This window comes from Erpetoichthys calabaricus, chromosome 2 (assembly GCF_900747795.2).
Source record: "Erpetoichthys calabaricus chromosome 2, fErpCal1.3, whole genome shotgun sequence".
Taxonomy (NCBI): domain Eukaryota; kingdom Metazoa; phylum Chordata; class Cladistia; order Polypteriformes; family Polypteridae; genus Erpetoichthys; species Erpetoichthys calabaricus.
Window position 1 is genome coordinate 116,297,874 of NC_041395.2, and position 144,179 is coordinate 116,442,052.

The following is a 144,179-nucleotide window of genomic DNA, read 5'->3' on the forward strand; positions in this document are numbered from 1 at the left end:
ATACAGTAAGTATGTTATTTACAAAAACTTTCAAATTAAGAAAAATCTAAAAAAAGTCTACCACTTCTTTATATTAAATTCTGGGGCAACACAAGACTGTTGAAATGGCAACTTGCAACATCTACAAATATGTGTAGACAGGCAGTTTAATAATTAAATATAGCAGATGGCACAGTGAGGTAAACATGACACAGTTAATGCAAAACTGTGATTATTATCATTATTACTATTAAAACTGACATTACATTCAATGCTGGTCTTTAAACTACACACAGGGTAACATAAATCACATGGGCAAGATGAGGATCATCATCGAATTATTCTTTTTATTGAAATATAATGAGAAATTACAGAAATATGCATCCCATACCTAAAACATTAGAAACTTTGGCTATGTTTCTTTACTGTTTACTGCAGAACTATTTACTCTTTGACCTGCATCAGCCTCTCATCAGTTGTTTCCTCCATTACTCTCTACTGTACATGACCTGCCTCTCCTCAGCATCTTCAGAGTGCAGTATAATGACATACTGGTTAGCACTGCTTCCTCTCAGCTCCATGGCATTCAGATTAAAACGGGGACTTGCTTCTGTTCCTTGAAGTTTGTAGAGTCGCTACATGTTGGTATTGGGTTTTTTCTTCAAGCGTGGGCAGCTGTTCTTATGTTCTTATGTATTGTATGGTTGCTTCTGTTCATATTCAGTACTGTCAATTTGTCTTTTCTATATATATATATAAAATCCAACGTCTGTCTGTCTGTCCGCTTTCACGAGAGAACTACTTAACGGATTTAGATCGTTTTTTTTCTATAATTTTCTTGAACATTCCGGTTGATTTTACAACATCGCGCTAAGAATGACAGTCCGCTTGCAGGAGCGATATATTTGCACTAATCCGAGACAGAGGCTGTGGGTCGAGGGGAGGGGGAAGCATGACATCAGGAATGGGGAGCCAGGTGGGACCCTCCTCACTGTCCTGTTTCACTACTACGTAGGGGACGGCTAGTTATTTAATAAAAAGTTAATGACAAAAAAAGAATTCTGGTTTTATGTTCGTATACAAAGATTTGAAAATTTGAAAGAAGAATGAAAGCGGGTGTTGCTGTGATGGCCTCCAGTCCCCAAAAACTTGATTGATAAGGTTCAGTAAATGAAAGGATGAATGTGCTAATTACACTTAGTTCTGCATGAAAGTTAGTTGACTCTGTTTTCTTCAAAAATGAAAAAGCATCTTTTCAAACTCAGTGAATGTCAGGGACGTTAGTCCAAAATCAATGCCAGTAGCACAGAATAACATCAAGGACCCGTGCAGAACCCTTGGAAAAAACAGAAATCTCGACTCTTGATTTTTGGTCTTAGATTCTTACAAATACAGCATGGCTATCAAATTCGATGGTCAGCCTTGAAGTCACTAAATAGAATGAAGGGGTGTTCTGGTACCAGCATCCAATCTCAAAAATACTATACACTCAAGCAATGGAAGAAATAAGATCTATAAGCAAAAATTATTAAAGCATTCCAGGAGGGTAAGACACAAGGAACACACTCAAAAAGGTTTAACAAAGCAAAAAAAAAAAATACACACAATGTCCTCTTTGTATAAATATTTATAGTCCACCAAACTAGCTTCAGAACCTTTCTTCAGCACACTAACTGACCTCCTATTACTAGATATTATCACCACTTTTCTAATAACTCCAGGCTCAGTCCTGTTTAAGACATGGCATAGTGCCACTCTAGCCTACCAGGACATCTTTGCAGGTTCTCCTGGCTCCAACAGAAACTCCTGTGGAAACTACAACTCCCAGAGCCTCTGCTGTTATTTCATTTAATGGTGTTTGTCAGTGTTGCTGCCTACTGGCAGCCTGGGTTTTACTACTTCCTCAAGGCACTTCCCCAGCTTTGAATATCTTGGCATCCTGCCCAGGTAATGGCATCCCTTTGCTGAACGTGTATGGTCTTGTCACATCTTTCATCCATGTGCTTCTGCTCACAGTATGTATTCACTGTTATGCTGTAGGCTTTCTCTGTTTAAAGGTTCATTTTGTCAAGAAAGCCTTAGTCTATTGTGACTTCTCTGACAGGCAGAATTGTTCAAAAGGAAAGAAGAAAGATTTTTTTTAATAACTGGTACCTGAGGAGTCTTTCAGAATGAGAAACTAGGAGAATAGTCATTAGACAGGCAGGAGCCTCAAGAATGCTGATTCTGAAAACCAAAAGTCAGACATTAAACAAACATATTAATCCAAAAGCTATCCTGTAGGAGATCTTCCAAACTACAGGTCAGATCAGGTTGGGGAGCATGCATTGGTGCAGTGCGTTGCTGCATCCAGCACATAACATAACAGGTTCTGTCCTACCCTCCAGAAATGACCATCTATCTGCTGCAGCCAGGTGTTACAAGGGCATCCCCTTGGCCTGGTCCAGCCATTTGAGGACCCTGCGACCCGGATTAATATGCCACCATTGTTTGTAATGGTGACTCACATAGCTGGACATGGATGTTATTGCTAACAAAAACAACAAAGGGAAAAACATGGAACCAGCAATTAAAAAAACAGTGCTCTAAATGGCAATACATTGATGTTCCAAGCATAGTAATAAAAGTAAATAACAATAAAAATACCAAGAATAACACATCCAAAAGCAAAAATTGATTCAGGATGGAATTGCATGAGTTCTTGACACATTTTTTAAAGACAATGAATATTTGTGGAATTAAAGGAAATTCAGTATACCGCAATGAGCTATTATTTCTAAGGCAAAATATCTGCATAGTAGTAAATTTAACAATATTATAATTTTCTGATGCTGCAGCCCATTAAACACCATTTTGTTACGCATATAATAGAGCTTTTTGATCTAATGCCCCACTTTATCAGACTTAAAACAAAACAAAATTGCTAAAAAAAGGACTAATTGTAATAACTAGTTGGATAAGTGAAGGTAAAGCAGGCTCTGCATTCTTAAAGTGTGCATGTCAATTCTGTTTATATAGCTGTGCAGAGCCATAAACATTTCATTTACATCAACTTAAAAAATGTGGAAAACGAATACAGATTCATTTCACTTGCTGTCGCTGGTCTATAAATGCAGTCTGTGTGAAACAGATATCAAGTTTTGTATTGCAGAAACATGAACCACAGCATGGTCTGTTCACTTCAATTGAAGCGAGAAATGCAGCAGCCAAACCAGCAACTGCATTTGATTTAAATACTTTGCAAGCTCAAACGTTTAATAAACACATCTTGATTACCATGCATGATTCTGCTGCCAAACTGTTACAGTATATGCTATGTAATCAACCCAACAGAAGGAAAGACACAAGTTTGTCATGGTTTGCCATTTAAGCAGTTCTAACTAATGCAAACATGTTAGCATGTAGTATTCTGTGCGCGTTTCCAAAATAACAACAATATTATACAGTGGACAAAACACAGAGTTTCTTATTACAGATTGAAACAATACAACAAGTTTGGAAAGTACTTACACATATACAAACTTCTAGGAAATGGAATCAATAATATAAAGTGAAAGTAACTTTTTTGCCATATAAACTGATGCAGCAATATCCACTCTGTTATTTTTAAAGTCAATCAATGCACAATGTATATCAAGCTTTTTAACAACGTGTTTTTGAGTCTGTAATGTCTGTAAGTGCTTACCGTAAGAGAGGCCCATGAAGGCGTACAGTATGATGCAAGTCCATGCATAGCATAGTCGCAAGATGCAAGATGGCAGGTGTGAGAACTGAGGCAGGACAACACTCTAACCTTGCTATTTCTTTTGAAATGAACCTTGTGGCACAGCTTGCTTTGAAACTCACAGCATTAAAAGAAGACTGATTGATTAATTAATTGATTAACTTTTCATGTAGGACAAATCAGCTTACTACAGCATTATATACTAAAACAGCTCCATTCCCCCGGTTCCAATGCTTATCAATTTCAAGGTTGCACAGCTTAATAAGAATCATCCATCTATCCATTGTTAGGTTCAGTTTGGGGTCAAGAAGAAATGGAATCTACCACAGCAGCATCAGGCACAAGGCAAGACAAGAACCAGTCCATCACAGGGCAAAGTCAGCCCTGCACTCACTGTTACTCTCTAAAGGTTCTCAGAGAAAAACTCACACAAACAAAAGGAAAATATGCAGACTGTACACAGAGACTGACTTGGCCGAGATTCAATCCAGACAACAGAAAAATAAATTTGATCATGCAAAAAATAAATACCTTTTCAATGTTCAACATTACATTATATCTGAACTTGGCAAAATGGAAACATTTAATGAGCATTTTTGATATACTCAACAAACCATACTGGCATTCATCCAGTTAATCAGAGCTCAGGAAAGGCCAGATCAGTGCTTTCAAACCTGTGTGGGCAATGATCCAGCCAGTATTAGAAGTATGAAGCCGCAGGTGCCTGCAGCCATTGGCGTTGTCCATCTCCTGGTACACTGATAGTCATGACTGAGGATGGGCTAGGGTGGATGAGGACAACAGATATCAGTGCAAATGTGCATTGTGCAAGTTTATTTAAGTAAACAGTGCTCAAAAAGTACAGAACTTTAAAGATTTTAAAAATAATCCAAAAAATAGTGCATTGTGGAAGATGAAAAAACAATGAATAGATACAATTAAGTGGTTAAGAACAAAAATAAAATCAGTGTGAGAATCAGGTTTTCTTATTAAGTCCCAGTGTATCTTTCTGCTCACCCTCTGGGTCTTGCATCAGGGCTGAGGTGCCACCGAATGTGGTCCCAAAGTGTAAATGAGCAATTAGCCAGTTCCCCCATTAAGCCTTCTGTGGCTGCTCATCTCTCCCATGCACACCTACACCCATGAAATCTGAGCTGCACTAATCTGAAGAAGAAAGCACTCAGCACCTGCACTGGTCCTGTGGTCATACTAATCTTGCCACAGACCCTGGACACACATCGCTAAAAGTAGATAAACTAAAATATTCCAATTGGTTTTAGTTATTTGAATGTGCAGAACACTGTGAACATAAAACCTCTGATAAGAAACACCTAAGCTTCATGTAGCCACATGGAATAGTTAATATAAAGTAACAGCAAGTGAAGAAAGAGATTTCAAAGTTGTTTATCAGAGTTACATATTTAACATAGTTATAGATAGATAGATAGATAGATAGATAGATAGATAGATAGATAGATAGATAGATAGATAGATAGATAGATAGATAGATAGATAGATAGATAGATAGATAGATAGATAGATAGATAGATAGATAGACAGCAAAATGCTTTATAATAAAGTGATGACAGCTAATCCAGAACAACACATTAAGAATAGAATCAACAGTATTAATCATAATGCCTGTGATCTTTCCACTTTTCTCTTTGTAGCCAATCTCTTATTAGCTATGGGTCAGTCCTGCAATGCAGATGGCTCTCTTTGATCAGTTTATTCTGATGTTTGGCATCCAGTGAGTTGGTGTTGCACCTCCAGCAGACCACAGCACATAATAGTACAATAGCCACAATGGTCTGAGGAAAGATCCTCAGCAGTCTGTAGCACACATTAAAGGACCTGAGCCTCCTTAGAAAGCCTCCATTTTGACACAATACATCTGTGTTATCCATCTAATTCATTCTACTGAACTGACGGATCCCCAAGTATTTACAAGTCCACCTCCACATTATGGAGACTGATTTTAGATTTTCCTTGACATGCAGAATGTCCACAAACATCTCCTTTTTTATTTATACATAAAGTTCAGCTTGTACCACTTGACAAAGTCCTCATTGACCTCCTTCCTATTCTCATCCTGACCCCCGTTGTCAATACACCTAAAAATTCAATGTTAAGAATAAAATAACTACTCTGTTTGCAAGATGGGGGCAAATGATAAACTTGTTAGAAATGATAACTCACAAGTCCAGGAATCAGGTTTTGACCTTTGACCTGATTATTTTCTTGTGTCCTCATTCATCTCACTGTCCAAAAACAGCACCTTTGGATAGCTAGTAATTATAAGTTTTCCATCCATCCATCCATCCATCCATCCATCCGTTATCCAACCCGCTATATCCTAACTACAGGGTCACGGGGGTCTGCTGGAGCCAATCCCAGCCAACACAGGGCACAAGGCAGGAAACAAACTCCAGGCAGGGCGCCAGCTCACCGCAGATAAGTTTTCCGTGTAGGTGTTTATTTGTGAATGTACCCTACAATGCACCAGCAGTACTTGGTATCTACCTTGATCCTGATAGTACTGTCACAGGCTCCAGCAAACTGCAATCTAATATAGGGGAAAAGAAAATTTAAAAATGGAGGGTATACAATGTTACTAACACAAACAAAAACAAAATAACAAACTTCCCAAAGGAATTCCAGCTGTAGGATCAACATAATAAACCAAACTACTAAAAAATACATGGAAATAAATAAAAATACAAGGAAATTAAAACAGAAAGTTCTATTTTGTTTTATTTTAATAACGACAAAGTCAAGTTTACATTTCATTCTTAAGGACAAAAGACACAAAACTAGAACAAAAGATAAAAAGGGAAAAGAAGGTATTGTACATCCTAATGGCAGCAGAACAGATTGGCCAGAAAGGGTCTGAATAACATCAGAAATCACATTTCAGCCCTTTTCACTGGTACACTCTTGATAAAGATTACAGTGCAGCATCTATCTGCTCAGAGCTACAATTTTTTTCAATCTGTTCCAAACGTATAAAGAAAGAGATGAACCAAAACATTAAACCAAAACTGTAGATTCTTTATAAAACAGGCATAGAAAGTTCACAGGACAGACTGATTCATATTTAACCTTTTTAGCTTATGGAAAAACATTAAGCTTTGTCTGACGTTTTAAAACAAAAGCTTCACATGGTGCCTGAATGCTTATATCTCTCCATTCATTGTCTTACTTGATTATCAATAGTTATTAGTTTAACTTTAAAAATGTTCTTCCACTGCTGATAATGAGTTATTCTATCTTACTGACATTCAAGACCAGAAAATGATTTTTACACTACAGTGCAAAATTAACCACTGCAGCCTGAAGTCATGTCAAGGTCAGTTGTATCATCAGAGTACTTTAATAAATAAAGTGACATCTATCTATCTATCTATCTATCTATCTATCTATCTATCTATCTATCTATCTATCTATCTATCTATCTATCTATCTATCTATCTATCTATCTATCTATCTATCTATCTATCTATCTATCTATCTATCTATCTATCTATCTATCTATCTATCTAAACAGGAAAATCTATAATTATCTGTGTGTAAGATAAAGGGACCAGGGAATTAGCAGAAGACTAAGCCTTTTTACCTTTGAAGTAATTTAAGTCTTATACCACTTGATTATATTAAGTCAGAATATTAAACAAGGGAGATGTGTAATAATTTGCTTAATAGTATGTATTAAGTACAAGTAGATCGGTCAGGGTGAGATGTGAAGAACAAATGTGTACATCCATTGCACAGTATAATGCCATGATGTTAAGGAAAGGCACCATATAAAACAAAGAGTAAGTGATCTGTATCAAAATGTCAGTTATACTGTAATTTAATATTGCATAAAATTAAAATATGTGAACTTTCAGAATACTTTTCATATATATATATATATATATATATATATATATATATATATATATATATATATATATATATATATATATATACTGTATATATATATATAAAAATACATAATTCCAAACAGTGGTGTGAGGTGGGGGCCATCAAGCAAATGTCTGTAAGCAACCCTGACGTGGCAGAAGTTAAATTGTGCTTGCACTGTTGCTTTAGAGGCCACATTAACTCATGGTGGAAAATGTCAAGGGAGACATGTGTTTTCCTTTAGAATTTTGCTAATGATTTGTAAAAGGTGGTCATTACTGACCCTAAAAATTTATTAGAAAAAGTAAAATTTTAAGATGCTTAAGATTTAATGTTTACCTTGTACTTGTAACTAAACAAATATACTGTGGTTTCAGCCAAAATCGCAAGATAGGCAAAAGGGCGTAATATGAATTGTAGCTTTTCAGTACTATTACTGTACATACTGGACACGTAGAGATTATAATCACCCTTTTCTGTTATTTTTGCATTGCTTTGAATGATATTTTTCTTTGTTTTCTAAAGTGTCCTGTAATTGCCCTCCCTTAGAAAGCTACCATGTACAATGAAGCCTTACTGAATGATTGATGCCAATGGTTATGCTGTTGCCTCACAGCTCCAGAATTCTGGGCTCACCTTTTTCCAGCTCATTATTAGTGTGAAGTCCATATCTTTTCCTCATTTTGCACCTTCATCCCAAAGACCTATAGCCTTTGAGGTAGTCTGACATGAGTAAGTGTTCCTTGCAATGGAGTTGCTTGTGCCGGGCTCCTACCTGTTACATAATAGTGGCACTTCTTGAGACCCTTGTATTAGAGAAATGTGTTATAAGGTTGTGCCCCCCATGAATGTCTGTTTGTTCATCCCGCTTCTTTTCACCTTGCTAAATCATTACTGTACTGTGATGTACAGCTCTACCAGCATTATTAAGCTTGCTGATGGAACAATAGTAGTGGGTCTCATCAACAATGATAATGAGACAACGTGCAGAATGGAAGTGGAGCAGCTGGTGCAAGTGCAACAACCTATCAATGTTGATGATCGTGGAGGAAGGCCCACCTTGCTAACACTCCATTTCAGATCAAGAGTTCTGTGACAATCATTAAATTCCTTGGTGTACATCTAGCAGCAGACCTGACGTGGTCTATTAATACCTCCTCCTTGATAAGGAAATCGCTTTTGTGCTGGCTGAAGATTGCAAGCCTTCCATGCCATGTGCTCTCCATATTCTATACTGCTGAAGGCATCCTGAGGAGTTGCATTACTGTCTGCTATCCAATCACAAGTCCATTTAACAGATAGTGTGCACTGCAGAGACTATCATCAGGACTTCTCTTCCTTTCATCATGGACGTGTTCACAAGTCACTCTATCCGTAAGGCCTCCAGCATTGTGGGGGATGCCTCCCACCCCTCCCACAAATAAGATATCAGAATCTGCAGACCAGCACTACAGGACTGAACAACAGCTTCTTCCCACAGGCAGTCAGGCTTCTGAAGACAATGTTACACCCTGTCCCTGCATGTGCCCCCTCATTATAGGCTCTTATCTAATTACTGTTCTGTTCTGCTTTCCTTTACATCCCTTGTCCACTGTACATCTCTTGTCATCATTGATTGCTGTTTGTCATGATGTCGATTTGTACAGATGCTGTTCCTTGTTCCATATTCTCTTATGTAAAATTGCCCACCCTCTGTATTGTTATATTGCCATATTTCATTACTTTGGTAATTTCATACTACTCTATAATATATCATGGTGTGTGTGTAGAAGGTTCGACAATAAAGCCCACTTGACTTGACTTGAATTATTGCAATAAATCACCACACACAATTTTACACAACAACTACTTTATTAGGAATGTAGTTATCCACAATCTTTATTTTAACTATTATTTAACAATTTGTAAACTAGGTATAAAAGACCATAAATAAATTACATAAGTTATATGTACCTACAATTAAAAAATAAAATAAAAAATTAAGGTATGTCTAGCTTCTATGTAGCACAACAAAAAAAACCAAAACAAAACAAAACATTTTGTTAGGAACCAGTGTTAACCCGAAATTAAAAGGAGTCATACAGTACATTCTATTTTTTATTTCATAGTCTTTGCATATTACAATCACATTGGTAAAGAAGTGTTGGGAGTAAAAAAACAGCTGTGACTTGGGTTTTAGGACAGCCAACGTTTGAAAATGTGAAAATGAACAATAAACGCATCAATATGACGAACGGTCAGGTTGGAAGGTGTCTTTGAAGACATTTGGTTTAAACACAAGCAACACCCGAGGTTTCTCCCTGATCCCCCCCAGTCCACTTGAAGTGGCTTACTTGAGCACCCTGTCCTCCCAGCCTCCCTGTTCCCCAGCCATTTTGCTACTCCTGGCGCTTCGTCTGCCTACCAGCGCTATAAAACAAGCAGGCACTGTAGGTGCTTCCATGAAGAGTTGGCACACAAAGAGAAGGAGGCAGGGAAGCTTTAGATCCATTCCAATTGAATCAGTCTGAAGGCAGATGAAGCACTAATAATGTCATATTGATCCACACACACACATCAAGGCTTCGTTTTTATTTAATAATGGCACAAATTGACTTGATAATTCCAAGGAAGGTTTTATCAATGCAGCATAAATGACTGTTTTTTTTCTTTTTTTCTTTTTCCTTGAAACTAACAGTCATGACACATCTTCAAAAAAAAAAAGGCGCATTGACATGCAAAGAAACTGACACAAGAGAAAAACCAGTGAAGTTTGCAATGTTTTCTTTCTTTTGTGTTACATTCCTCTGGTGCAATTTCTAAAATAGACACTGAACTTTAGATACAATTTCTTTCTTTTTTTTTTTTTTTTTTTTTTAGTTTCTTTGCTGAACTTTGGCTCTTTGGGGATTCTTGCTGTTAGCTTGCTAGTGCCGCCCCAGGATCCAAAAGTCAAGCTGGCTCCTTTGGGGTAAGACATATTTTGCTTTTATCATTTTGCTCTTGATTTATATATTCCCTTTAAGAAAAAGAAAAAGAAAAAAAAAAAGAAAATTGCATCAAATGTGGGGCTCTGGAGTCGATAGGCCCAGGCAGTTGGATTAGTGTTCCTGCAAGAAAAGAAGCAGAAGACAAAAGAATCCATTAGGCCTTACTGTACAGCAAGTCATCAAGCGTTGGAATGATTTCTACAACAGCAGGGCGAAGAAGAAACCGGACACTGGAAAGCAATAAGCGCTTTGAACGAGGGGCATAATTCAGGTCAGAACCTCGGTGCTAGAGGGCTGTGCGGCTTTTCGAGGCTATCAAACTCTTAATCATGTCTCTGTATGAGCTGCTTTTGCTTTTTTGTTGCTTCAAGATCACCAGACAGTGTGGGTTTTCTTTTTAAGGCATTGTAGCACCTCTTAAGAAATACATGGCAGAATTTAGTGGTTCTATGCTAAAAGGAGCAGTTAAGATGGTGAAAACACACCAGTAAGAACAGCAGTGGATTCATTTATGTGCCTGGGGTTTCAAATTATGTGAGGGCACGTTATCACTTGTATGTGCCATTTTTATTGTGGATTCATGCGACTCACCACAGGTTAGGTGTCCTTTCTGTCCTGGAGATAAAGCGGGATGGCTTTATATTTGTACAGTAAATGGACATGGGACAAAGCTTCCTGTCTTGTAAATGTGCAGCATTTGCCAATATCAGAGGCTGATACTGTAAAAGGACCACCAGTTTTAGCAGAAAACAATTCCTTATTAATAGCAGCAGACTTCAACTTTTCTAATTTCATTATCCATCTGTAGCCCTCTTTCACTCGTTTCCTAACCTGCTTATCCAGTTCAGGTCTCCAGGGAGCTGGTGCCTACTCTGCCAGCGCTGAGTGCCAAGCTGGGCACAAACTGTGGACTGGGTGCAAATCTCTCATAATTACACACACACACTCAGATCATAAGTAATGATAGTAGCACTTTCAATTACAATATTAAAAAAGAGTTTAACATCCTTGTGTGATGCTCATTGCACCCTTCGCTGCTACTCCCCTGTCAAGAAGTGGGAATCTTTTTTTGCCAGCAACTGCCAGTGGTTTTTATGGTAAACCAAATGAACATTTAAAGATATCTCATAATGTATTTTAAGAAATGCATTAAATTAATTTTAAGATGTCTTTAAATTAATTATAGATATGAGATAATACATCTTAAATGTTTTTTTAGAGATATATTTCTAGAGATCTTAAAATGATACCCTGCTCATTTTGAGGCGTTGTGAAATGCATTTTAAGATATCTCAAAAAATATCCTGAAAAAAAAAACAAGTCTCAGTCAGATTGGAAGACATCTTAAAATAAGTACAAGTCAAGAGAACTCCTCTAAATGAGGAGAGCATGGTGGTATTGGCATGTTCTCCCCATGTCTGTGTGTGTCCCCTCTGGATGCTCTGATTTCCTCCCACAGTCTAAAGACATGCAGGTTAGGTGGATTGCTGATACTAAATTGCCCCTAGTGTGTGGTTGGGATGTGTGTATTTGTGTGTGTGTGTGAGTGTGTTCACCCTGTGATGGACTGGCGTCCTGTCCTGGGTTTGTTCCTGCCTTGCACCCTATGATGGCTGGGATAGGCTCCAACACCCTCTGTGACCTTGTTCTGGACTAAGCAGGTTAGGAAATGACTGACTGACTGGCATCTTGTAAATGTCCTGTGTTTTGAAATAGGATTTCCTGTAATTTAAAGTTATTGTGAACTACATTTGTGATAACTTGAATTACACAGAATGTTATTCAAGATATATCAAAACGAAATTTCTAGATATCTAGAAATGTAATCAAGATATCTTAACATACATTTGCGATATTGTCAAATCGACTCATGTTTGATCTAAAGGGTACATTTCCTAGACACCTCAAAAACACCTTCTGCTATCTTAAAATAAACTTCTCCTCTACTGAACATACTTTAAAAATGTATTTCATGATATCTCAAATTTGATTTCAAGATATCTGAACTGCATTTTGAGACATCTTTAAAAAGACAGGAAGTTATTTCAAGGTGTCTGAATTTCATTTTAACAAAGGGTTTCAGATCCCTCACAAACAGCTTCATGTCTGTTCAAGAGATCTTAAAACCAATTCCAGGTGTCAAAAGCCATTAAGAAGGCTAACAGAATGTTAGGTTATATAGTATGACGTGTAGAGTACAAGTCCAAGGAGGTTATGCTCAGGCTTTATAATGCACTGGTGAGGCCTCATCTGGAATACTGTGTACAGTTTTGGTCTCCAGGCTACAAAAAGGACATAGCAGCGCTAGAAAAGGTCCTGAGAAGAGCAACTAGGCTGATTTCAGGGCTACAGAGTTTGAATTATGAGGAAAGATTAAAGAGCTGAGCCTGTACAGTTTAAGCAAAAAAAGATTAAGAAGAGACATGACTGAAGTGTTTAAAATTATGAAGGGAATTAGTACAGTGGATAAAGACTGTTATTTTAAAATGAGTTCAACAACAGCATGGGGACACAGATGGAAATTTGTTAATGGTAAACTTCGCAAAAATATTAGGAATTTTTTCCTTACAGAAAGAGCCATAGATACATGGAATAAGCTACCAAGTAGTGTTGAAGACTTTTAAAACTGGACTTGATGTTTTTTTAGACAAATTAACTGGATAGGACTAGTGAGCTTTGTTGGGCTGAATGGCCTGTTCTCGTGGAGTATAAACAAATGTTCTATATTGGCACTTTACTTACACAAAACCACTGCTTGGCCAGAGACCATTTCATTTAGGGAAGGGGTCTTTGCGTATGAAATTGGTTCTTTCCCTAATATTTTGAAAAGTAAGGAAATATATAATGTATTGTGGGTTGCCCAGCAGGATACTGACAGATCAAGAAGACCTGAACTTAACCTGTGTTATTGTATGCAGGACGAGTCCTTTTAAAATCAGGAACCCGTTGGTATTTCACAAATATTTTATAATCCATTCATTGTTAAATACTGAACCTGTTACAGATCTAAATAAATAAAGGTTCTTTCTGGAACTTTCATGTGGTTCCTGTACGGCATCACTCTGAAGAATCACTTTGACATCTTTATTTTTTAGAGAGTAGAGCCATTGTTCCAAAGTATAGTCCCGGGGGACCACTTTGCCTGCAAGTTATTTATTTCACCAATTTCACAAACAACACATCATTCTTTGTTTTTATTGATCTCATTGTTCAGTCAACTGTCTATTTGTATTCCCTTATTGTACAAAAATAAGAAATATTTTTTATTGTTGTCAAAACTTGAAATAATAAGAGTCCATTGCCATTTTGTGTGCAATTTGCCCTTTCTGCAAAATTTTCTCCCTAAACTGGGTTCAAATGCTGATAATCCTGAATGCTGAAGAGGAGCGACTACTTCAGTGCCACATTCACTTGTCTGCTCATTTGGAAGTAATTGCTGACCTATCGCATTTAATGTTATCATTACCTGTGTCTGCTGTGCTTATTGCTAATTGCTAATCAGCACTTGAGCACAATTAAAGGAACAAACTGCAGAAAAAGATAATTAAAAAGATAAAAGCAGAAGAAACTTAAGCACTTAAAGCTATGACAAACGAATATTTATGAGATTTGTAGAAATAATTCAGGCTAGATAACAATGAAATCAATAGAAAGAAAAAATGATTGACTAATTGTGAAATTTGTTTTTAGTGGAAACCTGCAGCCATAGGGGACCCCAGAGACTGAGTTTGAAAACCACTGCATTACAAATATCTCAACAAGTTTGCAGATATATGACTGGCATATTTAGAGCTAACATGAAAGCTGAACGGCATTTTAAGTTGTCTGAAAATATTAATCCAGCTTGACATATTATCCACCTAAGTTTATTTATTTATTGCACTCTCACGCTCTATGGTTCTTAAATGGCACTTTCCTGGGTTGTGTGGTTCCTCAAATACCCACTTCATTCTGTGAAGGGTTCATTGCACCCTGAAATTGGGGCTTTTTGCTCTCAAATAGTTTTTAATGGGACGGCGCAGTGGGTAGCGCTGCTGCCTCGCAGTTGGGAGACCTGGGGACCTGGGTTCGCTTCCCAGGTCCTCCCTGCGTGGAGTTTGCATGTTGTCTGCGTGGGTTTCCTCCGGGCGCTCTGGTTTCCTCCCACAGTCCAAAGACATGCAGGTTAGGTGGATTGGTGATTCTAAATTGGCCCTAGTGCGTGCTTGGTGTGTGGGTGTGTTTGTGTGTGTCCTGCGGTGGGTTGGCACCCTGCCCAGGATTGGTTCCTGCCTTGTGCCCTGTGTTGCCTGGGATTGGCTCCAGCAGACCCCCGTGACCCTGTGTTCGGATTCAGCGGGTTGGAAAATGGATGGATGGATAGTTCTTAATGTTTGGAGAAAACAGAAACTTTTAACATATAGTAGGGAATGTAGAAGGGTATGACAGATCAAAAAATCCTGAACTTAGCCTCTGTTACCGTATGCAGCAAGAGTCCTTTTAAAATCAGGAACATATGAGTATTTCACAAATCTGTTGTTTTCAATCCATGATTATTTATTGAACCTGTTACAATTCTAAGTAAACAAAGGTTCTTTCTAGAACCTTCAAGTGGATGACTCGCATTGAAGAACCACTCTGGTACCTTTATTTTTAGAAGTGTAGAAGGCACTTAAATGTGAACAGCAGCTCCTGATGCTGCCTGCTTCACGCAGTATTATATTGCTAGTCATTCATTAGTTTACTAAACAAGCAAATCTATAGTTTAGAACAGGGGTAGGCAACGTCGGTCCTGGAGTGCCACAGTATGTGCAGGTTTTTGTTCCAACCCAGTTCCTTAACGAGAACTCAATTATTGCTGAAGAAGCACATATTGCTTAAGTGACATTTTAATGCTTCATTTTAGTGGTCTCGCTTGTTAAGGTTCTCCAACCTTAATTGCTTATTTCAATCTTAAACTGCTGCATTCAGTGTTTTAATTGCTCCTTATTAGCAATAAGATGTAAAAGACAAAGCAGCCAGCAGTTCTCCAGCTAGCTTTTTTCCAATTACATCTGTGTGTGTTCATCATGCACGGTTTGATTTAATAACACTTAATAGAAAAATGTGACAGACTGAAACTGATCTGTTTTAGGCTTCATATCATTTGGATGATATCTTTGGAAAGGAAAAAAATCTACGATATAAGAACCTTACATTGCACAGACTAACAAGCCATAAAATTAAATAAGGTCTGAGATTGGCAATGATTGGTTTCTAATTAAGCAATTGGGTTGGAATGAAAACCTGTAGCCACTGCGGCTCACCAGGACCGACATTGCCTACCCCTGTTTTACATCTTATTGCTAAAAAGGAGCAATTAAAACACTGAATGCAGCAGTTTAAGATTGAAATAAGCAATTAAGGTTGGAGAACCTTAACAAGCGAGACCACTAAAATGAAGCATTAAAATGTCACTTAAGCAATATGTGCTTCATCAGCAATAATTGAGTTCTCGTTAAGGAACTGGGTTGGAACAAAAACCTGCACATACTGTGGCACTCCAGGACCGACGTTGCCTACCCCTGGTTTAGAATATCAAGAAGCCATACCATTATTTGAGTACAGCATCAGGAACAAAGTGTCTCAGTATTGTTTACATATTTCTATTCACATTAAAAAAACATACAGTCACTGCACCCCTAAAATGGACAAAGTGGGCATATACTACAAGCAGAGCTAAACTGAAAGTGATAGAAAGTGTAAAATCCTCTGTGGGCTCGGTTTCCCACAACACATTCAGTGAAAATCTGCCTTGATGACAGTGATTCGATGCATTTCATGTATTTTTATGTATCTAATTTTCTTTGAAATCTGTGGATGACAAAATACACAGTTTCAAAAGTCCACGTCCGTCAATGGATCTCATCATAAAACGATTTGTAAAAAATACACATGAAGAGGCGATTATTCAGTCTCAAAATTATGAAAGGCAGTACAACCTAGGGAGAAGAAAATCTCGAGACAACACAGTGTCCTTTTTAGGATATTGTTTTATTTTTTATTCCAATTCCCCAGTTGTCGAATATCTGTATTGATTCATATAACCCATCATTTCCACATCTTATTCATCTCCTAAAAGTACTGAATCCACTGAGCTACTGACCAGTAGATGAAATCTTGCTGCCACAGTGGTCCACACAATTATATACCATTTTAGTGGTATATTTAGTGGGTAAATTTTAATCTCGATAGAACTGCCTGATGTGAAATTTAACGCCAGTTGTGAACATTAAAAAAATGTAAACAGGTGACATATAACAAAGCAACACCCTAGTTAACAGAGTATGCATTTAAACGATTAAACCTAACTGACCACTGGGATTCTGAAGGTGCCTCGTTCGGTACTGTAAGGAGTGGTCTAGCTTGGAATTCATTTAAGACAATGGCAATAAAACTAAATAAACTTAGCTCTGGATCAGAAGATATTTAACTGAGAATTCTAGCCATTAAGAGCTTCTTGGTTGATCTTCCCTCTCAAGTTACTAAACCAACTTTAAACACCACTCCCTACGCCCAGTCTTAATGGATCTCTCAGCTGTAATCCATTCAAGTAGCCTGCGCTGGTTCACCACAGTCAGTATATTTATATTTACTTATTTGGCTGATAATTTTATCCAAGGTCACTTACAACATTTGAAATACAACTGGTTACATTTGCTTTGTTTTCCAATTATAACACAAGTGGGTGAAGTGAATTGCTAATGACCACACAGTGTCAGTAGTGGGATTTGAGCCCACAAATTCAACCTTATTTATTATGTCACATTGTCATTGAAATACAGAAAATGAAGACTCATGGAAAAAAAATCACATCTGTCAAGGAAAAGTTTGTCTTCTACAATTTGTAAAGTGCCTTTTGTATGAATATGTATAGCACTATTTAAATAGATAAATTAGCTCTTGGTAGTTTTGTAGGTTGCCTGCTGTAATGAGTGGTAAACAGAATTAAAAATGGTTAAAAGTTTGTCTAATTTGTTTCTAGATATTCTCTCATGAGATTATGTAATAGATCTTCTATTAAAGGCACTATAATAATAATACATTTTATTTATATAGCACCCCTTCTCATGGTCAAAGTACTTACTATATAAAAAAAAAATTGAATGTAAGTATATTATTCAATGTACTTGTTCATTTCTGTTAACTGGTTGTGTAGAAACACTCTGTTAGCAGCCAAGTCACCAAATCAAAGCTAGGGTCACTGCTGGAAGAGGTGTTAGTGATGCCGCTAGGGCAGTGGTTCTCAATCTGTGGGGCGGGCCCCCCTAGGGGGGCGCGAAGTAACAAAAAGGGGGGCGCGAAGATATGAAAAAACAGAAAACAAGAATCAAAAATATGAAAAATACATCTATTGAAACCAAAACAAATTAACTTAAACTGCATTCTGATACTAGAAAAATAAATACATGTATAGAGTTAGATAAATGTCGATAAAAGTTAAGTAGGTATAATAAAATATGCATCTATGATATATCATTAATTAAAAAAGAACAAATTGGTATTAGTGGGCTCCTTTCAAAAAAATGTTGGGGGGGGGGCACGATTAAAACTGTTATGAAAACTCTGGTCGCAAATACTTAAAGGTTGAGAAACGCTGAGCTAGGGGATGCTTACCCTGTGATCTGTGTGTGGAGTCCAATGCCCCAGTGCAGTAACAGAGACACTGTGCTTTATATTTGACACAGTCCTTTGGATGAGATCCATAATTGATAAAAGATACCTGGTCATCATTCAAAAAGAATAGGGTTTACGACGATGTCCTGGCTACACTGACCATTGTCTATTCTGGCCCCCTAATCATCCCTTGTCTCTACTTTGCTCTCTCTCATCCCTTCATCATCCAATAGCCAATGTGTGGTGAGTGTATTGGTGGATTAATGGTACCCGTCGCATCATCCAAGTGGTCGCTGCACACTTGTGGTAGTTGAAATAATTACTCTGTCTACGTAAAACGCTTTGAGAAGCAAGGAAAGTGCCATATAAATGTAATTAATAATAATTACTATTATTAATAAATAAAGCAAAAGAGTGCTCTTTTGGTTGACATTCAGTATTCACCATAATAATGCACCAAAATAATGATATTGCATGGACTGTGAAAGCTGCTATAAAAAATAAAGGCCTTTTAAAATAATTTGATTGAATTTCATTTTTCTTTTTGGAAAAACATGATGTTGCTTACTTTGAAAAGCATTATATAAAACAGAGTTTGATTAATTTGGTTTCTAGTGCATTTGCTACCATCTGTCTTTTCCTCTTAAAATTATCATTTATGCAGTGTGTTTATTACTCTCTACTTTTAATAAACAAAATGCATATAAAAAAATCAAAAACATCTAAATAAAGGACTCCAACTCTTTATTCATCTGTTTTTAAAAAATAACAGACTCAATGGCTGTCGTACATTTTTTTTACACTTCATGAACGAGAGCCTTGGTGTAAATGAAATTATGGACCTGTACAAAAAATAATAAAATAATAAAATACATGTATCGCTTTCTGTAAAAAGAACCAAACATTTTTTCTTCATTCTGTACCATTACTCAAATGCAAAGACAAGTGTTGTCAAAGAATAAATAAACTTTTTGCTTTTGAATTCCACAAAACAATATAACAAAAGAATGTACATTACATGATATCAAATATTATTCATTATTGGCTTCTCTGGAGATTGTGTATTAAACACTGCATAAATATTAATGGTTCCAGTAAAAATAATCAGTAATTCAAAAATCTATTCTGTACACACTACTTTACAAACGTATTTCTCATGGAAACTGCTCTAACGCACCCTCATCACTTGTAGCCTTTTCCCAACATCCCTCGGGATGTGAAGTAGGGGGTACTCCATCCAATGAGGAATCCTGACAAGTCCCAGTTTTAGTAGACAATGTGCTGAAGACCTTTGAGTTTCAGTGGCCTTCAGTGTGTGTACTGCAAAAACAAAGTGGGAAGCCCATCGAAATAGAATCAGTATAAAGATGCACTCTTTGAGTGCAAACTGTTCTGAGGTTAAAGGGACAGTCAAAGAAGAGTTACTGACTGGATAGCAGATCAGAGAAGTGACCAACCCACTAAATGCAGTCTGTTAGAGCAGGCGTTCATTCCTGTACCTATTAGTTACCTGACACAAACTCACCATTCACATATTTTAGAGACTCTTGAAGAAAATCAAATTGAGAAAGACAATTTTAAGTTAACATTTCATCTGACCTCCGAGGTCAAGTTGCTGGGTGTGGCTAACACCACCAATTTCCTAGGGAGTTTTTTTTTTTTTCAAAATAGGTATACTTCACCTAAATGTTGTATGTACCATCTCGTATGCCTATGGTCTGTGTGAAAAGTGTACAGGATGCCCTAGAGCTCACCTTCTCATCTTATAATAAGGACGGTACTTTGCGATTTCAGTGCCAAGCTATCCAGTCAGCAGGGGTTTGAACGTGCAGGCCACAAGCAGATGGATGGCTTTGACCCTTGTGATGTCCAACAAATGTTCTTTCACAAAGGGTACCTGGCTGCTTCCCACATGTTTCAAGCTTCTCTTTCTGTCTATAAAGAGTTTTTTTTTTTTTTTATTACATTCCATGAGCCAAGTTAATCCAACTCCACCACAGGAAAAACGGCAAAGGACTTGAAGCCAGGCGGTAAGACTTTTCTGAATGTCCTGAGGAAATGCTTTTCATTCTAGAAACGTGCTGGAGCTTCCGTTCCAAAAAAGAAAAATAAAAAAAAGCAATCGTGTTTTAAAGTTCTGTGAAACACAACGTATGGCAGCAAAGCAGAAATAAACATTTACAAATAATGTTCATGGTTGGTTCACCAAAACACAACGACAAGCTGACGAGAATGCTGTCCCTGCTTCCACCATTTAGCTGTAGGTTCACCCAACGCTGTGGCCCTTGAAGGAGAAACCTCCATTTGCTTGCCCATCAGACAGAGAGATTAAAAAAAATCCTCGTAATTCAAAGGGCCAAGGTGAAGAGTTAAAAGTGCCATATCCTTTCTTTTGATATTCAATTTAAAGTGCATGGATGAGGTAAACTAATTTTTTTTCTTTTTAATATTATTATTTTCTTGAGAGAGTTTTGAGTTTTTTCAGCAGCAGTTCAAACAGGAACCATCCGGCCTTGCATCTGTTGCATTTGGCTCCTCATTCCTTGAACGCTATTCAGAATCATGCTCTGTTGTGTTGCCGCCGTGATTCCAATTCTGGCCAGGTCACTAAAGAGTAAAAGAAAAAAAAAATAGTCAAAAACTCTGTGAAGGATTCCACCTCACTCCATCCACTGCTTTCAAGTACAACTTTTAAAACTGAATGCTTCATACTGACTGAAATAATAAACAGGTCTAAGCGGGGCCGACACCAGACTAAACAGGGACTGCAATACTTACTCTTGGTTCATTAGCACCACAGCCTCTAGACTAGTGTACCCGGCTGCCGTGAAGTTGTCTTGATACCTTTCCATGCTGATAGCCTGCAGCCATTCCGCCACAGTGCCTACTGAGGAAAATTCAGGACTGCTGGGATCGAGGAGAGTTGTGTTCGGCCTGCAAACAGAATAATAACAATACAATAAAACGCCAAATTCCACTACATCAGCATTAGCCCAATAATCAACTTCATGGGCTCACTATTATAGCCACCTTTCAAATTTGCTTATTCCAGGATAGAGTCATGCATCTGTTCAGGCATCACCAGGCTCAAGGCAGAGATACATTTACGCAACCTTGCACTTCACACAGCAATAACATAGAGTCACCAGTCAATCTGGCCTTCTTGCCTTTAGAATGTGGAGAAAATTGGAGCTCCTGGTGGAATCCTGCACATGCAAACTTTAAAGAGATGGTAACCAGACTGGAATCTGAATCCATATCTGTAGTGTTGTGAAGCTGTTGCACTAGCCATATTGCAAGAATGCCAACCCATTTTACTACAGTATTAGTAATATTTGTTCCCTGCTGTAAACAGCTGATCTTTAAATGCTTTCCAAAATAGTTGGGCTTCCCCTTTATGTTCCCCTCTATTCCATTATAACAAATAATTATGATATAGACCTGGTATTTACATAAAGATTGGTGTTTATGAGGGGAAATTAGTCACCTGGTGTTTTCCATCAGCGACTTCTGTCTAAAGGCGTCTAGCTTGTATCTAATCCCCCGAAACAACGGAAAGCAACTGCTCCAATGTTTTGGCTTCAGTGCTGGCTTGATAGCTTCTGTTTATTGTCAGGAGTCTTTTTATTTACATTTAAGATCAAGTCTCAGAGGCTGGCTTGGAACCAGACCTTCCTTGGATCCAGTTTCTATTTCTGAACACAAGCTGGTCTTTTTTCAAGTTACATCAATCTGTATGCTTTTTATTTTACTCAAACATTGAAACAAGAATGACTTGTCTTACATGTAATTGCAGTAGCTAGCTACTGACTGAATAACAAAACAACGGGCAATTGTTACCTGGGACATACAGTAGTTATGTTAACACAGATCAGATAGATAGATAGATAGATAGATAGATAGATAGATAGATAGATAGATAGATAGATAGATAGATAGATAGATAGATAGATAGATAGATAGATAGATAGATAGATAGATAGATAGATAAAACTTCTTTTGTCCCCAGGTGAAAACTTGGCCTTTTACAGAAGCTTAGTAGATAAACAAATATACACACACAATATGGTATAAATACACATGAGTGACAAAATGGAAGAAAATTAAAAAAGAAAGAAAAATGTCTGACTTGACAGTCACAGTGAGGCATTACACAGGTATATTGCTGTTCATATAAAGGAGTCCAGTAGTGTTTCCTGACACACCTATGCTGAATAATTCATTGGCTGAAAGTACTTGGTATTAGTATATCAGAAAGAGGATGTGCAGCTTGTTCATAGTTACACTCAGTTTTTTTTTTTTTTTTTTCACACCTTCGCTACTACCTCTAGGGAGTCCAGAGTATGTCCCACAGCTGAGCCTGCCCTTTTAAATAGCTTTTTGATTCAGTAGACCTCTTTTGAGGCGATGCTATCAGCCTAGTTATGAACTAGTGAATTATTTCTGCAATTATATAAAATGTCAAAGGGCAGGCAAAGATTCCAAATAGTTACCCATCCTTCCAATTTTTCAATTTGTTATCTCCACTCCAGGGTCATGAGCAGGATGTGCCTATCCCAGAAGAAATGGGGGGCAAAGCAGTAACTAGGTTAAAATGTTCCAAGTGAACTTAATATGCACATGCTTGCGATGTGACTGGAAAGCAGTCTCATGTACAGAATATTCTCACCGCACACACTAGGAACCTACAGCTGTGAGGCAATGGTACTAAATACTCGGCCACTGTGCTCTCTGCTAAACATCCAAGTTGGTACTAAATGCAAACTGCCAAAATATTTTCAATAGCAACTCCAAGTTAAATTGCATTGTAAGCACTAATTTATTAAAAAAAGTAATATATACTGTAACTAGATAAAAATATAGCAGTACATAAAAAAATACTTCTTTGATCTATAATGAGGGTAGGGCAATGTCATGACTAAGACATTTCAATTTGAACTCTAAAGGTTTAAGGTGCTACATTTGAGTGACCTGCTTGTCCTTCAAGTTAAAAAAGGAATTTAAACAATTGTAACACCTCCTGATCTTGTAAGTTGCCTTCAATAAAGCTAACTGCTAAATACACAAGAGTAAAAGGATATGAAAAGATAAACATCTTTAGAAAATCTTTAGAGAAGAAAAACCTACTCTATAGATCCTTTTTGGGAATTACAGAGACAGAGAGAAGCAGCCTACCTAATCAAGACGTACAGTTAACAACATTGTCCTCAAGTGAAAGAAAACCCACTGCAGTGTGGAACTCCAAAAATAGCATTGCCTACACTGATTCACTTATTAAAGTGCTTAAGATATGGTTTTGTATTTTCGCCTTCATGTTCATGTTGTTACTGTGGCAGGTAGGCCCTTGCCTTGTACCAGAATACTATAAGGATAGCATTCAGTCCCTCAACCATAAATTTGGATTAAATAAATTCAGTAATTTGTTGGATTGATGAAATTTATTTTAAAAAATATTAAGTAGATACTATGGCAACATATCAGACAGCCCAGCACAGACTTTACTGTAGAATGCCCAAGAAGGTTGGAGAGCCAGTTGGCTGAGGCTTCCAGGATTATAACTTTGTCTGACTTTGTCTTTTGCATAGGATGGAGAAAGCATGTTCAAATAATGGATAAATGATTGATTAGCAGTACCCACTAAAAGGCTGGGCAAATACTGGATAAATAAATCAGCTTTAAAAAGTGCAAACTATTTTTATTTTTAATGGTTTTGAGATTATACACTGCTGACTTGCCTTAAGCCCATCATTGCTTTGTCTCCATTACCTCAGCCCTCATTGGTTTGGACCAGGAGACAGCATGTTCTCAATCTGGATTGATAAATTACTGTTTTTATTATTGTGACTGTATCTAAGAGAGATAGTCTGGCAGCTATTGCACTTTTTATGGTCTAACTCCTGTTGACACTATTGGCTAAAGAGTTATGAAAAAGGGTTGATATCTTATATTCTCATTATTAGGAGTGGTTATTATATTAATTAATTAACTAATTAACTTTATTAGAAAATTGTTTGAAAACAGATATATTCTAGCTGAGTATCTAAGAATTAAAATGTGTGCCATATTTAAAAATAATTACAATGGAAATTGAGGCGAACAGGCTGATTTATGGAGCCTTAAAGCATCTTATGTTTTTTCTTTTTATTTTTTTTTATTCTCACTAAATGTCCCAATTACTTTTATTGATCAGATTTTTTCCCCAGCCTTTTTTTTCTGGAAGGCTTACAAAAGTAAACCATTCCTCAAACTGATCAAGTATTCTTTGATCTGATATGAATTTATTTTTTTTAATGTCAGGCATTCTGCCACAAGGGCATGTTTTTTTATGTATGTTTACAATGATTATTTCTCATACAACGAGTAATTTATTTTTCCAACATAACAAACATAAATCCAGTATCTGACTAGAGTGGTCTTTACATTTACATCAATAAAATGCAATTTATTTAATTAACTGAATAGAAAAGTCCAAGAGCAGACAGCCTCAGCAAAACCTGTGTGCTGCCTGGGCATTGGTAAGGAATCAATGCAATGTTTTCTCTGGTCAAATTAACTGCGGCTTTCAGACACTATAACTTACTTAATCTCACAAATAATGTCTCAGCTACAGATCTGTTGATGCCTGTTTTATTGATGGGGTCTGATCTGGCTCAACATTTCTCAGTTACAATGTAAAAGTCCTTTACAACACATAATGTATCACTCCATTAAATATTTAGAATAAGTACAGTTCACAGGGTAGTGGGAGCATCTGACAGGGTCAAGCTATGTGACTTTCTCTTTAACAATTTAACAAACTCAATGCATATTTAGTAATCTAAAATTCCTGTTCTGTTATAAAGACACTAAAAAAAAAATTGGTATCTTCCAGGATCCATTTGTGCTGCAAACAGTCAAAACAAAGTTGTATAGAAGTACAACTGACATCAGCGTCTGGTTATTGCAATAAAAATTAAACCTACAGTGTAAAACACTAGGCCTCAAACCTTACAATTACCAGATCAGACTGGATTACATTGCAGATATAAAAAATATACTTACAATTTGTATTATAGTTCAGCAAATTTTTAATGTGTCTTGAATTTGCATTTTCTACTATATGTACTACATTGTTTCTTTACGTTTCAAAGTATAAGAAAAAAGCCTTTAAATACTTTTTTTAAAATAAAATATAGCCATATATTTTAGTTTACGTAAAAAAATTTTATATAAAAAACTATGTTTTCACAGTATTTATTTAATTTCTTTCAAACTTGCAGGGAAGACTTGGGGGTTGGGTTGGCACTCCGTAAAGAAAAAACCTCAGTGTTCCAGTGTGGTGATGAGATGTCACCTGATGCACTCAGGTCCCAATCTAGGTTATTCGTTGTGTGGTGTGTGTGGCTCAAATAGAAACTGAGCAACATAGTGATACAGTAGTTATTGCTGCTTCAGGGATCAACATTCAGTTCTCTTTGGAGTCTGCATATTCTTCCCATGGGTCTCGTCTGGGTAATTCTGTTTCCTTCCACATTTCAAAGATATTTCTCCTGGCTTAAATGGTCTCTCTAAATTGTAATCATATGAGTGAGAGTATGTGTATGCTTGTCTGCATGTGTGGATGCTTGACTATACCTTGTGGTGAAATCCATGTGGGCTCCCAGTTTTGTTCTAATGCCCTTAAACCCTATACAAGGAATAGATTGTTTCAGAAAATAGAAAGGTGATACAAAAAAAAAACTATAACGAAGTTCTTGGAGGGTTTTCAAAAAGCATTCTTGAACTAGTAGATTCCCCTTTTAGGAATCATATCTGAAACTGGGTGCAACTTTGCAATCTGGTAAGTAATGCAGCAGATTTTATAAACAGAGCAATTTAGAAACATTGTCACATCTCATCCACACTCTAATACATCACAGTTAGCACACTGTCCTGATAGTGACCTTGTGTTCTCGGCACCCGTCCTCTTCAGGCTGTTAGGGTTGCGGATCAGTTTGTCCAGCATGTTGACAATTTGCCCAAACTTAGGTCTATCACTTCGCTCTTTCTGCCAGCAATCCAACATCAGTTGATGTAAAGCCACGGGGCAGTCCATGGGGGGAGGGAGACGGTAGCCTTCCTCTATTGCTTTAATTACCTGTGGACAAAATAAATAAACAGCCTGAGACACACATTCTCAGTACAGCAGTGAGCAATGTACACTGCATTAAAAATTAGACATTGAAAGCGACTCTCATAACAAGTGGTATTATTAACAGAACATCTGATGTATGATTCCTTCTTGGCAGCACAAAAACAAAACTCTTGATAAACCCTGTAGTGCTTTAATTTCCTAATTTGTGAAGAGGTAAGAAAAAAGGCTAAAACAACAAACATTTTACTTAACAACCAATAATCAAGTACGCACGTCTCTTTTTCTTTTACATTCAAATATACTGCGCAAGTGTTAATAAACAGTCACAGGCTTTAAACTTAAAAACATTATTCTGGCTTTCTGTTCATGTTTCCTCATTATTACCTGTGCCTTTATGCATATGCTTTAAGTTTTCTTTAATTGTCACTTCTACAGTATGTAGTACTAAGCCTCTCATTCATTTTCTTATTAGCTTTACCCTAAAATTTCCTTTCACCCTCAAAATCTTTCCTAATTATTATCTTTCCAAAAATATAGTCACCAGTATCATACTAGCCTGTTCTGGTTATATAACCTGTTTAAAAATGCATCCATTTAAAGATATCAAATGCTAGAATTAATAAAGAATAATTAATTGAATGAACCATTATTATCTATATTGGCTTACACAATGAACATCACAAAGCAAATACAAGCACAACATAATGAGGTATATTATACAATCATTCAAACACTTTCCACATAACCATTCCTTGGCTAGCTGTAAATTTCATATTCCTTTAATAATTCTTCTGTTTTTGTACTTCTTCCCTCATGACTGGTCCTTTTCACTGTCAGCTGCAAGACTAAGGCTCCATAGTATTAAATTTGTGCTTAGTGTATGCTGGGACTAGCAAACTATATTAAACAAGGATCATTCATAACCTCGAGCAAACCAGTAGCGTCCAGGCAAGTCAAATGGCAATATTTTTTAAAGAAAGTAGGCACAACAAAGAACACAAAGGGGCTACCAAAAAGCTGTATTGCTACTATATACATTTATGTAAATGTATATTCTGAGGTAAGTATTTCAATATAAACAAAATTCAACTGCAAGCTAGAAAGACCTATGACCCAGAGTTTATGGCACTCTCTTTTAGAGAACTTTTGGTTTTAGAATGGGTGGGAGGAAATGAATGGAAGAAAAATTGGTGTGATTTTTTTTTATTTGTTTGAATGGGGTTTGGTGGATAAAGCAGGCTTGTGAAGAGAATGTTGTGTGGTATACTGCAATCTGAAGGGTGCTGGGTAAGCCTTTGGCAAATGTGTGAAGGACACAGTGGCAGGATTGGGTATTTTATAGAGAGCTTTGTGTTTTACATTAATAAGTGGTGAATGAATCTGTAGGTAAGCATGTATAGGCAGGTGTGGCTGGATGAAGTAGGGCTGGACGTAGAGTGAGAGGGAAGAAGCTGTCGGTGGTGGGTTAGCCTTTGGTGGATATTTATAGATCCTAGGGACTTGCTGAAATCTCATCAAATACTGTAAGTGTAGAGGGTGTTCTGGACAGAATGTTATGGGGATGGTATAAACAACCACATCTCTACAACTCATTTTTTTCATTTTGAAATCCCATATTGTAACTCTGTTAAACTTATAAAAAGGTAATCATCAAGAGAGTAAAAAAAAAACTTCAATATCTAATGTTGATGATTAAGATCATGAACTTTAAATCTCAATCTGTAAGCCTGAGCAAATTGCCTAATTGGCCTGTGATACAAATTTAAAGAAAGAAAGAAAGAAAGAAAGAAAGAAAGAAAGAAAGAAAGAAAGAAAGAAAGAAAGAAAGAAAGAAAGAAAGAAAGAAAGAAAGAAAATTCTACTGCATATAAGTCACTGTACCTTGCAAAACAATGTCAACCAGTCATAATAATAATAAGTACAGAAAACGCATTGTGCAGAATCCATCATACCATAAAGCAGCAACAAACTTACGTCTTGATTAGACATATCCCAGTAAGGCCTCTCTCCATAGGACATCACCTCCCACATCACAATTCCATAACTCCAAACGTCACTCGAGGAAGTAAATTTACGATAGGCGATGGCTTCAGGTGCAGTCCATCGAATTGGAATTTTGCCACCCTACAATTTAAACATGTGTTACCTGAACTGATTATGTCTCAAGGAACTACATAAAAATGTACACCAGAAATATTACAATTAGCAAAAATAACCAAATTACAAAGCAAACAGCAAAATTAGTTAAGAGTAATTAAAAACATACATTCATACATTTATATGTCCATGTATCCATCATTAAACCCTTTTAAACAAGTTGAAGGCTGTAGGAGGCTGGAGCTACTCCTGAAAGTATCAGGCATAATGCAGGAACCAGCCATGGACTGAGTAACAATTCATGAAAGCACATTCACAAAATTACCCACACTCGCTCACATGAGTCATCAATTTACCCAAGATACTATAAATGTTTAAAGTAATTTCATCTTTTCAGAAAAGCAAATTATTGTCCTAAAATAAGATGTGGTCACTGAAGGAAGGCCGAAAGCAAGTAAAAAAAACACTCAAGGGGCATATTTCAGTAATTTCCTGTTGCTGAATTTTTCAGTCAATGCATCTGTTATGGTTTACACTGGGAAGTATGGTGGCACAGAATGAGTACTAATATTTTACAGCTCTGGAGACATAGTTTCCATTACTAATGCAATTACAACTCGTTTAGAGTTTACCTGTTCTCCTTGTGTTCACAGTGATTTTTTTCTGGCAGTCATGTGTTCTCTCATATCTCAAAGAAATTCATACTAAATTAACTGGAGGTTCTAAATTGGCCTGGTGTCAGTGTAGGTGTGTACATGTCAATGTGTTCTATTCTGGCATCTGCCTATTGTTGTCTTTATTGTAGAAAATGCCAGTATTCTATATTGGAAATAGCTGGTTCAGAAAATGGATTGATGGACGTATGCTTTTATAAAGTGCCATAAGGAAAACATAATTATATAATAAAAAACGCAATAAAAATCTTAACAACTGTCAGGATTATAGGGTAGATGTAAACATAATTCATCAAAAATAACTGAATTACATTAATTCATTTTCTAATAAAACTTGTACATGGGCATGGTTGTAAGGATTCAGAATCTATCTCAGAACAGTAACAGGATGTAGATGGTGCCCCTTACCTTCTCAAATCAATTGAGAGATTGTAGCTAACCTGACAGTATTTATGGAGTGTGATGGCAATCCCGTGCAAAACAAATGGAGACCATGCAGACTTCACAGGCAGCTAGGATCTAGCCAATGCAGGTGATACGGGATGGAAATATTACTCATTGTGCTGTTTTGCCACTACAAACTAATTACAACAGGAGATAAATTGATGTAAAACATTAAGGGGGTCTGAGATGAGCTGTCGAACCCCTAAACTCTATGAACAAAGTGTCAATTGTTAAGAAGAGCTGACTGATAGTATAGGATGACTAACAGCACAGTAAAGCTGGCATGAGCACTATAATGTAAGTCAGGTGTGAGCTCAGGAACAATGCAGTGGTCACTTGCCACATTGATAATTGTGTTGCTTTTGGTTTGCACAACATTGTTCTTTAGCCACTTGTCAGCTTTCTCAAAGCCCAGTGCCAACATCAGCTTTATGCCTCACTGATCTCTGACACTGTCTATTGAAGCTTCAAGGGAATGTCTTGCCAGCCACAGGAAACATAGCCATCCACCCTCCTACTCCTCTGGACCCCAGCTCCAGTCAACTGGAAGCTGCACGTGGATCTGAAAGATTAAAATGCTCTGCACTTGTTTGGAAATTCAAGGGCTCTTGAATGTATTACAAAAGATATTTGGCATAGATTTCTAAACATTTTAAGATCACTAGATGTATATGTAGATTCGTGCATTGCTCTCATTTAGCTCACTTCACTTTAAAGCTAGATTTATCGAGAGTTGGCTCACACCTCTGTTTATATTGCCTAAGATTTATTCCGCTGGGTACGTCCCATATCACAGATGCACCCATTCTACTGTAGCTCCATTTTCCACTGCCAGCTCATTTTCACTATTTCGTTGCTTCTGCAGAGCATTAATATTTTTCAGTTTAGTGAGCTGTAGCTGTGAAATGTTCACAAAGACGATGTTTATGTGAATTGCCAACTTGCTGTCGCCTCTTTCTTTTTGGCAGGGAGGTAGTACAGCAGTACATTTCTTGTATGTGAAAGCCAGTTTTGCTCATCTTACCCAAGTTAGTCCTTTTTTTTTACTGTGTTACGCCTCTCATATTTGACATTCAGCGTGAATAATAGCTCACATCACAAGTCTGTATTTGTTTGGTTACAGCAGAATGTCTGTTTTTGTACACTTTGATGCACTGCTTGTGAATCTGAATCCACAAAGCACACAATTAAATCTGCTTTGCCCAAGACGTTTGGCAATAGTCACAGCATTACCTATTGGTACCACCAAGAATCCATCCATTTTCTCTATTCAGACTCTTAGGTTGCCCCAGGAGGAGTCAGACCAAAGTGGGTGCCTAACAACTGTAGTATACACACTCAACCACAACAGACCTATATAGAATGAAACAGCAATCTTTGGAATCAAACACAAGGAGGGCAAGCAAACTGCACACAGATGTCCCAGCTCACTTTGCTCATATATATAACCTTTTTCATATATGCATAAGATCACAGGCTATCTGAGAAGCACTGGTCGCAAATCAGAAAAAAAACATTGGGCAGGGTAATAGTCTACACATACAACCCCACACATCCATATTTATTTGGGACAATTTAGACTTGCCAATTCATCGACTACACTTTTCTTTGGGGATGTCCCTGGTGGAAAACCAATGATGACATGGCAAAAAGCACAAGGACAATGACTGGGAGGAGAATTTGAACCCAGAACAATAAGATCTATTGCTAATCACTATGTGACCATGTTGTTCTCTGCCCATGAGCCTAATACTTAATGACATTAGTGCATAAAAAATGAACAAAATAAAGGTAGTGCTATATTAACTAAAACAGAAAGAGAATGTCATCAAGTTAGAAAGAAAAGAAAATATATAATCTATGTTTACTTGCTAGCTGTTACTTACTGAAATTACTTAAGTTTTAAGGTTGCAGGGATCTGCAGCCTATCCATGGAACAGAATATAACCCTGGACAGGACATAATTCCTTCACCTAGTCATGTCAATCTATACAGTAAGTGGTCAATCAATGTAACCTGGATGTCTTTGTAATTCAGCAAGAAAACTGGAGGGCTCAGAGTAAAACCAGAATAAAAAAAACAATAATATGCCATTTTATTTAAATGATTAGCAGCATCTGTGGCACCAATTTGTTACTCAAACTAAGTGACTTGGCTTATAGTGCAGCATAAGACTATGTAGCAATTCCAGAAAAATGTACATTGAAGCAAACAAAGAGTGAGACAATGACTTACCCGAGTGGTATATGCTGCTTCTGGGTCATCCTCTAGTACTCTGGACATCCCGAAATCAGAAACTTTGCAAACTAAGTTACTGTTAACAAGAATATTTCTTGCGGCAAGATCCCGGTGGACATAACTCATGTCTGAGAGATACTTCATTCCTGATGCAATTCCACGTAGGATTCCAACGAGCTGGATGACAGTGAACCTTCCATCATTTTTCTAAAAAAGAAATCAAACACATGTAGGTCACAGAACACCAACTCTTATTTTATATCCTCATGCAAAATGTTCAATGCCACCTCAAGCCAAAGCTGATATTTTTATTCCCAACGTTGTTCTCCTTCTTTTAACTTAATTACATGAAAGCAACATCTTTATGTATGACTATCTAAGTATGAAAAGAAGAGTGTCAATTTTCAGCTTTTAGGCACACAGTTGCAACAAGCTCTGAACTGGACCCCAGACTATTTTATATATCCATCCATCCATTTTCCAACACGCTGAATCCGAACACAGGGTCACGGGGGACCGCTGGAGCCAATCCCAGCCAGCACAGGGCACAAGGCAGGAACCAATCCCGGGCAGGGTGCCAACCCACTGCAGAACACACAGAAACACACCCTCACACCAAGCACACACTAGGGCCAATTTAGAATCGACAATCCACCTAACCTGCATGTCTTTGGACTGTGGGAGGAAACCGGAGCACCCGGAGGAAACCCACGCAGACGCAGGGAGAACATGCAAACTCCACGCAGGGAGGACCCTTGAAGCAAACCCAGGCCTCCTAACTGTGAGGCAGCAGCGCTACCACTGCGCCACCGTGCCGCCCCTATTTTATATATATATATATATAAAAGCCTAAAAGTGCAATGATTTTATGTAACGTTTTTATGTGATATTTTTTCTCATGCTTTAAATCTGGTTTATTGTAAAACCTACATATATATGTTTGGTATCATTCTTTTCAGATTTTATTGAACTTTAATGTGATGTTGTTAGATTTTCAGATTCTTATTCCATTTTTAAATTATAAACTAAAAAATATCAAGAACTCACATCCAGCGAGACAAGACTTTGTGCCAAAAGATGTAACCATGCCCAGGGCCGGAAATAAAAGACAAAGAGTAGGACAGCTGCTGTACAGGCTTTTAAATGTTCAAAGTGTCGTGTGAGATGCAGATCACGCGGCACGGCAGCAGCAGCAAGCTAGCAGCTGATTGAGCAGAGAGGAGGTAAAAAAAAAAAACTATTTGTTTCCCATTGTATCACCGTTTAAGAGGGTGTTTCGGAGGAGCGACCGTGTCTCCTTGGGATGCATTCAGCCCCCCTCATCACAACACGATTGGCAGAGATGCGAAGTGGCTGGCGCGTAGCATAGACCAGGGGAGTTTGCGAGCAAAGTGAGCAGGGGGAACCCCCTAGTATATATTATATATACATACTGTATATGTATAAATTTGTAGGTCACTATTAGTATCTGCATGTGTCTGTTTTCCTGAAGATACCTTTTCCTCCTAAATCCAAAAATGTGTAGGTTTGGTCAATTGCTGACCAAATAGCATTGTATGAGTGCGTCGGCCAAGAATGGATTGGCACTTGACAGGCGTTGCTCTGCCCATTGACCCTTAATTATACTAAGAGATTCTAAAAAAAATTGATATATATTTTACATTTTATTCATTCATTTTTCCTCAATCCATTCATTCACTCAACTCAATCCAATTTTTGAGTTCCATTGAGCCAGAGTCTATCCAGGAACATACTTCACAAGATGCAAAGCAGGGCACACTAAAGTACAGAGAGTGTTGAAAATCTACATAACCTGCAAGGCTTTGGGATGTTTGAAAAACCCAATTACTTAGTGAAAACCAGCATTTTGTATGGGGAGAACATGCTAATTCCACACATACAGTGCTTATGCTAAAAAGATATGTAGCTGATAGGCAGGAAGAGTTCTTCATGCTGGATTTGTTCCAGGCCAAACAAAAAAACCTTCTAACACCATGCCTCACATGTTCCCTTCAATAGTTTTTTGAACTACATTACAATCCTCTTTGTACTTTCTGGTACCCCTATCCAAAAACAAGTCTGCTTGAAATAAGAATTTAAACTGTAAGGGCCACTGAGACTTTTAGAATTGTGAGATTGTGCTTTCTAAATGCAAATGAACCCTTACGGACAAGCTTCATTACCTCTAGATTCAATTTTAAATATATTCCAAATACAACATAGTCGTGTTTATTTTTATGACACACTAATATTCGCAATGTGCAAATCTTTTATAGGTGTTTTGTGAAAGCAGTTATATATAGAATATGATCCTGTAGTCAAACTGAAATGTACATCTTTTTGTTCAGTTTCCTGGGCAATGGAAGTTTCAGGTACTGTAAAAGTAGTAATGATTTTGAGATAGTGCAGTGATGGAGAATCCATGGAAAATAAAATGCATTACCCAAATCTATATGATATATGTTCATTAAGGAGGAGATTTACTTACTCTGAGAAATGCATCCAAAGAGCCATTCTCCATGTATTCTGTTATAATCATTACAGGTTTACCTGGAGTTGGAGAAAAGAGATGACACAATTATATTGCAAACAGCCTATGCTAATGAGATGAAACTGTAACACTTATATTACATCAGTCTTGCATAATTTAATTTAATTAAATATGTCAATGTTGCACCTCAGTAGGATATGAATTATTAAAGGCAATGTTTGCACCCATCTGGATGATTAACCCTTGGTGTTTTATTCTTGAAAATTTACTTTCCACATGGATTTGAACTGCACTTGGTTTACAAGCACCCATCGCATGCACCCCATTCCTTTATATAGTGCTTTCATAGTAAGAACTATAACAGAGCTTTTTATAAAACACACTGCCATTTATCAGGTTTCTTTACCCATTACTTAAATATTAGACAGTGTCACTTCATTGTTGTGCTAATTTAGAACATAGCCTACTCAGAAATCCCAACAACCTCTCCACATAGACAGATGGATATACTGATTGATAGCTCACCAGAAAGTAACAGATCTATCTATCCATCCATCCATCCATCCATTTTCCAACCCGCTGAATCCGAACACAGGGTCACGGGGGTCTGCTGGAGCCAATCCCAGCCAACACAGGGCACAAGGCAGGAACCAATCCCGGGCAGGGTGCCAACCCACCGCAGGAGATCTATCTATCTAGCAGGCATATTGATAATGTAAGGTATCTGCTAGATATAGAAGGTATGCTTTGGTAAGGAATTAACAGCTTGTCCTTATACATTTATTTCTTTTCTTTATGATTCACTTTCACTTGTGTAGTGCATGTTGCTAACTCTGAGGATTTCCTACAGATCATACACCTAATCTAATTTAATTTCAATTGGACTTTTGTATAGAAATTAAGAATTACAAAAAGAGGTTCTGAACTTTCTCAACAACTTCAGAAACCATGAGAAGTTTTGTAAATGCACAATTTTGGCAACTAAAAAGCAGCGTAATATCACTTACCCAAAACAGAACTGACTGCCTGATAATGCCACCACATAAAAGTCCACTGAGACTGTCATCGATAACTAGAAGGCTGAATTTTATCCAACAAAGTTCCTCAGCTCTGCAGAACAACCTGGTGTGCTGCTGCACAACATAATTTAAAAAACTGAAGCCTCCATAATGTTACTTCACAGTCTTCACCTGTATAAACTGTGAAATGGAACAAGACTATGTGTGACGAAATTTATGCCAAATGTTATAGAAGCAAAAATATTAACTGACTGTGCCAGAGGGGAAGATGTGTTCATTCCACACATTCTTCTGATACCCTCCAAAATGCTTTTAAGTTTCAAGCAACTGCAATATCCTGTGTGAACTGCATTTGCTATGACTATAAACAAGGCTGAATGGCAGTCACTTGAGGTAGCAGGCATTAACTCACACAGACAACTATATATTGTTTGGTTACTCAAGAGTGGGCACACCAAGGAAATGTATTCATTTTCGCACCTCATGGTAAAAACAACAAATGTTGTTACCAAAATGCACTGGAACACTAACTATACTGGGTCTGTGGCAAATGTAGAAATAATAAGTACATATTAAACAATGTAATCAATTATATGAATTTTAACTTATGTGAACAAAATGAATATACACTTTGAATTGTTCATAATAGTGTAACTTGAGTCTTTAATCTGAAGAATTCTATATGGTCTAAGCTTCTATAAACTATTATTATAAAATGAAACAATGGTGGGTACTTCAAGGTGGTAGAAAGTAAAAACCCTTTTAAAACACATAAAAACAAAGTGTAAACTGTTACAGGTGAAGTACAAGCAGGACACGCTATAAATCAAGCAGCGGGATCTGGTATTACTTCACACACACTCTCAGATTCACAAACTGCTTTGCAAAAATAAATCAATGTGGGTTCAATTTATTTTTTCTGATGTGCCCTTCTTTGTCCAGCAGATTATAGATCCATATAGAAACTAAATAATTAAAAACAAGATATTTTTATTAAATGAAAAGATACACAGTGTTCAATGGCTCTTTGGGACAGTTAAAGTGGCACACTTCTCTTACTATACTACCACTTTCTAGGTAGCTGTCAAGACATTCGCTGCAGAAAGTCTTTTCTTTTAATTGAGGGCAACAACAAGGCTATCTGTAAAGGAGGAACCTAGACCATTTGCATTAAAGCCACAATGACCTGTAAACTGTGGACACACAAAACATGTCATTGGTAAATGAACATTTTTATGCTTTCAGAATTTTAGGTTGACTATAAAAAAAATGAAAAGATGCCATTGTTTCATTGTAAAAGGAAAATTTCCATCCTTCTTTTATTCCCTAATAGTGCATCCATCTTCTTGAATGATTTACTGGCAACATATGTAAACAAGTTAACCCATACTTTAAAAAAAAAAATACACCATGCAAAATATTAAGCAACACATCAATTTCTAACCTCTTTCTAAAGATCATGAGGACTGTAATGCAAGAACAACTTGTAGAAAGCATTCCTGCACAGACATTTTGTAGCAGTGTTTACTGGGTCAACTTTTTAGACATGCACGCGCACACACGCCTCTAATTTGCATTTAAATTTTTTTGTTTGCTAAATATATCAATTTTCTTGGATATCCAGAGGCAGCCAAGGAGAAAGGAGACGTAAGTCTTATTACCCAGCTGTGAGTGGGAGATACATAGCGGTCCATGCCTATTAGGGCTCGCTACTGCCTGCTGTGCAGCATACAATGGCCCGCAACAGGTCTGCCCCCTGATATTGGAAATTTAAATGATAATTTTAATTTAGCAGCTTCTACATTATGCAAATGAGCCAAGTCATTTATCACAAGAATCTCAGACAGCGCTTACAGTTGTTTTTTTAATGGTTCTTTGGGACGGTGAAAGCACTGCACTGCTCTGTTTCCTCTGCCTCTATATTTGAAGATTATCAAACATTATTAAGAATTAAACAGGTTGCACAGAGAAACATTTTAAAGGGTACAACCCAGGTATTTTAATTCTGCATGACCATTTTTTTAATCACAATAATGACATCCTAACAGATTCCACCTATAGCTGTGACAGAATTGGACTAATTTACCTGCTTAAATAAATATCAAACACACAGACAAGCCCTTAAGAATTTAAAAAAGGCAAAGACAACACCAAGTAAGAAAAGCAAACACACGGCAAAGACCAGAGTGCCCACAGGAACGTGCTTTCTTCCAGCTTATTTACGTATTTATTTATTTAGCTATCTTAAATAATTCATTCTTGTGACCGCATAGCACTGCCAACATACAGACTGTGTAGTCTGTGCGACTGCAGACCTCAACACTAACCACTGCCAGCAGACCTGTGTACCACAGCACTGCTCTTTTTAGGTAAATTAGGCAAACTTGCAAAATGTTGATTGTTTCTAAGAAACAAAAAAAAAAGAGCTATGCTGATCCAGCCATCTGCTCCCACCTTTCTCAAGAGAATCAATCAGATTTCTCACATGGGAGAACATGGCTGGCAAGTATACAGTCATCGGGTATTCATTTCATGACCATGAGAAAAAAAGGAATGCAGCACAAGCTGCTTTGCAGATAGAATATCCCTTTAAACCATAAACTCATTTAAAGCTGACAACAAGATTAATGACTGGTACTACATGTAGATTTCTACATATTAGTTATCAATAGATCCACTCCATCTGTCATTCCACACAGGAAAACCATCATAGAGTAGCTTATGTGTTGGCACCTTGAGTAGTTAACCATGTCGCAGCTGCCAGTTTCACTTACATTTTGTCACTACACCCTCCAGGTGGATTATATTTGGATGATCAAATTGCCCCATGATGCTGGCCTCACTCAAGAAGTCACGCCTCTGCTTTTCTGTGTAGCCAGCCTTTAGGGTCTTGATGGCCACACATATCTCTCTTTTGCCTGGCATCTTCAGCCGTCCGCTGCATACTTCTCCAAATTCACCTGTTACAAGGAAACACACCTCTGTCAGCTCTATCTGTTCTCACAGACTACTGACTTACCCAGAATACTTAAATCTCTGATGACAGGATTTCACATATAATAGAAGCATGTGCTTTTACTCTTTCCACTGAATAAGTGATTGGCACCACCTCCAGAAACAGGTTTTAAAACAATATTTTAGAATACTCCTAGAACCACACCAAACAAAAGCAGACAAGATTTGAAGGCCTTCTGAAGGACATCTTTTGAATAAGGGTGGTATGGATGAAGGTAAAAGGCCTGGTACCAGGTTGTATTTACTAGATGCTGCACAATAAAGAGAAGGTCTCTCCTGCAGTGTAAAAGGGTATGTAAGTGGCAGCTTCCAAACCCACTGTGACTCATTGACTCAGCCATAGAATTCATAATGTAACAACTCAGCATAGGTGAACTGATTCTTTCAACATGGAGTTATATACTATGGTCACATTAAACCTCAAACCATGGTTATATAAATATTTTAATGTAACAAATGCTGTTCCATTTTGCTCCATTTTATTGCAAACGCATTGAATTTCAGCCTGATTTTGTCTTTTCTCTTTATGCACCTGTGCAGGAATTAAAAGGGGAGCAGTTTTCTTTTTAACCCTGCATCATGTCCACAGCACACAAAAGCATTCACCAGGTTGGGGATGTCAGTTTTACTAGCTCAAAGAGATTTTTTCCCAGTGAACAGCATGGCACCACTGGCGTGATAAAATGGTATCAGACATGAGGACCAAGTACTTGGATCACAAAAAAATTAACCATTATAAGGCCGTTTTGCTGCCACTCCTTTCAGTGAGTATGTAGGTGAGGAACAGAACGACAAGAAAGATGTAGGGACCCTTAACTTGCCTTGCTGCTGAAATCTATGAAAATGTGACTTCTAAATAAGACACTGAAAGCAAGAAATCACTTCCAAAAGTCTGTTGCATTTCAACAGTAGTAAAACTGTGATATCTACTATTAGCCAATGATGATGCCCACAATATCTCTTCCTGACATCAATATTCAAATCATCCTTAGCAGGTTTACTGGCTGTTTATTTGCTTTTCAGCAGAAGGACAGAAGGACACATATTACATTTTTCAAATGTGACTGATTATGTTTGTTTTACTGCACAGATCATGTGTATGAACACTAAATAATTGAGCAAAAATAAAACAAAAGAATCCAGGTCCACATACTTACCCACACCTATTACTTTTTCAATCTTTATGCAAGAAGCATCAATTTCCTTGGCAAACTCACGGACAGCCTGGTTGGGGTCTTCATAGGTGAAGGGATCTACATACGTTCTCACACCTGCTCACAAACATATTCAGTTACTGGATATCATCAACTGTCAACTACTATTGTTTGTGCAGTCAATCTGCAAGCCGACATGTTTCAGTAAATCAGATTTTTTTTTTCAGCATCAAGATAATTGAATATTTTTATTTCACCCTACCCCCCTTAAGGTATTCTGATGAATTGCTTTACTTTAACCTCTTTGATGTCGACTTTGCCTGCTGCAAGCTCTACATCGAGCGAAATCAAATTTTTCAGTCATTTACCTTGGTGCAAATGCTTCTCTTCATCAGATTCTTGCTTTGCTTTGCTGTATTTGCTGCGTCTAGGGTGAAATAAAATGAAAAAAAAAATTTCATGAATATTGATGATAATGATGAAATGTAAAATGTTGAGCTTGAAAATGCACACTGTGCTTAAATGCATTGCCAATGGGTTTTGCAAAGGCCAGAAATGAGTCCAAAGGGATTTAATGCAGATTCTGGATCTTTTGTGTTTTGGCTACTGGCTGGTAACTGGAAGGTTAATTGAGCGCCCCCTTCCCTCAAGCAAATATATAGTCAGGGATACTATTTTGTTCACTCTATTGAAACATCTCCTCTTTTTCATCACCTTGAAAGCTACAACTTTTTAAAAGAATAGTGCTTTGAAGGTACCAACTGCTTTTGTTTGCACATTACTACATACAGAGTTCTACTGCTTGCAATCCAGTAAACAAACAAAATACTGTATGATCTGCATCCTACATCACTGACTGCAATAGTCTATAGCCTGGACAAATTTATTTTTTATAAAAAGTTGATTTTTTAAAGTCTTTTAACAGTTTTTAAACTGACATGATGAAGTAATAAAAATAAAATTCTGTTGCTCATATATTGCTTTTTAATTGGCATTGTTATGTTCAGTAATACGTGTCTGATGAACTATATCACTGAACTATATACAGTATTTTTATTTGATATTTCTGTAACAGCAAAAGTAGCAATCTAAACATTTCATAGTTCTATAAGATAGAATTACAATTCATTGAATTGAACAGTAACATTAATGTTTATTAAAATGACAAAATTATAAATTAATCACCTTGCTCACTTATCCCGCACTTATTTTCTTTAAGGCAGTACAGTGGTGCAGTTGTTGGCCCTGTTGACTAATAGCTCCCAAGCCTAGTTACTAAGAATGGAGTTTGCTAATTTTTTTCCCATCCCTGTCAATTTTCTCCATGTACTTTCCACATGTCAAAGATGTACCAGTGACTCTAAACTGAATAGCACAAATAAGCATGTCCTGCAAGTGACCTGTCTGAGGTGTTTTTTTCTTTTTGCCCGATGCTGCATGGACACACTTAAGCTTCCGGTAATGCTATATTGAATAAAGGAACGGATGGATGTATGAAGTCTAATCACTGGAAAGACATATCTGCTCCGATGTACTTTTGTGACTTCTCCTGTTCGTCCTATAGGACCATTACTTCTGAATTTATGGTCAGAGCTCAATCCCTTCATTTCACTGACTTAGCAGGAATGGTGATCTGCCAAATTTCTATGAGCTTTGGAGACAATTTTGGGACACATACAAGACATTTTTTCTGATTATGTTTCTATTAATTAATGCAAAATTAACTTTGTTTCCTTTCCTGATTGTGCACTGTTGGAGGTCTACATTCCCTTATACAAACTTGGTTCACCTTAAGTAGGCAGTCACCGCAGACACTGAATTTAAATAAATTACATACAATAATTCTGCTTTGCCAGAGGCCATCCCTAGCAAAAAAAAAAACTGAAATTGATCAAAATCTTCTGGACCATTAAAATTTAAGCCAAAGCAAATTTCCTTCATTTTGGAAAAAAAAATCTTACTAGTGCTATGTGGAGTACATCGCTTGCATTTTGCTTTTTTCAAGTGCCTTTACCACTATGTTTCGGTGTCAGATTGCTTTGGCAACACACGTACACCCTTTTACACTGACCTGTGCAGACATTCCTCAGTATGCGTATAACAACCTGTTTTTTTTTTTAAGAAATACTCAGCAGATCTAACCTTTCCATTGTGCTAAGGCTGTATATATTGTCTGTTAATAACAGACCTGGTTCTTCCCTTCCTGTTCTCCCTGTCATCTAGCCTTGCAACTCACTTACCCCCAACCCAATGCCTAAGGCTACACTCTATTGTCAAAAACAAAGAAAAAGAAAAAAGAAAGGAAAAAATCAGTTTCCAGTGTCCACCATAGTGCACAGAAGAGTTCATTGAAATATGCAGTTAAAGAGGGCAGGAAAGGTCAGAGGAGGTCCTGGAAGTGAATGGACCTCCAAAAGGTAATCCACCTGGTGGGACTAAAGATGCTTTTGAATGTCATTATGAAAGGCCGGAGGCACCCACAGACTTAGTGACAGAGCATGTGTGGGTGCGGTGGGCTAGACTTAGGTGAGATCTGTCTGAAATCCCCAAGATCATCCAAATGACCCGCAGGTGAGACCCAGGGAGTTCACAGCTCTAAAAAGCCACTGTGTGAGTTAAAATAGGGATCAGCAGGTATGATGCAGAGAAAGCAAATTTCATAAAGCTATGCTTTATTCACACAGGTTTAAATCATTCTTCACAATCAAATGGAAACTGCACGAGTTTTAAGAGCTTTCTAACTGTTAACATTTCATATACTATAATGGTCTTTGTCCTCCTACTCTTAGGAGTCTGCAGGGGGCCCAAGTTGATATGCAGGTTTTCTGCTTGGATACCCTTTTGAGTAATAGAAAAACAATCTTACAGAATTAAAAAAAGGAATATAGAGTTGCACCTCTAATTCTTCGCAGTATTGCTTACAAGCTTGCACTATCTTCACAAAATGCACAACTCTTTGCAGCAGCACAAACTCAAGCTACTTTAACAGAGCAGAAATAGAAAAAATTATTGAAAAGCACATTAAAGGCTGAGGCTTCATAGAAAAGATGAATGCACAGTTTCTAACTTTATATAAGACAGCAAGGCAGTAACAGATTTATGCAAACAAGTGCGCATGCCTGCCAACAAATGCAGGATCACTAAATTCTCTGGGTACACATGTAAAAATAGTCCACTCCGCTGCCATATAAATCAAATGAAATATATGGGAATAAAAACACACTGCTGCTCTAGTCTGATAGACCATGGATCTGCCCAAATGTGACTAGGTGGCTCGTGCAACACAAATGTGTGCAGCTGAATTGAGTGATATGATATAATGTACAGAGAATTCTCATGAGTACATGTGTATCCTTTTGGATCAGCCTGGGTATGTTGAGCTGTAGTACAGTATACCCTGGGACCCTCACACACAAGAAGCATCCATCACAAAAAAAATAAAAATCTCTATGGAAACAGAAAAGACCTGGTTGATGGCTTTCTAAGCATTAATTTAAAACAGCAGGATAACTGGCCAGTATGGTAAAGAGGCCTTAGTGTTATTAGAGTTGAATCTCTTACAATGCAGTACACATTTCTAATTTCTTCAGGGTTTTTTATTAGATATGCTTCTGAAATAAAGCAGTTATATTTTTTTATTCACACCATCAGAGACAACCATCACTAACATCAGCACTAAATACTGCAGCAGGCATGACCTCCATTTAAGAGGCTTTATCTTTTTCTTTTGCAAGCAATTGTGTCATCCCCTTGTGTGCTATCGCTCTGTGCATTCAGTGTACACCTAATGCAATTGAAGCAGGACTTCACCTTCCAAATGCAGATAACCAAACAACAACAAGAAAATCCCAAAGCACACAATGGAGGCACTCTTGTCAGATACCTGGCTTCCTGCCAGTTGCCTTTTGACAGGTTTATGGCTGATACTTAAAGACAATCAATATGAGGCTAAGAGGTTGACATTTCATTTTCTAAAAAGTGATGCATGAAGGTCCAATCAGCTTACTCCGATTATCACCCTCTCACAAACGATTTTATTTATCACTGGCCAAAATCATAATACCCTGACACCTAGTCCTGTTAAATTCTCAAAAGGAAAAAAATGAGAGACAATTAAAAACGCCAAGTTATCTGACAATCAGTCTCATCTCAAGCACAAAGCTATCACTAAGGAAAGAAGGAGAACAGCGGTGGTGACTCTGGCATTGCTATTTCCCCTAACAATGCCTTTTCATTAAAAGTTGTCTTTGTGCACCATGTTTTTGTTGTGTTAAGCAATATAATTATGGGTTCTGGCAGTGCTGTCAGTTTAGGAATTTAAAAAAGAAACAGTAAAACGGTAAACTTACTGTGGAAATTCAAAGTCTGTCTGTTGGAACAATATACCTATTTGCATTCCAGCTTCTCTCACATAATCATCTAAAATCTTATCCTCTTTTACAGAATGCCCTGAGCCACCAATAGATCTTATAGAGCAGAAAATAGAAGCACATCTTGACTCTTAACTAATGACATTACATGATTGATTTTATACTCAATATTCTTTTCAAACACTCACTCAAAAGTGGAGTTTTAAGGGAAAGTATTTATACAATGACACTTTATACAGGTCAGAGACTGAACCTAAAACACGGTACTTTAGATGTCAACTTCTTCCTCATTAGGATAGTACACTGCCTGCAGGTAGCTTGCATACAGTCATGAAACAAAACTTTTACCTAAAATTACAGGCCCTTAATAATGGCCTTTAGCATTAACGGGGCTTGACAGGCACTGAGCCTCTTCCATTAAAAAAATTTTATGCATCACTGCTCAGAATTAGGAAGGGCTTACTAAAATCACGTTTGACGCTTTTTACATGCTGCACCATGAGTGCTATATAGAGGATATAGCCGCTAAATTTTGTTTTAATCTCCACACAGAACCACTCTTTATTTAGTATCAATAAAATAGAGGCAGATATGGTGCCATGAGTTACACAGCATGACAGCACAAGCAGAGCGCCCCTGGTGAATGGCACGTTGACTTGTAGAAGAAGTTCAACCATACTAGAATGGTGGCATTTTGATGCTCTTTTCTCATGCAAATCACTGATTTGAACAGGAAAACTTTTCATTGCTCAGAGGAATGAAAAAGTGCTTACATGGAGAAGAAGAAGGAGGAGGTAGGAGGAGAAGGAAAAAGAGGAGGAGGCAGGATTTACCTTCTGCTGATTATAAAAGCGGCAATGAGAATGACTAGCAATGCAGCACTTCCAGCAACTGAAACCAACAGCACTGTGGGATTGGCGCCATCTCCAATGATTGCAGAGGGCACTAGAAAAAAAAGAACAAAAGCAATTCCAAGTATAATTTTAGAAGAATTACTCAGATTACCTTCATTAATTATTAGCTGTACAAGAATTTTATAAATAAACTGGATGGTAACAAATTACTTAGCTGTATAGAATTTACACAGAGTTTTAACTGGACAGATTAAAGAATAATTTCTTAAAGTACATTACAATTTCAGTGTAAAGCACACTGTAATTGAGTGTTTGCTAAGTCACTGTACATGAGTAAAATACATAAAACATTAAGTATGAGCTATGAAAAGAAAATAAATTTTAAAATAATGATTCATTCACTGTTCATCTTCAGAGAAGATGGGAGAAGAAAAGAGCTTTTTTATTAAAACATAACTCTTAATTGTGCTTGCTTTTCACAACGCACATTCAATAAAAGGCCCTTCTGCAACAGTCTCATGGTCATGGGCATTGGTTGAAGGGGGGAGTTAGAGCAGTGTGTGATGTTAGGATAATCCCTTCTCAAAAAAAGTCAAAACAACTATTCTGTATCTTCATATGATTACCTTTTGACATTTTGCCAAAAAGCATGGTCAAAAAGATGTGAAGCTTGGTTATTTACTTATTTGCTTTCATCGCTGATTAACGCAGCTCCATTCTTTTCATTGTACTCTCTATGTTGTTTTTATATATGAAAGAGATTTTTTTTTTCAACATAAACATATAATATGTATATATACATATATATGTATAAATTTAATGATGAATGAAAAAGGGTAGCATGATGGCATAGGGGATAACACTGTTACCACACAGCTCTAATAGAATAAACTGACACTCCCTGTGCACTACTTGTGTATTCTCCACATGCCTGCATGTGTTTTTGTTTAGATGCACCAGTTTTATTCCTGTATCTGAAAGATTTGTGCACTAGGTTAAATGATGACTATATCTTTGCCTAATGTGAATGATTTGGGGTGTGTGAATGTGCTCTACAACAAAATAGACCTTATTCCAAGGTTTCTGCCTTGAGCTCGAGACTACCATTTTCTAGCCCACAATGCTAACATTTGATTAAGCAGATTCATAAAAAGAAATTGGTGAATTGAAATACGATTTAGACAGATAGATAGATAGATAGATAGATAGATAGATAGATAGATAGATAGATAGATAGATAGATAGATAGATAGATAGATAGATAGATAGATAGATAGATAGATAGATAGATAGATAGATAGATAGATAGATGAAAGGCAGTATTTTATAATTATTATTTTACAGGTTCTACACAATCATCTTTTGCAAGTATTTTTGTAATTCTATTTGAACACTGGAATGTAGTTTGTTTCTTTGGCAAAAGAAATCAAAGCACATAAATCAATAGCGCAGTTTTCTGTTTCTACAATATTATATTACCTGAGTTGGTCATAAATTCAAATGGCCCGCTAAACTCTCCGTAGCCTGCTGCAGTTCGAGCACGAACGTGAAACATGTAAGAGGTCAAGGGATTGAGACCTTTTATGTCAGTACTCCGTAATGAAGTTTTAATGATTCGATAGCTGCGCTCATTCTGATCCTGTTGGAGATTTTAATGACAATATTTTTAAACACATTTTAGCATACAACCATTTTAAAAGATTACCAAAACTTAAAATGTAACATCACAAAATCAAGGTAACACTTCACATACAAATCTACATGAAAACGGGGGTAGAAGAGTAAAGAATAATTATTGACATTTTTTTTTTATTGGAGCAATAAATATATTTCTGTATGTAATATATAAGACTAAAGTGTTTAGTAATTATATCTCGGGTTACCATTTTGTTTGCCACATCTCACCCTCACAATTAACTAGACAAGCAGAGAATTATACTACATTTTTCTAGATAGACAGTTAAGCAAGTATTTGTATTATATCTGCACTTGCTTATTCCAACACAGATCAAATGATAAAGGATTTTACACAATTCAGAGCATTCTGTTGAGGTTCTTTTACACTTCTCATTGTGCCTTACCTTTTCATAATACTTGACTTCATATTCTAGGATGACCCCATTAGGCCTCTCAGGCTCAGGCCAGATAAGAGAAACAGTATGCCTTGTTATGTCTTTGGCTTGAATATTACTGATCATGGATGGAGCTGGAGAAGACAAGAAGAATAACTCATTAAAGGAAGGTCAAAATAAGCCTAAGGGTATCTAGGGATACAGGATATTAGCCACTTTGGACATACTACTGGTGCTACTCTTCTAGCTATTCAATACTACAGGGGTCAATTCTCAGCATACATTTTATGTATTGGTCGTGAGGTTATATTAGTAAAGAGGCTGTAACAGAAAGATTTCCTGTGACATGTTTCTTTCAGTTTTCAAAGCTGGTATTACATATTACTTCACTATACTGTAACATTTACTTTGCAAAGTGACATGTGGATTTTCTTATAGTTTTTTGATTCACTGACTGATTGCTTAATTGATGGACTGATTGGAAAAACTTAAAAAAACATGAGTATTATATAAACAAGTATTAAGTAAGTATTAAGCTATCCATCCATCCATCCTCTTCCGCTTATCTGAGGTCGGGTTGCGAGGGCAGTAGCTTCAGCAGAGATACCCAGACTTCCCTCTCCCCGGCCACTTCTTCTAGCTCTTCCAGGAGAATCCTGAGGCGTTCCCAGGCCAGCCGGGAGACATAGTTCCTCCAGCGTGTCCTGGGTCTTCCCCTGGGCCTACTCCCGGTTGGACGTGCCCGGAACACCTCACCAGGGAGGCGTCCAGGAGGCATCCTGATCAGATGTCCGAGCCACCTCATCTGACTCCTCTCGATGCGGAGGAGCAGCGGCTCTACTCTGAGCCCCTCCCGGATGACTGAGCTTCTCACCCTATCTTTAAGGGAGAGCCCAGACACCCTGCGGAGGAAACTCATTTCAGCCGCTTGTATTCGCGATCTCGTTCTTTCGGTCACTACCCATAGCTCATGACAATAGGTGAGGTTAGGAACATAGATCGACTGGTAAATTGAGAGCTTTGCCTTACGGCTCAGCTCCTTTTTCACCACGACAGACCGATGCAGAGCCCGCATCACTGCGGACGCCGCACCGATCCGCCTGTCGATCTCACGCTCCATTCTTCCCTCACTCGTGAACAAGACCCCGAGATACTTGAACTCCTCCACTTGAGGCAGGATCTCGCTCCCAACCCTGAGAGGGCACTCCACCCTTTTCCGGCTGAGGACCATGGTCTCGGATTTGAAGATGCTGATTCCCATCCCAGCCGCTTCACCCTCAGCTGCGAACCGATCCAGAGAGAGCTGAAGATCACGGCCTGATGAAGCAAACAGGACAACATCATCTGCAAAAAGCAGTGACGCAATCCTGAGTCCACCAAACCGGACCCCATGAACACCCTTGCTGCACCTAGAAATTCTGTCCATAAAAGTTATGAACAGAATCGGTGACAAAGGGCAGCCCTGGCGGAGTCCAACTCTCACTGGAAACGGGTTCGACTTACTGCCGGCAATGCTGACCAAGCTCTGACACCGGTTGTACAGGGACCAAACAGCCCTTATCAGGAGTCTGGTACCCCATACTCTCGGAACACACCCCACAGGATTCCCTGAGGGACACGGTCGAACGCCTTTTCCAAGTCCACAAAACACATGTAGACTGGTTGGGCGAACTCCCATGCACCCTCCAGGACTCTGCTAAGGGTGTAGAGCTAGTCCACTGTTCCACGACCAGGACGAAAACCACACTGTTCCTCCTGAATCCGAGGTTCGACTATCCGACAGACCCTCCTCTCCAGAACCCCTGAATAGACTTTTCCAGGGAGGCTGATGAGTGTGATCCCTCTGTAGTTGGAACACACCCTCCGGTCCCCCTTCTTAAAGAGGGGGACCACCACCCCAGTCTGCCAATCCAGAGGCACTGTCCCTGATGTCCATGCGATGTTGCAGAGACGTGTCAACCAAGATAGCCCTACAACATCCAGAGCCTTGAGGAACTCCGGGTGTATCTCATCCACCCCCGGGGCCCTGCCACCAAGGAGTTTTCTGACCACCTCGGTGACCTCAGTCCCAGAGATGGGGGAGCCCACCTCTGAGTCCCCAGGCTCTGCTTCCTCATTGGAAGTCATGTTAGTGGGATTGAGGAGGTCTTCGAAGTACTCCTCCCACCGACCCACAACGTCCCGAGTCGAGGTCAGCAGCGCACCATCCCTACCATATACAGTGTTGACACTGCACTGTTTCCCCCTCCTGAGACGCCGGACGGTGGACCAGAATCTCCTCGAAGCCGTCCGAAAGTCGTTTTCCATGGCCTCCCCAAACTCCTCCCATGCCCGAGTTTTTGCCTCAGCAACCACCGAAGCAGCATTCTGCTTGGCTTGCCGGTACCTATTAGCTGCCTCCAGAGTCCCACAGGACAAAAGGGACCGGTAGGACTCCTTCTTCAGCTTGACAGAATCCCTCACCACCGGTGTCCACCAACGAGTTCGGGGATTGCCGCCACGACAGGCACCAACCACCTTACGGCCATAGCTCCGGTCAGCCGCCTAAACAATAGAGGCACGGAACATGGCCCATTCGGACTCAATGTCCCCCACCTCCCTCGGGACATGGTCGAAGTTCTGCCGGAGGTGGGAGTTGAAGCTACTTCTGACAGGGGGCTCTGCCAGACGTTCCCAGCAGACACTCACAACACATTTGGGCCTACCAGGCCTGACCGGCATCCTCCCTCACCATCGAAGCCAACTCACCACCATTTGGTAATCAGTTGACAGCTCTGCCCCTCTCTTCACCTGAGTGTCCAAGACATGTGGCCGCAAGTCCAATGACACGACCACAAAGTTGATCATCGAACTGAGGCCTAGGGTGTCCTGGTGCCAAATGCACATATGAACACCCCTATGCTTGAACATGGTGTTTGTTATGGACAATCCATGACGAGCTCAGAAGTCCAATAACAAAACACCACTTCGGTTCATATCGGGGGGGGGGGGGGCAATCCTCCCAATCATGCCCTTCCAGGTCTCACTGTCATTGCCCACGTGAGCACTGAAGTCTCCCAGCAGTACGAGGGAGTCCTCAGCACCCCCTCCAGGGACTCCAAAAAGGGTGGGTACTCCGAACTGCTGTTTGGTGCATACGCACAAACAACAGTTAGGACCCGTCCCCCCACCCGAAGGTGGAGGGAGGCTACCCTCTTGTCCACCGGGGTAAACCCCAATGTACAGGCTCCAAGTCGGGGGGAATAAGTATGCCCACACCCGCGCGGCGCCTCTCACCGGGGGCAACTCCAGAGTGGTACAGAGTCCAGCCCCTCTCAAGGACATTGGTTCCAGAGTTCAAGCTGTGCGTCGAGGTGAGCCCGACTATATCTAGCCGGAACCTCTTGACCTCGCGCACTAGCTCAGGCTCTTTCCCCATCAGAGAGGTGACATTCCACGTCCCAAGAGCCAGCTTTTGTAGCCAAGGATCAGACCGCCAAGGTCCCCGCCTTCGACCACCACCCAACTCACACTGCACCCGACCTCCTTGGCCCCTCCCATAGGTGGTGAGCCCATATATAAGTATTAAGCTATCCTGATAAGAATAAGGCTCAGCCCCACTGGTCAAGGCATATTGGTTGTTTTATTTTCCTGGTAATTTTATCCAGTTATTGTGTGTACACATGGCATTCACATTGAAAATGACAAAAATGTTTAACCTCATTGAGTCAAATGAACAGAACTCTTTTTAGATATTGTTGCCCTTCAGTTAATTTTAACATCGGAAAGGCAAAGATGAATAAATTCAATTTAGCAGTAAACTGAAATAATTAATGACTTGAGGGAACGGATCTTGGTCATCCCATAGAGCCACATGATGTCCTGTATAGGTCTGTGGGATCATCATCTACACAAAACATATTTGCTGCTAAGTTAAGAAATGAAATCATTGACTTCTTCTGTTGAACTTTGCACACAGTTAACCAGAGAAACAAAGAAAAAAAAACAACAGTAGGCACATACTGTCTCACAACCTAGTTATTTGTTGTGAAATGATTTACTCTACTTAACAAAGAAAGAGTAGTGGTTAGTAGTTGTTTGTTACTAGGGATTAGAAACTAACAGTAAGTTATCCTGCCCTTAAATAAAAGAGTCCATATTAAAATTAATTCACTTCAGGTTGAACTGGGAAAGAAGCAGTAGTTCTCTTAAGTTATCCTGATGTGAGAAAGCACCATCAATCCTTGAGAAAAACAGTGAAATACTACACAGTTGAACTCAGGTAGTCATTCTTTCTGGTCAGTTGAATGAAAGACCACCTCATTTTATACTAAGTGCCTTTTCTTTAAGTAATTATTCTGCAATTATGTTATTTTTCATGCAATTCATATTTCATACTGACAGATTTAATTGTAAATACTTAAACTGGCTTGGCCTGTGTTTCTTTTGGCTACGTTGCTAGAGCTTGTGTATTAAACAGAGATTTTCTAAAGGTGACCCAGTTATTCCTGAGCTTTTCACAAAGTATTAACATTTTCCCATAATTTATTTTATATTCTGCCATGTTACCTTGTTTATACAAATGTCATCTTTTTCTGGTGGCATATAAAAAAAAGTCTTTTTGAACTGAGCTAAAACATTCAAAAGTCCAACACTAGCATTACAACCTTCTCTGATCATTAAGCTTGAACAAAAGCCCCAATACTGAAAACCAAAGTTATACGCCACCCAACATAAACATTAAAACCTTGAAAAAGGAGACTATTGAACACATCATGGCTAAAGAAAGCCAAAAGGGAATCTAAATAAAAACTGAAACGTCAGCTAATACCTTCATCAGCCATAGGATAAGGCAAACCATTTCATTATGTCTGCTTGAAAATCAACAAGGGGTGAAATGAAGGCATTTTTTAATGTTTACAGAGGCTTCTGCAATACTTGGACTACACAATTGCAATGCAGGAATCACCAAGCAGTTTGCCTTCTATTTATTTTTCAAATATTTGTGGCTGTGCTAGGACTTGCTGACAGCTTAAATGAAGACAGACTTGCTGTTCTAAAATGAATCAAGCCATATAGTCTTTGGTGTCAAGAAACTGACAGGTCTTCTAGTAGTAAAAAGAAGAAGTGGCATATTTAATCCCACCCCCACACACGGAACAAACAGTATTCCATTTGCTCACTTCCTGAAGCCGCAGCAATTAAACACCTTGTAGAGATTTATGAGCATCGAGACACTCTAAGCCAGCAGCGCTAACATGGCAAAGACTGAAAAGCCTATGCGGCAACTTATTGTAAGACACCTTCTTAATCACTGGGGGTGGGGATTCAGAACTGTTTTCACAAATGTCCTGCTTCATTAAGTCAACTTAAAACTAAGATAGCAAGAGGAAATAAAGAAAGATAATTAGGGCAGCCAAGAGTGGAATGGATTCAGAAAATCACCAAGCACCTGTCTTAATGAAGGATCCCATTTCAAAGGTAATCATTTGCTAAAAAATAAGTTAGCCATTATGTTAGAAGAAAAAAAGAAATTATAAAAAAAAAAAACCAGAAAAACATGTCTCTTAACATTTACCACTGGCGGTCCAGTTACGCAAAGTCATTTATTACACTTAATAAAGAAGCTGTTTGATTTTGTGCTCATATAGACCGAAGTATGTAAAAAATTAAAACATAAAATTGCTTTGATTAATTGTTCTAGAATGAAGGAAAAAAACCCTGACAGACTTCTTGTTTTGTAAGATATTTTCCCTGTAAGCATTTATGGCAGAATGTTATAAAGTGGAAACTATCCATCATATAAATGTCCTTTGGGAAAGAGGGCACGATGTCGCTACTGCCTAACAGCTGTACGAGTCTTAAGCTCAATTCCTAACTGAGTTAGCTGGAATGTGGCTTTTAATGTGCAGGACAAGTCTGCGTTCCTTCTCCAAGCCTTGGACAAGCTGTCATAGAGACATGAAGTGTTTGCTCTGTCATAACCCTGTCCAAGGAGTAGAGTCCTCTTTGACATAGACTGTGCATTTGGAAGAGTGAATTTCTGTTTCATTTTTTAGTGAATTGCAAGATTATTTTCTTAAAGATATAAGGCTTCATGCATAACATGTAAATTATACAGAGATAAAAACTGATATGATTTGCACTAATAACTGTGATATTTAATAACAAATGAAACTTGAATGTTAGTATGACTGCAACACTCCCAGGAACAATAGTGTTTCAGTGACTAGACTAGAATCCTCTTTGATCTGCACTGTATTCTTCTGGATGTTCTAGTTTTCCCCCAAATTTCAAAGGTGTGGGTGTGTGTTTGTGAGTTACGTTAACTTGTATCTCTCAACTGATATTATGTGAGTGTGGGTGCATGCCAGTGTGTTTGCACACTTGGATAGACTGGAAGCCTCCCATGGTTTGCATCTGCTTTCTGCCTAATGCTACTGGGACAGACTCATCTCCCCACAACCCAATAATGAATATATCAGGTTCAGGAAATGAATAGGTTATACAATACATTATAATGTACTGGTAAGCCCAAGATCCTATTACGTATTACTATGAACAGGAAAGAGTGAGTTTTAAAATGTGGCAGGAAAATATACTAAAGTTTCAAGGAATAAAAACAGTGATTCTAAACTACTTGCTTTTTTTGGCATGGATCAAATTTCACCAACATTTGAAAGTTATTATGTTGTTATTTCATTGTTATATGCTAGGACGCTTGTGACTTAAGCTTTTTCACTTAAGATAGTTAACAAAAAAGCTCAGGAGTGTTTAGTGATTTTAAATTGGTCACATTTATAGCTTGTTAATAGGAATTTAAAATCCTCTCTATTGATTATGTTCAGGATGACAAATTCAAAGTGTTCTATTGTAAGAGTCACACATTCCGCATTGGTAAAAAATCTCACAAATATTTGCAAAGTGGTAACAAGTGTCCAAAAGTAGGCAGATTAGATGATAGGAGATGATAGAGGGGAGGCAAGCGGATATGAAGCTTTCTAGGGTTAGCATTCCACTGTCCTTACACCATGGGGAATACACACACTGCTTTGTTTCATTTCTGTATATTGACTGAGAGGTTCATGACCTGCTTGGTTGGTCTCTTTTTTCCTTTTATAGGCCATACATTTCTGTTTTACAAACAAGGCAATATAAGTACTGCACCACCTGTACAGGCCATCAGTATAGTGTAAGACACATCCATATTGGTTCATGCAATACAGTCATAAAAATAAACGTTGCCTTTGACATCACAAAGTATCAGTCCACTCATTCTATCTTGGTTTCAAACTTGTCTGAGACTCCACTTGTAAAACTTCCAACATTCCATATAATAACGAAAGACTGAAAACGTATTTTACTAATTTAAGAAATATCTTGCACACTTACTGACATCCTCTTGCTGCCAGTTCCTTATGTAAAGATATACAACTGACATAAATCCCAAATGTCACCCCACTGTGGTGGCATACATGTTTTGCCTTTCCTTAGACCCACACCCAAGTTCAACATCATAATGTCCTGTTACTCCTAGTGTGCTATAATTAAGAAGCATTCCTGTCAGGTATAATTAGGGTAAAGTGACATACGTTTGCAAAAAGCAGCTTTTAAAGGAGGGAATTTGCCTAAAATGCTTTCAGGCTCACCAACAGGCAATTGATCATCCTGTTGAAGACACCTTTGGAGTGACAGTAACCGGATTAACTCAATATCAGTCCCTTTGGCTCCTGTTGTGTAATGGCCATGTTAAATAATAAGACTGTGCTGTATGTGCTCCACATATCAATCACATCATTACAAATCAGCCCAAAAATGAATCTGAGAAGCTCTGGGGAGGTTATGATACAATCATATTGTGAAGCATTAATTTATCATTATTTAACAAAATAGAAGTGTTCTATGATTCCCAAATAGCAGCAGTAATTGAGTCTACTTGTTACTGGTGTCTACTATTACATCCATCATTACATAACAATATGCATTCAGAAACAATAGATGGCAAATCTGCTATATTCTATGTAGTCAACCAGTATCAACAAAGAACATTTAATTTACATGTGCATTACTCTCAAACATATATGTCGATATATTTGTGGGTAACCATATATATATATATATATATATATATATATATATATATATATATATATATATATATATATATATATATATATATATATATATATATATAAACAAACATAAGTTTTCAACATGATGTTTTTCAAGTGACAGTGAATATTACACTCATAACTAAGTTGTAAAGAAGGAATTTTTTTCTGTTACTCTTCACTTGAAGGGCATGAAATAAAAGCGATAGTCACTTTAATAGGCCCTTTGTAGCACTCTCAAGAGAAGCTGTCCAGAAACCCCTTGCTATCATCTCTAAGGCCCGAGCCAGAGATGTAAATGGATTGAAGAGTGAAAAGCATGAATTTGAATTTCCAATTGAAATCCCCAAACAGTTCTCCCAACCTGAATTCCTAGAAGAGTTTTGTTCTCAGCATTTAAGCCCTCAGACAAGTAACACAAAGTGCTTTCACCATTAATAATTTACAGAAGTGTGCTGCCTTCCACAGCAATAAGGCGTTAAAAAATCTATCAGCTTGAACAGCATGAAATCCACCAAATACAATACACCCATCTTGAGCAGCAATGAAAGAAAGTAGATCAAGAAAAAGTTAATTTGTGCCAGCAGACTGAAAAACAGGTACCAAGCAGTTGAATATTTTTCTATAGTTCTGAAACTGCTTGTTTACTAGTGTATAGCCAGTACCAGATAATACACTTATCAAGATAAAAAATACGTGAGCATTTTGAAGTCAAGTATGAAAAAAACTTTGCAAATATAAACACCAAGGAGAATATAGATTTTTGTTTCTTTCCAAAAAAAAGTTATGATTTTTTTAAATCAAAGAATATGTTCAAATTTTCTTTGCTGGAATGTGTCTCATGAGGACAGTGAAATCAAAGTGGTGTCTCTGGAATAAGTACAAAAATGCAGTGAAGGAAAACCTGGTCCTCTGGCTTTGGTGCCTGTCTTATGTAAAGATGAACTCTCACCCCTCTTTTTTCTTGAACGACCATAAAGCCTTGGCATTGAGAACAGAAAAAAAGCAATCTAAATAAAGTTTTATTGAATTAGCAACAGGATATGATGAAGCCCTGTAGCTTCAGACCACCAACTAGAATTTGGTTAAGGTAAACTGTGTTTAAAAGGCAGCCGTATGCCAGTGTGCAAGAAAATACATCTAGGAAGAGCAATAAGGCCAGCTTAAAGTACTGTAGGTACTGTCACCTGCTACCCATCATCTGCACTGCTACTCCATCCTTTCACCCCCCCAAAAAAGCCTGGTTTACATCCGGACACACACAGTGCCTTTAAGGAGCTAACAAGGTTCAGTTACAGAAGACATAATGAAAAGTTTTGATCATCAATTTTCAAACTATAAATCTGCCAAGGAAAAAGAAAAGGGAACAAGATCTCTGATCTGTGCTTTTCATCACTGCATTTCTAAAATCAGGCTTTAGTGTACTGTATACAGGGCTTTTCACACTAAGCCACTATAGGAGACAAATCAAAGCACAATACAAAACAATTCAATATAAGAAAGCAATAAACTGATTATCCTTAAAAATACTGAGAAAACAAGATAAATAAGTGTAAAACACAGACAGTAAAAATAAGCAATAACATGAGAAATAAGTTTCAAACTTTCAAAGTCAAAGCCTGCTTTGTTAAAATAACACTTTTCACATTGTCCTAAAAGCATAAGTTATATAGCACAGCAAGCATCTCTGCATGTAAAGTTTAGAACCACACCTTTTTGCACAAAGCACAACAGCCTAAACCTATGTTGAGTAAAGGACAGGTTATACTCAAGATAGAATAACACTCAATTGACAGGAAATACAAAAACCAGAAAGTCTACAAATTTTTGCTTTATTGAAAAAAAAAAGTTCTTAAGTATTTGAAGCCCTTGGTGGCTCACAAAGAAAATACTAAAGCACTTTACTCTTGTCTAACTTCTCTCCTTCAGGAAAGTCTAGCAAGTCCTGTACATACTTTTTTTTTTACTTCTACGAAATAGAAAACATATCAGTTGTACTTGAGAAATTGAGGTAAATACACAGGAAGAAACATGACTCTCTTATGAACATTCCCCCTGGCAAAACATAAAAGGATGTGTTTCCATGCACCAGGCAGAAAAAGGGGGCAAATACTCCCTACTGGTAGTTTCATTCAGAGGTAGAGGACAACATTTTGATTCAGACAAATGGGGTGTCCATTTTGTTCCCTTTTCCAATGTTCTTTTTTCCACTTTTACAATGCCATTGCATTCCAGAAGGCAATCTGATTAGCTGCCATAAACCGCTGGTAGGCAGGCCCATTGTTGCAGAATGGGTGGGGATGAAAGAGACTTGACTTGGCATTCTATTACACACAAACAGTAGGGGCTTACAGATTAAAAAAAAAATCTCTGGTAACAGAAAAGAAGCACACACACTATACTTACAGTACGTATACTATAGCGGGATTGGCTAAGGCCCACTGTGCTCAAATAAGCGGGTATGTTAAATTAATATGTATAAAAATATATAAATGGATGGATGAACGAAAATTGCATACAATATATATACATACCGCTACATGCCTCCACATACATACACATGCAGCATTGGGTGACATATACCTCTATATGCATGGGATGCACAATGATGCAATGATTGCACCTAACATCTCCAGTGATCTCATTTATAAAACTAAGCCAAAAAACACAAAACACATATAAAAAACAGTAATATTTATAAAACATGGTTGCCACCCTGATACAACCATATATGGACTATTCTAATCAACCCTGTACATTTGAAATCACGATACTACAGAACTTTACTTGCTGGTTGAGCAGCTTCCTTCCTGACACATCAAGACACTGCCACCTGCATTCATGAGTATCTATCTGCACTCTACAACTGAGTATGCAAAATCATGCGCTCATTAAAGTGACACTCCTCTGCGTTCTGGGATCTGAGAAAGGCAAGGCTCCAGCATCTGAGCAGGTAGCCGCTATTACCAGGCACATGTAAAGACATGATTGCTGTTACAATGAATAGCACAGGCCATGTGAAAAACTGAGGTTTCAGCTAGTAACCCTTACCAACAACTCATTCATTATACACAGTACCATAATATCTGCCAAACCTATTTTACCTCAAAATGTAAGAATCATGTGCCTGACCTAGGCCACCAAGCTACGGCACATGTCAGTCTCATCTTGGCATCACAGGTGTCTTGTATATTAATGAAATGTAACAGCTTGCGGTTAACAAAAGCAGCTTTACTCTTGCTAGGTTGCCTTATTGCAATATTAGTGAAGTAAATTGCACTGATTGTATTAGAAAAACCAGACACTGCTGCAAATTGACTTTTTATGTTGGCAAAAACAATGCATGCTTTATTGACATTTTATGTTGGCAAAAACAAATGCTTTATGTATGTGCACTCACACCACAATGTGCTCTGAAATAAATTTGCCCCACCCAAGGTTAGTTCTTTCTTTTTCCCTATTCACCCAAAATTTATATTTCACATATGAATAAAATATATTATCAGAAAGGAAGAGATTATGTCCTCATACTGGCATACTCACACATTATTGATCCGTCCACTGCTTGTGCTTGATATCTTCATCATAAGGGCCTGAAGCCTATGTTGACAGTATCAGGCACAGGGCAGGACCTAAACATGTATGTGATTTGGTGATGTCAATTAACCTAACACAGGCACTTTGAGGAGGCAGGAAGAAGGTAGAGTATTTTGAGAACACCAAGTTGTACACAGAGGAATTGTGCAATGTTTATGCAATGTGAGTGATCTGGCTGGGCATTAAACACAGCAAACTGGAGTTTTAATTCAGCTGTGCTAATTACTCTGCCGCAATTGTAGGGCTGGGCGATTTGGCCTAAAATCAAAATCTCGATTAATTGAACATTTTAACTCGATTACGATTAATGAACGATTATTTTATTTATTTATTTATTTTTTGCCCTCATAGTTCACTGACAAGTTTTGTACAGTAAATATGCTCACATATTACAAGTGAGAGATTTTTGAATGAAGGGTGCATTACTTGATTTTAAAATAATTGAAGGAAACACACTATCTACTATCTGTGATTATTTATTGAACATCAATGTTGAACAACTGAAATTAAAGCACACATTGCCTAAAACGAACAGTCACTTTGTTCTTATAAAAAAAGTAAAAATAAATAACTTGCACTTTTGGAAACAAAATAAATTATTTTCAATGTTTTTCTTATTAAAAGTAGAAAATAAGCAGTATCTCTTCTAAATAAAATAACTCTTATATATCCTGTAAATAATATTTTAAACAGTGCATTTCTTGCATCTTCTGTAAACAAATATTTTAATGTTGTAATGAAAATAGAACTCTCTAAACACTGTTGCATGCACGTGACTCCACACGCGGTAGTGTTTTTAAAGGGAAAGTAATCGAAATAATCGACCTGGAAAAATTTGATCGATTATAGGTTCTGAATGTCGATTTCGATTACTTTTCGATTAATCACCCAGCCCTACGCAATTGTCATACATATACTTTATATTATTGACATAAACATATATTTTGCTCACATGTAAGTGTCATCTTTCTGTAATGGCTGGCATGTGCATGATGCTGTTAATGTAGGCTCTGGCACTGTATAATACTGTAAATTTATAAGTGGGTTCAGAAAATTGCTAGATTCATTCAGTTTATCTAGGTAATATAGAGCTTAACTGACTTAATTGATTGATGAAAGACACAATACACAGTAAAAACAGTTCTGGCTGAATTAAGTATGCATCTCTATTACATGCAGGAGAAATTTTTTAATCCTTAGAAGACTAAATCCATTATTCTGTGGCTGTTAAGCACAAGACATACTATACTTTATAGTAGTTACACCTCTTTAAATGTGACACATTTAAGTCTGAAGAAAATTAATTCCAGAACAGAAATAAAACGCAATTTCGTAACTTTGAAAAAGGATAACAGCAGAAGGTGGTGACATTGCAATAAAATGTTACTATTTTGTTTTATTTGTTGGTCTTTGTCAATTAAGTTTCCACTCAGGATTAGTTCTGTTTAAACTATAAGCAAACGTGAGGTCACCTGGCAATTGGTATTAAACATAACAAAAACCATATTTGCCACTTGTCGCTTTTCAAAGAGAAAAACTAGAGTTTTCTAGAATTTTTCTTGGCCAGTATATGCAGAAGGCATGTAATTTATAAGTGGCACTGTTCACGGTGGAATATGGTATTTCCATAAATCCTTTCTCTCTTTTCAATTATCTCATAATTGTATCCTTGATCAAGGTTTTCAAAAATCAGGTTTTACAAACCAGGACCTTTTCATGTGTTGCTTGGAATGTTGATGAGGTACAAAAAGCTGATAAACTGACCCTATTATGAAAAAAAAAATCCTACTGGAAGAAAACAATATATTCCCTGACAAGCTGGAAAAAAATCCAGTTGTGACTAGTATATCCCAGCATCCCTAGACTATGTGATGGTCTGTTTAAAGCTCACATTTCAGAAGAGTATGATTCAGAAATAAAGACAACAGTTCCTGGCTCCATCTTTCTCTCTATGTTGCAGTGCCAGACAGTATTGGTCAGGATATCCCCTTCCAACCAAATTACTGTCCTTGTTTAACTGTCCAAAGGTTTTCATCATTTTCAGAGAAAAACAGAAAGCAGCTAATAATTCACCACCATTAGAAATGAAGCTGTGAAATCTGAAAATACAGGGCAGTGATCCTCTGTGACCAACTGCATTCTTTTATGCTAGTTTCACCTTCATGGGCAAGCTGCTAATTGTTACACCAAATGTAGCTTTGTGCGAAACGTAATGGACAATTTTTCTCTCTATAATTAGATGGCAATTGAAATTGCAAAAGATAATTATCATGTCAGGACTCAGGCAGGTTTGTTTCTGGGCTTAAGCTAATTTTCTTTTGTTGAAGCTTGGGAGAACTTACAAAAAAGAAGTTATTCATTTTGGTTATTTAAAAATGAGATGGGCTCATGCTAGCTAAACAAGGTAACTGATTTTAGCTGGATTCCTGCTGTGTCACACATCAAAATGAAAAGCAATTCAACAGTTACCTGTGTGGTTTTTCACTAGAACAAAGAGTGGCAATTTACATCACTACCACCTGGCACCATAACACTGTATTTCAGGTATATAAAAGTTTAAAGTTAAAAAGAATACCACCATACAATACTGTCTTGAGTGTCACATTTTCTTTGTGTAATGGAGTAACTGAAGGAATCTGGTTCAAAACCTGCAAAATCCAATGTAAATCTACCTCGCTTCCTAGCTTATTTATTCCACTACAGAAATACCAGAGGCTGGATCCCCCACTAGTAGCATAAGATATTAAACAGAAAACAATCATGAGCAGAAAGACTTTTCACATTCAGGCACACATTGAATTAAATGGGTAAAGTTTAGAATGAACACCATTGGGAACTGGGAGAAAAACAGTAACGTGTAAGAGTGTCCAGAGAGTGACTGGGCCTTTGATTTTATCATCATCTCAACCAACAAAATATAATAACTGTATAATAACTACACACAAGTATACAAGGACTACTATTACTGCCACTTCTACTAATATATATATACAAAAAAAGAATATTTACTATATATATTATATACATATAAAACTATATTATATACAGTATATATATACTGTATATATATAGTATACATGTACATATGCATATTTATTATGAACTGCATTTATAATTTAAACTTTATAAATAGCGTTGATTCATCACTAATGTGAAATAAATCAATACATGGTGAAAGGTAAGAATACCTTTTGTTTTTATTTTAACAGTAAAAAAGCTGAATCTGCCAATTTTGAAACATTACATCTCTACCTTTTTTCTTGTAAAATCCTCTGTCTAGTGAAATTAGATATTCCCTAAGGATGACCACTATTAAAATTAGTCTGTGACAGGAAATTTTACTGAAAGTAATTATCTCATTGTAAGACCCCTCATCAAGTGGCCGATCAACTTAGGAGCTCCATAGGTCTAATTGGAGCTCTCCGTCTTTCTTCCCAGTTGGATTACTTTTCTGAGGTATGTGTTGGCTCAGATCTATACAGCTTCTGGCAGCTTTGTTCTCTAGCTGTTCGAATGGCAACAAATTAGTAAAGGTCACATGTCTTAGTAATATCTCTGATTTGATATAGGTGCTTAAAAGCAGACTACAAGCAAAGCTTAATCACCTATCAGCTATATGAAGCAACAAACTGATTTTACATATAGAACTGCAATAAGGCCCACAGAGAAAATTTACTGTGGAGTCCTAGCATTACATTTATTCATACATGGTTGTTGTAATCTCCAGCTGCAGATGATGCTTGTGATGATAGTCTTTTATCTGTTGTTAGTTGACAATCCTTGCAATTCTGTACCTAAAAACTTTCCCAGTAAAATTAATAGAGCTTTGCATAAAATTTGTGCATGGTTGATCGTTTTCAGGTGGGAGGATAGGATTGGTCTCAGTCAGCATTGACAAGAGAAAGCAGCTGCACAGGGTGGCAAAAATTCCCTAGCAGCTCTCAAAACACATTAATTATGAAGTGCTTCATGTATAAAACATGTTTTATGCAAAGGTTAGGATTTATAAAACATGAACTTAGTGTAAAAACTGTCTTAACATTATGGAAAGTTTTGAACATCCATAAGTCCCTCACAGACTTTTTGCTAATGGAATCTTAGCAACAACCAGGTCACAGAAAATGTTATTTCTTTGTGCATTTCAATATCACAATCCAAAGTTCTTGTACTATTTAGTTAACTGACATGTTCTCTCAATACAGCTGCCCTCAATGTTGGTAATAACATTTAATCCATATGTTTAATGGTAATTGCCTTAGTGTATAGCTTATCTAGCTTTTCTATAAAAAGGGAGTGTTGTAGGACATTACTGGCAAAAGTAATGTTAGTTCTTTCAGAGGATATCACCAAAGATTAGCTATCAGGGATCACAATCATTTTTCGTCTCATGATGATGACTTGATTATAAACCGAATTAGACATACTAGATGAGTGTGTTTAAGTGTGAACTGATCGACGGTTGAGAATCTTGCAGTCATCATTGAGCCGTGTCACTCCATCTGAATAGGATGGTATAATCAAGATGCCACCCAGTTATATCCAATTTCCTTACAGTCAAGGTAATCAAGTTGATCTTCCTAAGGTTATCAGCACAACTGAGTGCATACATGTTGTGATAAAGTCACCATCACAAAATAAATTTGCTTTAGTAAACAGAAAGCACTTTAATTCGGTTAATATACTACTAATATATAATGCTCAAATGAGTTTGACTGACTTTGCTGAGAGTTAGCCCATCAGAACCTATAATTCCTTTATTTTATCAAATAGAAATGTGGGAAACAGACTTCAGGATCATATTATGTGTGATGGGTGACTTATTATATATTCCTAATTGTTAGGATTATAGTTTTGTTTAGTAAATTACAAACAACTTAAATAATCTTTCTTTCAGGTAATAGTGGGTACACCACAAGAGATGTGATATAATGAAAGGTAATCCCGCACATGACCGGTGATAGAAGCAATATATAAATATATAGATATACTGGTGCTTTTGGCGCCCAACCCCCAGTTTCGGCCAGAATATTAGTAAAATCTGTAAATGTACAAAAGAAAAATTATTATTTATTGGAGTCAAAATCACGAAATTCTATAAATATGTAAAGAAAAATTAATTATTATTTAACTGAGTAAAAATCATGAAATGAGGATAAAATATTTACTCTTTTACCGATTGGAGTATTCCTGTTAAACTGAGGTCCCCTATGCTCAATAAGTATTTACAGTATAAGAGACTAAATAAATGATCCATTCGTTTTAACTGACAAAAAACACAACTTTCTTGATATTTTAGTATATAATTTAAAAACAGAATAAGAATCTGAAAATCTAACAACATCACATTAAACAAAAACATATATATGTAGGTTTTAGATGATAGCAAGGGTGTTGACCCTCAGGGTATCAATGCAATGACAATTCAAAGACATTTGAATGTTATATGTTGAAAGTAAAGATACTTGTATGTATTACAACATTGACATATACTTGGCAAATTGAATTCAATAAGAATTTTGTTAATTTCATGAAGTTCTGCACATACAGATTATATCAAATCATGCCGTGTACCTGTGGCAGTCTGAGCGCTGCATGACAGCATGTTGCTATTGCTCTCTCCACTCAGCTGCACCCACTCTTGGTTTTTTCTTTCATTTCTGACTCCCACAGAGAGACCCATCAAAAAGTATGTTTTGGCAGTTCTCTACTTCAGTCATTAATTTCAACAGATATACAAGCCATAATGTCCTCAGCAATCAATGTAAAAGTAAGACGGTACCAGTAGAATAATGGAAATATGCCTTTTGTGTCAGTCCAAGAAGGCAGAGATACATAAAAGGTAAAAAGATTGGGCAAGTGAATCACTGAGGAAACAAACCTCAAAATTAATTGCACAGAGTCTGGTACTACCTGCTGTCTCTACTGTGATAGATCTAGTAGTTTGTGGAGGACCTATCCTGGCATCCCATTGATACCAATGCTGTAAAAGGCCAGCAGAAACATAAGCAGTCAAAACCAGATGGAAAGAAAAACATGCCATAAGGAGACTGAAAAAGTGAAGAGGAAGTAAATGACCTCAAAATGCACCTTTCTCAAAGTGTCTTCATTCTGCCAGCTTTGTTTCATGTCTAAGACTTTTTTGTGGCTTTTCTTTTTATTCGGCATCCTTTCTGTGACTTGTCTTCTTGCTATTGCCACTCTCTTAACTTGTGTGAAAGGCACTCTATGAAGCAACCTTTTTTGATCTTACACTTCTAAAGCAGCTCAGAGAGAAACTGAAGAGAAATGCAGTCTGCAGCAAAAAGAAAAAAGCTTTCTTTTCAAAGTGGCAACTCTATGAGCTACAGTTATTTCAATAATTACATGGCACCACCATGATGATCTGGATTTTCCATCAAACAGCTATGTTTCCCTTTCTAATATGTAATTTAAAATTTAGCAATCAGCTGATGGAATTGGCAGATGTGAGTATCAGACTTTCTTTTGCACAATTATTAGATTCAGCTTCTGTGGCATTATAGTCACAGCCATGCGCACATGACTGAATGACAGCATACCGACTTGAATTAAAGTTAAACCAAACCAGCTCTTGATGACATGTTTACTCTAAGTAAAAGAAAATTAAACAGTACAACTATGCCTTTAAATAACTACCTCTTCAGATGACTATCATTCTCTTTAAGAATTTAGATGGAGGTCTGCCCTATCAGGTAGTGACTCACCAGCTTGGTTAGTTGTGACAGTAACAGAGACGGCTTGCTCAGGGCTGGGATTTTGCTTGGAGACACCATTCACTGCCCAAATTTCAAAGGTGTAGTTGGTATGGGCTTGAAGATCTGTGATGGAGACCTTAGTGTTCTTGAGGCCAGCCTGCTGAGGAATAAATTGAACACCACTCCCACAAGGCCGGCAGCGAGATTGGTCTGGACCACAGCGCTTGCAAACCACATTGTAGGTCACATCAGGACGGCCACCAGTATACTGAGGGGTGCTCCACTCCAAGTTGACTGAGGTCTCATTAACATTTGAGATAAGGTTCAGTGGTGCAGAAGGAGGCCCTGGATAAGAAAACAAAAACATGAGTTGCTGTTAACAAGGTACATTCCATAAACCCAGAAAAATCTTACTCAAACATTTGGTTATTAAAAAAAAAAAACTACACCAGCCATCATCATTTTCTGTTTCTTAGATGAGAGGTAGTGATTTAGACTTCATCAGTGATTTAGACTTTAGACTATGGAGACAGTTGTATTGCCCTCCCTTTTAAAGTGGGGACTGCCAGCATTGTGCTTCTAAGCAAACTCAGAAAAATAAATGTTATTGAGCTCTTCAGGCTTACACACGTTTCACGCTGCACAACAGACATTTAGAGTTTAAGCTGTTGATTACTGTCTACCACATACCAAAGTACTCCTGCTTCCTGGTGAGGTCAAAGTGCACAACAATGTAATAAGGTGCTTCTTCAAGACAACATAAATATGAACAGTGCAAAGAGGTTCATGGAAATCAGATCCAGCATAAGCATGAAAATGTTTTAGCTAGTAAGATATCAGGCTACAGATTTTTCCCCAGGTTCTAGTAGCATTGCCAGTGTCCTTTCACAGGAACACATTTTAAAGTAATGCCATTTTTTCATTCAATTTCTCTACTAACTGAATCCATTACTGGGCTGTGGAGATGTAGGGCCAATGCCAGCAGCATTCGGTGCAAGCTAAGAACCAATACTCGATAAGATTTTAGTAAATCAGAAGGCTCAAGCACTCTATGCCAATTTACAAATATCACAAAAACTAACATGTATGTTTGAGTGGTGCTGCCAGTAACTGTAGAGCCAAAAAATCCACATGCACATAAGAAGAACAAGCAAACACTAAGCAGATGAAGTACCAAACACAGATAACTGAAACTAAGAAGCTGCGGCACTAACCACTCTCACTATACATTCCTGCACTTTATCTGTTCCATTCTCTCTCTACTCTCAGTCTCTTTCAGCCTGTTCTGCTCACTCAAGGCCCTTTAGTCATTTTTACTCTTCTGCAGACTTTCTATAGCAGTGCTGTATCCATGTTTGACAAGGACATCAAAGCTGTTCTTGGCATTCCTGATATGACCTCAGCAGTGCATTTTGTACTGTCAGTATACCCTTATATAGTAAGATATAAATTCAAGATCCTATTCTTTTCCAATCAATTAATCAATAAAAGGTTGTTTTAGACATCATAACCAAACAATGTAATAAGGAGCTTTACAAAAAAGAAACCCACAAGAATGAAGTATAGTATATTATATACAGTATAAATGAATCATCCATCCATTCTGTAATCTTATTATTCACTTCTGCATTGCTAGTAGATGGATTCTTTCCTAGTGGCACTAGGAACAAGGTGACAACCAACCCTGGGAAAAGTACCAGTATCCATTGCAGGACACACTCACACATATACTGACACTCATCTACACTGAGGTAATTTACAATTGCCAAGGAATCTATTTGGAATGTCTTTGGAATGTCTGAGGAAAACCTGAATACTAAGAAAAAAAAAATGCAGACTCAGGAAAAGCAATGACAACTCCTCACAAACAGATGACAAATGACAAATTTTTGAACTATGAGGTAGCAGCTCTAACCACTGCATCTCCTCAACCACCCACAAACTAATTTGTACAATAAACATGAAAATGCCAAGCATAAAAATGTATTACTGAAAGATTGCAAAGGCACATTTTACCCTTCTTGCAAACATTTTAATATGCACTTAAAGAAGAACAAGAACTACATGCATTTAAAATGAAAAAATCTTGAAGTCAAATGCATGGCAAAAATGTGGCAGACCAAGTAACATTGACCTATGCATTTTTTAAATCCGCCTATTTCAATAAACTCACAGTGGATCCAGCAACAGAACAGGACAAATACATTTTACGTTGATTTATATTCTCAATTAATAATTCACAGCAAGAATACTATTCAGTTATTCAAGCAATACATACTCTTCTTCAACATGTACAGAACATGCCAAAATTCAGTTTAAAATGGAATCACATACATTTTTCAAGATAACATTGTCTAAAATCTATCAAGGACAGAATCTTAACAGTAAATGATGTCACCAGCCTAACTGGGTCATACATTTGGGAATGTATTGGATGAAATATTTGTTTATTTTTCTCAATTGCTTCTGTTTTCCTCATAGTATTACTTGGATTACCATTTCTTAGAACAGTAGTTTACATAACATTATACAACATTAAAAATGTGCTCATCTGCACTATAGTGTGTGAGAATCAATTCATTTATTAACTTGGAGAATCCTAACCCACCCTGTGTAAGTCAATGGTACAACACTTTGTGTTATTTAAAACATTAAAAAAAATCTTTCCAAGGAGGGAAGCAAAACGTTATTCATTATTTGTATTGTATTTATTCTATTTTAAAACAGCCTGCCAAGCCACTGCCTCTGTTTTGCTATCTTTATAAAGCTTATTACATATAAGGTTTTTGGCCTATATGGCTCTCTGAACTTGTTAGATACGGGTTATGAACTGTTGACTACGGTTTTTAACACGTTAATTTTGAGGGAATCTTACACTGTGCATTCTTGACTGTTGTTTAATTGATGATTTTAGGCACAATATAATTTTTAGAAATTTCCATTGATAACAGATCACGTTAGCCTACACCATGGTGAAGTTATAATTATCATGGTGAATAAATGGTTTCAAATTTGTAAATGAAGGGCCAGGAATTTAAAGGCCAAGCAAAACAGGTGGGTGGTTTAAATAGCTCAGTGAATATGAGATACAAAAGGGGTTTCAGATACTAAAGAGCCATAACACAGTACACAATTCTATACTTTCTGCTCACTGGTATTGAGAAAAATGATGAATAGCTTTCAGCCATCTTCAGCTTTTCTTGATGCCGTAAGCATTCACTGTTGATTTCCAGTAATTAACAGGTGAAAATCCCAATTTGTTACTGATGTGGCCAGCTCACTATGTTCTCTCAGGTTTGTACAGGTGGGCAAATTCCCATCATGTACTTTATTTTTTCCTCTGTGTAAAAGGATGACTGGATTAATTGATTAAAGTAAAGGCCCATACTATGCATGCTATTTTTTTAGAGTGCCACAATACAATTCTTTCATTTTAAAAAGTGGATGAAAAGGTTAATTTGGTGCTCTCCAATCAAGTACTGTTGTGGATTATCTACCTAGTCTCAGTCTCTGGGGCCACCGTGGTTGTTCACGCGGGAAAATGACGTCCAGTGTTGAGACAAAAGTCAGAACTGCATTGTCAAAACAGCGGACAGTCGAAGCGAAAAACGGGGATGACAAAACTGGGGGTAGTTGAGGGAGCAGGTACAAAGAAATCTGCGGAAGAACTAGCGAGCAGGGGAAAAGTGAGAAGCGGTAATGGAAAAAGTCGGAACCACGAAAGGTACCTGCATGAATCAGAGGACTGATATCTCAAAGTCATTAAGTGCAGAATGGTGTTAACTATGAAAAATATGTCCATAAAAGCTTTTATGAATTTTCTGAACAACTTTCGCCTATCAACTTTTTTAATTTACTAATGTTATAGTAAGTAATGAAGGAGTGGGAATCCTTCTACAATATTCTCCAGTTAAATTAAAGTCACGCTTGATAGAAATGCTGTTCAATTTTCCCCAAGGTCAAGCGGCTAGGTGATTTACTCGAGATGCAGTGTTAATTTAATCACGAGGAAGAGGTAAAAAAAAAAAGATTAATTAAAAACATTTCTCCGTGTTTCTTCAATGCGTCCCACTGTTTACGCTCGTATAAATCAACCGACCAGCCGTAGCAGTTAAGCTCTCTCTACTTCTATCTATGAGACGTGACTTGCTGCAAGAGAAGCCTTTTTGGCGCGTATAAATCACGCGTATTCCTGCTGGGCGCTGACGAGCGCATCGATGCTGCCGGTTTAACTTTCGTTAATTACAACTTCGGCGCGGCGTTACTCACTTACGGGATGTAGGAAATGCCAGCCAAGCACAAGCTTTCCATCCAAAGTGGAAACAATGCATTAAGCAGCCATTCACATCCGTGTAAATCTATCCATCGCTGCCTTTTGTGAGCTCCTAAATGAAATATTACCTGCAGTGTTACACACGGATACAATCCTGCAATATTGCAAAAGATGAGAGGGGATTAAAAAAAAGTTTTCGGTTCAGACGCCAGGTAATTTACTAAGGATGAATTGATTTGCCTGCCTTTCATATTTGAATACTGGGTGGATACCTCCTGCTTTTCTTCTGTTCTCACAAAGAGATTTACCATGCATAAAGTTGGCAGAGAACGGGGATGTTGGACTCGAGATTTTCAGGTTAAGGTTTCTTCCGCGCTGGCTTTGCTGCTTAATTGTTTCGCGTGCATTCATTTGTGCCGTCTGATTGTTTTGTGTTCCCTATGTCTAAAGCTACAACAGTATTGTAGATGAAACTGCAGCAAAATCATGAAAAACGGTCGAGCGAGACCAGCAATGGTGTATGTGGGATCCCAAGCTAAATTTGGTGGACACTGATTGACGGTTGCAAAGACTTAGTGAGTTATGTCTGAAAGTGTTTACTTTAGTTACGCTTTAAATATTAGGTATGCTAACAACTTTTTATTAAACAGAAAGGTACCTGTTTTCTAAGCAAATACTCAACAGACCAATCTTTATTTTATACAGCACCATTGACAGAATACACAAGGCCATTCACAAAAAAAGGAAACATTTCATAATAAACTGCAATTACAAGAGCTGTAACTTGTTGTCAGCTATACAAAATGTACACGATTATGCCAGTGTAGCCTACTGTACAAAACAAGGTGTTAATAATTTGACCATTTAAATTTGTAAGCTAATAAAGTAGTGCTACATCTCAAATGTTCAACTAACAATAAACTATAACATTCTTTCTAACACTAAATTATAAACTTATTTTAAATGCCCACGTTGCTCATTAAATATTAGTAAACACTAACAAATAAAAATCGATGACTATATATACATAAATAAGTATAAACATTAATATCCAAGCCTCATTAAGGGCTGTTCCCTGCCTTGTCCAAGATTTGAAAATAGCAAATATTAAACACTTATGTCTTACTTCTGCACTTTACAGGTACTGTCTATATTTGTATTGATTTCCTCCAGGGGTTTGGGTTTTTCCTCCCAAATCCCAGTAATGTGCCTTGAATTTAAACTGACCCAGTAGTGACTGTGTTGAGTGTACTCTTATGCACTGACATCTATTTCAGGATTGGTTCCTGCCTTGTGCCTAATGCTGTTGTGGTGTCCTCTGGCCTCCCACCACCATGAACTGGTTTAACCTGGTTATGAAAATTAAAGAATGGCTGGGCACACAACTAATGAATTAATTAGTATTCTTGGAAACTGTAAATATGTTAACTTCATTGCCAAACTGACCCATCCCTAACTTTGAAATGCAGAATTTGTGTTAATATTTGAACAATCTTCAACATTAATTTATATTATCAATCTAATTTTCTGCTGAAAATGTGTAACAAATACAGGGCTATCCATAGGTCCATTTCTTGGACACTTTTACAATCACAAGGGAACAGAATGTATGCCAACAATACTAGGCTACAGGCCACATACAATATAAAACCTGGATTGGTGCCAAAGTACTGTATTAAGAATGAATAAATTTCCTACCAGGTTATAAACAATTAATATTTTCATTGTTACACCAGCCCTTTATTAATTATGAACAGTTACGATTATAGTTCTATGTATCAACTTTGTAAATTCTAAACATTTAACTTCCAAGGCCACAGTGGCCTGTGATTAATAAATATGTAATATAGAGCTAAGTGTTAATAATTATCCATTTACATCACACACTGTTAATAATTTCATGGCTCTAAAGGTGATGGTAACTTTTTAAAAACCAAAGCAAACAAAGGACTATATTAATAAATGGTTATAGACTGCTACTATGTACCAACAAACTATACCACTATTAACAGTTAATAAACACAACTAAAATTATATAACATTATAATGAGAGTGATTTGCATACTTTTAACTGAACATAATAGTAATCATTTTGTAAGTTATAATTGCATACTGTGAACTATTATAGATATGTAACAGAGACATATTAAAGTATTAATGAACTTACTAGTATTTGTTAACTAGTGTTCAAGTTTTCATTTTTTTCATTTATACTATTTTTATTTGTTTTTATATACTTTTTACATCCTTACAAATCTCAGTTGACAGGTTCCTTTTTTTGTTTATAGATTGTTTTGTATTAATTAGTTTCTTTTTTTTAATTTCAAATCTCCTCATTATTAGTGCCTACCTGTACCCATATTGAAATTACCAGCACTGTCTCCTTTTCAAAAAATTAAGAACCATATTTAAAAAAATCCAAAACTTGAGACAGTTTTGCATTGGCGCCATATTCAAGGTTTGCTGCAATGTAAAAGACACGTTGTTTGATAGTGTGTTTCTAGTTGGTCAGCCAAGTTTCAGAAAAGTCAGCTTTTTAAATTTGCTTCATATTTGATCAGGTTCCTTACTACTAAAATATAAAATATCTTCTGTACATTTCTATTGAAAAGATGGTATTTACGCATATATATGAAGCCCCCTACAAGAGCAAATAAGAGGAAACAAATGAAAGGTCATCTTTATTGTGAAGGAAAAGCTCAAGATCACCAGAATGGAGCCTGAGAAGCCAGTCTGAAACATAATACAAGGGCTGCAGAGTGAAGATGTCACAGGATGACAAACAACAGCTAAAGTTAACCAAGAGGTCAATTTCCAAAAATATATTTTTGACACTCTTACCATGAGTAAAAATGTAATGCACATAATTTATAAGAACAATTATCATTTTTTCTACTTGTATATATATATTATGAGAGTCACACAGGAACAATTAAATGCTGAGAAATTCCAGGAAATCTACGAGGTATAATTTAAAAAATACTGTTGTGTTTTTAATTTTATAAACTATATGCAGTTGAACTGTGCTCTGAAGTTGAGCAAGGTACAGTGAAGATGAATCACGTAAAATACATAACAAAAAAAGAAAGAAACCATGCTTTAAAGCGGGCTATTCCTCACTCTTGTGACAGTTTTAGGTAATCTAAAGAAGACAAAGGCATCGTAATTCTCCTTACAGCACTGGCCGATATAACTACAAAGTTTAAAATTTTGTGCTGTTCTATATAAATGAGTTTTCTAGTGGCAATGACATCCAGTTTACCAGCATCATCGGGAAACTGTTATGGTTACTTTCCAAATATGTAATAAAGGAAGGAACAATCCACGGTTATTTGGAATGGAGATGTGTGAATTTTACTCTGGAAGCCTCTTTTCTTTGAACTTGAAATCTCCTCCCTTTGTAAGTATGTGGCACCACGCTGTACATCAGCCAGCTTTATCATGCCCAAAGCAATCTCAGCCTCAGAATCAACCATTTCAGCCAGCACACATCTGAGTTTATTGCATTCTGCCTGTCGCTTCTATACTCCAAAAAAGGAAGCTTTATTACCCAAATGTGAATGAACAATATTGCAGGATTATCAGCCAAATAAAACTGCAAATCTACTGGCTGCCTTCAAATAGCGATGTTCCAACTATCCATTCAGTGTGTTGTAATCACTGACCTGAGAAAAATCCAACCAGCAGGATACAACATTTTTAATTGCAGAGACAGTTCTAGGATTTGACCTTGAAACAAGTTAAGGATAAAGCTGCTGCAATGTCTGCATGGGAATTTTCATAAATGAGTCATGCAGAGAACAGGAAAAGAAGAAAGAAAAAGAAAGAATGAGTGAGAGAACAGGGCTGCTTTGTGGTACATGGAGCTGTCTAGGGAAATTGTAGTCTTGTATCATCGTGCAAAGATGATCAGACCAGTTTTTCTGCTTCTGTACATATTTAGGATTTGTTTTACCTAATCACCGATTGCTCAGCAACTCTTTTTTTCTTTAGTTTTCCAAACACCCTGTTTTTACTACTATTGTCACTTTTGGTAAGGTAGATGGACATCATGTTGGAGACTTTCTGGGATGTCACAATTACTTGTTGCTTAGTCTTTTAATTTTTCATTTGCATTTAGGATTATGTATTACATTTTCCCTACCTGTTGTTTAACATGAAAGTTTTGTAAAAGGTGCCCTTTTTTAGATTACATACATTTTGAGACGAAAAGTGAATGAGTGACCTTGGGGGGTGAGTAAGGCACAGAGAGGTTCCCTGTCTTTGCTACTTCTAATACGGTGCCATTCATTACCGTTCATTGGTCTGCTGGGAAAGGAAACATAAGAAGTTGGAGGTCACAGGAAGGGGGCGAAAAGATTATCTAAAAAGCTGCATGGCTCCAAGAATAGCATGCTGTGTCTTTTTAAAGAGATTTTAGCAAACTAAAGCAAAGAATAAGGTACAATAACTATTCTTTTGCAACCACTTTAGTATAATTATCTAACAAGCAGCCAGTAAGTGAACAAATTATTATTGTATAAGTCAGAAGTCGTCTTCTGGAGGATGGGCTTTGGGGGTCCCTGCAGAGTTCAAAGTAAATCAGAATTTTACAGTATAACATTCTCTTCTGCCTTGGAGCTGGTCATTTCTCTGTATTCTCCTCAAGCAAAATAATTAACACCCAGACAATACAGACCGCTCTCAAACCAGAGTGCCACAAAATTCCTAGAGTTATGGATCCCTTAGTTAAGAAAACTGCTTAATAACAGATTTTGATCTGACCTGTTTTATTGTGGTTCACGCACATTTTTACGTCATTAAGACACAAATTAGTATATGGAGAAATAATGTTAAAACGAGTTATCCTGGCAGTAGAGTTAAAATCACTTATTTGGCAGAGGTGGAAATATTTAACAACGCATACATTTTCCACAGCAAAAATCAGTATTATGCAAGCGCAAGTGCATATTTTAAAATTATGTTTTTTCACAAAAGGTGTACCCTTCAATGTTTGGGACGCTGTTGTCTATTTAAACGTGGATCCCATGCTAGTTTCTTTACACTTGTACTCTTTCATGTTCAAAAGTTAACTTTTTTTTATAACAGCTTAACTTAACTCATTCAAGCTCACCAGTTAATTAAAGACAGTGGTTAAAAATACAAAAAATGTTTTGGGTATTTCTTATTTGCTTCCTTCACCCTTTGGATTTTTCTAAGTATATTATGGTACCAAGTGTAATTAGCCAAAATGTAAAGAATCAACATTCTCATGACACTCCAGTAAATAGTATCAGGCTATATATACTGTATTAGTCTGACTTGTATCTTTGCCTTTTTCTTAAGTTGTTCTATTATGCGTTTGTCAGTAGTTTTTAACATTTTATATTCAATTAAATCCTGCAGCTATCCTTTTTTATTATATTATACTAAACATAATTATTACATTTTATTCTATTTTCAGGACTTATTAAAAAAGGAAATTTTCAGGAGTATTGGTGAGTTATTGGAAACACATGTCAAATATAAATTTAGAAAATATACTTTTTGTGTTTTCATGTGCTGTTTATTTTTGTATAACTAATTTTTGTGCATTTTCGTTAAGCATTATTGATGTTTGAAATTTTCATCAGTTTTATTCTTTATGGTGGACTGTTGTGTGTTCCATAAGTTGCAAGAATCGGTGCAACTTATTATTTTTATTGTTATAGATTAATTCACTTTGTGGCTTGGGGTTTTCATTTAATGTTTATTGCCATGCAGTAATTAGGTTTGCAAGCTGAGGCATTTTTGTTAATTTTTTACTGCTGTGAACTAATTTGGTTTGTGTGCTCAGGAGATATTTGTTAATTTTGATCATTAATTTGATTAGTGGGCTGAAGTTAGTATATCTTCATCTTCAATTTTTAGCTGATTTCTTTTTTGGGATGAAAAGTCTTTTTTTTAATTTCCATCCATGTGTATTTATTTGTTTCTGTACTGAAGAAATATTTACTTTTTTGTCAGATGTTGTGGACTAATACAGTTTATGTTAGAAGAGATGTTCATTTCTATTGTCAGGCAGGCAGTATTTCAGTTTATTTGTAAAGGTGTTAACCTGAGAATTTAACATTCTGTACAGAAATGCAACCTAAATGGTTCCTTTTTTAAAAATATTTTGATAGTGTAGCATATGATACAGTACATTATGCACTATTTGGTTTCAGAGATTGTAAAAATGCTTTAGTGCAGCTTTCTTAGCTTTTAATAAATTTCAGTGACTTTCATTACTGTTGTCATGTAAATCAGTTGTTGTGATTAAAATACATCTATCCATCTATTTAATGAATGCTAACACTACAAATCAGGACTATACATAAAAGAGGATCTAACTCTGGATGGAGAATCCATGTCAAAAACATGCCTACACTATGTCACTCACACAATTTGTGTAATTTTTTTTTTTTTTTTTTGCAGTATAGGAAGAAAACTGGAGTATTTAGAGAAACCCTTAAGTGAAACAAAAAGAACAAGCAACCTCTGCACACACATTACCTTAGCCAGATTCAGATTCATTTTCATTTTCATAAAGCTATGAGGCAAAAATCTTAACGACAGTGCCAACCTGCCAACTGCAATTGAAAACATAATCTGTTTTTCACACTTGTAGCCTTTTACACATAACATCCGGTTGTACAGTATTTTACAGTCTCAAAAAAATGTGTGTCCTTCCAAACCACCAAGTCCACATTTCACAATTCAGCCACGTCTCTCTCAAAACCTTACTATCAGAAAGATAAAAGCTCAGTATTTTTTAACTCACTGAAGCAGAGTTACTTTCTGAATCTGTCCTGCAGAGTGTTATTTCTTCATTAGCCTCCTGTCACACTAAGTGATTTATAAGTGCAACTCTTAGCAGACGAATTTGAAAGTTAAAAATATGGTAATTAACAGAAAAAGTGCTTTATTACCAAGGCTACAGAAAGGTAACTTCTCACAAGTGGGAACCATCACAAGTGGGAACCATTTTTAAAACTGACTTAGCTATCACTGATTAGCAGCTGCAGGTTACAACCCACCTGTCCTCCCTTGGAGGCCATAACCCTAAAAACACCAAAAGAAGCTTTATGTCAAACTTGTTCTGACATCCCTTAATCAGTCCTTATAAGGACTGTGCAATTTAACATTAATCCTTACCACACTTTATGGACAATTATTAGGTATGCTAAACTAAGGTAATTTCTTTTGCAATTATGTTCTTAATGATGTTTTAAAGCACTTTGTGGTAGTTTGAAAGATGCTCAGTATAATTGCGTTATAATTTCTACAGGCAGTTTGTTTACAATAGTGGAATAAATAGAATTAAATGGCTTTTAATTTTAATTTTACATTTTAATTTTAAATTTAAACTTTAATTTTAATTCTATTTTTAATTTTTTATTTGCACTTCATGTTACACTGTGGACCCTGAGCTTCGCAATTTCATCTATCTGTATACTTGTATATGGTTGAGATGACAATAAAGTTCGCTTTGACTTGATTTAGTGAAGGAAACACTGAAGCCCCATTTTATCTGACTTTTGGTACAAAACATCAAAAGTGCATCAAGTCAGAGAGTCTTAAAGATGTAGATGAGTCAAATGATAATAATATTGAACCATATACTGCAGCATCAATATACTGTATAAAGGGGCTTTTCCATGTAGATACACTAAGAACACTAATTGAGTGGTACAAATACATTGAACACTGAAAAGATAATTCCATTTATGTCAACCATGGTCATTTGCATAATCTGCAGTCTTAATGTGATAAACATGTTTTTTCTTTCTCATTTACAACTTCAGTGATAACACTGGGGAATCTGCTTTCCAGTCATCTATAGACTGCTCCAGAAGAATGAGCACATTGTGGAAATGAACATGAAAACACCAGCTTGTGGCTGACTGGCATCTTATGTTGAATGCAGGATTCTGGCAATTGCTTGCCAGCTTTTTCCTACAAAAGCTTATTGAAGGTAGCATGGATTTTTAATATGATTTCAAAGTGAAATAGATACCTGCTGTTACTTCAGTAATCGGATGGGGATATGAAATGTCATCTTGAGCAAACCACAGAATAACTGTATATGAGACAAGGTCCTTGTAGATGCAGTATATGCTTCCCCCAGATTACGAACAACCACTATATAAAAATTTGGGTGTACAAAAAAAGTCTTTTAATACAGTTTTCATGTTGTGAACCACAGTGAAACTGAATTTTCATGGTTATGAGGACCAACTCTAGGATGATTTTTAAACACATGCCACTAGTGCTAATACCCAATCTTGTCCACAGTCAATCCATATAAACTTTGCTGCTGCCTTCAGAATGGATCAAGGTTAGATGTTTGGGGTGTAGCTTAATGTTTGAGGTGGGATTAGAACTGATGACATTCTGTCTCAGTCATTATCACAGCTAAGTGCAGTCAAATAGTCACAAGTGTTGTTCATGTGTCTTTGAGCATCACAGCTCCCAAAATGGTTGTGAAATATTTGGGATTACCCAAGAAAGATTGAAAGGCTATTTCGTTGAAGATGAGGCACAGTGCAATTTTAATAGTTAGTGTATACTCTCTTACTGTATCAAGAGAAAGTGCTAAAAACGTTAAGACCATTTCAAAAAATGCATTAAAAATTTTGGATAGTCAACTGTGGAAAGACAGAAGAAAAAAGAAATAAGTGCAATAAAAGTGGCATTTGTTAAAGGTTAATTAAATGTTCTCTATTTTAAGCAAATAAAAAACCCCAGTGGCTGAATGGTGCTTTATAGATTTTGCAGCTACAGGTCAATCACGTAATCTTTAGAAAACAAGTAAGGAACCTTGCCAAACCCCTGTTGATCTATCAATATTGTTTTCAAAACTGCTTTTGCCTAATCACAGAGCCTTATCATTAACACACCATATAAGCCCAGTGAGACAAAAGGAACATTTTAAGCAGTCAATCAATACCATTGGATAGAGCACTGGAACCTAAAGCAGATGTCACTAATAATACCTGAGCACCAATGGCTATGTCAACCAGGACAAAACTCAATTTCAGAAGATCAGAGGAGGTACTTACTAGTGCAGGGCATGGATGCAGGGTCACTTTCCGCCCTGAAGAAGCCCTTGTCACAAGTGCATGCTGTAGATCCTTCCCGGATAGAATAACTGTGCAATGGACACTTTGAACAGCCAGAGTCGGTGGACAGGGCTCGGTAGTATCCACTTTTACAGGCTGAAAAAAAAAAAATAGAGTAGGGTTAACTGCTGTATTAGTGTCAGTGATATAAAATGACTGTTTTGAACAACAAAACCACAGATGATTGCAAGTAACCTGATATTCTCCCTCTTAATTGCTGAATTGGTATAACCCTTTATAAATATCCATCTGCTATGCTAGAAAGTATTTTGCTAGTATAAAACTCTCACCATATAAATACTCAATCAGGTAATTTTAGCTGAATAAACCAGCACCACACCTGAATAGCCTGCTGAAATCCCTGGATGGAGGCTGCACACTTTGCTTCTAGGTCTTGCCTTTAAAAAAGAGAATGTTTGCAGATACTCTCTGTAGCTTTAATACAACATCTTCATTGACCAAGAGGAGCAGATGACAATACATTGTCTCCAATCACAACAAATTCTGAAAATGCACAAATTTTCCCAAAGTGAAAACTCTTGTTTTTTTCTATTTTTAAATTCTGTTTTCTATTCTCTATAGGTTCATTCAAGTAGACAGATTTATAAAGGTTTTTCTATCCCTAAACACTACAACTCCAAGGTTTTCAATGCTACATAATTATATTAGGTGTAGCTTTCAAGCATTGGAAATGGCACAAAAGCCCAGAGGGCATGTTTTAGTATTATAATCAAGCCAAAAAAAGTAAAGAAAAGAAACACGCATGCAAATGCAAAGACATGCTCCACTGATGTAAAGACGAATAGGACTTGGGGCAAAAAGAGCTAAGTTAGGTGCGTGATACTAAACAAAAACAAGTTTTTCCGTAAAACACTTTGAACAATGTCAATAAGGAAGATAATATGTTAATTTCTTTCCCTTTGGCAGCAGCAATTATCTTACTCTGTAGCACTTAGTGCCTCATCTGTTTATCTCATATAACTATTTCAAGTTTTCCTCATTTTAACCAAAGCCCTGTCTCTGGTGCTGTAAAATACCAGATTAAAAGGGTCTGAACCGTAGTTTACTAAAGGAGCTACCCTTGTGGATTTATACCCAACTCTTTTCTCTCCAGCACATGCTTCCATCAAATAAGTACATTAAATTATAAATAAACACTTGCCCAAAAAAGAGTTTCAACATACAACACAAATAACACCTTCATTTTGCAAGCACATTATGAGAGTAAAATCAGATGATCTAATGTGGTGTTTCAAGGTGGGCAGACAAGTAATGTTGTTACAAGTGAATGAGCTACACCAAAAAAGGTATTCATCAGATCACAGTCTTAAGTCTTAGGTTAAATTCAATAAAATGTTCTTATTACAGATAAAGTGACATGTAGAAAAAAATCCTGTAATAGCGTACTGGTAGTCTACGCATAGTGATTATGCACCTAACCTAGTTTTTTGGAGCTAGAACCTAATGAAGTGATTTACCTAGATATTATATAAACAATGGGAGGCAACTTTCACCTTCACCACAGATTGTGTGAAATCTAAACATTCCCCTTTATCTGGAAAGGATTTACACATGCTTCAGTTTTCTCCCAAAACCAAAGATATGTTTGATTATTTGGAGATTTGGAGAAATTTACACACTGTGAATGACTGTATGAAATGCATGGGAGTATGACTTATCCTCCCGAGTACTTTAGATTCCAGCTTCCAGTGACAGTGACAATGGACTGAGCTGACATATACAGTATATATTTGCCCAATGTACTTATACTATATAAAATATTTATAAAAGAGTTAACTCTGAACCAATTGTGCGGATGGCATCCCGACGACACTAACACAAAAGTCTCAATATTCTGCTCTAGAAGGCAGATCAACAGTTAATTACCTGTAACAGAGAAATACAAAACAGATTCCTTAGTTGCAATATAAAAGCATAAAGAAAACCAATTGTCACACACGTGCGAGTAGGGGGACATTGTATGGACCAAGCAAAGGTAATTCCACACCAGGCCAGGGGGTGGTGGGGTGCACTAAACCTTCTCCTGTTATCTCTACAGACCAGCCACGAGAAAACCTATCTGATTCAGTGCTGATGATGCCGGTTCCGGCACCCAGAAGAAGGTCACTTCCGGTTCTGGTGCCCAGAAGAACGTCTCTTCCGGCGCATAGGCTGACGTCAGAAGGACATCACTTCCAGTTTCCCTACATCACTTGCGGTCTGATCCCTTAAAGCCGCCATCTTTTCCAACCATTGTCAGTTCTGTTTTGGACTCAGTATTGTCAACAGCTCTGTGCTATTTCAAAAACCATTTGCAGCCAGGAATATTATACAGGTGGCTGCCCCAAACCTTTTTACGTGTGTTGAGTCTGTTCCTTTTTACACAATGAAAAAGTGATACTAGATCTGAAGGGGTCATTGTTTAAACTTAAAACTATAAGAAGCTCTTGAAAAGTTCATTCAACTGGAAAAATATGTAACACCAAGTGATTTACACTTACACATATTAGTAGATATGGATGTGTTGTGACAATCATTGGTCAGGAGCACTGGAGCTTTTTTTTCTTTTGAACAATTATTTGGATTTTGAACAAGTAGTATTCAGTGCTATTGTGTAAAGGAGAGGATATAACCAGGCATAGTGGTTCTTTTTTGTGTTATGAAAGTATATAACCAGTTCCTTGAGGTTTCTGAGTTGTAAACACTTCTTTTTGCATCAAGAAACAAAGTTCTCCATATGAGTCCTTAAGTCAGTCTCATGCCCCTTGTCAACACTTCCTGTGCAGAATCATCTGAGAATTTCAGCAAGAAACATAACCTACTGTATACAGTGTATATATATATATATATATATATATATATATATATATATATATATATATATATATATATATATATGTGTGTGTGTGTATATATATATATATGTGTGTATATATATATATATATATATATATATATATATATATATATATATATATATATCTCCTATGTGTGTGTGTATACTGTATATATTTCTTTATTACCTTTACAGACAGAGAACTGTCTGTACTAATTGTCCCTCCACTTCAGTACCATAGCCTGTGTTAATATTCATGCATTATCCTTCAGCATCTCTTTAGGTGTTTAAATGCAGCCTGTATATCAATATGTCTTTCCCTTCGACTCACTGATTGACATCCGTCTGCATTTAAATTCTTCCTGCGCACAGGAATCATTTGTTGCCTCTTGTCTATATGTATGCAAATTTGGCAAAAAAGACAGAGAGAATGAGAGAGTAGGAAATGGGAGATGTGCTGGGCTGCCATCCAGACTTCTTGTTTTTTTTTTTTTTTTGGGGTGGGGGGGGGGGGGAGTTCAATCAAACAATGTTTTTAATATACCAAACCAAAGGAACTGTAGGATTTCACTGGAAAAGAAAGAAAAATACTCCCTTGTTTGTTCCACATTAGAGTTCCCTTGTTTTTTCTCTCCCCACAGTTTATCACATAAGATGCAGTTTAAGCTTCTGATATATAATCTTCTCCAGCACTTTCCACTTTTAAGTAGGACAGATTTTTTTCTCGATGTTTTACTTAGACAATAAGAACCTGTCCCTTTATTTAAAAATACTGGGCTATGACCTTTGTCGGCCCTGTCCCATTGTATTGCAGACCCCCTAACTGTTCTGATAATTTCTTTGGCCTGGAGATTTTCTGTGCAAGTTAATTGTGGACCCTGTTTGTCTAGGCAACCTCCTTTGATTATCTCTCACTGCCACAGTGTGAACCCCTCTGAGGAGATGTGTGATTGTACAGCTGTCCACGGGCCTAAAAGTGCAGCCAGGCTTGATAATTGTCCAGCTGTCCCAGTGGCAAGCACTTTTGACCAGCATATCGTTCACCCTGGTCCTCCTTGTCATGAATAGAAAAGACCCACCAGTAGTCGCCGTAATACCTGTGGGACAATGCTTTCATGGGTCGCTGACAGTGCAGTAAGAAATGCTTTCTATTGGAAGTGTGATGAAGGGGGCTGTGTCTGAAATAAACTGATCAGTCCCTTTGAAAATTAAGCCATTCTCGCCTCATGTAATTACTTTCTCCTCTAATGTTATTCAAGGCAATTAATCCCAAGCCTGCTGGCAACAAAAGACACAGTGTATTTTTGAGGCCTCTATACCATTTTCCGATTTCTTCAATCTCCTTTTGGAAGATGTTCAAAAAAGATGTTAATCTTTTCTGGACAATTAAAAAACAAATCTTTAAAATCTCTTAAAAGATAAAGCATTACAAATGCCCCCCCCCCCCCCAACAAATTCAATCCCCATTTTTCAGCTTTTTGTTTCATACAAGATTTTATTGTCACTGCACATGCACTCATCTAAAGTCTGTCATGTTTGAGCCATTTGAACTTTTTTTTCTTTTTTTGTTGAACTGAGCTTAATGATGTGTTCACTATACATAGAATGTAATATAATGAGTGGGCCAGTGAAACTTTCATTTTTTTTCTGTTTACTTGAAGTTTTTTCTGTTCACAACCATGTAATGCATCACATTACATTGGGTGCTTTCTTTCTGTTGCTCATTGAAAAACATTTTTAATGCAAGGCACTATATAAACTGATTGAATTAGCAAGTGATCTGTTTATTTTTTCTGTAGGAAGGAAGGTGGAGAGCTATAGAAACAAAGAGAGGTAGCTGGCTGAAACACATAAAGTATTGGGATCTTCATACATTGGGCTATTTTCTGGGACTCAAAAGGTTAAGGTTTTTGGAAACAGTAAATACAGATTGACAATTTCCATTTGCTCAAATGGATTTGAAAGCAAGGTTTCTAACTTCATATCTCCCTCATAACTAAGTATCTATACACCTGCCTCTGTGCTGCAGTGCCAGAAAGTAACTGTAATCATTTGTGTACAACAAGAAGAATGCTTTGGAATACATATAAAACACACATTCCTAAGTCATTGAACAAAAGTAGCACAGTGTCAATGTACAGGAACCCCTTGTTTATTTATTTGTACATTAAAAGACTCCACATGAAGGATTTTTAGTCTGATAAAAAAATATTACCACACTTATGCATTTTTGTTATGTTGCAGTACCACTCCTTATTGCAGACCAGGATCCTAGCACAGTATCCCAACAATGATCATTTTCTTGTGAAGGTGAGCAGTTCATAATACCAACACACAATGGGAAAGGAAAATGAAATTGTGTTGTAATGGTACAAAACTAATAATGCGTACTTACTCTAAACAAGCCTGACTAGGATATAGGTGCCATAGCTATCCTTAATGCTCCATTCAGAAATTATCTAGAATTATCTACTTATCAAAATCTGACCTCCCTACAATCATTTATTTATTTACTTTTTATTTCTTTCTAGGGTTATGGTAGTAATAAAACAGTATTTATTACTACTGATTACCTAGCAAAATGTAACCCCTAAATATTACCTTCAAGTTACAGAGGCAGGCACCTACAATTGCTTCCTGGCTGCCTGATCCATGCTCTTAGCAGAAGATTTTCACTTTATACAGTGAACCTACCGTCTCATAGTGACAGCAATAACTTAGGCTAGGCACATAGGGACTTTTGTTGTAACTAGCAAGGAACAGAAGCTGTGGTCCATGGTGACTCTTATACCATAGACCAAGTAAAAAACATATGCAACTTTTAGGAAAGTGACCACAACTACTACTGCATGTTTTGCCGGTTCAATTAATTAAAAGACTCTTTATTTACAGTATATATGTATATTAGTAAACAGTAATCTTTACTGTGTAGCAAGACAATAAAAATTATGTGGAATAAAGAAGGAAACTGTGCAAGAGACTTTTTTTTTAAAGATTGACAGGTATAGCTCGCACTTTCTATCCATCCATCCATTTTCCTAACCCGACTATCCAGGGTAGAATCATTGTTCACATATATCTCATTTGTGCCTAGGATGACAGAATTATAATCAAAGGCGTGCCAGTATTCAGTATACACTTGCTCTAAATAAAACGAGAAATTAAAAAATTCTGGTATGTCCTATTTTACTGGGTTTTGTTTTATTTGAAAAAAGAGTTTACAGGCCTCTGTTTTTCACCAGGTCCCAAAGCCCAGAACAGACTTCATAAAACAGTGAATGAAAGATATAGCAATAAAATCCAACAGAATAAAACAGTAGTAAACTGTTTTCGACCTTAAAAACTGTCCAGCAAAGCACAGTGGATGGCACAATGCGCAGCCTGGACTGTGGGACAGAAACATAAGCAGAGCAGACGGAAAGAAATAGGATGACAGCATCTAAGAGTGTGATCACACACTCTGATCCATTACAGCCACAAGAATAAAGGACATTTTAGCAAGTACTTAAAAAATTACAAAAAAATTACAGAACATCTAGGTTGAAATTAACATCTGTAACAAGAACCCCAATTTACAGGGTCCCACTATTTTTTCTCTTATCAAACCATCCCGTTCAGGTCAATCCAATACCCAAGAATCCTTCGCTCAACTTAGTAAATTTAATTTATTCTTCTTCAGATTGTATTCTCAGTTTCCTGTTAAAATGGCACTTTTCAAAAGCTACATTACAGTATTGTACTGTAGAATCCAGAGAAAAAAGTCAATGTTAAAATGGAGTTTCTCTAAGGAAATGCTGTAAATGTTTATTGCTGAATCCAAATTGTCTTGGTGTAATTGCGCCTGTAATGGATTGGTGTTAACACCTCCCTAATGTTCTCAACGCTCTTGAGATATGGTTTAGCAACTGGTAACCTTGACATTGGGATTGCTGGTTCAAAAAAAGAAAAGATGGATAATCATAAGAAAGAATTTCCGGTGGTAACTCAGTCAGCAATTTAAATGCATTTGGAAAATTCTATGATGCAAAATGTCAAAGGTCACTAAAATATTATATAGTGCAGCTTGTGGCTTCTCCAGCAGTACTTGTGCATGAACAACAAGGCCATACAACCTCAATCTATTTTGCTACTTAAGGGTACTTAAATAAGCGCCCCTTATTTGCTCTAATCCTGAAACTGAAATCTGGTGACGCTCAGGTTCTAGTGCCAGGTGCAAAGGTTATCCCATGACACTGAGGAAAAATTCAACCTCACTTCATAGGGGCAATATTTCTGAGTCCAGAGAGGCCCAGAAACCCAAGTCTTAAAAGCCACCCAATGGGAAACCCTATGATGTTGCTGAATGACAATTAGTGATCTTTACAATTTCCTTTGCATCTTTTGCCTTGAGCAAAGAGGGCAACTCAACTATTGTTTTTTTACCTTCCTGTTACAACTGTTTGGCTCTATGAGAAGACACCCAGTGCCAGAAATGCTTGCAGGTGAATTCCTGAGTGCTTTAATGTTTGGATGATTTATACTGATGAGCAGCAAACTTCATTCAACATACTGTTTTGCAAAGAATAAATGAGCATAGCAAATATCTTCAATGATTCCTGACAGATCTCTCACTAAATCACAAGTCTTGCTATAAAGATTCCATTGACAAAATTATTACAGCTTGAAAGTTGCTACAGATTTACAGTAGCCATGAGTGCAGTCCCTCATTTTTAACTAATGATAAAAAGCACAAGTGTAAAAGTGTGAGAATTGCCTGTGGCCACATTGAATGGAAGATTTAATTAGCACTTATATGTGTAACATCTTTCCATCAATACTTATAGCATCTTTCACTGCATTTAAAGCGTTTGGCAATAACAAACAAAATCAATAGTACATATGCAATGACATAAAACACAATATTGACAGTCCCTGATTTTATTTATGTTACTATACCAGAAGCTTTAGGCATCTTCATTTTCTTACTGTCTTTTTTTAAATACTGTATAGTACACTAACAGTTTCTGTACATCATTACAATACCTCTAGCTTTGCATTAAATATTTACATGCCTGGCATATAAATGTATGAAAAACATTTCTTGGATACCATGTAGTCATCACATAAACACATCAGAGGAGCACAGCAGACAGAAGATGCCAATACATAGGCTCATAGACATGTACCAATGCTCTTTAATATTTTCCATATACTGGACTAAGCCAGTTTGTTAAATATATGGACATTTTCTTACTGTTCTCAATCATGCAGCAACGATATATCCTCCTCATATTAAGTGTAGATTTATACAATGCACTGACAATAAAAAAAATGTAACCTATCTGTGTGAATATTTTTGACATTTTCTTGTGAAGCCATGTATTGGATAAATAGTTGATGAAAATAAATGTTTGTCCTTCCATCTACCCATATTTACTCATAATTTCAAGTCATAGGATACATGCACCCATCTTGACAACATCTTGTTTATTGTTACAAAAAACCTGACTGGGACCCCAGTCTGTCACATGGTGCACGTAAGTAAAAAGCCATAACTGTAATTCTAGGACAATTATAGATACCAATTTACTTGAAATGCAAATGTTTGGATTTTGGGAAAAAGGAATATCTGCAATATTCCAAAGCACCTAAAGAGAAGGAAATTAACTAAAATGAAGCAATAACCACTATGTCACTTTGACACCTATACATTATTATGTATTAGCATACTACAAATCCATCCACTCATTTTCCATACCTGCTTACTGAAGTACAGGGTCATAGAACACCAATACCTATCCTAGCAACACACTGTCCATGGCAAGAACTGACCCTTGTTGGGATGTCATTTCACTGCAAGATGTACACATATCTACAATATGGGTCAAATACAGAATTGCAAATTAATATGAAATACATGTCTTTATAATGTGAAAGGAAACACACGTGTCCAAACAATGAATGAAGACAGAATATTCAGCTCTACCAAACTGAGATTTAAACCAGGCCCCTGTATCTATGTAGAAGAAGTACTGCACCATCATGTGCATTTTATTATGATGAAACCCTTAACTGAACTGAGAGTATATGAAAACTGATTATTTAAACATAACATACCTGATGAGTTGTCCAGTTTTACTGCTGCTGACACAGATCAAAGATGTGCCTGTTAGGTTGACTTGACAAAACTAAATTGGCCCGACCAAGTTGATGTGCCATATAATAGATTTGTGTCTTGTATACATGTGGTTTAAGTAGTGTACATGCAAGCATCATGTCACCTTCTAATTGAAAGAAGTAGAATGATTAAATCAGAATCAGTGTTCAAAGGTTAAAAAATCACAAGAAAATGTGCAGCTTCATTTTAGTATTAAAAGCTCATCTAAAACTAAAGACACAAAACACATTTGTTTTGAACCCAGCTTTATGAGAATAGAAAAAGAAAAAACTTCTATTCTTTCAACTGTTGAGGTTTCAATTGTCCTCTTCACTGGCATCTTCAATCATGAGTCTCAAAGAAAGTCACACTCTCGGTGGCTGATTAAATTGTGATAAGATGCAAAAGAACCCTTCTCGGCCAATCAGAGTGGTGAGATCATTAGCACAAGGATACATCTTATCCATCAAGGAGGGCCTCTTGAAATGGCCTAATGATTCTAGCTTTCTCAAAGATATAATTAGTGATTTGTAATGGCTTGCTTATGACACAGAAGGAGACCTCCTGAGAAAATTTTGCCTTGAAATGTTCATTTACGAAAGCTTTTCTTTTTTGTAAAAGTGCTACAAAAATAATGGGAAATCTCTTGAACTGATTCCAGATCTGCATAATTTAAGAACACTAAAATGCAGATTACTACACTTCCTCACATTGTTTAGCACTTTAAAAAACTAAAACGTTTGTGCAGTTTTTAAATGAATGTAAAAAATGCTTGTTGTGACTTTTTGAGCTCAATGAGATCTCCCATCCTCATTCGTATTCTCTGTGAGTTCTCTCTCAATAGCATATATTTAACTTTAATTTATTAGGGCTACCAGGACAATGAAACCACAAAGGTGCCTTTTGTGTCTTTGTAGGTTGACACTGCATAGCCCTGGGATATCAGTAGCAGGGTTAATCTTACATGTCATAAAATAAACAGAATCATCTTTGTTTGCCAAAGAATTGCTCATGGGAGAGTAGATTCCAGTCCTGTGCCCTTGCCAGGATTACAAGGTACTACCTATTAACAGTATTTAGCACAGAAGGCCACAGGGAGCTGTTTTGAAACATGACTGAGATGATGAAGAGAGAGGGAGATCAAGTGAAAATTAGCTATGGATTTACACAATGTGACTAGGCTCATAAGGGTGTAAGGGCTCGTTTATACTTCACGCTCAGAACGCGTACGCGCATGCATCATGGCTGCCACACGTTCCCAGCGTTCATTAGACGAGTCCTCTGAGCAGATCCTCAGAAATGAACGCGATGCGTGCGCGAGTTGCAGTACCAGCAAAAAGTTGGTGGGCGCAGTGTGCTAAAAGTCAGAATGTGACGTCAGAGTTTCTGTTTACTATCTACATGTGACAGAAAGTCGCTATGTGGATCCTAGTAGGTTCGATGTGTGCACTTTGATGTTTGATGAATGGTTCGATGTGGTGAAGCAAAATGCCGACATACAGATGCATTCATGGTGCTTTTATATTCAAGTGTCGCATATTCCCGATCTTAATGACACGATACATTTTAAAAGTCTCACATACCATCTTATGTGCTGTCTTTTTTTTCTGGGGCTTTCTCCTGACCTGACAAGAATGGCAAACAGCAATTGATCGCCACACAGAACACATTAAATGTATGATATTCCAACTCTCTGCACATTTAGAATCCTTAGATTTATACTTGATATCACTTTCATGATGGAATGCATTAAAGTATGTATGTTACATTTTACAGATAAATTGTTAATTTCATTTAAATAATGAACACTGTTAATAATTACACACATGGGGGTGACACGATGGCGGAGCGGTAGCACTGCTGTCTTGCAATGAGTCACGTCACTGATATCCCTGCCTGGAGTTTACATGTTTTCCTACTGGGTTTCCTCAGTGTGCTCCGGTTTCCTTCCAAAGATATGCAGATTTGGTGACACTAAAATGATGCCAGTGTATGTGAGTGCTTGTATTCACCTTGCGATGAGCTGATGCCTCGTCCAGAGATTGCTTCTGCCTCGTGCCCAATGCTAGCTGGAATGGACACATTCCTGGATTGATGGATTTAATCATTAAACATCCTTTTATGAGATATTGCGGTAAGGTGTCATCGGAATTTAATGGGTGTTCCAGGCAATTCACAACACAGCGAAGCCAAACCTGTTCTCACTGTGATAATATCTCGCACTGCCACCTGGTGGATTCCTCCAGATTTACGTAAAGTATGCGCGCAACTATCCATCCATCCATCCATTGTCTCCCGCTTATCCGAGGTCGGGTCGCGGGGGCAGCAGCTTGAGCAGAGATGCCCAGACTTCCCTCTCCCCGGCCACTTCTTCTAGCTCTTCCGGGAGAATCCCAAGGCGTTCCCAGGCCAGTCGAGACACATAGTCCCTCCAACGTGTCCTGGGTCTTCCCTGGGGCCTCCTCCCGGTTGGACGTGCCCGGAACACCTCACCAGGGAGGCGTCCAGGAGGCATCCTGATCAGATGCCCAAGCCACCTCATCTGACTCCTCTCGATGCGGAGGAGCAGCGGCTCTACTCTGAGCCCCTCCCGGATGACTGAGCTTCTCACCCTGTCTTTAAGGGAAAGCCCAGACACCCTGCGGAGGAAACTCATTTCAGCCGCTTGTATTCGCGATCTCGTTCTTTCGGTCACTACCCATAGTTCATGACCATAGGTGAGGGTAGGAACATAGATTGACTGGTAAATTGAGAGCTTCGCCTTGCGGCTCAGCTCCTTTTTCACCACGACAGACCGATGCAGCGCCCGCATTACTGCGGATGCCGCACCGATCCGCCTGTCGATCTCACGCTCCATTCTTCCCTCACTCGTGAACAAGATCCCGAGATACTTGAACTCCTCCACTTGAGGCAGGATCTCGCTACCAACCCTGAGAGGGCACTCCACCCTTTTCCGGCTGAGGACCATGGTCTCGGATTTGGAGGTGCTGATTCTCATCCCAGCCGCTTCACACTCAGCTGCGAACCGATCCAGAGAGAGCTGAAGATCACGGCCTGATGAAGCAAACAGGACAACATCATCTGCAAAAAGCAGTGACCCAATCCTGAGCCCACCAAACCGGACCCCCTCAACGCCCTGGCTGCGCCTAGAAATTCTGTCCATAAAAGTTATGAACAGAATCGGTGACAAAGGGCAGCCCTGGCGGAGTCCAACTCTCACTGGAAACAGGTTCGACTTACTGCCGGCAATGCGGACCAAGCTCTGGCACCGATCGTACAGGGACCGAACAGCCCTTATCAGGGGGGCCAGTACCCCATACTCTCGGAGTACCCCCCACAGGATTCTCCGAGGGACACGGTCGAATGCCTTTTCCAAGTCCACAAAACACATGTAGACTGGTTGGGCAAACTCCCATGCACCCTCCAGGACCCTGCTAAGGGTATAGAGCTGGTCCACTGTTCCGCGACCAGGACGAAAACCACACTGTTCCTCCTGAATCCGAGGCTCGACTATCCGACGGACCCTCCTCTCCAGGACCCCTGAATAGACTTTTCCAGGGAGGCTGAGGAGTGTGATCCCTCTGTAGTTGGAACACACCCTCCGATCCCCCTTCTTAAAGAGGGGGATCACCACCCCGGTCTGCCAATCCAGAGGCACTGTCCCTGATGTCCATGCGATGTTGCAGAGGCGTGTCAACCAAGACAGTCCTACAACATCCAGAGCCTTGAGGAACTCCGGGCGTATCTCATCCACCCCCGGGGCCCTGCCACCAAGGAGTTTTTTGACCACCTCGGTGACCTCAGTCCCAGAGATGGGGGAGCCCACCTCTGAGTCTCCAGGCTCTGCTTCCTCATTGGAAGGCATGTTAATGGGATTGAGGAGGTCTTCGAAGTACTCCCCCCACCGACCCACAACGTCCCGAGTCGAGGTCAGCAGCGCACCATCCCCACCATATACAGTGTTGACACTGCACTGCTTCCCCTTCCTGAGACGCCGGATGGTGGACCAGAATCTCCTCGAAGCCGTCCGAAAGTCGTTCTCCATGGCCTCCCCAAACTCCTCCCACGCCCGAGTTTTTGCCTCAGCAACCACCAAAGCCGCATTCCGCTTGGCCTGCCGGTACCTATCAGCTGCCTCCAGGGTCCCACAGGACAAAAGGGTCCTGTAGGACTCCTTCTTCAGCTTGACGGCATCCTTCACCACCGGTGTCCACCAACGGGTTCGGGGATTGCCGCCACGACAGGCACCGACCACCTTACGGCCACAGCTCCGGTCAGCCGCCTCAACAATAGAGGCACGGAACATGGCCCATTCGGACTCAATGTCCCCCACCTCCCTCGGGACATGGTCGAAGTTCTGCCGGAGGTGGGAGTTGAAGCTACTTCTGACAGGGGGCTCTGCCAGACGTTCCCAGCAGACCCTCACAACACGTTTGGGCCTACCACGCCTGACCGGCATCCTCCCCCACCATCGAAGCCAACTCACCACCAGGTGGTGATCAGTTGACAGCTCCGCCCCTCTCTTCACCCGAGTGTCCAAGACATGTGGCCGCAAGTCCGACGACACGACCACAAAGTCGATCATCGAACTGAGGCCTAGGGTGTCCTGGTGCCAAGTGCACATATGAACACCCCTATGCTTGAACATGGTGTTCGTTATGGACAATCCGTGACGAGCACAGAAGTCCAATAACAAAACACCGCTCGGGTTCAGATCGGGGGGGCCATTCCTCCCAATCACGCCCTTCCAGGGCTCACTGTCATTGCCCACGTGAGCATTGAAGTCTCCCAGCAGAACGAGGGAGTCCCCAGAAGGTATGCCCTCTAGCACCCCCTCCAGGGACTCCAAAAAGGGTGGGTACTCCGAACTGCTGTTCGGTGCATACGCACAAACAACAGTTAGGACCCGTCCCCCCACCCGAAGGCGAAGGGAGGCTACCCTCTCGTCCACCGGGGTAAACCCCAATGTACAGGCTCCAAGTCGGGGGGCAATAAGTATACCCACACCCGCTCGGCGCCTCTCACTGGGGGCAACTCCAGAGTGGTACAGAGTCCAGCCCCTCTCAAGGAGATTGGTTCCAGAGTCCAAGCTGTGCGTCGAGGTGAGTCCGACTATATCTAGCCGGAACCTCTCAACTTCGCGCACTAGCTCAGGCTCCTTCCCCTTCAGAGAGGTGACATTCCACGTCCCAAGAGCCAGCTTCTGTAGCCGAGGATCGGACCGCCAAGGTCCCCGCCTTCGGCCACCACCCAACTCACACTGCACCCGACCTCCTTGGCCCCTCCCATAGGTGGTGAGCCCATGGGAAGGGGGACCCACGTTGCCTCTTCGGGCTGTGCCCGGCCGAGCCCCATGGGTGCAGGCCCGGCCACCAGGCGCTCGCCATCGAGCCCCACCTCCAGGCCTGGCTCCAGAGTGGGGCCCCGGTGACCCGCGTCCGGGCAGGGGAAAACGCCGTCCAAAATTTTCATTCATTCATTTCATTTCATTCATTCTATGCGCGCAACTATAAACAGTAAAATGCTGCGTCCCCTGAAGCATGCATTGCGTCGCGTGAAGTATAAACCTGGCCTTAGAAGTTTTGCAATGCTGATGTGGATGCAGGCTAACAACCATTACAGTTGGGCCACTCTAACTGCATCTTCAGTGCTCTTGAAAAATTTTAACTGTACACCTGATGGGCCAAAATATACATTGTGCTTTGCTTATACTTTGGGACTGTGAGTTTAAGTCAAGTGTTACCACCATAGAGACTATTGGAGGGACATGAGGGAAACTGAGCTGGAAAAACAGGGAACACATGTAAGAGGAAAATTGGTGAGAAACAAGTAGTGGTGTGTGCTTTATCAAGAACAGGTACTCCAATAGTAAGTGGCATTGGGCATTCTTCACAGCACGCACCACCACAAGATACTTTATAGACCAAATACATTTACACTATAGTATTTCATTCTTTAAATTGGCTAAATGTTCCTGGATTCTATTGGCAATCAAGTGGAAGGCCAAGATATAGCAACTTGCTTAGAAAGTTTATTAACTTATACATGACATTTCAACTAAAGTCCCAGGCTACTAATGGAAAACCGAAACCCAACTGTGCACAGGCCCAATGTCCACTTCAACAAAATTTTTACTTTTTCCTCTTAGTTTAGAAGATACTATATAAATGCTATTACTGGGCACTATTTTATGTGTCTTCCAGGACATGCTGCAAGAGATATCGTGTCATTGCCATGACTCACCGTCTCATGCAGGAAATGATTCTGGAATGAAATAATATTCTCCTTCTGATGAGGACCATGAATGTCGTGTCTGGCCAGGTTGAACTATTACAGCTGTTCAAAACAAAGGCTTTGTTCTGCTTGCTTGTTTACCAGGCTGTTATCTCTTAACTTGAAAAGCAGTGTTGTTTTGTCTGTGATAACAGTTACCACAGAGAGCAAAAAAGACATAAAGCATTCCCTACCATGGCCAAGAGATGAAAGCATTGCCCTACAGGTCAGTAAGCAAATCTCATTGCACCCTGCCTGAATCAGGGATTTTGCTTGTCTGCACAGGCATGCAGAAGGATACACGACACTGAGCTCAGCCTCTAATCCAATAGGAGCTACTTTCACTATGAAGCATGGCCTCTTTCCACCTGTCAAAGCACTTGCTCAGATTCAGAAATACTGAAAAATCTATCAGCTGCCTTTGTCTAATTTGAGACAAAGCTTGAAAGTTATTCTAATAATGAATGTTGACATGTGTGGGTAAGATCAGGAAACATAGAGATATTTAAATACAAAAAATATTTTAGTAAAACATTTAACTGTTCTTTTTAGAAGGCTTGCACTGTTAAAGTGAAGTGATGCCAGCATGTTCTATGTAAAAGAGTATCTCAGTTTTCTCACCTCTTTTATTTCTTACAAAGCCCCATATCACAGTGACCTACCTCATATTTGTTTCCACAGTTTTTTTATGTCCTTGTACCATCACAATGAGTGTGCCCAAGTCATTTCAAAACACTGTAATGCTGCTGATTAAAAAAGGAAGTACAGTCAATGGAGCAACAAGACAAAAGGAATGTAGCCGAGGACCACATTTCAGTCCCCAGAAAATTCCTACCATAAAGCAATTGCTTGACAGGCAATGTGAAAATCCCGGTTAAACAGGTGCCCTCGTGACACTGCGGAAGAAAATGATTTGTATCTGTGACAGATGTAGAGGAGCCCCGTAACTCCCTCCGCCCCCATGCCAAGCCTCAGGCATGCCTCTGCAGACTGACTCATGGACTTTATAGATTGATATTCAGATATTGTTCTACACAAACTAACCAAAAGTTTAAAAAGAATGGTAATGAAGGACTATATGATAGATAGATAGATAGATAGATAGATAGATAGATAGATAGATAGATAGATAGATAGATAGATAGATAGATAGATAGATAGATAGATAGATAGATAGATAGATAGATAGATAGATAGATACTTTATTAATCCCAAGGGGAAACATTATTATTGAACCCTGTTAATTATGAATGTGTGACCAAGTGTGCCCTGCAATGGATAGGCATCTCCTGATGTCTTGTTACTACTCACATGTACATCATTGTATAGACATTCCCTCAAGGTGGCACCTTTTTAAACAGATCTACACATGTTATACTGTCACAGTATTTCAGGAGTTAAATTGGTGAAACCAATGAATGAAAGTACTACATTCATGAACTTTGGGTAACCATAAAAATCTGTTCATGTAATTCAAATTTAATTCAGTCATATTTCTATAAGGATATGACTTTTGATTACTTTAAAAAGGCTCATCTGTATTCTGAAATAATAGCCTACAAGAATGTAGGAGCCCATCCTATAACAATGGAGATGAGGCAGGCACTAACTTTAAATAAGATGCAAGTCCAGGAATCAAACAAATAAACCTTGCTTATTTGGTGTTAAAATTAAGTTTATTTGTATGTTTCTAGCATGTATGACAAAACCTTAAACCCATGTCTGCAGTGCTAGCTCTTGTAAGACCCTTTATAAAATATGATTCAAATAAAAGAAAGCTGTTTCCACATTATAATTTGGTCGAGTGTAATAACATTTGTGAGGGCATTTTCCCATTGTACTGACACCCGAGATTAGGCCCTTTTGCACACCATGACTTTAAAATGCTCTATATATTTAGGTACAGTATTCTCTTCTTTACTGTAACTGCGGCTCATATGAGGCACAATTCTCCCTGAGGGCACAGTGATAGGCAGTCACATACAGTACTGTATATATGTTGTTTCTCTTTGTCACATATTTGACCACAATGATAAACAGAATGTTAATGTTGCAATACTTGTACATTCCTTTCATGTTCATTCAGAAAAAAAGATGAAACACTGAACAGCAGGCGCTCCCATCCTCTCTCTAGTCCATATTATTTTACGTAACATTTTGACACAAGCAGTATCAGTAATTCAAAACACAAGAAGGTTACTCCACTAGTGAAGCTTTCCATCACTTCACCTATTGGTGAAACCTGAAGCAGCTCCTGCCTAGGAATGATGTTTATTTTTTTTATCTCATTTTATTATTAGAATTAAGATATTGCTGCTGCCTTACAGCACCATAATCAGCTGGCTTTGAAACCAGCACAGGCATTGCCTGTTTACAGCTTTCATGTTCTCATGCCTGTGAAAGTTGTACTTCACAGATTCTGTTTACCTATCATATATCATAGTCCTGTGTGTGTTCTTAATTGGTTATTAAAAATTGCTGGGGTATGAGTGAGTGTGGGGGTATGCCTGAGTTTGTCCTGCGATTGACTGATGCCCTCTCTAAGGAAGGTAAACAGATAAATAGTATAATTACCACTTGTTAACAGTTTTCTGTCAAGCCATGCTGAAGTTGCCTCAGCTTCTTTTTTGTCTAAAGTCAATAGGGGGTCGTTTGTGACTGCTCTTTTTTTTACTGCTTTACTAATGGAATGACGATCCATGTTTTACCCTCCTTTTCTATCAGAAACCCTGTGGTTTCTTTTCATTTGCCATAAATGCACCTGAGTGTATGGGTTGAAATTCTATAAAATTTTGAAAGATGCTATAAAAATACAGTTGCTACAAATGGATGAAATAAACTATTTTTTTTCCAAAGTGACACACAAATATAGCCATCCATTCTACTTTTGAGTAAAAGTTTAATTAAAAATAAATACGTCTTTCAGTAGACTAGTTGAACTGCCACTGCTTAAGGACAAATTTTCTTATTTTTGCTTACCCATGAACCTCACAGTGTGTTTGCTCGCTAGTGAATACTAAACTGCATAAAAGATAGACTGTCACTCTGTAGAAGGTCAGCATAGCAAGCAAGGGCACAGATATAACCTGTGCAATATAACTTTTTCTAGGGGATGTCACATCCCAAATCAGAACACGAGATCAGCAGACATTCTTGATTATAGGTTTATTTACCAACAGAGCTCTTAGGTGGGCCTTTCAACCTCTTAATTGCATTAGAAGGTTGAGTGTTTAGGCACACCTCCATGATTTATGCAGTTTCTGTCTACAGCTTTCTCTGGCATGGTTGCATCACATTAACACTGCCCTCAACAACATCAAATTTGAGAAGATAAAAAAATGAAAAGGTTACACTGGAGCAAAGTGATGTTTTATATTGGTATGAATTATTCAGTGACTGAGTATTCTATGGCAGCAAACAGCAGAGTCCATCCCAGATCCCAGATCACCTGTAGGTGCACCTAAAGCTCAGTGGTGCTATAAGCAGGCATACCTCTAGCAGTCTTCCTGACGAAGGGGGATGGGGCACAGTGAATAGTCCAGGACTAGACTGATTTTGCCAATGGGATATTAATTAAGACTAAAACAAGCAGTGCTGTCGAAGTGTAATAATCCCACATGGCAGCTGGCAGTACGAGTGCTAAGAAACCACATTATATATCCGCAATGGAGATTAATCACAGTGTGTGATTTGGCAGCAACTCAATAGACCCGTAAGCTGTTCACAAACGGGTTTGTAATGCTGCCTCTTTTTGATTTGAAATGGCCTTAAATATGTTCTTCTACCTGACACACAACTGAAAAGCAACATTCTTCCATTTTCATACATTCTGTTTACTCTGAGATATGGCAAAGCAGTGTTTATTATAGAGGTATCAGATTTTGGGTTTAACTGTTGCCATTAATCTTTGCCTCTTCCCTGTCCTTTTCTGTTCAGTGCAGCATAGCAATAGATATTGCTTAGTGTCCACCACTTATTTATATTATTTTTCTTGATCTTGAACATAAACAGCACAGAACAGACTTATTTTCAATACATTCGCCAAAAGCAAGATGTAAAGCCTCTCTTAATCACAAGTACAAAACAAAGCAAAACATAAAAAACACTGCACACACAGCAACAGATCCCACTGATGATGCTGGTAAACCGCTGCCCTTGGGAAATCACTGTACATTGATTCCTCTTCAGAAAGGTTATGACTTACAAGGTAAATGTTTGCTAAAGATACCCTGGGCCAGCAAACTAAAACTTTACTGTCATCTCCAGAAGAACAAATTGCTTCTATGAAAAAAGATATTCAGACGGTATGCTTCACATTAAAAAAAACAAATTGGTTGGCTATTAATTGGACAAAAATAATTTTCAAACACTGAGAATAAAAGAAGGGGAAAGAACCTTATAAGTTAGGAACACACATTTTCATTGCAAGATAACACTAAAGAAAAAGAGTGTTATTCTCACCTCAGCAATATAAGAGCATAATACTCCATTTACCTCACCTATCTATTGAATCAAAGTGTCATTTTACCTTCTGCATCTTCCTCATTTCCCCACAGTCTGGAAATTGCATTTATTACTACAACCACAACTACTTACTTGTCATAAGGAGCCAGCTACATATAAAACTCTCTAGCCAGCCTGACCAGTTAACAAGCAGACAGAATCACATTTAGTCTCAGACAGCATCCTAACAAACATTTTAAAAGTTTAAAATTGCCTAAATGTATCCAGGGCAACATTGCAATTTAGCTCCAGCCTCACTGGGCCACATGTTTTGGGCATGCACCAAATTAATATAATTTTGGACAAAAATCTTTGAATACCTATCACACAGACTTGGTGTCACAATCACTCCTGACCCTTTAACAACTGTGTTTGGTGTACTCCCAGATGAGCTCAAAGTAGAGAAGAACAAATTGATTGTAATTGCTTATACAACACTACTAGCATGTAGACCTATATTGCTCAAATGAAAGAATCCCGTCAGTTCCCATTTACACAATCAGTGGGTAGATGATATTTTATACTATTTGAAATTGGAAAAAAATAAATTCTTACCTTAGAGGATCTGGCCAAAACATTTTGAAAATATGGCAAAATCTAATTAATCAAATCTTAAAATAAGCATTTATATTAGAAAAACTGTTTTTAAAGATTTACTCATGTTGTAGTCTCTCCTCTCTTTCTCTCAGGCAGGGCTGAATTTTGGTTTGTTAAGTTTGACATGTTTGTATGGAATGGTGTTTTCCTCAAATAAAATCAATAAAAAAGACACAAACAGCTGGCCCCAATATTGCTTATTCTCATAAACTGTACACATTCTAGATAATACTTCCCAGGGATCCTTTGGATGTATATAATGGGTCCTTCTTGTGTCCATCTGTCCACACACACCTTTCTTACTGTCTAGACACACCTTGATATTATATGTGGATTTTCAACTGGCTTCTCCTAAATGGCACAATCCACCCTAATAAATTCATCTTTCTTTCTGTCACTGCTTCATCCCACCATATAAATGTTAACAGTTTAAGTCAGATATAATTGTCAACATATCGTATTTACTCAAGTACATTATGCAGCCAGGCTGGGCCAGGTTCCCCCGATTAAAGTCTTTTCTTATTAAAATGTGCATCCAGTTGAAACGTTAGCCGATCAGATTAGGATTTTTTTTTCTCTTTTTTTCATAAACCAGAGACTGATTTACGGCAAAGCCTTTGATTCCTGAGGGATTTCATGGCATGAAAGACCACCTACAGCTTTGCAGGATTTATGCAGCTTTGATACAATCTGCACAGATGAAACAGAGCCACTTGTTAACTGGTTTGCAATCAGCATCCCCTGTTAGGAGAGGTGGACTAAACGACCCATAGATAAGGATGCCATGCAAGTGGCACATCTTTGCACCTGCAGGCCTGGACATACTGTAAATAAGACACACACAGAATAAATTTTGGGGCACCTGAAGAAGAGATGGGCCCATGAAGAAGTAAAAGGCCCATGAATGTGCAGATCTTTTAAAATGCAGTGAAAACAAGGCTCAAACAGAACATCTAAAATAAAATAGTGGCTAAGATCTACTACGTAGAAAATTTTAGGCTTTTGCTGTTAGTTTTGGGAAAAACTCCAAAGGGACTTAAGTCACCCAGCATGAGGTACATCTGAGATCTAACAAAATGAAATATAAGTGGTGTGACTTCCATTTCCTACCAGAGGCGATAAAAAGAGATTCTGCCTAAACCAACCAACTGTGAATTCATTCAAGTGTGCATCCCAAAAAATACTAGAACCTACCTGAAAATAAAATCTAAATATGAGCACCCAATCCAGTATTGGTTTATGTACTGCTCATGACCATAAAGCTGGATTAGAAAAGACCTCTGGCAATTAATGGGTGAAAGGAATAAGAATAAATTGCAACAAACACATTTGTCTTTTCCATTCAAATTATCTAGTTCTTTCAAATACATGTAACATACTTTAAACTCTTTGAGGGCTGAATATTTTTTCCAACAAACTCAGTTTTCTGAAAAGCACACATAGCAATGGTTTCACACATAAGTCAACATAAAACATCTGTTGCTTTGTGCTGTGGCTGCTGTTGGCGTATGTTTGTCATCTCTGGTGGCAGTGGCTGCGTGGGGGCATGTCGATGGTCAGCAGGAATGCACGGTGGGCCAGCTGCCTGGCTGTCTTCACACAGCAGGTGGGTGGTGGTGGTGGTGGCGGTTGCAGTGTGACGCAATCTGGTTTGTACCTCTTGACATCATAAGTGGTGGTCCTACCAAGCAAACGCTTCTGCAGGTGCATCAGGTGGTGGTGGCGGTTGCAGTGTGACACAATCTGGTTTGTACCTCTTGACATCATAAGTGGTGGTCATACCAAGCAAACGCTTCTGCAGGTGCATCAGCTACACAAAAGTGTTCAGCACCACAATCAACTGAGGACCGATCAGATGATGCTGGTACCTCACTTTCGCTTTTGATATCCATCTCCAGATCACTTGCATCATACTCAGAGTAACAAGTCAGAGTCCTATTCAACGAAATTACATAAAACGTCCATGGAGTATTTTGCTTTGCATATTCACTTTGGTTTCTCGCCAGGTGTCAGTACCATTTTAGAAATTGTTTGCTCTTCGCTACTCATGCATGCTTAGGGAATCGAGGTTAAATCAACAAACCTATGTAACTTTCCTTCTAGCAAAGAGAGTTAAACTAAAACGTAAGGGTGAGTTTTGTTGCAGTTTTTGACAAAAGTCGATATCAGCCCTGAAAGTTAAATTGCATACATATGAAAAATGTAGCCTTATGAATGCTGAACTCCATTCACACTATTAAACTGACAGCAAAGCTGCACTAATTTATTGACACCTCTCTAGTTTTTGAAGTACCTTAAGCATGACAGCCCAAGTCTGTTTTTCTGGATTATTATGAAATACTCTGTACATGTGACAATACTCCAGCTATAAGCTAAATACTCTCACTTATTGTTCCACATTCTGAAGGAAAAGCAAGGCTACTGCTGCTTTTTTTTCCTATCCATACAGTTTTTTTATAATGCTTTGAATACACATGGACGATGGCCTTCTTACTATTACAGTATCTGCCATCATGAAAAAAAGCCATTTACTTTTATATAGCTCATTTTATCACAAGATTCTTAACAAAATTACAAAACAAATCTCTCTGGTTCCATGTTCATATTATTCAGCACTTTTATCTTGTAAAGAAACAACAGAAAAAGGAACACTCTACAATTTGCAGTGCATAAGGGAGCATGTGGACCATTATATACTGTTGACGCACTTGAAGTGTGCCAGACAATCAACATGTTGAACATCATCCACAAATCTTTTGAACCTGCATAGTTTGTTACCAGGTTATAGAAAGCCAACACTTACAATGTTAGCATCGGGTGCAAAGGAGAATAAACTCAGGAAAGGACAACAGCCCACTTCAGAACATCTACCCAACCATTCTTTGATCAATTCAGTGACACCAAATAACTTTATAAACACATATTTGGGATGTAGGAGAAAAGCAAAGTATCTGGCTAATATCATGAGGAGAATGTGCAAAATCCATCCACAAATCCCCAGTAAATTTAGAGATACCTGTTACCCTAATACACATATCTTTTGGACATGGATGGGCATTAACATTCTGTACTTGTTATCACAGAAAGAAAGTACAAAATCCACACACGAAGTGCCAGGGCTGGCATTTTACCCCAAATTTCTGTTGGTGTGAGGCAGCAGCACTAAGCACTGGGGCACCACTCTGTTAAATTTGGAATATGCTGTGTGCCAGACTATACAGAGTGAAATAAAAGACTAAGGGCCCAAAAAGTCATTCTAAAAATGAAAACACCTAAAGCTAGTACATAGCGAAATTATAGTCATGAAATTAAGTACACTGGCTTGAGAAGGTTTTGTATTTTATTTAAATCTTCAGCATTTCAAACTGACTTATGCAACACAAGACCCATCTTCTTAACTGAAAATGTGAATGTATGAATAAATTTACCAGTAAGGTATACAGAGATGCCATGATGGTTACCACTGCTGCCTCACAACTCCAGGTGACTGGCTCCAAGTCCCTGCCTGGTTATAGTTTGTGCACAATTTGCACATGTTTCCATATGTCTTGGTTCATGCCTTTGTGCCTGATTGTTTCAGCCCAAAGTAAAACTATATTTTAAGTGGATTTGAAAATGATTACATATTTCTTACTTTTATATTAATTATCTAGAGTTATGTTTTCTTGGCCGAGCATCACAGGAAATGATAATAGTAGAAGTGAACTTTGGAAGTCTTGAATTTCATTTTGCTTCAAATAAAAATCATGGAGATACTATTAATATCAGTGGAACTTCTGCCTTCTCCTTACATTCTGCTCACGCCAGGGTGTATTTCCACCTAATCATCTCTATAAGTGTAGAGATGACCCTCACTCTTTTGTGGGGATCATTTCCTTTTAAGTCACTTTCAAACAAACTACTCTAGCCTCGCCGGGATTAGCACTTTGCAGCTTGATCAAGCCGTCTGTGTTTTGTGCTGCTATTGACAGAACCCATCCCCCCCACCTCCCCAGCCTTCGCTCTATCTCTCTCTCTCTCTCTCTCTCTGTGCCCATTGGCTCCAATTCGTGAAGACTCAAGGCCCACTGAAACCAGTGTACAGAGAAAAGGGAGAGGAAAAAAAGACAAAAAGGGGCCATTGATTTGGAGCTTTTGACATGCTAATTTGCCTGGTGGCTATCTCAGCATTGCTTCAAAGGAGTGCCGCTTTCAAGGTGGGAATGTGGGTTTTTCAGATGCAGAGCACACTGATTTATCAACTAGGCACACCAAAGCTATCCAAAGGCTGAAAATCTGAAAAGTGAATATTTTCTGCCAGAACTGTTTTCATGTGGATCCACTATAAAACAGACTTCAGTGACTAGACATAAAATTCAATTATTATCCTCAATTTGTAATTGTGTCCATTTTGCAAATATCCTGACAATGGTGAATGCTTTTCAAGGTGCTACAAAAAAAAAAAAAACAATGATTTATTCATTGCTTGATTGATTGATTTATTGGCAACTTAATGGACAAGTCTCATTCAACAGAAATCACCTGAAACTGAAGCATCTGAGTTACTGTCTATAAAATAATACAGTCTATTGTCTGAAAATTGATTGTGGGCATCAAAGTGAAATCCAGCAAATCCTTCACCTTAATAAAAGAGCTGTGCTCATTTGACAAAAAATCAAAAATGCAGAATGGGCAAATCATTAAATATCAGAAGCAACAGGGAAACACACACAAAGAATGGCACTAAAGAGGTAAATTTATTTCAGTGATTAATATAAAGACGGCTTATGGCTTAAGGCTATCTTTTGTCTATGATTGTTGGGAATTTCACAAATAGTAATACTCCTTAAGGACAGAGACTTCAAATAATTAGCCTTCTGAACTTTCTGTTATAAGATTTACAATTGAAAATGTTGGTCCTAATCTCATTAGCAACAGTGTTGAAGAAGATAAAACTACAAGATAATGTAAAGAAATTATTAAATTTGGATTATTTTATTAATCCTTTATAAAAATGAATACATTAATATAAAAAACAGGAAATCAGTATTAACTATTTTTTAGGTAATACCTTGATAATATTGTACTTTCTTCTGTAACATTATGTAATTAACAGGAAAAGTGCAAGGATATTTTATGGATCCTTCTAACCTTCTAACATTTTGTAATATAACAAAGAAATTCAAGTATGCTATCTCAGAGTACTTAGTTTCCAAGACTTCATTCCTTTCTGTTTGGGATTTCCAGATTTTCCAGTGCTTTCTGCCAGTATTTTGTATTCCGTTCACACTCAAAGCACATTTTGTCGTTTATGACAAGCTTTGACGAGTGCTTGATGTAGCTTGTGCTTCATATGAGGTGTAAGTCAAACAACTAATAATTCTAAACTAAATGAACAGGCCCATAGCTCAGGAGAACAGTATACCATTGAACTGTATCATCAGTTCACACTTGGCATTGTCAGAATTTGTTCACATTAAATTGCACTAAAGTTTTTTTTTTTTTTTTTTTTTTTAATCCCAGCCTTGTTTCCAAAGATAATATGATTGGGGACCAACTACTGAAAATGGGAATAGTATGTGGCTGATTTCATTAGACAAATACAAATTATATGCATTTGTTCTTCTTGAAACAAGGGCAGTATACTGACACACTGCTTTGCACTACCAGTTCCAGGAGACTGGACTAAAATCACACCATGGGTTTTTCTCCAAGTGTTCCAACTATATTCTAAAATTAGATTAACTACCATCCCAGTTTGGTCTTTTAGGAGTGCAGTGGGCTTTGCAGTGGACTAGGGCATCACCCAGGGTCAGTGCCTGTCTTGCATTCAATGCTAGCTGCATATTAAAAACCAGATACATATATATCTCACTATATTTATTTATTTATTTATTTATTGTATGACAATAATATAGGATTACACGTTTTAGTTCTTTATCACAATTCCACACACCAGACTGTTGTATCTGACTTGACTTGAATTTTGTACATCCATTGTAACCAGAAATATCAAAGTATCTTTTTGATTTTCCTGATACTATGTAAAGTAACCCTATAAAGCAGTAGATAGCTTCTAATCAGAAAGAATGCACGTCAGCAAACATAATAAACAAGATGTGGAAGGTTACCTGAAATAACTTTTGTGCATGGCCACAAGCACAAATGAATGAGTGCTGATAAGTTAGACCATCATTAACAGGAAATCCTGTGACACTATTGTGTCGTGCAATAACTTTCTATTAGCTGTAATAACCGTTTGTCTGTTGTTATAATTATTGTCAAGCGTACCATTTGCCTTCTGTGGGGGCCAGTAATTAACAGGCGAGCTGGTGTGGGGTTTCATCTAAGACTGACGTACAAACCACAAAGACAAATAGGATTAGATGGGTCATTTAAATAAACAGACAATGAGTGAGGAGACAGCTGCCACGTAGCCCACTTGTTTTCTGGCACCTGAAACTCTACAGGGAAGGAAGTACACCTAGCTGTGGAAATGCCAATGTCTGCAGTTTCTTCTGGGATGTCTTAGACCCATAACACTTTAACAAACACTTTATACAGATCAGTGTTGTCACAATAGCATGTGTGGGGATTGGGATATGCATACTTAAGAAAAAAATCTGAGTGATCCACCAAAATGCAACATGACAGACATTAGGCAAGACTCTTTGGGGGTCCACGAAGTATAGCAAATGGGATGCTGCCAGAAATATGCATCTTTTAAACAAAGCAGTTCAATCAGAGCAGAATTCATTTGCATGCAATCCAAATCAGACCCTGCATAAATAACAACCCAAGAGCGGGGAGGCGATGCTTTCCAAAAGGAAGCTCTTATCTTCTTTGTGAAAGTGGAGATGGGCGTGCTCGTTTGCATGCGGGGATACACAGCCGATGCAAATGAGGAATCTGCAAGGACTGAAGGGCAAAACTTTTCCAGACAGCTGACAATCCCTATTCAGAGCAAAAGTCTCATAAGCAGAAACGGAGGGAATCGTGAGGGGAATCAACATCTCCTGTTCCCATGGAGCATAAAAACGGGGGTTTGAATATTCATAGCGTGGCACGTTTTGGCAGAGAAGGATGATTGTTTCAATGGAACAAAAGAGAATGAACGAAAAAATAAAGATATGTATAAAGTAAAATATCATGTATATGCTTAACTTTGAATATTATATATTAGTAAGCAAGAGTCACCATTGACATTTTTAAGAAGCTGTAGCAAATGCATTTATCATCTGTATAATTAAAAGTATGCACCGCAGACATAACAAGTGGGGTAATGTCTGTATAACTGATTATCAAATAGAAAGTTACGAATAGCCTCAAAGCTTAAAGTCTGTTGCTTCATTTTGATTTAAACCATATTTCACCTAGATGTGCAAATTGAAACATTAATAAAAATACATTTTACAGTCATTTGTATTTTTATTATATAGCACCTCATACAGCAAGTATATCACAAAGCCTTTACTAATTAAACTAAACTCTTTAGACTTGCAGCCTTCTGTTTGGTATTACAACACCATTTGCAGTTTGCCTTGTAATGTAATGTACACCTTCATCTTCAGGAGTACATTCTAAAAAAGAAAACTACATATTGCACTATCAAATACAACTTTCAAACATTTATTCATTTATATATTGTGACCACCATTAAAAAGAGTCCAGTTAAAACTCACAGATCTACAGTATATGCTCCACTTCTTATACATCCCAGATCTACATGCTAAACTTCATTTTTTTGTCATATTTCCCATTAAACTTTGGAAAAAAGAAAAAAAATCTAATCACACACCAACCATAATTAAACTGTGTTCTTCTGGTAAAAATGAATTACTCCTCTCAATGATCACAGTCACACTTCAAAGCATCCAAGATAAAAGCAATCACATCGTTCAAGTGATTATTTTGTAAGGAAGCCCTTATCAAAAGGTACGAAGGAGCTCCTTCCCTGAAAAGAAATGCTGTATGAACACATTGTTTAAACAGCTCTGCGCCACACTCCAAAAAACCAACAAGCCCATTGTGCCAGAGACAAGTGCAAGTAGCCTTCAGCACATTGCTAGTGCTGATCAATCAGGAAAGGCCCAAACCCATGAACTGTTATACTAAGCAGCTGCTGAAAGACCCTCTTTTTTGCGAGACATGTTTGCAAACTGCATAGTTACTTGTAAAAACCTGACTCCTTGGACTGTGTTAAGAGAAAGTGCTTCTAGAAACATAACGTGTTTCAAATACTTAACACTATCCCACTGGAACAATGGAGTCTGCCACCTTGGACAAGTTGACACGTCTCCCAATTCTTTGCAGTCATTAACATGTCCGGCTGGAGGTGACGACTACGAAAGGAAGTGCCATTCTCCGGCTCACGGTCCCAACGACCCCAGCAGATGACCAGCGCTAGTGCCGGCTCGGAAAGCCTCGCCTCCTCTTGCAAACCCCTGTCTCTCCAGCCTGCCAAGTCTTTGTCAGGCGTTGAGATCTTAATCAATCTTCTTTCTGACCTCTTCTGACAGGAGAAAGATGGATGAGGAAGTGCCACACCTTTGACCTTCTTCTCTGTTTGTCCTGTTAGACCTCTCCTATTCGCAAACAATAGATGCGGGACCTATTCAGAGCTGTTGGAGCCTGGGCTAGGACCTTTCTCAAAAGGCTTGGCAGGCACTGGGGGCTCCCTGCTGTGCAACCATGTCACTTGCAGTGCATTGAAGGTGAACTCGTTCTTGTACACCGACACTCTATAGATGAGCCGCACATGGAAATATTAAATAAAAGAATAAAAAGTCACCGCTTTTCAAGCTGGGATAAAACAATGTTTGCTTTGAGAACATAGCACTCTATGAAAGCAGCCAAAGTTTTGATACTTGATGGAAAGAACAATGCATACAGTTGCTTTGAAAAGTTGTTTTACTTCTACAAAGGATCAACATAATGCATCAGCAATTTGTCACAGCCAACTCTGCTTTTTGGCCAACTGCAATCAAATTCTTCAGTGTAGAATTTGGCTTCATAAAACTGAAAATGTACAAATTACAGTATTATAATACAAACCATTCTCCCATGCAGTCTTTGTAGGTCAATCTTAGTACTAGGGTGTTGTACCGTGTTAGCCATTATGAATGTAGAGAAAAGCCAAGCAAAATGACACCTTTTATTGGCTAACTAAAAAGATTACAATATGCAAGCTTTCGAGGCAACTCAGGTCCCTTCTTCAGGCGAGATGTAATGTTTACATCTTGCCTGAAGAAGGGGCCTGAGTTGCCTCGAAAGCTTGCATATTGTAATCTTTTTAGTTAGCCAATAAAAGGTGTCATTTTGCTTGGCTTTTCTCTGGGTCAATCTTATTAAGTCACTTTGTTTTCAGTCACCATTTGTTACATTTTTTACAAAAAGTTATCATATCTTAGAACACCACAGTATGTCAGTTACTCATGTAATTATGCAAATACCACCTGAACAGATCTCCCGTGATCCATCCATCCATTTCCTAAACCCACCTTTTCCACAGTAGGTTTGCAGACACAGTATGGGATATTCATCCCATACCCACAACCAATCTCACACTGGGCCAATTTTGAGACACCAGTCAAACCAATCTACACATTTCTGAGAAACTGAATGGTCACTTACACGGTAATGATATGAACATGTAAACTAAGTAAGCACAAACAGCAGCTAAGACTGGAATGAGGTTCATACCCCAAATGCCTTGAGGTTCTAAAGCACCACCCTGTTAAACAAGTTAACAGATGAATAAAAGTTAAATATTCATGTTGTTAAGAAAAGTCTTGCAAAGCATTGGCATTTCCTGGGCATTATTTAAGGAGCAATTACCACTCTGTGACCTCCCATTACTAATAAGACATGTCACTTCTGCCAAAAGTATGGAATTCTCCTGTTCTCGTAGTTAAAGAACATTCCTCTCAATGTTTTTTACTTGTTCCACAATTCCATTGAAGGTGCCTCATGAAAAAGGTTAGTATTCTGATCTTTCTCTACTTACAAAAACTGTGTATAAAACTTTTTTTTTCAGATTGCTAGTATATGTATCTTATAATTTTTTAAAGTTATTTTCTTTTGAGGACATTTTTGAAAAGCTGTCCTATTTGCCATATATGCACAGGAACATATACAAGCCCACAGTGGAGTCTTTCATTTCTGAAGATGTACACAGAACTGAAAGAAGAATGATCGATGAAGCAAGTTAAAAGCCACCCTGCTGTCTGTAAAATCCAACCAGCAAGAAAGTAAAAAAGAAAGAAGTTAAACTCACTAATTTTCACCCCTGAATGACATTGCATTTACCATGTAATTAGCCTTCCAGGTTAGGGGAGCCCCCCAAAGAAGTAGAGTGGGTCTATAAATCAGAATGGCCAAAAACTGACCCCCAAGCAATACTGCCTATTTAAAAACAAAAGAGGAATGCAAGACCTCACCAAGACAAGCATCATAAAATATTTTTTCACAATAGCATTAATCGTCCAATCACACTGAAAATGTGGGCGGTGACCATTCAAAGCCAAAAGTTTTAGCAACTGTTACGACCCAGTATGCTAAATGGTGTGAACTTTTTGCATGATAAGAAAGTCCTTTTTTTCAGCTGGGGATGGAAGGGTAATATATTAGCCATCCTTTGAAAAGCAATAGCAGCTTTATGGCTGTAATGAAAATTTCTTCAGCAGTAAATGCCATACTGTTCGCTTCATTACCAACTTTCATTTGATCCTACTATTTTTTAAAATTCTGACATTATAAGAAAAATAGAGCTTAAACATGTTAAATTATACTTATTTCCTAGAGGGTGCTGATGTCATTAATATATATTTTTTTGGAGTGGCAAATCTTAAAAATGCCAACCAAATACAAATACGATAAAGCATCTAATTACTGGAGGTTACCAGATGTTATAGGATAAAGCATACATAAAGCCAGTAACTGAAAACAACTGAAAACACAGATGGCTCAGCCCTTGGTAGCAGAATATCATTTTAATCTTACCTGTGTTAAACCCATCATCTCTATAAGCTTAATTTCATGGAAATTCTATTCGGGCTCTAACTTTATACATCCCAGACCCTTTGCGTTGCATATATTTTATACTCTTGAAATCCATCATAATATGAAACAAGCTATTGGTGGCACCAACTGTTGGCTACAATTTAGCATTTGTACTGTCAGGATCAGACAGGCTTTGTATAAGCCACCTGGAGCTTTTGGAATTGTTTATTGCACTTCTCTATCTCATTTCTTTATCCCAGAGGAGCCACTAACAATTTGGCTTCAGTCTTTTTAGCCTCATTCTGGATTCAATTAATCACAACCTTCAACAAAATCAAAAATAAATAAGCTGTTAATAAAATGTAACCTTACCCTGGCACTCTCCATTGCGTTCCTCGTAGCCAGGATTGCACAAACAATTTCCGATAGGCACTAGCCATTCGCCATCTGCACCACAGTACATCTTTGGCACATCTTTTTCCTCTGAGTTGTTAACACAGGAGCCACGCACTTCCACCAAAGAGGAGGTGTCAGCTCCAGTGATGGTGTCAGGGAATTGAGCCAAGTTTCGGACAGTCAGAGGGCACTTCTTGTAAAACACCCGAACAGAGACCAAGGCTATGCAAGCTCCCACATCTTGAAAGGCCAAATAAAAACCCTTCCTGGTCAGCGGTCCTACATCTCGCACTTCAGTGTTCAACTTCATGATCCTGTCTCCAATATCCACCTGGGTGAAGCTCTCATCTGCAGCAATGGTGTCAATCTTTCCAAATTGGTTCTCCCGGATGTAACGTTCTTTGTCATTATTGGACTCATAATAATAAAGGTTAAAGGTCTCCTTGCAGGTTCCCATGACACCGGGCAAACTGTTACAGTCTCGAAGTGTAAACTTTATTTCAATATACACTCTCTGTGCCCCACCTCGGGGTATCCAGTCAGTTCGAAGCCAGTTATTCTGATTGGGTTCCATCACATTGCACACTTGGTACGTTCGAATGGGTGTGTTTTTCTCATCCATGATGCTTACTTCTTCCCACTGAAACCAATGAACAAAAACATAACAGTTATGAAAGCTGCTCATCTTGATGACATTAACATGCTAGAAAACAGAAAGAGGATTTAGAGTAAAAGTGCCAAATGATTACAAAGTGTTCCTCACTTAAACCAATTTTATTGCTGCCCTAAGACATTCTGGCAGCTGTATTCACTTAGATGCTGTTGCATTTAATACATTCAAACCTCTAACCTGTGGTCTACCTCAGATGATGGATCGAATCACTTATATATTCTGAGATAGCTAACACCACAAAGTTTGGCCTTCAAGAAGATGGTGCTGTGGTGATTGCTTAGTGATACTAGGGAATATAAAAATCAATACTCAACATGCCAAGCTATATTTCAGGAAGCTTAAACAGCAGAGTCTCATTAATCAGCCCAGAACAACAGCTTGTTTTCAGAAAATAACTTAAAGGCTCCCTTGAATATTTACAACAGCATCATGCCATCAATCCTAACAGGATACGCCACAGTCTAGCAGGTACTTTAATGTACCGCAAAGACAATGCAATGGCATTTTTCTAAATTTTTAACCAGGAAGAGCGAGTGACCAACTGTATCAGACTATATGGCCTGATTATCTCATTTCAGCCACCTAAATTAAAAGAATTCAGCTTCCAAAGTAAAATAAGTCACGATTGTGGGTACAACTGGCTGGCGCACTTGAAATTTGTTCATGCCAGCATACTTGTACAAATATTTAAATGCAATGCATTTCAATGAAACTAGCTACACCTACCCAACATCCTACAAGAAAGACATTCATGAGCTGTAAATTAAGCTGATAACTTGACTTTACACATTAGCAATGTAACAGTTTATTCTTCGGAACCACTGATTAGATCATTAACACACTTATAAAAATTTTATAGTGATTTCATTGAGGAAAAAGTAGGGAATGGGAGAAACAAATTCATTCATTACTCAATAAATAAAAGGCCCAGTCTAAATCAACAGCCTTTTGTCACTGCACCCCTGATAGGAGCATGCTATTTAACAAGTTAAAGCTGTACCTTTCCCAATTGTCATCAAATAAGGGCAACTGCTTGCAATCAACCCTAAATGTTGGCCGTCCATACTGTCAAAGATCCGTCAATCAATTCAGAAACAGATAAAGGAGCTCAGGAGATGGTCGAGTGTGCACAGACAGAACACAAACTGGAACTACGGCCAAGTTCATGAAGGCATAACAAAAGACACAGACAAAGCTTTGTTTTCAGCTTTGCTATTAATTCAACCACTGTACAAAATGCTGAATGCATAAAAAAGGATTATATCTTTTCCCACTTTATTTTTTTTTTATCTGTAATGCCTTTTCTAAAATTGTTAATGTGTTCAAAATGCAGAGGACACTTAAATGGAAAGAAAATGACTTTTACTATTCACTGTTCTAAACTACCAGCTTACAAGCCCCATACAAAGAAACAATATCTACTGTATAAGTTGCTTCTTCCAATTAGATTACTTTTTGAAATAGTAAACAGAAACCTTAAAGATGTATTTTCATTAAACAGTGTATTAAATTCTGTTTCAGTATTCCATAGAGTTCCACATAATGTGGGCATATAGACGTTACATCTTTGGGAAGCATTTTAGAACACCCATATACTGTAAACCTTGTGTCTCTCTGTTAGAAGCCGAGTGCAATTTGACAATATCTTTACAATACCTACATAATTAGATATTACTTATAAATCAAGGTAATAATATTTAATTCTTCATGTTTTCAGCAACGCTACAAAATAATTATCTTACTAAGATTCTTTATGGACTCTGAGCTGATACAAAATGAAATCTCCATAGGATTGGACCAAAGGCTTAAAAAGTGCTGCCATACAGGTACACCATTAAGGGATGTGTGCAGGCCAGAAATTTACAATAAGAATATATTTCCAAATTTAAAAAAAAAACAGCAAACTCTCTTTGCAGATACTAATGCTAGCAAAAAAAAAGTTTCATTATGTATGTGGTTGTATTTACAGTTGCATTGTAATGAATCAAAGTTTTGATTTTAAATGGTGTCTAATGATTTCTGGTAAGAGTTGAAATATGTCAATCTCTACACATGAAAAACACTCTCCTTACATATACATACACATATACATATAATGTATGTGTGTGTGTGTGTGTGTGTGTGTGTGTGTGAGTGTGTGAGCGTGGTCATGCGTAAAAGTACATTAATTCTTTTAACAAAACACAAGCCCACTTGGATTGCAAACTGGTAAAATGTATGTCGGTAGGTCATTATAATATACTCAAATGTAATTCTTTACGACCTGACCACAAATTGCAGGGCTGACAAATGATATACATTTCAGTTACTTAACGACTGTTTTCCATTTGCTTCCGGTATTTTCAAGGCATTTTTAACTACTAATTACACCTTAAATATTAACGCAGCGAACAACGACTGTCTTCAATCAGCACACACCTCGGAGCGCCTCTCTTTTAGACGCATTTCCTGGGAATCCAAGAGCGGAACAGTCGTACTATGTTGCTTATCGCGTCTTTTGTGGATATACTAATTAGACGATCTGATAGCCGATGTTTCTCTCCGCTCCTATTTCACATTGTTATCTTAATCGCCTCTGAAAACGTCTTTCGCGATACATTTAAAGTAAATACGTGCTTTCTTAGGCATTCGCTCTTGGATCCGCGAGGAAAAAAGTGCATCGGCTGTTGCTTCTCAGATATCGCCGGAGAGCAGAAACACCGTCCATTTTAATTTTGGCAGTGTAGATGAAGTGCACAAAACATGTAACATTTACTCGTTTACTGTTCAGATACTTACCCCTCCTTCTGTGGGACTTGCTACCCATCCTAGTTCCCCTTGTACAGATCTGGAGTCCAGTAACGTAACTGCCAAAACAGACAAAAACAGGCAAAATTAGTGAGACAACATCACTTTGATGCAGGAATATTTCGCGTCTTATTTGTACTACACAATGACATAAATGGCCCAGCTTTAAAAATATCCGTATGGTTTTATCTTTCACTGAAAAGCTTTACTGTTCAGATGTTGATTGTTAAACTTAAAAGTATTCTTTCCCGTTTCCTTATTTTACTTACGTTTTTAAAAAGCAAATCCACATCACTAAAGACTACTATCTTCTATTATGGTTGTTCCTGTTCATCAGGGTTCTAAATATGGTCAAATCCAGGAATTGCCCCATCTTATGAACAGACTTGTGGTCATCCGCAAGGGTCTGTTTCTGCGTTGATGTGGCTAAGTGTATCTGTGTTTGCGCTGGCGAGCTGAAAGACACTCGAATTACTGATGGGGTGTTTAATCGTGCATTTAATGACTTTACGAAACTGATGTACTACTATAATTTTAATGCGGTTTGGTAAAACAGTTTTTAACACTTTAAACTCATGATGTTAAAAAAGCTGTAACAGTAACAGCCAAGATAAGGAACCGTCTATTTAAAAGTTTAATGGTAGGATTCACTAGTTGACTAAATCGCGTAACTGCTACTGCGAATTCTTTTTTGGTTGTGTACCAGCAGTAAAAATTGTAATCTCCCGAACTACTAAAACAACGGCGGGATCTCAGTGCTAAAAGCACAGTTTGTCTAAGAGTCCATAACCCGATATTATGCGAAAATCATAGGTCACTGGCGCTGATGAACATTAATCGCCTCTGTATTGCAGGATACAGAAGATAATACCATTATACTATTAATTTAAACAAAAAAAAAAATTAATGTCTATTTTTTTGAATCAGGCCAATATTAACAGGCCATCACCCGCCACTTACATGAGCCGACAGTCTGCTGTGCCAACATTTTAATGATTTCTGAAAATGTATATAATTGTGAAAAACATAAATAAGCAAAATATAGTGTCCCTCAAATAAATATTTGTGATTGACACGGTTTTCTGACTCATTAATGAATTATTAAGAGCAAAACTAGTTCCTGAACTTTTGCATTGATTAATTTAACGCATTGCTGTTAAATCATATTGCACTCACCTGACAAAAGCGGTCCGATACTTTGCATATGACAGTATTAATTTATTATAACCCTGTTTTTAAACATACGGAAGGATTTCATAATAAATTTCGCATATTCCATGTGTGCTGCTTTAGTTGCTCGTTAACTGGTAGCGTCTGTAATTGAACAAAAATATTAATTTGACTTCACTCTAATGAATCCAGTAGTCAAAGCCGACCACTAATTACTGTGGCGTATTAATATAAATTAGGCTGCACTATTTATGTCGGTAAAACTAATAAAACACATAAAACGGAGATCTGCTTTGTCACCTGGGAAAGTTGCTCTGACCCATTGCGCACTCACTAGGCATAAAACAGCAATACATTTTTCTTGAGTCTTATCTTTAGGTGTGACATAATGATCTCAAATCATTTTGAATAAAAATATACGCGAATTATTAGTGGGCACAAACAAAAAATAATAGGAAAATACTGGAAGTTTTGGTCAGCATCGCATATATCCGTGCTTTTCGGCGTGATCTTGCTTCTGTTTTTGCTTGGTAAACTGCACGTCTTTCTGGACGAAATGCACCTGAATTGAAATGTTTAGGCAATGCTAAACCTTGTCACAGTTAATAGAAATATGCGTCGTTTTGTGCTTATGGACGTTTTTTTTAAACATCCGCCGAATACAGGCAAAGGACAGGTGGAGTACGGGCTTCTCCGCAAGTTCCGCGAAGCGTTAGTCACCAGATGTATATATGTCTTGCCGGTAGTGCCCAAGCGCGAAGCCTCCGATGGAGAAGTCATGACTATATCAAGGATTTTTTCTCACTAATTTTGAGATACCACTAGTTTGCCATGTAAAGGCGAAGAGCCAAGCGTCGTAAAATATTTCCCTTGTGAACTTTTCAGCACTCCGTCCTCCGATATTCTTCGGGAAGTCTCTGTTTTCTTTAGCCATATCTTTAAGACTAAATAAAATTGGTCACATGCTGTAACAACTACATCAAGGAACCTTAATCCATTTTTGCACCGACTTCCCAGAATTAATATTACAGTGTTGGTTTCCCTTTTACTGAGAGATCTGCGCGTACGTCCGGGGGCTGAAGTCAGCAAACTCCTTAATTCAAGCTTCTTACCTTCGTTAGACGGATAAATCCGCGCTGTAGAAGTCAAAGTGACAATTCCAAAGAGAACAGACGCTGTATAGTATAAAATCCAAGCCATTATTTTGGTTCCGTGGGTCCGTGTTGCTCCTGCTTGCGTTGCTTTTGATATACAGCTCCAGCTCCGTCTTTCCCAATGGAATAAGTGATTGAGGCTGTAAGAGAAGGCAGGCAGCAAGACATTGCCAAGGGGCGTTTCTTAGACCAATGACGTAGTTATCGACAAAAAGCCAAAATAATCATTAACAACCCCCTCCCCTGATCCAGCAACCCTCGGCTACCACCAATTGTCTAGCTCCTCGATCGGGCGCAATAAACATTACCAAACCGATGTATTTCAGATACGTTATCATCATTAAGCTGCATCTACGAAAGACTGCAAAGCCATCTAATGACGGTTAATTTATGGCTTTTCGGTCTGAATTAAAACCAATTTTTGTACGCACATGCCAGTTAGAGTTGGACCTGTAAAAGATGAAAAAAATTCAGGTAGTTTCGAATGCTTGAACTTCGGGTTTTCTTTGCACCAGTTCCCAAATATATTTATAGGACCCTAATTTGAATATCTGGATTCAGAAAAAGAATGGATACCGGGATGCATACACCAAAACATATATATATATATATATATATATATATATATATATATATATATATATATATATATATATATATATATATATATATATATATACGTATACATGTCTTGATCTATGTATAGCTTCATTTAATCCATTAATAATTGATCGTGTATGTTTATTATATAGCTAATCTCACGCACCATACAGTATATGTCCACGATTAATGAAATATTCAACACGATTTCCTATCACACGCACTAATGTGTGCCCTTGTTTTATGACATGTACATATACATTTGCTGAAGCAATAAGCTGAACGCGGGCTTGACATGAACTGAACACACTGTTGCGGGACATCTCATTTAAGTTTGGTCCCGAGGAAGACAGCATCAAAAATATGCCAGACGCGTATTCTTTACCCACTGTGCTGCACAATTTAAAACATGTATAAACTCAGCCGTAGTCCTAAATCTCAAACGCCTGTGGCATCAGATACGCTGCAGTTAAGTGAGACTGTTTAGTCTATGCTATATTATACTTTATAACCCGCAATATGAGGAATGCAGTTTAGAGCTTTTTAAAATTTGCAAAATGTGAGTTTTGAATGCACATTACTCAGAATGATCAAGGCTACAGACTTTAAACGAGTATAATAACTAGAACAACTGAGTGAGTTTAGGGAGAAGATGCCAACGATTTTGCTTTAAAGACTTGGAATATAGTGTTACTCTTTTATGAATGTAATCATTCTATGTGAAGCAGGGTTTAAAAATGGATTAATAGTGGGATGCATCGGATGGTATTAAAATGTGCATCATATTTTGCGTTTAAAAACTATGCAATATTATGTTTTAGTACTTGCATTTGAGTAAACCTGGATTGGAAACGATTTGATATTATTGACAGTAGAGTAATAAGAATGATATATCTAATTTTACTTAGTATAAATTTAAATCTGTTAGTAAAAGCAGATTACAAATTTTGTATCCAGATCCTGGATTAAAAAACGTCCAGAATTTAAAAGGGTTGGGGGTGAATTTAATGAGGAAAGTTACTTATTTTGGTTTTTAGGCGGTAAGTCTTTAGACAATATCTCCACCTAGTGGACACGAATGACAGAACTATCGAATATGCAGACACGTCCCCTGTTTAAAAAAGAATGCTATGAACGTTAGGCTGACTTGGTGCTATTATTATTATTATTATTATTATTATTATTATTATTATTATTATTATTATTATTATTATTACTACTACTACTACTACAAGACAGATATATGGTTGCGAGACATGGATGCTATCCAGTGACCTGAGACGAAGACTGGACTCCTTTGGTACTGTGTCTATCCGGAAAATCTTTGGATACCGTTGGTTTGACTTTGTGTCCAACGAGTGATGGCTCATGGAGTCCAGAATGAGGCACATTACCTGCATTGTGAGGGAGCGTCAGTTACGGCACTACGGCCATGTGGCGCGATTCCCCGAGGGTAATCCTGCTCGTAGGATCCTCAGTATTGGGGACCCGAGTGACTGGACCAGACGAAGTGGTCGCCCACACAACACCTGGCTGGGGCATATAAAGGGTAATTTCCAGAGGGTGGGAATGGACCGCGTGTCAGCCTGGTATGGTTGCCAACCGGGATCCCAAGCTGTTTTGTCATGTGGTGGGTGCGGCAATGCACTGTATCAGTGCATGCTCCCCAACTTGACTAGTAGTAGTAGTAATGCTAGCAGTAGTAGTAGTAGTCGCAGTAGTATTTAAGGTAATTTACGGAAAAATAACTATGCTATTAAGATAAAATACATGTGCAGAGTGAAAAAGTTTCCTTTTTCTTATGATAACATAGATAGAGCCACAGAAAAGATAAAGCGCACGTTACAATGCAATGCATTGTCTACTCCAATACATAAAATATACTTAGGACTTAAGTAACTAAAGTACAACAAATGAGGTGTCTTCTGACGTCAATATGGTCACTTTTCGTTGTGTGATACATTATTTTAGAATTTAGCTATTAATGTAAACTTCTAGCTACAGTATCAGTCATTGTTCTCATTATTTCGTGCCACATATAAATTCATTAATTATAATTTTAAAAAATAAATCTAATATGTTCTTCTCTTTACCTGTTTGAGCTTAGTGCCCATTGGTACTTCTCACCCTTTTGATCTTAGCACTCAAAACAAACAAATCATGTAGAAAATGAATGCTTGTGTAAATAAAGTCAAACACATACAGTACATTTTATGGATGAATTCTGTGGACTAATGTATGGACATGTGAATATTAGATGATTAGGACAATTGTGATGAGAACAGGTTAGTTTATTCACCTATAGATTCTTGAGAATAGCTTCCAGTCCAGATATGAAGGTCCCTAAAGTTCTACTCTGCACCCACTACTTGGTAATTTATTCCACGTGTCTGTTATTTTGTGTGAAGAAAAACCTAACGTTTGGAAGAAGCTTGCACTCGATACATTGCATCTAAAGTCAACTTTTTTTACTTAAAGAGTTTATTTTAAATTAATAGCTGGGGACAACTGTACTAATTTTGTTTTGAAACACTTTAATGAAGTCATCTCTTAATCTCTTTTTGAGTAAACTGAAATGGTTCAACTCCCTAAATCTCTCCTCACAGCTCATATATACCTCTCAAACCGAGGACACAGTACTCCAGATGAGGCTATAGTGACAAGTCCACTATAATCTAGATCCTTTTCATAAGATGTACAGCCAAGTTTCAGACCTCCCATTGCGCACTCAAAAATGGTTTGTTGGAGAAGCTTCATTGAGTCACATATAAAAAATCCATATGAATAAAATTATTAATTATTGGCCACAAACGAACCCAAAGCCACTTCATAACCACACAAATATTTGGTACTTAAAGTACTGTTATTTTTAGACGTTATCATTCTCATTACATTAGACATATGGGTGAAGATTTTTGAAATTCTGCAATATTTTTACAAAAAGGGTGGTTTATTAATGCAAAATTACTAAACTTATGTTAATAAGGCTTTTTTGCCACAAAAAATAATCCAAAACTGCTCAGACATGATGGACAATATCCCCAAAAAATAGCACTCTGTCCATTACTCTTTTTTCCTTCCCACAGGAAATTCTGTAAAAAAAAAAAAAATCACCTGATTTGGCAATATTGCAGTGCGACATCAGGTAATTTTATACCAGTGAAATGCATTTACTATAGAAATATGAACTAACCAAGTTATTATAACATCCAAATAAATTATGTCAGCCTGCAAACACAGTCATTTTCGGTTGGATCGACTTAAAGTAGCTGTGTAATAATAAATTTCTCTCAAAAATAATTTTTTAATGCTTTAAAGCATATTAAGTTTGTGTAAAATCAACCTAAGCTAATTTAATACTGGTAATATACGTTATGAATTATATGAGTGGTCCTATAGCTAAAGCAATTATATTCACTCATATTGTTCATATGTAAATTATATGTCTTAATGTGACACCCAAGAAATTTAAGCAATTTCTACTATAGAAATGGTTACATAAAGTTTTACAATCTGCTCATTAAGAGTAAAGTCATTTTAAGTTAGCTGAGTAATACTAACACAAGGATCTTTTTTTCTATGTGCACGTAAATCGTACGTTATCACTTGTAATACTTTACATTTTCTGACATTAAATGTAATAAAATTTAAAATTTAATTCGCCACAAATCCTTTCAAGGCCGTATGCTGTCCAAGTCCATACAACAGTTGAGCTCAATCAGTATTATCTGCCCTTCCACCTTTGAATCATCTGCAATATTGGAATGGATAGTAAACAATCTGTTCCACTACTAAACCAACTCATTTTTGTTGTATAGTAATCTTCCATAATATAAAACAAATTGCATATAATTAGCAAAACTAAAGCAAAAGTTTTTGTTGGTAAAACACGCTTATTCGGCAGTTTGAGCAGAATCCACGTTTTTTATTGGAAGGTGAATCTTGCAGAAAAAAATGTTGTATGGTATATGAGAAGTACTCATAAAACGGATTATCTTGTGTAGTCCTTTAAAAAATATCCCATATCTTAATACATAGTCATTAAGTGAGTAGGATCCTAATCATATCAGATTTTTCTTTTTGTGATTTCCTGAATTTTGTCGAACAGCTAATTGCGTAATTTATAGCGAAACAAAGCAGAGGCTATTGAACATTGCGGCATAATTTATAAAAAATAGTAAATCTTCTTTTGCCTTGAAAGTAAAAATACTCGGTATAAAACGTACACACGTTGTGTTATTGGTGTAAGGTGTTTTTCCAAAGCGCATAAAGCGAGTAAATCGGTGACACTAGCTAAGCTGCAACTTTAATTAAGATACATGTCTAGGACTGAACAGACTTAATTTAACGGCAGAGCAAGGTTCTCTACTAGTTGGATTATTACCTAGTCTTTTGCTTTTACAGAGATCCATGTAAAACTAAACATTTTTTATTGTATTTAACGGCACTATAGGCACGTCTGAAAGTTTTCGGTTAACTGTTATTTACATGCTCGGATATGTATAAGAGGCCTCAGGCCCCAGCATTCTTATGAGAGACTAAATAGATTTAGGAAAATTGACTGATGGGTGGATGGATATCCTATTTGCTTTAAAGTTTTCTAAGCAGATGTTTCATTAGGGAATCACCGTTTTCAGTGCTTCATCCACCTACTCATGATTCTGTTGTCATAAAAGGTGCAGATTTTTTTTTTTTTTTTGAAAGACTTTCAGTTGCTCACGGAGTTTAAAAGGGAAAGTCCGTGGGAGGCAGTTTACTTCTTCCCACACTGTAAAATCCAGAAGCCCTGCAGAAAATCACAAAACCGAATCATTTACAAAATACCCCAATGGCTACATATTCGACTCCCACATATTGCGCGCCATATCCTGATGTGGTTAAAAAAAGTTTTTACCATCCTGTCATTCCAAAGAGCTGTACATGAATCGAGCTTGCTGACACTAACGAAGTGCTTTCAACCCGCGTTGACTGCACAGTTTGTCAGCACGCAACGCAAGTATAACTTTTTAAAACTTTCAAGCCTCTGCATGGTATTGTTTTTAAGTCGGTCGTACACCGACTACTCCTGGACATTTTAATAATAGTAAGTACAAAATATAATTAACTGTCGTGGTAGTTTATTTCATACGGTATGTTAAAAATGCACCTGTTCGAGTCGCCTGTGAGATTTGCTAGGTTTACAGTACCGAGCAGAAAGCGTTCTGTTCGACGTGTTTTAATTTCTCGAAAGGTGCATTTACATTTTGAAAAAATCGACAAATGAGACAACATGCATTATATTTATCGCACGCTTGCTATGTGTTTCAAAAAGTGCTGAGTAAATAATGATTAAAGCGCACGAGTTGTGCAAATTGGCCTTCACAAAGATGCATCATTTGTTTGGGATATGGAAGTCAGAATATGTTAGGAGTAATCGTTTTTCAGCTACCTGGGACCCCTAAGGGGCTCACTGTATGACACTTTCGGGATGAATACACTTTCCTGTTAACAGGAAACAGGCATTGTTGAGCAATTGGGAACATCTATCTATCTATCTATCTATCTATCTATCTATCTATCTATCTATCTATCTATCTATCTATCTATCTATCTATCTATCTATCTATCTATCTATCTATCTATACATAGATACATATACCTGCAGTACATTCAGAAAGACACTTAAAAGTGCAGATTTGCAGACTATTTGCTCTTTGCTAAACTCAGCATAAAACCTACAAACATCCTACCCAATACACATTGTTTACAGACAAACCACTTACAGTGTAAACAGTAGAAACTTGTATATCATTTATGCTTGTATGCACGTTGAAAGATAAAAGTAAACATTTCGTATTTTTTCACTCTATACACACCCACATATATTGTTTGTGTATGTACTTATTTGCACATACACACACACACACACACACACATACACAAATATGTATATTTGAGTTTGTTAGCTTGCATACTTGTGTGATCACATACAGATAGATAGATAGATAGATAGATAGATAGATAGATAGATAGATAGATAGATAGATAGATAGATAGATAGATAGATAGATAGATAGATACTTTATTAATCCCAATGGGAAATTCACAAATTCACAGAGATGCACACATATACAAGTAGGCCTAATTCATTCAACCATTCTCTGATTTAGCTTTTTTTTTTTTTTTTTTTGCAGAATGCAAAGAAGCACCAGGCAGATTGAACACTAATAAAATTTTTAAATATGTAGTTTTTATTTTGTCTTCATATTTAATTATGATTATTCTTTATTCTAATATATATTTATAAAAGAAAACATTCTACATAATTGTACAAACAATGTTTTGGGTTTAGGAAATTCACAGAATGTTATCAACTTACAGACTTCATTGAAATTTGCAAAAGTGATATGTATCATTTTTCAAAAGTATTACGGTGTGAAAAATAATACTGATAACATAAACTTTAAACCAGTGTCAATTAAGTGTTTTTTTCCTAAAAGCATAGGAGAAATGGCTTAATAGTTTTAATAAGAAACAATGATCATTTTTTTTATTTTATAGCATGTTTACACAGATTTTCTTTGATTTTATGGAAAACATCACAAAATGTCAAATAATACAAAATGTCAATTACATTACATTAAAATTTTTCAATAAATGTTCGAATTAAGCAAAAATGGATATACACTGAGTTCGTATGGGATTTGTATGTGTACAATATACTGTATATTGTGTATGGGTGGGAGAGAGACAAAGTGATTTTGTAAAGTGACTCTATAATTGAAGCAATAGTTCAAAGTGTGATATTAAATCAAAAAGAAAAATAATGTGTTCCTGTAATCATGTAATGATAGTCACAGCACAGTAGATTTGTTCTGCGCCACAGGAATATGATTAACTGTGCCAATTTCTGTAATAAAGATAAATAACATGTTTTAACTCAGACAAAAAGTTAATTTAATTCAAACTAAAACAGTCTATTTGCAGTTTATGATATTGGTCATGGATATATGTCAATGAAGTATTTTTCTATTCTTACATTCTTAGTCAACTTTTGATAAAAGGATGTTAGCGATAGTAATATTTCTAAGATTCATTGTCTAATTGGAACAGAATATGTTTCATAGATAATATTTTCTGCATCAAAAATCTTGTTTTTGATTATCACTAAATTAAAAAAAAAAACAACTGTTTCAATTATATTAATTGACTCAAATTACAATTCATATTGACTTTTTGCATTTGGACAAACAATACAAAATTTAATTATTATTATGATGTGATCTTTTCTATAATAAGTTTCGCTTTATTTTGTTACATATTTTATTAGTTTTACAGCTCAATAATTTCTTGAAATATATTATTTAAAAAAAATTGTAAATAATTTCATCAATGATAAATAAGAAGCTTCACATTTTGTTTTGTTCATAGTTGATTTAAAATGAATACTAAAATAATTTATTTTTAGTTATTTAGTGTATATTGTATACTAAACATATATATATATATATATATATATATATATATATATATATATATATATATATATAAAGGGGAGAAATTTAGCAAAAATTATAGTTTTACGTTTAGTGTAAACAGCTTTTCAGAGGCTTTTTGTAAACAAATTCCAATTCATTTGAAGAGTCAGTGACCAAATCTTTGAGCCATTGTCACAGAGATTTGACTTTATTGTTACCGTACGGTTGCTGAGATGATGCAATTCTGTCTTAATTATAAGATCACACAGCATATGGCAAACTACTGAATTTCCCTTACCATCAACTGTCAGGCCGCTTCAATTGATGAATGCGCTTTACGTATACGATAGGTTGCGCAATAATAATGCCCACATTAACGCCAAATGAAGTCGCTGCAAAGCGGTGTTGCAACAACCAATAGGAGCTGAATAGGAGGCGAGAATCGATGGCAAGGCCTGTTAAGTGAGGGTACCCGGAGGAGTGACACGCTGCAGGCGGTGATGACATTTAGGGCGCCAGCCATATCAAGGCTGTTGTTTTTGGTTATTTGTGTCACCCTTTTGATTGATTACATTCAGATAATCTCTATTCTATCATATATTTGAGAAATTTCCATCGACCATCCTTTTTGTTTCTTGAAAGACCAAGCGCAGATGGCATCTACCCACACATCTACATTGTATGGTGCTAACAGAGGCCCCTACTGTTTAAAGGTGTGGGCGCTTCTTTGCTTCTGTCAGCGGCATTCAATTAAGTTGTGAAAAGTTGATCGCTTTAAACATTTCAGTAACCTTTTTGTTTTTTACTTTGTTTTGTTCACTTTCTATTCCAATGGATTGTTACTTTTTGCTGCTTTTAACTGTCACCTTTAATTGTGCCATTTTTTGAAGCTTTCATTCTGACTGAGCCATTTCAGATTAGTTTCTTAAGATAACAAAGAAACGGTACCCTATAACCTATAGTTTTATGGATGACTTAATGTGGCACAGATCTGTTGTCATTGTTGGGATTATATGGAAATGCAGTATTTTGTTTAAAATAGATACCATATAAACTTACCAGTGAGGCTGAAAATATTTTAAAATGAGCTTTAGGAATCCACAAGACTTTTGCTTTAAATTTGGTTTCTCTGTTATATTATTTTATTTTTGTTTGTAATTTCTCATTATGAAATCTAAATTCATTATAGAATTACACAAATGTAGCAATTATTGAATGTCTTAAAAAATCAAGTTTAAAACAGAAGAATAGAGAGGAATTTTCAAGTTTATCTAGCAGTCTCTTAGGAGAAAGGACTTCAACTTATTCCTTATGTGTTTTCTGTAAGCTTTATTTATAAAGTTTACAAGACATTTTCCTTTTTACTTTACTCTTCTCAGGCTCCAGTGCTGTTTATTCTTGTACATTTTCTTCCTGATATTTCCTTCATTTAGCAACCTCCTAAGATTATTTACTCGTGTTGCCTTGTTATTTCACTGTATTTCTTCTAATTGCCTTGTCTTTGCTGCCTTTTAATGTGCAGGTTTGTATTTCTCTGGCACGTCCTGTTTTATAAGTTTGGAAACAATAAATATTTATTGTAGAATGTGTGATGAATAAATACATTTCCACAGTGGAAAGCAAGATAAAATGTTTAGAGTTTATATGCTGTAGTTATTTATTTTTTACAGGTACTCCCGCTGAGCAAAAGGTACATCCTTTTGCCTATGTTGATGTAAATAATGAACATTGTTAATTTAATAGTATACCACATAGACTGGTGACTGGCTGGAAAACTATATCCCTAATGGCCAAGATTACATCTTGCCTGAAGAAGGGGCCTGAGTTGCCTCGAAAGCTTGCATATTGTAATCTTTCTAGTTAGCCAATAAAAGGTGTCATTTTGCTTGGCTTTTCTCTACATTCATAATGGCTAACACGGTACAACACCCTAGTACTCCCTAATGGCCATAAAGGGTAAGTAACTAATGAGTGAAACAATGAAAGTTCAAATGTTCAGGCTTTGATGTGACTTGTAAAAGTGTTATCTGTTGACAGTGTAAACTTTAATGAAAACAGTGCGTCTGCAAACATAAACTGTATCATTAGAGATGTACAAAGAATGAAAATAAATTTTATAAGTGAAATTAATTTGCTGTGTCATTCTACTTCCAAAAAGGGAGCTGGGTGAACAAGCAGAAATATGCAGTTGAAAATACTCTTTATTTAAGCAATACACAATAAAGTAGCAAAAAGAAAACAATTTGAGAAATATTTTTTTTCCAATACACGGTTACGTGGAGCTAGAACCTGTACCAATCAAAACAGACAACAAGCATGAATTCTCTTTGGACAAGACATCTGTTCATCAAAGAGCTAATTCATGAACATCTGAGAACTCTTACACAATAGGCTGATCTAAAATACACAATAATCTTAAAATCATCACCAATCAGAAGAAGCTGGAGTTAACAATAGATCTTTACAAATAAAGGAGAACATGCAAACTTCACAGATAAATCACCCTATCCAAGAAATAGATGACAGCGGTGCTGAGGCACTCTGCAGAGTCAATAATTCTTTATTCAGCATTTATGTAATCAATCGATTAATCACTCATTCATTTGTGAAATCTGTTTTTCCTGTAGTGGGCCACATTAACCTAGATCCTGTATTATTAACAATGTGTGCTAGGGAGAAAGTTACCTTGAATGAGGCTTCAGATCACACAGAGTGGTATCAAGCCACTTAAGAGTAGTAAATGTAACAAAATGTATTGTTTTCAGTAAGTTAAAATAGGGTTTGACATCTTTTCAAACTCCGGAAATACATTGCCGCATCCAAAAATAAGACCATAGTAAGATTTCTGTAAGGAGATGACAGTATCTACCTGCATACTGTGTTTTTTTCAGTCAAAATAATTTTACAAGGATAAAAAAACTAGAATGCCTTGTACAAATTTTAATGGAATTATGTTAACATATGATATCACTACATTAGCAGGTAAATGACTTCTTGAACTGGATTCCTGTATATAAGTAACTCTAGTATAAATGTGACTTTCAGAAGTAGATAATAAATTATTTTCATAAAAATGTGAAAAAGTCAGAACATGATAGATAGATAGATAGATAGATAGATAGATAGATAGATAGATAGATAGATAGATAGATAGATAGATAGATAGATAGATAGATAGATAGATACTTTATTAATCCCGATGGGAAATTCACATTCTTCAGCAGCAGCATACTGATACAATAAATAATATTAAATTAAAGAATGATAATAATACAGGTGAAAAAAAAAACAGACAATAACTATGTATAATGTTAAATATTAACATTTACCCCCCCCTGGTGGAATTAAAGAGTCGCATAGTTTGGGGGAGGAACGATCTCCTCAATCTGTCTGTGGAGCAGGACAGTGACAGCAGTCTGTCGCTGAAGCTGCTCTTCTGTCTGGAGATGACATTATTTAGTGGATGCAGTGGATTCTCCATAATTGATAGGAGCCTGCTGAGCGCCCTTCGCTCTGCCACAGATGTTAAACTGTCCAGCTCCATGCCAACAATAGAGCCTGCCTTCCTCACCAGTTTGTCCAGGCGTGAGGCGTCTTTCCTCTTAATGCTGCCTCCCCAGCACACCACTGCGTAGAAGAGGACGCTCGCCACAACTGTTTGATAGAACATCTGCAGCATCTTATTGCAGATGTTGAAGGAAGCCAGCCTTCTAAGGAAGTATAACCGGCTTTGTCCTTTCTTGCACAGCGCATCAGTATTGGCAGAATACAGAATGAGAAGCAAAGTGTAGTATTCAAAGAGTTAATTTCAAAAATTATTCATCTTGAACAATACAGTGGTGAATGTAACATCCAGTTGGGTGCATTTAAGAAAGAATTAGATCTAGGTCATATGGACAAGGAAAGGTGTTTCTTCACATTTCTAACAAATTGACTTAACCACGCGTATACATTTTAGATGTAATTTGAATTGAATATATTGTCTAAATTGACTTGCCTTAGCTTAGCATAAATTAAATTGAAATGCATTCTTTGGATGCAAGTGTTGTTTCACAAGATTTTTGAAGTTGTTGCCTGGCTGAAGATTGCTCCATTATTATAACAGCTTTTTTATAATTGTAATTGTATAGTTGATAGAGGGAGCGGAATTGCAAAATTAGGTATATTGCAACAGACAAGGTCTCTGATATGCAGGTACCAAATATCTCTTAGTGTTATCAATCTAAAAGTGGTTATAGTTCATATTTATGTATTTATTCATGAGCAGCATGAAGGGGCAGTGATTAGTGATGGAGATTCACAGATGCAGCAGACTACTTCAGTGTGAAGATTATATACTCTTCCCTAATTGGCCCATCACTGTTGGTGTAGAGTTTACATACTCTTCCCATATTTGGTGGATTATTCTCCAGGTTCTCATGCTTTCAACCTTCATCCTAATAGTATATCTGTAAAGCTAATTGCTAATTATAAACAAATCCTCATTTGAATGTGTGTATATTGTTTTTTTAAGTGTGTTATACAATAAATAGGCACTTCACCCAGGGCACATTCACAGTCCTTCTGTGTACCCAACTCTGTATATATAAATGTGATAAAAAGAGAAAAGGAAAGTTGAAAACAATTTTGGGGATTTAAAGATAAAGGCAGCAAAGACATTTGTAGGTTTACCCGTTTAGACATTCAACTGGAGTTATTTTGATATACCACTGTAAAAAGAGATAATGAAGTCAATTAAAATGTTGGGGTTCCCACCAGGAAATTCTTTTTAATTGTTGTGAAGATTTAAGCAAATAGTCTATGAGTACAATGAAGTGAGAATGGTTGCTCTCAGATATTTTCATATGAGGGTACATTACCTGACTGTAATGAGAATATTATGAAAAAGCTTTGTTGATCATGAATAGATTCATAAGCATGTTATACTCCTTGCTAGTGACAGGAACAGCCCCCAATCCTGAGTATATATTGTTGGTCACTTGCATCACAGGCTCTTTGGTTATGCATTAGTCATAGTGATAGGAACTCAGGAGTTGCAAAGGAACACCAGGTGTCTCAAAAAATGTATGCACTCTTTGAATGATTATGAATAAAAGGGTTATTAAGATACATATAAGTTTTATCATTTAAATTAAAGAAGACAAATGTAGAATCAGTTATCATAAGTGGTTGAACTTCTGGCTGTTCTTGTCCAGGCACTGCTGATAACGTGGACCAATGGATTTGCAAACATTGCAGATTTTTTCATTTTGTATTTGGGTGCATTCTTTTTTCATTTACTGTTTTCAATTTAACAATTGTTATAGTTTTCTGAGATAAACCATATCTTTGACATGACCCTATTAAAAATAAAGTCCATTGCCATGAGGTCTGGTAAATGTGAGGGCTACCTCTTCACCCAATCCATTTGTTTGGCATATTTTCATCAAGATAGGCCCTCAAATCATTAGGGTAGATGGGAGGTGCTCCATCCTGCTGGAAATTAAACTGGTCCTCATGGTCCTCATCCCCAAACACTTCTCAATTGCGTGGCATGTCGGATTCCTGCAGCCAGTTCAAATAAACTGAACCAGTTGCAGTGTTGTCTTAATAAATATTGTATTTATATTCATTCAAATTGTGTATACAATTTTTTGGGACACCCTGTGTAAAGGATTCTGTGTATTGTGGACTTTGAGTATAATTTTCTCTCAGGTAGTTGGCATGCTGCATCACAGCTCAAGTTACAGTAATCGTTCCAGCATAATTCACACACAGGTGATTCCCTAGCCCTCAGAGACACTTTAAAGACCATTGCAGCAATTATAATCCTCTCAAAACTAGTTCAGATTCTCCTTACCCATTGATTTCATTGCATTTCACCAAAATTACCATTTTTACCAAACTGGAGCTGAAGCAAATTTAGTGGGGTTCACGCATCACTAAAGAGCAGCTATATTAAGGCCAGATTCAATTAAAGCAAGGAATCATCAGCCTAAATTTAAGTGCTGACACTGAATTCATATCCCTTAAACTGGTATAGACCATTCTAGAGTGTATGGGCTCCGTAGCAAATAGCTGCAACCTCTACAGTAGTTTTATTTATTCTAAATAGAAGATAGGATCCAGCTCTTTGTGACTCTGACTCAGATACATAGATTAAAAAATGAATGGATGGTATAGATTTTTAGAACACCAGTACTTTGCAATCATAATGTAAATGATAATACTTAAGATACCTAAAGAGTACTAGTTAAACAAAGCTCATAATTTGAAAATCATGATGATTTCTGGTGGTGACTAACTAAAATTTATGGTCTTATTATGCCAGTGACCCCTAAGCTCAAAATGTTTAGTAAGAAAAGAAGATTCTTATAATAATTATGTTATATTAAAAAAAACAAGGAATGCATCTAGAGCAAAATTATAATATGAAAATGAAAGTGACCCTCTTCTAATTACCTTCTTGAATTTGGCTGTACTGAAATTAGGTGAGTAGTATTTGCAACCTGAACATGATATCTATTCTAAAGGTTTTTTTAAAGAACTAAATACTAAATACAGTCATCTTGTGATATCCTAATGTTCTCCAAATACAATGCTTCATATTTCAGTAGGCAGATTTTCATAAACCCTAATCTTACATTTAACATCAGTGAACAGATGTTATCGTTTGAAGATGAGAATGACTCTTGACTCATATACAAATGGGAAACACTTTACATGCAAATAAAAGAAATTATATTAAAGCGTTAAGAAAAGAAAATTTAGCTAGAAAAGGATGCTGTGTTTCTATATGCTATATGTACTAAATTTTAAAAGTTTTAACTGACAGTATCCCTACATTTGAACAATAATATTAATATATAACAAATACTTTTCAGAGTGTTCCCAATTTGTGGGTGCTGTATTTGATTTTGTCCTGTTGAGTGTTCCTGGAAGAACTTCATGAGAACACATGGAGAACAAGCTGTTGCTAGAAAAGAAGCACACTTGATGACAATCAAACCAGACTCCAATTACTGTGAGGTGGCAGTGGAACAAAATGTAGCCTTACGTACATTTTTGCAACCAAAATTTTCATTAACACAGATCGGGATGTAAAACTGAAACTAGACACAATTGTTAAAAACCTACACCACTTCAAGAAATATAACTTTACAAGCATTATTAATTAAATAAAGTAATGATCTGAAAATCCTGGCATCATGTTACACTGAAAAAAGTATAACCTCCATTCAACTTAAAATAATTAAGGCAATGATTCACACGTAATATTTTCAATCTGAACCAATATAATTCTTTTTATCTTATTGAACCCACAATTTTTATGTTGAGGCAAATCATTTAGAGTGATTGGGTGCAATTCACTTATTTTATACTGAAGTAAATCTATTTTTTAAGTTATTACAAAGTTGTACTTTTTACATTTATTTAAAAATCTAGTGCAAATACACAAGCATTTTGCAGTGTAAATCTTCAATATACAACAAAAAATTATTAAACGTTTCTACAGCTTTCTTGAAGTATGTTTTATTACGAGTTCTTATACTTAAAATTAACAGTTGAGAAACAGGGTTACTTACCAGACATCCTCCATTATAAAAGTCTGTTGCTGAAAATGACCAGACCTATATAGCCACATCCACTCCACTCAGGAAAGTGTTCTTCTTTTTTGGCAGTTGGAAAGCCAGCACGATGGAAGGTTCGACCGGAAGAATATACAAACAGCCCCTTCCACACAGCACACGAACAACCTAAAATATTAGGTTAACTGAAATAGGATTTTTATGTTTATTACCTCCACTATAACTTTCTTTAGTAGAAAACAAATTTTTTACTTTGATTGAGATCTGAAACCAAATATTTCAAGCTACAACACTAAATGACTAATCTTAAGTTGCTTGAAAGAGAAAATTTACGTTGAATGAACAACATCAATGTTATATTTTTTTCAGTGAAATGTCAGCAGTTTGTCTTGACTTAATGACTAATGTCTTGAATAGTTAACCACAAGGTTGCCGGTTAAGTCATCATTAATGACCACCCCATGTGACCCCAAATGAATCATCCATCCATCCATCCATTTTCCAACCCGCTGAATCCGAAAACAGGGTCACGGGGGTCTGCTGGAGCCAATCCCAGCCAACACAGGGCAGGGAACCAATCCCAGGCAGGGTGCCAACCCACCGCAGGACACACACAAACACACAGCAAGCACACACTAGGGCCAATTTAGAATCGCCAATCCACCTAACCTGCATGTCTTTGGAATGTGGGAGGAAACCGGAGTGCCCGGAGGAAACCCACGCAGACACGGGGAGAACATGCAAACTCCACGCAGGGAGGACCCGGGAATCGAACCCAGGTCCCCAGATCTCCCAACTGCGAGGCAGCAGCGCTACCCACTGCGCCACCGTGCCGCCCAAATGAATCATTTAACCTGTCAATACTCCAATAGGTGAAATACTGTATTAAAATATTTGTAATGGACCCTAGTTATTTGTGAGATTCTTTCATACAAATTTCAGCCTAAACTAATAATATAATAAATAATATTTCTGAACTTATAAAAAGAAAGAAAACTTTATTGTAATGAACACACTATGATGGGTCAAAATCTCAGTAGTATTAAAATACTTTACATTGTTTGGCACTAATGCACTTCTTCAAAGCGTACTGAAAAATTAATATTAGATATATCCTTCTTTAACAAAGTGAGCCAAGGTGAAAAATGTATGATACTGGCATTCAGAATAAAATGGATAAATACTGAAATAACACACTAAGGCTTATTACATCTTCTGAAATGAATCTTCTCAAAAATAAATCATTTGCAGAAGAACCTAATGCTGAGCATGAAAATCTAGTAAGTACTATTCTCATGAACATTCTTGTTGTGACATTAGTCTTGTTAAATTTAAAATGTTAGCAATGGGTAGCAAACGGAGTGTGACACAAATTACATAAGTATTTATATACTTACTTTGTAATATCAGAAAAATTTTCTTTAATACATAATGAGATGTTGAGTTTAGCAGTTTCTACCTAATGCTAATTCACCCTTTTTATATATGAGCTTCAGTGTAATGCCAGGATCAGTACTGCATAGTGTTTGATAGATAGATAGATAGATAGATAGATAGATAGATAGATAGATAGATAGATAGATAGATAGATAGATAGATAGATAGATAGATAGATAGATAGATAGATAGATAGATAGATAGATAGATAGATAGTTCAAAGAAAATAACTATTTCAAATCATACTCCCTGTTCAGATTTAATTTTAAAATAATGCCAGGTTTAAAGGAAAATATAAATGCTTTAATAATATAAAAAGACATATGTGGAAAATGGTAGCTAATCACAGATTCAAAGCTTTTATCATTTATAAACACACCCTGTACCTGTAGTAGTCATTATAAATTATATGTAATATAATTCTAAATAATTAAGATTAAACAACAAAATGACAAATGAACCAGATTCATTTTACTAATGACTTTATAACTCATACTGTGCGCTACTAACCTCCAACCCCCAAAGCTTTGAACTGGATTAAATGGTTTCAGTAATGGATAGATGGATGGATGGAGGGATGGATGAATGGATGGAGGTTGAATACTGGCAACTTCATAGACCAAATGCAAAATAAATACTCCAATTAAAGAAGTAGTTCAATAAACCATAAAAAATTTGTCTCTAGGTGCCATAAGAATTAGTTGAAACAAAAGGCTTCTGTCGCATTGGGATTTAAGGCATCAGCCACATGGGATATAAGTGGTGAAAAATCTGCAGTTTTCCCAGGATTGAGTTGTGTAAAGAGAAGTGCTTATATTAATGAGCTCTGTGTTTTTTGTGATACTCTAAAAGATACTTTCTAAAAGAAAGTGTGTTTACTTTTCACTTACATGCATTTCATACAATAACATAATTAGATTATCTTTTCCTGAATCATAAAGGTTTGCACCTTAACCCCAACAGATGTGGGCTTGTAGGCAGGAATTCATTCTAGACAGATTAGCTGTCCATTACTGGGAGCCAGTAACCCTGCAGAGGCCATTTTAGCAATGCCAATTAACCTTAACAGTTCGCCTTTGGGGTGTTGGAGAAAATATATAATATTCATTACTATTAGAGGTTACATGCCATGTAAAAATTAGATGATCGATTTACATTTTAGGAAAATGAGGCACTTAAGAAATAGTGTTTTGTACTGAATGAGTATTATGGTATTTTTTATCTGCATATTTGAAAGTAAAATAGGTTCAGAATTTAAAATATGCAAAATCATTTTTATGTTCTATTTTTGTACAAATATTTTTAACCTTGTTGTTATTGAAAGTTATTCACCAACATCTATCTATCTATCTATCTATCTATCTATCTATCTATCTATCTATCTATCTATCTATCTATCTATCTATCTATCTATCTATCTATCTATCTAAGATTGTCCATTATACAGGACACCATACATTTATCCACCTGCATATCTCTCTGTTTACCCTTTAACAGGGGATTGCTGGATGGTATTGAAAGCACTGGAGAAATCAAAATACATAATCCTCACAGTGCTGCCAGCTTTATCAAAGTGAGAGTAAGACTTGCGAAGCAGGTTTCCATTAATGTGAGGCATAAGTGCATGGGCGTCATAGTGGGGGGAAAAACAGTAATGATTATCCAGGGCCTACTGGTTGGGGGGTGGTGCCTCAAAGCCTGGAATGAAAAGGATGTGTGACAGACATGGATAGAGATGAAGGGGCCCACAGAGACTTCTTATCTATATGCCCAGAGTTCTGTACTAGTCCACTGTGTATAAGTGCCGTGGGCTGTAGTTACTATTTGAAGAGGCGCCTGCCTTCTTTGGAACAGGAACAATGCAGGATGTTTTCCACAGCAGTGGCACTTTCTGATGCCTTAGGTACAGAGGTGACAGAGGAGACCACAAAAGTGGCCAGCATAGGCCCTAAGAACTCGAGACCTGACTCCATATGGTACTGTAGCTTTTCCTGTGTGTAGCTTCCTCACTTGCTTTCTTCCTTGGTCTTCAGTTATGAACAGCCCACACTGATGGTCAGAAGTGAACTCATCACTGGCCATTCCAGGTGATGTGGTAGGAGTTGTGTGTGGAGAGTGTTCATTGGAAGAAGGTGGCAGTGTGAAGAAATATCTATTAAAAATTGGTTCAGGCTTTGGCTTTGTCAATGTCCTCTTCAAGCACCTGGCCTGTGGATTGCTTGAGTCCAGTAATTATACCCAGTCCATTCCAGACATCCTTGCTATTCTGAATTAGTTTGTTTGCTATTTTAGGTTTCTAAGCTTTCTTTCCTTCATTCAGCTTTTTCTTTAGCACACGCTGTACGTCCTTCAGAGCCTCTTTGCCACCAGATTTGAATGCTCTCTTTTTCTCATTCAGAAAAACCCCTTAGTTCCTTAGTAATCCAGGGCTTGTGGTTTGGAAAGCAACGCACTGTCTTTGAGGATACCACTGTGTTGACACAGAAGTTAATATAGGCTGTGATGCAGTGATTGAGTTCCTCAGTGTTATTTATTTATATATAAATATAACATTAGAGCCCCAAGTCCAGGAAAAATCCACACAGTGGAGGTGCAGACTATACATAGACAATGACCAGGAACTGAACCTGAGTCCCAGAAGTTTTTAGGCAGCATTTCTAATCACTTATAATCACTCTAGATGGAGAGACAGATATTTGTTTATTTCAATTTATTTAACAAATTCACACAAAAAGGAAAGCAAACTACAAAATGAATTAATGTTAATTATAAAGGACAAATGCTCACAAACATCAGACATCTTAAAACAAATTACATGAAAAAACATGAACATTAAAATATTTACAAAGAAAATAGCACTCATAAGCTAAGTATTTCTAGTGGATTAATGCAAACCAAACACTTTTTAAAATCACCTTAAAATTATCCTAATTGCACATAAATTAGAAAACAAATAATCCTTAACAACAAAACCATTAGTCTTGTTTTACGTTTTCCTCATTTTGCTGTTTTGTTCTGCCCAGTAATAAAATGTGCATTTTGTTTTTGTTCTCCTAGGTTATACTAACAGGAATTGTGCCTCTGTAAACCTCATATAATAAACAGATAGTTTGTCATAGTGCATGTAATGCAGGTTTTTTTTTTTTTTAATGCATTGCAAGATGGACAGATATCGGACATTTTACGAGTAATAACGGACACAAAGAAATTCAGCACCAGGATGCCATGCAATAGCCTACATTGTAAATCTCCAACTCTCATAGTTACTGATGGCTTGTACAAGAGACTTTATCACGGCCTTAATCCTCTTGTCTGCTAGTTTTCCTTTGTCTGGGGAGTCTTGTATATTATAGGTGAAAACATTAGAAGTCCCTCTAGAACACAAATGTCAGTCTAATGAGATCTTAAATAAAGACTGCATCAATAAAAAAATTGACATAGATAGATAGATAGATAGATAGATAGATAGATAGATAGATAGATAGATAGATAGATAGATAGATAGATAGATAGATAGATAGATAGATAGTCTAAAACAAAATTAAATGAGCTGCTTATAATCCATCTTCTTTTGAATATTGTAAAGTATATATATGATGTTTCTCATTAAAAAAAATTGATAATACTATATTGTAATGTAAATTTTTTTTCAGTTTCTTCATTACCTTTTAATATATTGTATATGTTGTAGTGAACAACTTAAAAACATTTTAATATATTAATGATAATGCATTTTAGTGAAATCTTGTATCTTGTAAATATTTTTTGGAATCTCATTTTTTTACCATATGCATAAAGATCTCTGATACATATACATATACATCCATTCATGCAAATGCACACGTTTTCACAATTTTTAGGGAATAATATTTTTTGTCATCACTTGAAACACAAAGGTGCATATACTATAACACTTTCATCAGATGCACTCTTAAAGCAGAACACTAAAGCAAAACAGAAGAGGGCCTTGCTAAGTTTCAGATTTACATTCAGCCCTGCTGGTTTATTTAAAAACAAGAAACAGGAAAGCCTGTAAGGTACATAGACTGCTTGTGAACACAACTATATCTTCTCAATAGGAGGGCACTTTTTCCCCAGCATGCAATTAATGGCTCAGCACTTAAATTTCCAACTATGAAAGCAGTCTGCTCCATCAAATTGACCCCTTTTCCCAGCAGAAGCAAACCATGTAATCAACATTTGCACAAGATTCAGCATTACAGTATTTTTAAGATGAGGCATAAAAATAAGATATTTTGCCTGTTCTGTAAGATACAGTAAGGAGGATGCTGCTTTTGTCCTACTTGATTTATAAGATCATTAATAGAATATAGTTCTTCTATTTTGCTGAATACAGATGTCAGTAACTAAGATTCTAAATGTCTATAAAATACCTAGTTTCTTTTCTTATGGTATGCAAGTATATGTGTAAATTCTGATGCTGACGCTCTGATCTCTTCTTATTTAATCAGGTGGTGTTCTCAAGGGAAACTCATCCCCTGCTATGAAAAAGTAGAACAGATTTTATTTGGGCCTATTCATGATGTTACATATTTGTGAGATTATCAAGGTAATCAACAGAATTTGAAACCTAATGTAATGTCAAATGCTGGTTTAGCACTTCATTTGTTGTGTAGCCTTAAGGAACAAATGTTGCCCCTCCTCTGCTTTTGCTTTGTTCATCTCTAGGATACTTTGAAGAATTGTGTTCTTATGAGGACAACTGTTGTGCAGATTTTTAGAAAAAATTTATTTTAACAGCACAGCATTATTTTACATTCTATTTGTTTTCAGGTCTATCAGAACTTCAGTCTACAAATTAAAACAAAATCTCTATTGTGAGGCATTTTAAAATAACCACATATAGTGCATTATCTAATATGTGTTTCAAAACCTAGTCCTAGAAATATAGAACACCAAAGTGGTTACACATTGAATATGGTAGGGCCATTACAGCAACACAAACTTCTGCATTTTTGACACAATTCATATACTGTAAATCATGATTTCATAGCCAATACCCAAAGGACTAAAGTAACTGCTCATTTTTTTACTCCAAAAATACTAATTCTAACTAAAATCCTTTCCTATTATTTATTTGTTTTTGAACTCAGAATGTGTGATTAAACACAGGCTATGTGTCTTTACAGTTTTCTTTTTTTTTAAATATTTATTTTATTAATTTTCATTGTAATCATTCCATACAAACAGATCAATTTATAACCCAACAAATTTGAAAACAAATCAAACCCCACCCCTGAGAAGGAGAGCTTAGCTAAAGGAAAATTTCTTTAAGCTTTTTAATAAGGCAACATTAGACAAAAGAAGGGGAGAAGTAAATATCTATATAAATAAGAGATGGAGAAGGGAGTTAAATGCAATAATAGTTATTTCTCTTATTCTAAAATAATATTCATTAAATCCTGCCATGTTTTGAAAAAATTTTGTACAGATCCTCTAACTGAAAATTTGATTTTTTCCAATTTCAAATAATATAAAACATCGGTTTCCCACTGACTTATAAGAGGATAATTAGGATTCTTCCAATTTAACAAAATAAGTCTGCGTGCCATGAGTGTAGTGAATGCAATCACCGTTTGCTTGTCCTTCTCCAATTCCAGTCCATCTGGAAGGACACCAAACACAGCTGTTAGTGGGTTAGGAGGGATTGTGATACTAAGGCTGTCTGAGAGGCACTTAAAAATTTTTGTCCAAAATGATGTTAGTTTGGTGCAGGCCCAGAACATGTGACCCAGTGAGGCAGGAGCTTGGTTGCAGCGCTCGCAGGTTGGATCCTGGCCTGGAAACATTTTGGACAGTTTTAAGCGAGACAGATGAGCTCGATATATAATTTTTAGTTGAATAATTCTATGCTTTGCGCATATAGAACTCGAGTGAATTCTCTGCTTTGCTACCTTCCACTCCTTTTCTGATATATTGATTAAGAGATCTTCTTCCCAATGTCCTCTTGGGTCTTTGAAAGGTAGGGACTCTAATAAGATTTTATATATTGCGGAAATAGTGTTTGTTTCCTCGGAATTGAGCAGTATTTTTTCCAGCATTGTGGAGGGTGCAAGGTGGGGGAAATCGGGCAATTTCTGTTTAACAAAGTTTCTAATTTGAAGATAGTAAAAGAAATGTGTAGCTGGGAGGTTAAATTTTGAACGTAATTGTTCAAAAGATGTAAATATGTTGTCTATATAAAGATCTCTGAGCATTTTAATCCCAAAACTTTTCCAGGTATTAAAAACTGGATATACTTGCGAAGGTTGAAAGAGGTGGTTCCCTTGCAGAGGTGCCACTGATAAAAGATTTTTCCATCTTAAAATGCTTCCTAATTTGGTTCCATATTCTGAGTGAGTAAAGCACAATTGGGTTATTAGTATATTTGCGATAACTTTCATTTATTGGAGAGCAGAGCAGGGAATATAAAGAAGTACTACAGGATTTTACTTCTATTGCAGACCAAGCCTGGGTATGTGCATTTATTTGTGTCCAGGTTTTTATGGCTTGTATGTTTGCTGCCCAGTAATAAAACTGAAAATTAGGTAAAGCCATGCCACCTTCTGCCTGAGGTCTTTGTAGGGTCGCTCTTCGGATACGTGGGTGTTTTGAGTTCCAAATGAATGAGGTTATTATTGAATCTAACTGTTTAAATAACGATTTATTGATATATATTGAAATGTTTTGAAATAAAAAGAGAAGTTTAGGAAGGATATTCATCTTAACAATGTTAATTCTTCCGGCTAGAGTGAGATGAAGGGTTGACCATCTATGCAAGTCTTGCTTAATTTTTTCCATACAGACGCCAAAATTTTGTTGATAAAGAGCTTTATGTTTACTTGTGATATTTACCCCTAGGTATTTAAACTGATCTGCTATGGTAAAAGGTAGGGTGTCTAATCTAATATTATATGCTTGTGAGTTCACTGGAAAGAGTATACTTTTATTAAGATTAATTCTAAGACCAGATATCTTTTGAAATTCTGTTAGTGCTGTTAAAACAGCAGGGACAGTGTTTTCTGGGTCCGATATATATAAGACCATATCATCTGCATATAGAGAAATTTTCTGTTCCAGTCCTTCTCTGACAATCCCCTTTATCTGATAAGAATTTCGGCAGTGAACTGCCAGTGGTTCAATAGCGATTGCAAACAACAGTGGCGACAAGGGACATCCTTGTCTGGTACCACGTTCTAGTTTAAAGTAGTCTGAGCAAATTTTATTAATACAAACTGAAGCTTCTGGACTGGTATACAGTAGTTTGATCCAAGCACAAATATTCGGGCCAAACCCAAATTTCTCCAATGCAGTGAAAAGGTAATTCCATTCGATCATGTCAAATGCCTTTTCTGCGTCTAATGATAGTAATATCTCTGGGGTGTTTGATTTTGCTGGTGAATATATAACATTAAACAAGCGTCGGAGATTTGAAGATAGATGTTGGCCTTTAATAAATCCAGTTTGATCTTGTGATATTACCGAGGGCAGCACTTTCTCCATCCTTCTAGCTAGGATTTTTGAGAGTATCTTAACATCATTATTCAGGAGTGAAATTGGTCTATATGATGCACATTGTAACAAGTCCTTATTTTGTTTAGGAAAGACGGTGATTAATGCTTGTCGAAATGTTTGAGGTAGTATTTGGTGGTCTTTAGCTTCTGTAAATGTTACCAATAAGAGTGGAGCTAGCTGAGTGGAGAATTTCTTAAAAAACTCTACGGGGTAACCATCAGGGCCTGATGATTTCCCGCTTTGTAGTGACTTTATAGCGTCTAGTAATTCTGTTAGCGTTAGAGGTTTATCCAGTTCCTCAGCACTTAAAGCATCTATTTGTGGTATTTGTGAATTATCCAGAAATGCATTAGATTGCGTGTTGTCTTCTTTGGGCTCAGTGGAATATAAAGACTTATAGTAATCTCTAAATGTGTGCATTATTTTATTATGGTCGATGATTTCTTCTCCATTCTTGTTGGTGATTACTGGTATTGCATTGTGAACTTCTTGTTTATGAATTTGTTCATAGTAATGCTGTCTAGACTTATAAATAAGTTGTTTAGTTTCTTTAGTTGTTAAGATGTTAAGTTCTGTATGCAGGGCCTGCCTTTTCCTGTGAAGAGCTTCACTTGGACGCCTGGCTTGTTCTTCATCTATTCTAGTAATTTCATTTCTTAGCTCTGACACTTTCTTGGTTTCTAATTTATTTCTATGGGAAAGATATGAAATAATCTGGCCTCTTAAGAAGGCCTTTAGAGTTTCCCAGAGTGTTCCTGCAGAAACCTCTGTGGACGTGTTTGTCTCTAGGAAGAAGCTGATTTGTTTGGATATAAATTCTGTGCAGTTCTCGTCTGCCAATAAAAGAGGGTTAAGACGCCATCTGCGAGGTGAGTATGAGGGGCTTATTGATTTTAGCTCCAAGACTAGAGGGGCATGGTCAGAGATAACAATTATGTCATATTTGCATGATTTACTTGTAGGCAGGAAATTATTATCTATAAAAAAATAATCAATTCTTGAGTAGCTATAATGCACTGGTGAGTAGAACGAATATGTTCTTGAGTTTGGGTTAAGAAACCTCCAGGGGTCTGATAAGTTGTGATCATTTAAAAACGGTGTAATTATCTTTGCAGTATTAGATGTCGTCCCCCCCTGTCACAGGAGTCCTATCTAAGAGTGGATTTAAAACACAATTAAAGTCCCCAGCCATTATAATTTTATGAGTGTTCACATTGGGAATGGATGCAAATAGATTTTGCATGAATTCCTTATCATCAACATTGGGTGCATAAACATTTATCAAAATCATTTTACTGTTATATAAGTTGCCCATGACCATCACATATCTCCCTTCAGGGTCCGACACTACCTCTGATGCTACAAATGGAACTGTTCTATGTATGAGAATTCCCACCCCTCTAGTTTTCTTTATAAAGCTAGAATGGAACATTTGGCCAGTCCAGCCTTTTTGTAATCTGAACTGATCCTTGGTTAGTAAGTGGGTCTCCTGTAGAAATACTATTTTAGCGTTTAAGCCTGTTAGGTGAGAGCATACTTTCTTTCTCTTTAATTCGTGATTCAGGCCTTTAACATTCCAGCTCACAAAGTTAACTGTCCCATCATGGAGACATTGATTCTGAGTTTTTAATGTCATTTATAGTTTTAATTGGTAATATGGCAGTTTTAATCTTAGTTTCAAGATTCCCCATGAGTTGTTGCATTTTAGCCTGTTGTTGCATTGATATTTATAATTATAAGGATTACAAGAATAGATTAGATATAACCTGCTCTCCTTCTCTCCCCCCTTTATCCCCCCACCCCCCCCATTTTGCCTCCCCACATGAGGCTAGATCCCACTTCGCGATGTTCCAGTCCTCTGACATACGAAGAGACAGAGCACGTCCAAAACAAAACAAACCCCACCCTGCAGCGGCGTTACAGAATTAAAACAGAGATATCTTTTACAGTTAAATCCTTAATACTATCTGCCGAAAATGTTCTCATTAATAATATTTAAGCTTGAAATAATCTTCAGCGCTTTTAAGTTAAGATATTAAGATTTAAAAAAAAAAAAAAAAAAAAAAAAAAACAACCCTGGGAATGATTTTAAAAACTAGTCTAGAATAAACCTGGTAATTCCTACTGTAATAGTATAATGGTAATTATATAAATAGTAGAACAAGCAATAAACCAAGGGTATGAAGTTAAACAGTCTACTTTAAGGTATAGTGATATTAAAAAAAATAAATAAATAAAAATAAATAAATAAAACGAATCCTACTTTAATCACTTCCACATTTTCACACTCACGTCTATAACTCTATAACTCTGATTAAAACATAAACATATAACATATAAAGTCCAGATTAAAAAAAAAAAAAAAAAAAAAAAGAAAATAAGGGATGTATAATTATAATACCAGTCTCTTTAAAAATGGATCCAGCGATCAGATCATAGGTCCTTCCCGTGCCTTGATAGAATACGGCTCTTTAATTTTAATTAACTTTCAAAAAAGTGTCGGAAACAGCTTCTTTAATTCTTTTTCAGCTTCTTCTTTGCTGAAGAAAATATAATGTCGATCTTGAACTTCCACTTTCAGTTTGGCAGGATACAAGAGGCTGTATTTGATATCGGCTTCCCGTAGAATCCTTTTAATGTCGATGTAGGATCTGCGTTTTGCAGCTGTTGATGGTGAGAAGTCGGGAAAAATACGAATAAGATTATTTTCGAATATAATCTCTTGCTTGTGTCTGAGAAGTGCCATCACATCAAGCTTACATCTTAGTCGTTCGAAGCGGACAATAAAAGACCTAGGTTTAAAGGCGCTTGGTATCTTTGTGCGATAAGCCGTGGCTATCTCATTGTCGAGTTTAAAGTCATCTCCAATTATTTTAGACAGTAATTCTACTGCAAATTTCACTGGGCTTGAGCTTTCTCGTTTCTCAGGTATACCCTCAATTCTTATATTATTTCTTCTGCACCCATCCTCCAGGGCTGCAAGTCTGTCTCCAATTTTTTTGCATTCCGAGTTCGCAGCTGTGGCTTTTTCATCGGCGTTAGATGCCAGTTGTTCCGCTGTTTCCACTCGAGCCGTGAGTCCCTGCTTAACGTCTTCCAGCTGATCTGAAACGTCATTAATATGATCATCAAGCCTTTTCAGTTTGGAATTAGTTTCTTCAATGTGTTCCACTAATTTCTCCAACATGCCTTTAAAGTTCACGTCGAAACGTTTAAATAGACGCATTTCCTTATCTTTGTTATCCTTCTTGAGCTCAATGGCCACCTTCTTAAGATCATTTGTGTTATCTTTCTTAAGCTCATTCATGGCCGTAACCATCGCAGTTGACTGTGTAGCGATCATCTCTTTCTGTGTAGCGATCATCTCTTTCAGTTCGGACAGTTCGCTTCGGCTTTCGTGCTCCGCAAGTCAAAATGCAGCTCCTGTTACAGGCTCGCGATGAGTAGATGAGAGCACGTCCTGCAGAGCCCTTTCTAGTCTCGAATGATCCTCAGAAATCGGCGATCCCTCGCGACCTGTATCACTTGCGCCTTCGCTCCCATTTTCA

General features: G+C 37.2%; 1 protein-coding gene across 2 annotated transcripts; it reads right to left on the minus strand.

Annotated features, from left to right (window-relative positions):
- Positions 1-9,624: 9,624 nt before the first annotated feature.
- epha4l (eph receptor A4, like) lies at positions 9,625-116,195 on the minus strand. Of its 2 annotated transcripts, XR_007934275.1 has the most exons (18): positions 116,013-116,195; positions 113,722-113,789; positions 110,247-110,910; positions 78,490-78,645; positions 65,164-65,499; positions 46,764-46,888; positions 46,162-46,321; positions 44,662-44,773; positions 39,827-39,885; positions 39,462-39,575; positions 38,064-38,249; positions 34,268-34,329; positions 31,777-31,986; positions 28,301-28,450; positions 26,136-26,329; positions 20,992-21,147; positions 19,968-20,820; positions 9,625-10,698 (listed from the first exon to the last, which is right to left on the minus strand). XR_007934275.1 is itself a non-coding variant. In XM_028794400.2 (17 exons), exons 1-17 carry the CDS (start codon positions 116,098-116,100, stop codon positions 20,706-20,708), a joined length of 2,955 nt encoding a protein of 984 aa, XP_028650233.1. In that variant the 5' UTR covers positions 116,101-116,195; the 3' UTR covers positions 18,941-20,705. The 2 variants fall into 2 exon arrangements, 1 of the variants encoding a protein (XP_028650233.1); XM_028794400.2 differs by lacking the exon at positions 9,625-10,698 and having other exon boundaries at positions 18,941-20,820.
- Positions 116,196-144,179: the final 27,984 nt, after the last annotated feature.

Excerpts from the sequence above, each read along its gene's own strand:
- epha4l (XM_028794400.2), bottom strand. The coding sequence starts at position 116,100 with ATGGCTTGGATTTTATACTATACAGCGTCTGTTCTCTTTGGAATTGTC. Across the intron at positions 110,911-113,721 it reads CAAGTCCCACAGAAGGAGGG|TGGGAAGAAGTAAGCATCAT; the intron begins GTAAGTATCTGA and ends CATTGGTTTCAG. Across the intron at positions 39,576-39,826 it reads AGAGAAGCATTTGCACCAAG|GTGTGAGAACGTATGTAGAT; the intron begins GTAAATGACTGA and ends GTTTGTGAGCAG.